Genomic DNA, 144,179 nt, shown 5'->3' with positions numbered 1-144,179 from the left:
CCATGACCTGTCTCTGGGTATTTGGGTGATTGCAGACTTGCTTGGCGGGCTCTTACACACTGGACAGCTATTAACGCGATTTCCGACCCTGTCTCTTTGGGAGAGTTAATTCAGTGAACGTTGCAGGGACACTTTTCTCTTTGCAGGTTGCGTGGATTTAGAGAAATCTTTGAGACATTAATCGTCATTGTTAGAGATACAGCGCGGCACACGTATTGTTTTACACCACCCGTGTGACACAGATTTACTTCAAGTCAAAAGTGGAAAAAATGCACACGCACACACGCATATATATATATATATATATATATATATATATATATATATATATATATATATATATATATATATATATATATATATAATGTTTGTGTAGACTATGTGAAATCAAATAACATGCACTGTAAAACAGATTTTCGAAGGTGTTAAATATTAGTCCTTTAAAAATTACAATTTTAATCAGGCAGCTTTTTTATGTAAACGTTACACTTATTTGACAGCGTTTAAATTAGTAATTAATTAGTAACGATAGTAGCAACTTTATTTTTGCTCTCATACAAGAATTTAACTGTAGATGTTGGTTCAGTCCACCATTAGCCATCTCGTTCACCATCCAGCAGATAACGATAAGGCTGACGTAATAATATGAGTAGAATATAATTTAACTGTCATCAGATTTGTGGCTAAGAAAGTTTCAAGAATTTGGGTTTATATTAATTTCTAGACATATTAGCAACAACGCTAATATCAAACTAGCTAGCATGCTGAGAATTTTATCATCTACACAGTCACTGCCAGTAAATGACACATATTGCCTGTTGCTGTCAGGGAAACGTTTTACATACCATCTTAAACAAAATTTAATTGATTTCTGCTTTTAGTTTAGCAACACTACCAACAGATGAACAAAAATGATCTTTCTATTTAGTTTGAATTAAGCTAGTTTTTTGTTTGTTATTATTTTTGAAAAAAGTTATTTGGAATTAACAAACTCTTTTCAATTTTTTGGTGTTAAACTTACAAAACGTGGTTCTATTTTTATAACCTACTTAAATAAAATGTTAAATTTTCACATTTTATTTGCACTTTTAAAACCTCAGATTCATTTTAAAGTGTAGATATTTAAATTCAACAGAATTTGTTTCCTTTCTGGTCTACAAGTGAGAGTCCATTAGATAAGACATTCACATTAGGTCAGCCTGTTTAAGGGCAGTTAGCTACTCTCCTACGATTTATAAACATGTCACAACAACAGGGCATCCATGGCATCTTAAATAGGCTCTCTGATGACATGTGACTCCTCTGGGGACCCACAAGACATTCGGGACAGTGGGGATGAAATGTGACAAACGCTGCCAATATTGCTTGGGAGAGGGACAGAGGTGAAGGTGGGGGGGGGGGGTTTATATCTTACAGTAAGATAAAAATATTTTCTTGAGAAAATTAATTTCATTAGCCATGTTATAATTATGAATGAATGTGATACAGAAAAAAAATCTTAGCAGCTGTGGGAAGGGGTGTATTGTTTATCACTGCCTTAATAAAAACTCTGATTTATCCTCATAATAACAAATACTAATTAAAAATATTTGCAATCCCAAAAAATCAACTGCATTTTTGGGATTACAACTGCAGTTTCCACTTTTCATTGAGAGCACCAACACATATTAATACACATGAAAATGAAATGATGTGTATTTATTGTGTGATGTCAAGCAGTATAACTGTATTGTTGAGGTAATGGATAAGTTTTATTTGTAGTGCAATATTTCTGTTGCAATACAGAAATACATCTGTAGTGTCTGTGAAAAAAGCAGGTGATAATTTGTTTTAAACGCATTTTATAGTTACTTTAATCATTGTCATAATAAATGCTGAAAAATATCACAATATATTCTAAAATTTTAAGTTCATCTGCCAAGGTTAGAGCTGGAATATATAAACATTTATGGATTGTGACAAAAGTTGGAACATGTGCGCTGGGCATTCAAGTCATTCAATAGGCATCTTAATGTGCTCCTTTGAACGTTTCTTAACAAACTGGATGATATAATTCTCTTAATACTGGATTGTCTCTATTTTTTTCCACAAAAGGTCCTTCAAAAGAAAAATAAAAACCTCACAATTAAAACAAAAGATCCACAAACCCCTGACACATAAATCTGAAAGTAAAACTAAATCTTGTAAAGAAACATTACAAACTATTAGAGAGGGACATCTTGCTGCCTGTTCTCACCTTTTGTCTCTTGCCGACTGAATTTTTCTTCAGACAAACACCCTGCACTACTGACAGTGCTCAGCCACTCTCACGACAGCCCAGTGTGGTGCAGGAGTGCAGACAGACTGTGTGATGTCTGTAAACATTTGTGTTTGCTCTCAGTGGGATAGAAAGGGAGTGATTTCATTAGCATGGCTAGAAGCTTTGAGGTATGTTTGTGCGCTTTTCTCCAACCCAACAGTATAGTACTAAAACCATATGCCCTAAAGTGTGTACCTCTGCCTAATGCATCTGACAGCGCTGTTTTCTCTAATTAAACTCTCTTCGTGTGCAGGCTCAATGTGTCTGAGCCACGTTGCGGCACTCTTAACTCGCGCACACACACGGACTTGTCTTACAACAGGGGCCTTGAAGGAAAAAGAACATACTTCAGCTCTTGCTATGCTTATAATAAAGAAGTGCAGGGTTTATTATGTAGGGCATCATAATTTCTTTACACATGGAGTTTCGAAGTTTTAGATTGGAAGCTGCATCAATATATAAATATATATATTTTTAATTTATGGGCAAGGAGGCAAATTTGTTGATCAGGTTTGGGTGAACAACAAACCTACACATGTGTACGTTGGAAGGAGATGGTGTGTAAACATGGATGAAAAAAGGGGGCATGCTAAAGAGAAAAGTGCCAGAGGTAGCACCACAAGAATGATCCCCCCCCCAAACCCCTCAGAAAACCATCCACTCCAACTTCTCGCGCTTCACTATGGCATCACACTTTGTCGTCCCTCGCAGCCCCGCCCTGTCGGAAGCGATGAGCGGTTGAGTCAGTTGGTTCTGAGGAGCCATGTGATTCGGGGTGACGTTGCTGCAAGTGCACTGGTATGGGCCAGGGCCTTTCATTTGTTAATCAGATGTCCAAAGGGGGGGTTGGAGAGGGGATGTCTGCCCGCATGTATCTGCGTGTTTCTCTACTTTCTGCATATCGGTCCCCGCAATTGGTGCTCACATGGTGGAAAAAGCCCACGAAACATTGCAGAGCTGCAAAGTATTTTGCGTGTTGCCACAAGGTGCCTGACCCCACTCATGGTGGACACCGGCAGTGTGACAGGGGCCAAATGAGGCCTAGTTGGAGAGAGTGAAGCATCAGATGACAGCAGTCTGAGCCACTATTGAATATTTGATCATATTCATCCCTGAATATATACTGTTTGGGTTTTCTTTACGGAGCAGCTAATCATAACTATTCGGTGCTTGATATCATTGCACTGCTTGTCAATTTTCTTCTCATCTCTGTGTTTTTCCTTTAATTCCTCCTGTATTCCCTCGCCCCTGAAACCACTGCATTCATGAAGCTCGCTCCTTCTCTTTTAACTAGTTTTATCTTGACAGAGGATAAGAGCTGACAAACGGAGGCAGCCGTTACAGTAGCACTGCCTAATCTCTGTAATGGCCCCACAGATACAGGACTGGTGGTGAGCAAACATTGAAAGACACATACCCAAACACACCTCAAGTAGCTGGACAAACGAACATGCCAAGCCCTGGGGTCAACAGTCGTCTTAATGGTGTAACCTCCTTTCCAATATACGCTACACTCGGTCTGTCCTTTTCTCTATAAATGCCACTTACACACAAACAGAGAGCTGTCTGATCCTCACTTTAGATGATCAGAATAAATAAAAAGAGATCTGACGTGGAGAGAGGATGTAATTTTCAGAAAAGCTACTTTGACCAAGAATTTCTAGAAGCCAAACAGCCCATGAAGTGCCATGCAGAAATATTCCTACTCCTAGAACTTTTCCACATTTTGACACATTGCAAACAGAAACACTGATGTATTTTATCGTGATACTATGTAAAATGTCATCACAAAAAAGTAGCACACAATTGTCAAGTTGAAGGAGAATGATACATGGTTTTAAAACTTTGTTACAAATAAAAGATCTTTAAAAGGTAATGTGCATTTGTAAACTTGCCCCTTTAATTAAAATCCAGGCCAACCAACTGTCTTCAAAGTCACCTAAATAGTAAATAAAGTTCACCTTTGTTTCAAATAATTTTGTATAAATATTGTTGTTTTTATGAAAACCTCAGAAGTTTATCAGACAGTTTTTACTGTCTAACAGTTGCTGCAGAAATCCGAAGCAAACTTATGCAGTAGAACAATGTAAACAATGTCTTAGTGACTGTTCAGTCCATCGTGTGAAAACACAAAAGGTTCTAAGACATGGCTCTCCACCCACTCTGGAGGAGTTGCACAATTCAACAGCTCAGGGGAGCTAATCAATCAGAATAAGACATTCGTTAGTCACGCTCATCACATTCCTGGTCTTTATGAAAAAGAGAAAACAACCACCCTAGGGTATAATGGAAACCATACAAAATGCCACAAGCCACATAGAGGACATATACACATCTGAATAAACAAGCTCTGGTCAGAATAAATAAAAATAATTGAAAACTAGCACTGCACCTCGAACACACCATACCCATAGTGAGACATGATGGTGACAGCGTCTCATTTTGAGAATGTTTTTTTCACAGGTAAAATGACACTGGTCAGAATTGATGAAAAGGTATATATATATATATATATATATATATATATATATATATATATATATATTATAAAACAAAATATGGGTCAATTCCTAAAGAAAACCTGTCAGGGACTGCTGAAAAACTGGATATCAAAAATGCATAATTCATGAATTCTGCTCGTGAATCCAAAATTGGTTTAATAATTTATGAAAAGTAAATTTAGAGTTTCAGACATCAGTACAGTTTTTGATATTTTATTGTTCACTTTAAATTTGTACAGTTTCCACAGAAAGCAAAGTTAAATATTTGCTGGGACAAATGTTGTTGAGCCAATGATTTCGTCATTGGCTCATCAATATGTCATTCTTTGGGAAAGTAGACATCAACACCTGCTAAATATAGTGTATCCATGTGCTATAATAGTCCGGTCAAAGTTCAGATCTAAATCCAATTCAAAAGCTGCAGCAGGACTTGGAAGATGATGATCACAGACACCCTCAGACTGAGACTGAGCTAGTTTGTAAAATAAAAAAGGGCAAACATTTCAGTCTTCATGTGAGCAAAGCTGCCAGAGACATACACTGTAATCAAGTTGCAGATGCATCTGTAACTCACATGGCTAGGAGCTAGGTTTTGTTGATCTATTACATAAATCTCCCCAAAATATGAGTTTGTGGTGAGAGCGAGAGACAAATCCTGTACACAATTAACCTTGATGTGCACCAATTTCTAAAACCAAAAGTTCAAAACCCAACATGCCCCAAAAAAGCCATTATGTCCCCACAAAACTAGTGATATAAACGCACACACACAAATGCAGAACCAAGCACCCCTTTCTCTGCTCAGTACCAGCTGAGGAGCACCGTGATTTTGTAGGGAGCAGGGGGAGCTCGTTATCCTCATTAATTAATGACAAAAGCGATGTAATTGGCCATCCATAATCCTCCATGTGGAGACAGTGTGACAGGCAGGGCTGGGACTCTTCTCAACAGCAAGAGCAACTCACAAACACAGGGAAAATGAAGACACATTTGTCCTGTTTTTGTGTGTGAGTATGTGTGCTCAGCTACTGACGCTCCCGAATTTTCAATATAATTTTTGATAGCAAAGAAATTGAATAAATGCAAATGCATTTTGGATCTTTTCAGTACGTCAGTTTGATTCCACACAAGCGAAGAACAAAGTAAATACACACGTACTCAACACGCAGAACAAGAGTGGCAGTCGGATTCCGAGTCCACAGCTTGTTGGACTGTTTGAGGCTCCGCTGGGCCCAGGCTGGGGCGCCAGGCTGCAACATGCTATATCCCCCACCACGTCTGGATGAAAAGACAAGATTAATGGCACTTCCTGTCGCAGACGATCTTGCACTAGCCTAATTAAAACCACTGGAACACGCGCGTGGCCAAGGATCAGTGGCTTTTAATGAGGAGCTTGTAGGCTGATTTGGGCCTCATTTTCTGCTTAATAAGGCCGGTTTAAAAAGTAATTTTGGAGGGATGTGACTCCTTTAAACCTGCTCATTATCAATGATAGCACTTCACTTAAGTACTTTCAGGAAACGCTGTGTTTAATTAATATTGTGTCGCGCGCAAGGATTAGCTGACAGCCCAGAATGTTGGAATGCAAGCAAGTGAGCAAGGGAGCTAGAATTGATGAAGAACTTTCAAGGGCACTGATTTCATTAAGCAGCTTCATTACAGCCCAAATAACTCTTCATGTCATTTCAATGCTCCAGTCCACACACACACACACACACACACACACACCCACACACACACACACACACACACACACACACACGCATGCACCCATACACGCACATGCACACGCATGCACACATCCTTCTTTATTGTAGAGGAAGGTAGATTTCCTTCAACTGATTCCGATGAAAAAACACATTTTTGTGTGTAATACTGCTACACTGAGTAAGCAAACTCCTGTTTTGTCGTTTCGAATATTGTTTTTAGTTGCTTTATTTATTTATTTATTTTTACAGCGTTTTCATTGGAAGCTCATCAAAACAAAGCTTTTAAGATCATGCAGTTTAAGAGCTTGAGAGGGCCGCCTAAACTTTCATTGTGCACCTCTAACCCGCCTAGAAAGCAGAGTCTACAAAAGCCCCTCCAGCCTTTTCATCTCATTGTGATAATCTTCTTAGCCCCCTGACTCCAATGCTAACATGTATACAGCAGGGAAGCATTGGGTCACAGTGACTTTCCTCTCTGGAGGACAAGTTGTAACATATAGGCAGCCTGAACAGCCATAACATCAGTTCTCAAATTTCACATTTAAAGATCAAATCAAAATTTTACATAAGGTTAAAAATTTTGTGCAACTTCTGCAGAGATAAATCCCCCTTTAAAAATTAAAAGTAATGCATAAAATAAACAGCATTTTAAGTCCCCACTTGTTTGTGACCCTAAGCAACTCTAATTTATGACAGAAAAGCATAATGGGAGTTCTAATTATGTAAGAAATTTGAATTTAAATTTGATCAACTTTATTACGCTTCATGCCTCACTGAATAAAGGGTCTTTCTTTATCTGCAAGGAAAAAAGAAAGATTTGAGACTGCAACAGAAAACTGTAGGGAAAAAAAAAAGAAAAATGTAAAATATGCACCTAAGCCCTTTGGCATTATTAAATTAACGATAAGGTTTTTTCATAATTAAATTGTCCTCATTTTACCTGTTTTCAGAATTAAATATTTTACAAAGTAACATTTTATTTAACCTGAAAAAAAAGTATCTAATTATGTAACAGTTTAAGAACAGGGAAGAGTGGAAGGCAGGACTAATGCACCTCACAAAATAAGGTGCACAGACTGAGAACTGGACGGACGGACGGACGGACGGACGGACGGACGGACGGACGGACGGACGGACGGACGGATGGATGGATGAACAAGGTAACCCAGAAATGTGGCAAAATTACATCAACTAGTTCAGGATGAATGGGCCAAAATTACAGCAAAATGTACCTAATGAATTGCCTCACTGAAGAATAGTAAAGGTTATTTCTACTTTATTCTTCTAGTCTATGTATGCCAACTTCTAAATTTGAGGAAAGTTAGCAAAATATCTCTGAAACAACTCTCTTTCATAGATGTTACAAATCCTGGCTGGCATTTTGTAAAAAGAAATACTTTTGATAATATTAACTGACCTACAACATGAAACGTTTTGTTTGATTTAATGTCAAAAGAGTGAGAATAGAAAGGTTACGTGTTCCTTTATTATATAAACGTCTGGCTTCAACTGTACACAGGATTTGGACACACTGGGTCATTTATTGGTCAGTTATGTGGCAGAAGTTTTGCTCTCATCATATAGTATTTGCAAAAGAGGTCTCTTTCTCTCTTTTATTAGTTTATTTTAAAACGTCTGTTTTAAGACTTGAATAAAAAAAAAATACTTATTTGTATTGTAAGGAGCTGTCAGTATTTGATAGCACAGTTGCCTTGTAACATGATGGTCTGACCTGACTTCTTTTTATTACATGTTTACATGGTTCTCTGCAGGGACTCCTTCTTTCTCCCAATCAACACAATGACATCTGGATTAACTGATCTCTTGAAATGACCCCGGTGGAGTGAGTGAGTGTGCACATGCATGGTTTATGGTGTTGTATTTCTATATGATGCCCTGAGATGGACAGGAGATCTGTCCAAGATGTATTGACTCAGTAACAACTAGAGATTAACAACAGTTCCCCCCATGACCGTACGAGGACAAGCTGACACAGGCGCAGATGGATGGACGTCTACGTGATAGCAATACTCTCACGATTACCCGTGAAATATTTTTTGCAATTGTCAAATAACTGCACAGACTGAGAACTTGGAGAACAATTCTTAAGAATATGCCGCAACATTGTGATATGACTTTCACAAAATGCGTAGTTTAGGGAACTTATGTTATTTTTTTATTTGATTTTTTTTTTTTTTTTTACAGATTGAGATTTTTCTTTTGTCTCGTGAACAGTAAGAAAAGCAACAACAAAAAAACAAACAAACGTGTTTTGCATATGACTCATTCTGGAATCTGAGGGAGCGGTGAAGACGGAGAAAACTAGGCGCTACATTTCAGTAAAGAGATCAACTGGAAGAGAGATGTGCTCACTCTAATCTCCACAATGGGGACCTGCTTACATGATTTTTTGGCTTGTCTCGCTGATAGCATTCGCACAGTACAACATCCTATCAGGTAATATCACAGTCTTTGAAGGATTAGAGGGAATAAGAGGGGTTTTATTCTGCTTTGCAGAGGGGATGATTCTGCTGAAATGTTCATACATTTTCATACTAATATGGAAATGGATTCTGGGAGGGAGTGGTTTGAATTAGGAAGTTTTTTTCAGGACGCCACAAGAGAGAAGAGAGTGATTTTGAGTGATTAAAAGAGAGAGAGAGAGAGAGAGAGAGAGAGAAAAGAAATAAAGAAAGAGAGAGACAGAGAGAGAAAATCAAACTGACTAAGATGTTGCAAGGAGGAAGGGAATCAGAAAAAAAAAAAAAAACGTTATGTAATCAAGGATCCCTGTAAGACAGAAGGATCCGGAAGCTTTTTGATTTTGATCACTCTTATTGTAGCGTCATGAGCAAGGTGAAGAGGATGCTGTGGACAAAGGCAGCTAATGTTAATCCTATAATGCAGGAGCCATGCATAAGCCATGGCTCCACCTTGTTATTCTCTGTTCATACACAACAAATAAGAGGATAATAATGGTGGCTGGGATCCCTGGAAAATTCCATTGTTCTCCATTTGTTTTTGGTTCCGAGTCAAAAACACCTCTTGTTTATCACTGTGGTCTCCCCTGCTGTCTTTGTTTTCCTAGGAGAAATACCTAGAAGAAGAGGAGAGCCTACGAGAGTCACACTAACTGTGCTGCTAACGTCACCTTGTTAAAAAACAATATTGTTCTCAACTAATGAATCAATTAACTTATTTAACTGCAAGGTTGCCGTATATAAATCATTCATTATCAATGCTCTGCTAACCTTCCGGAGTTATCTCGGTGGTCCAATTGTTGTCCCCCAGGTCTCCTGTCTCAAGGTTGATCTGCACGGAGGATGGACAAGAGACAGCTGCCCATCAGTCTCCTGCTGGAGCGGGCCATTAGAGAAGTGTTTGTGTCTATGTGTTTGTCATTTACAGGTTTAATTAGACAGGGCTGTTAATGGCCGAGATGACTTTGGGGGCTGAGGATGAATGACACCCGTTCATCTCCGGCTGCGGGGCCACAATATGTTTCGCTAAGAGCCGAGGAAGGGAGGGAAAGACGGAGACGTGCGATGAAAGAGTGGAGATAAAGCAGAGGAAAAGAGCGGAGGGTGAAGGGAGGGTCACACTGATATTATTTATGAACGGATGGCTCCGTATGTGCCAATATGTGCATGTATGTGTGTGGGTTTTGTTAATGGAGCCCCATAATGTAACTCTGCTGGTCCAGGTCACCTGCCGTTCCCTCTGTTGTGTTAAGGATTATCCCAGGAAGTGAAGTGGAGCAACAGTAATCTGAAGTGTGCCTCTTTCTGTAAGACTGGCAAAGGGGAACTGACACACACACATACACACACACACACACACACACACACACACACACGCACGCAGAAGCAAATAAATTAGCACTTGTAGTTAAGATGCGTACGAGTACCACTATTGAATTTCCCTCAGTAATCCGTTTAGAATGAATCAGACTTAAGATTTTATTTTAAAGTGGATCAAAGTTTTCAAACTATCAAAATTTTTCTATATAGTTATTTTTGATAAGCATAATATTTCTTAACATTGGACTTTTTTCACGACTGAATAAATGTAACTCATGTTGTCAGATTTAATTATATTTACCTTATGCCAATCTTTACCAGTTTTTCCAACAAGTTTGTGAGCATCTATAACTGTTGCCCTTTTTCACACACACACACACACGCACACACGCACACACACGCACACACACACACACACACACACACCCACACACACACACACACACACACACACACGCACACGCACACACACACACACATACAAAAGAAGTTCTTTATTCCTCTGTGTCCAGTTAAGGGGATAGAAATAAGTCTGTTGTGTGTTACACGTCATGTGTGTTTTGATATTCTGATTGTTAATTTAAGAGAAAAATGAGATGAAGAGCTTATTTCTGAATTAGAACAATAAAAACAACTTTTTATTTATATGAAGAACTCAAAATAAAATCAGTTTTGTTTTTTTATCTCTGCAATGTGAAAACAGATAAATTACGTTCTGCCTTTTTAGGTGACGGACTTGATCATAAAATTGCACCTGGCATCGCTCTGCGTTTTCTGGTTTAAACTGGAAAACAAGTAGATCAGTGATAAACTAAAATGCAGCAGGACATTTCATAATGAAGCTGTTGCTTTGCGAATATCCACACAGGTGCCTCTGTATTACAGCGGGTGCAACAAAAACATGTTTTCCTCCCAAAACACACTGCTCATAAGCAAATTGATTTATTATTGCTGAAGAATGAAAACACGGAATGTTGCTAATCCAATCCTGTGCTTCGTAATCTTTTTTTCTATTAATATTTCAAACAATAAAAATTGGGCTTTGCTGTCTAAGCCGGGGAATTAAACTGTACACACACGCACACAGACATCTTTGCATCACTTCGTAGGACATTACAGTATATTATTCCTAAGGACTTAACCCAAGCCTAAAACCAGGTCTTCATATGGCATCACTATGGCGACTCCAAAGGAAAGAAAAACCTCATAATCGGGTTTTGTAAACAGAATTATGTCGCTACGGCATGAGAAATACACACATTCACACACACACACACACACACGCCCACGCACACACACACCTACACATGCATACACACACATTCCTGATCTTCCTTATGAGGTGAACATGGGGATTTGTGATAATGTCCCAGCTCCCTTTTCATTTTAATCATGACAATGGGATCAGGCAGGCCGGTGGGGCGGTCCCGGCCGGGGTTGGTTGATTGTTCTGATTGAGTTTTCTTTGTTTGGTAGATATGTAATACAGTCTGTTTAAGAGGATTTGATGAGAGGAAGGAGGTTATTGTGTGATTTAATCATGTTCAGAGGTGAGCCTGCATTTATCCACCTCACAACAAGCAAAAAGTGGTTGCAATTTGTCAGCATGGGCAGGAGAAAGTTGCTGGCGTTACCACTGTCCTGATGCATTGCTGGAGACTGTGGAGACTATTGCAATGCACTCCTGTGATGGAATGGCTATGCTTCTATATTGTGTTTCAGTGGGCCGAAGAACTGAGGAAGCCATTTCTTTTTAGCATAAACATACTTTTTTTTTTTTACTTCAGATCCCTAAACAACACTAAACAGCACAAATATTTTTAATCAGTCTTCAAAGAGAACCATTAAGGAATTATTTTTATTTGACCAAATTTCCAAAAATCTAAAAAAAACAAAAAAAAAAACAAGAAATACTCTGACATTGCAGTAAACTGTAAAAAATGAACAATGTACAGTTCCATGCAAAAGTATAGATACCTATTAAACCTTTTCACTTTCTGTTAATTATAACAATGAACTTCAGTGTTTTATTAAGATTTTATGCAACCAATATAAAATGGAAGGAAATTTGAACAAATGTGAGGTTGCATGTTCTGTATTTATTCAGTGCTTTGCTGAAACACTTTTCGCTGATATTACAACTGAAAGTCTTTTGTGTCTCCACTAGCTTTGCACATCTAAAAAGTATTAAAGTATTTAGGCCAGAAAGTTGCATTTATTTTAATCTGACCAAATCACATTCTTCCAGTCGTTTGCCGTTTTCCCCACATGGCTTCTGGAAAACAAGACTTCTTATGATTTTTTTTTTTTTTTTTTTTTTTTTTAAAGGACTCTCTTGTAACTTTTTCCATAAAGACCAGATTTGTGCAGTCAGGTGCAACAATGGCCCCTTTCAACAAATTCTCCCACTTTATATGTGGATATCTGCAGCTCCTCCAGAACAACCATGAGCCATTTAGTTGATTTCATAATTAATGTTTACAATCTGCCAGCCTGCTGACATGGAGATGGTGTCATTATCATCTCCATGATGATGTTCATTGTTTAATTACTCTCCAACAAACAGACAAGATTAAGTTACACAAAGTAGGATTAGATTGCTCAGATTTCAATTTGTAAAATATTTTAAAATCCATTTTTCATTTTCCTTCCATTTCACAATGACCCATACCTTTGTGTTGTTTATTGAATAAAATCCTAATAAAACATACTGACATTTTTTTGTGACTAAGTAAATCTAAAATAGTTTATTTGTATTGTGTTGAAATAATCTGAAATTCTTTGAGTACTCACTCATGAATAGTACAGGTGTAGAAGCCTGAATTTTTGAGAATAACTTTAAAAATAGCATTGAAAGTAGGAAACTCCCTTTGTTTGTTCAGTAGATTCAACCATACTGAATTTGCTTGAAGGAGTTTTACTTTTGGTCTTTTCATCAAAGATGGTAATGTGATAGAAAAAGTGTATGAGCTGAAAAACAATTAATATCTTTGTAGCCAGGTTTTAGCGATTTAAAATGTTTAATCCTGGACAGGATGTTATAAAAGAAGGATTTGTTAGAGGAGCAATGAATATGAGAAAAAAATATGACCCGGTTGGAAAAAGCATAACATCAATAGAAATAATTATAATTATAAAATATCCTGTCATCTAACCTAAACTCCATTTCCTTTCTGAGAATAAATACATTTTTCAGTGTCATTATTTTTCACACCTTCTATGTTTATATAATCCATGTTTTAAGTGCCAGTGTGTCCCAACCGTCGTCCCAAATATCTTCATAAATGAGGCTCCCCTGATATCTAACTGGTCTCGCCGTCTGCCATCATGAGGATTAGAAAGGCTCAGGTGGGGGGTGGGAGATGATCCCTTTCTCCTCATGTTCACTCCCATTCTTAAATTTCGCCTCTCTGATCTTCTGCAGCATCAGTAAGATGAATTATCAAAGGATAATCACCACTTAAAGGTGAACTGACCTACAGGAGCAGCAGCACCACAGAGACATAAAGTCAATCAAACATGAAATAAAAAACAGTGTGTTGTAGCTTTTGTCCTGCGTGCGTGTGTGTGTGTGTGTGTGTGTGTGTGTGTGTGACACACAAACCCAGAGGCATGAGGGTGTTAAGCCTAGCATTAGCTTTGCTCAGTTTGTGGCTTTCCCTCCATCAGCAGCAGTATTATTTACATGAGTCCCAGCAGGGTGCTGCTCCTGGTCCAACACTCAGCTGCTTATTGTGCCATATTTTGACATGACAGTTTAATCAAGACCGAATGAGAGTTACACGCATGCAAATTCCTACTTCGACAAAGACTCTGTTTAGGAAACATTGAGAGGTTATTACTGAAATTCAACAAAAAAACATATGATTGTTAGATAGATTTTCCTGATTGGTTTAGCTTTCCTGGGTGTAATATCTGAGTATTAATATTCATTTTTTTAACAGTGTGCCCTTAATGACTTAATCCTCTTATGCCCTCCCAGTGCTCTTAAAAAAAAACAGGGTCACCCTGTGAATGTCTATGTGTGTCTGTGTATTTACAGTATGGGCTTACATGTGTTGATAAATATCATGTGAAATCGCTCACGCTCTTGACTCTAATGTGCCCTGATACAGCCGCTGTGCTCCACCCAAACGCACCGCAGCTCCGTGACCCCTGCAAACGAGTCAGCCCCCTCCCTGCACCTCCTCTCAGCCCTTTCACAAACATTCAAAACCACGTCGGATTTATGTCAAATCACACGCAAAGCATTTATTAATGCAGGGGATACCCAGGCGGGGTCTTTAAGATGTGCTTGACTAATTTTTGTTTGTGTGTTTAAAATAATTAGCTCAATGAGCTTCTGCTTTCGGTGTAGTTTGCGCATCCGCAAAACACTTTGCCTAAACCCACAGTTATAAATTTCAGTCTTCTTCCCGCGTCAGGCATTCTGCATCCTCCTGGCTGCGTTGAAGTTTTGCGGTGGCCTTGCTGGCTGGTTGAGAGTGACTGGTTGGCTTAGCGTCAGCTGCTAACCCAGCCAGGCTCAGCTCCGATTGCTCCAGATTAGGAGATGGGGCACTCTCAGAGCAACTATGATCCATATTAAAGCTGCATAAAATGAAAATTGCAAAGATTTAGTGGTGGATCATAGGCCAGAGAGAATTTAATCACCACCAGTCTGTGTGTGTGTGCACAACTGCGTGCAAAAGTGTATGAGTGTATACGCAGCCCTCCACATAATACATGAGCACTGGTGACATGAGGATTATTGATGTAGGCTGTATTTACTTATCAACACAGTGTTCAACAATGTTGCAGGACTGTTTTTTGTGTGCAGCAGTTTTTTCCTCTGCCTTCGCTCTCTAAAATCATTATGATGCAAACCAAAAAAAAGAAAAAAAAAAAAACTGCAGCAAATCAGTGTCTTACATTTTGGAGAAAAACGTGGGGTGTCTACAGTAAATAAAAAAAAAAGGAAAGTATTTGTTCTGTGTTGGTGTTTGAGTGGGCGAGAGAAAGAGAGAGAGAGAATGTGTGTTTGAGCACAGCCGGGGATGATGCTGTTCTGGTGTCCTCAACACTTGTAATCTCCCTAAAGCTTTAAATACTGTTACACAGTATTCAAACGGTACTCTAGTAACTGAGAACTGGAGAAAGGTCCAAAATTGAGTCGTTAGATTTCAACTTTGCAGAAAAAAGTAATAACCAGGCCCACAGGGGACGATCTATGCATTCAGACCTTCTGATCCTGTTGGCTCTGGGTCCACATCAAAGCATTATTCAATATTAGTTGATGATGAAATTAAGCTATTAGACCCAGTTCTTGGTATGATGTCTGTGGTTTCAACAGCTAAAGACCCAGGAATCTCAAGTTTGTGCAGGCAGTAAGAAAAACAAAAACAAAAAAAGTAGCATCCTTGAGAAGAGATGAAATGTTAACAATTTTTCGTCAATCTATAAATTCAGATTTTTTATTTTTGTTTTTTTGCTGTTACACATAGAATGCACACATTCTCACATCAATACACAAATTGGCAGGCAACTTGATATAAAGTGTGTTGCCCATCTGCACATCAGTATGTGGAACTGAACTTTTTCTGATAGCAAGACAATATTTTTCCCTCTGAGCCACATCATTTTTGATCCTGGTTCCTTGTTAACCTCACTGCCACAAATGGTTTTCAAGCATTTCACACATCAGTTGTTATTCTTGTTTTTTGATGACTGTTCCAATTACGGTAGAACTGAATCTGTGTCTGCATTTAGAGAAGCTTCACAGCAAGAAGCTCCTGTACGTTCAAATGTTTTGGGCCTTTATGAATCACAAAGCAAAATCCTGTGAACCAAATAAATGAAATGAAATGTTGTTTTCCCTTAATGAAAAAGTAAATAGAAACATTTCTAGTGCTGTCTGTACATAATAAAATCCACACAATATTTATCTAATTAAGTCTACAGTTCCTAATTAAACTATCACATCATGCTATATTATAATTTGGTAAGTGGTTGACTCATGAACCACTTACTGGAAAGATTGCGTAAATGATCACAATCTACCAGAAAACGTCTAATATATTGGCAATAACATTTCAAGACACTCACAGATAACGTGTCTGTTCTTTCAAAGGATTATTAAACTGATTTATCCTAATGAGGATTTTAGCTTATCAAGTAGAAGTTTCTCTTCTAACCACTGACGATTGCATAGTTTAATTAACTCTGCTCAGAGTATCAATATTTAAAGTCTTTATTTCTTTATAGTCATCTGCTAATGTGTGCTCACCTGTTTGCGCTGCTGCTACATCTGAACACACACAAGAACACGACTTAATTACAGATTTCTACTTTTTTTTTCTTCATTTTTGGTGCTTCTGATGCCGTTTCTCTTTCTTTCTTTTTTCATGTATTCTCTCTTTCTTTCATCCCATATTTCTAAATCTCTCTCCAAGAGAACATTGTGTGTACCCGCATGATTGTCATACACACAAATGTGTACCCTCCTTCACACACACACACTCGCGCACACACACACATGAACAGAACGCAGACTTAGATTGAGCAGATGGTCACCGTATTCATTTTTTTTTTACCAGACTAACATTAACCATTCATTATAGACAGCAGACTAAGCCAATCCCACATCCGCCCCCGTGCAACACGTACACACACACACATGCTCACACGCACAGCTAATGTCCAATAATTTTGCCATTAGCTCAGTAACGGTCCCAAAATCTTGCATGCCCCTCAGTCAGTGTTGATAGTCTCTCCTTCCAGACGGTCCCGGCTCTGCTCTGACTCAATCTGTTGACATTTCTGATTCCCCATGACTCAAATGCTTCTCCTTCATTTCAGCTCCCCACAACAGGAATGAGGAGCATCTGACGATTCCCTCTGCCTCTCATTCTATCCAATCCATGTTTTTTTTTTCTCTCTTCCCTTTGTTCTTTCCACTTTCACTGTCTGGCTTCTTCTGGCAACTTCCCCATCAGTAGGAGACACAATCACACAATCGCTTTGCCTTCTCTTCTTTGTTTCTCCGCTGGTCTAATTTAGACCATCTCTTCGCTTCCGTCGCTCTGCAATAAAACAGAACCAAACTAAAACCTATTAGGTGGTAAATCAGGTTTAATCTCTGGCTTGAAGAAAAGATGAACATTAATCCACATCTGTTCGTACAACTGTTTGCCACTCAATTTTCAGACCCCATCAGGCCCTGATGTTAAGCTGCATGCTCATGATTATGTGTGTGCATGGTGGGAGGACAAAAGACAAAAGAAGTGCAACGATGCCAAGGCGACTAATATGTGCAAGCAAATCACATTTTTTTATGTGACTTTGCTTTGTGCACGCTGTAAGACGATGCAATTAAATTTCCTGCATGCGTTTCTTTGGCCACCTCCTGTTTGTGTGGTCTGAAGAGAGCAGGGGCTCAGAACTCCAACACACTTAAGCTAATGAGAATTTTAGCTGCAGTATCAAAGTGTTGTGAATTAGTGTTTCTTAGTCATTCAATGGACATCAATTGCACACACAGGCCTACAAACTTGAAGGCCTTAATCAGCTCCCTTTATGAAACTCCACTAACCATGCACTCACACATTTAATATTATTATACTATATCTTTATTTGATTAACATTTTTTCTTTTAAATGTTTATTCATATACATATTTTGCTCTCTGGGCCTGGAATAAAGTGGAATAAAGTGGTATCACACACTCATTTATCTGGTTTCCCGTTTGTTAGATTATATTTTACTTTCATCCTTTACAGTGTTTGGTTAGGTCTGAGCACCAAAAGTGCTCTGTTAGGTTGAAGAAGACAGCAATGTCCAAACTTGAGCATGTTTTACTTGTGAGGGAGAGTTTCTAGCTTATGCTGATTTCATGCCACAAAATGAAATGAAAGCTACACCTCAAATCTTTACTACAAAAGTGCACCATTAACTAGGATCAGGGGTTAAGACTGAAATTGAGTGAAACATTTGAAGTCATTAATTATTGCAATTTTGATGATTGCGATAATAAAAATTCAAAATGCTGCTTTTCAAAAAATAGAAATAAGATCAAATAAAGATATTAATAAGATCAAATAAAAATGTATATTTTAAACAAAATGTCAGGCTTCTGAAAAGTTCATCTCTATGCATTCACTACCTGGTTGGGTCCCATTTTGCATGAATTACTGCACCAGTGCAGATCTACAGTTTTTCTGAGACGTAATGAAAGACCAAATTACTTTCAAGTCAAAGCATACTTCCCTCCCAGAATTCTAATTTTGCTTTGGTGTGTTCGTATACACTTCCTGCTTTTTTGCACAATAAAATAAAAAAAAAATCCCATTATGTGCCCATTTCAGGATTAGCCCTAACATTGGGCTGATGTTAGAGCTAATCCTTAAGATTAAACCCTGATTCCGGTTATCTTTGCACTTTCCAAGCAAAGGTTTGAAGAGCAATTATCCTTAGTGCCTGCAATTTTTTTTTTTCATTTGTAGATGGAAAGCAACCCCTTACGATTTGATAATGACTCCTAGGTAGTAATTTTTAAAACCTAATGTTAACCAGGTGACTGAAGAATTTAAAAATAGACATGACAAACAAACCAGGTCTTCCATATGAGATTTATTTCCATGGAGCCACTGCAATTCTAACCAGCCTCTTAAAGTGGAGGTTTCAGAGTCTGGCCTGTAGAAACAGATTATTTTTATCATGAATGCAAGAAAGACTGCATTCCCTGATTTATACATTTTAGATTTTATGTGCTAAAGAATTTGAATAGACTCCAGACTTCCCAAATTAATACTTTGATGCCTTGCAATATTGTTCTCATAACACTGAACACAAACTTTAATGTGTTGCATCAGGCCATCATGTGATAGACCAACACAAAATAGTGCACAGGTGTGAAGATGAAATAATTCATGGTTTTCAATTATTGAAAAATAAACACCTGAAAAGCGTAGTATGAATATCCAGTCAGCTCTCTTAAAATCCATTGAAATCAACTGTCTTCAGAAGTCACCTCTTTAGTAAGCTACGTCCAGTGTAATTTTCACATCAACCTGAATACAACATCCTCCCTGTGGAGCGGTGTTGGCAGCATCATTCTTTGGGGATGATTTTCGTCAGCAGGGTGCTGCGATATGAGAATAACTGGCAACATTTGAAAACCGTCTGAACTTGCACATAAAAAAAGTAGTTAATATGGTTCCATAGTACGTAAAATCACGTTAACATATTTTAAAGTTTGTGGTTTTACCAAACCCATGCAATGCACTGCACAATAATCAACCATTTAAAAGGTCCTCTGTCAGGTCACACATCGCCACCAGTGTTTTGCTGTAGGAAATCCTGTTGTTCTAGACAAGCAAAATCTTTATGCATTTGATTCAAAAGATACCAGGAACAGGAACAGGAGCTCAGTAATCTGAGCTCTGTTGTGTGTTTTGGCATGTTAATTGTCCATGTGCATGTTAGTGCATGCAAATCCATTTAGTATGGTCCAGATAGACAGGGCAAACTTCCAGAAATTCCTGTTCTTGTGCTGTCTCTGGCTTATACGATGCACATTAAAATTACATAGCAAAGCCCTGGACAAAACTTAATTATGTGGTAAAATTAAAAGAAATTTCAATTTTGTATTAAATCATCATTAAATAATGTCATAACTTGATCATTTTCAAGAAAATAAAGAACTTCATAAGAGATGGGGCTTCTACTACAAAAGAGTAATACAAAACAGTCATCTAAACCACTTTGGCTTTACTCCCTCCCACTCTAAATACTTGTACAACACTTCACCAAATACATCACCAGGCCAATCTCCATCTTCCTTTTGTCTCCTTTCCATCCAGCACCTCCTCTGTCAGACAGCCCGGTGTCCTAAAACTGTCCTTAATGACTTAATCTATTGGGCGACAGCACTCCAGAGAGGCTGGTGAGCGAGGATGGTCTCTCTGCGCGCTGTAAGGGGATTGCTGTAATTACTGGGATCTGTGCACCGTATTTATCTTTTCAAGGGATGGGTGATCCTGCCATAAAAAGCCCAACATTTGGCAGTTAACTAATGCACACCATTAGATTGATTGTGCTGGATTTGTGTTTGTGAGTGTATGTGTGTCCCATATTTTTCCTTTTGCTGCCACACGCTGAGATGTGTGTTAAATAATGCTTGGTTGTTCTCTGTAATCCTGATTAAATGGGGGTTAATGTGTGTCTGTTCAACTTTTTCACTGATTCTACAACCATGACCTTCCGTGGCTAAACAGTTTGCCGAGATGAACGGGCTTACGAGATACAATAAAGTACAGGGAGCCGTAGAAAGAGCAGGCAGAGTACTGAAGCTCAGATAACATCAGTGGCTTTGTTGTTTTCAGAGGTGTTCCCGGAGCCATTTTACTCCTGCACACGCCCCAGGGTATAATTGTCTGTACTGCAGTAACATTCCTGATCAAATTTTAACAAAACGTTGTGATTTCTAACAACAATTTGCCTAAAGATCCACCTTAAAAGATAATAAGGATGTCTGATTGCTCAGATGGAGGATATAAAAAAAAAAACCCTGAATGGCGCAGAGCACAACTGTAACATGTCATGAAGTAGAATTGTGAAGCATACAATTTAAGGAACATTGCACATATACATATTAGGAAGTCAGAGACGTGCAAAAAAAAAAAAAATTAGACTTTAAATGAAAATATGGTTTTAAAAATGTGTCATGTTACTGAAAAGAGACTTGAAAACTGTAATTATTCACAAAATTCTAAGGAAAAGCATGCACTATTTTCTTTGCAGAAATATTGTTCAGTAATCATGTAAATTCATTGACAGTAATGTTTTGTCTGGCCCAGCCAGAGCTCTGGCTCAGTCACTGGTGGGATGTGGATATTTTAATTCTAATACTCCAAATTGCACTAAACACACCACATCCATGATTAAACCCGGTGGTGAAAGTATCATGCTGTGGGAATGTTTTTCTCCACCAAGAGAGCATATATAATTATATCTTTCAATCAGGGCTTCAAATATAGTCAGATCTTGGCTTTCTATCTGACAACACCCATTATATGTTTTATTTTTTTGTATCTTTATTTTATTTTATTTTATTAATAACCTGGCATTTCATTGTTGGATCAAATTAAATCAATTACCCTGTGATCTTACATTTTAGCAAGTTTCAAAAACTGACATCAGGAGGAAAATAAAAGGGAGAAGATAATGATCAGAAAATGAAATTATCACTCTTCTTGGATGTGACAGAGAAACAAACAGATTGACCACGCTCTTCTTTCCAGAATCCTCCCCCATGCAAGCAACATGTTCCTCACGTCCATCTTGGCTGTTTTTTTTTTTTTTTTTCGTTTTTTTTTTCTTCAGATATTTGGTGTCAGTGTGTGTGTGCATGTGTGCGCGCGCGTGCGTGCGCGTGTGTGTAAGTGCGTGTACGTGCAACTGTTTGCGTGTGCTTCTTGTGAAGACGGAGGCTGCACCAGGCTGTCCAGCCTACACACAAACCATCCTGTCGTTAAATCACCTTACTGTTCCATCCACCATCCACTGCCCTGAGCATGTTTTTCATTTGATGTGTGTTTTCTCCGAAATGGGACTCGCACAGGGGAAGAGGAGACTGAAAACAAGAATGTAGGGTTACCAGGAAAAGGAAGCATCAACACTGAATCTCAGAGTAGCTTTAGACTCGGCTCTCTTTGCATTAATAAAACTAACTTTTGCCATCTTTGCTGCTTTAAACTTGCACACACACAGAGACACACACTTACTTTCATTTAATCTGTCTTCTCTGTCCTCTTCCTCCCACTTGTTCCTCATTAATTTTTATGTTTCTGACCTCGGAAACGGGCATGAGTACACAGATATATTACAGTAATTATCTTATTTTACAGTGCCATTAAATGTCACAGAAGTCCAGAGTTACAGCATTAATACAATAAAGAGGTTTTGGGCCAGGGGGATGATAACTCACTACAAGACGAGACTTCAGCAAATTGTCTGCTGTGGACTTTTGCCGGCTTTAATCAAGCAGCACCACCAGTCTTTTTTATAATTACCAATTAGCAATAAGCTGGTTACCAGAATAAAGGTACACCAAGGTTTTAAAAAGTTTCAAAACCACTAAAAGCTCCTCTCATACTGTTCCTACACTTTAAAGTCCTTTAAATGAGATTCATTAGAAAGTACAAAATGGCCAGGGCTTTTCAAGCTGTATAGGGCTTAGAATGAAACAGTGCTTGACCCTCCCCCACTTGTTACTGTGAACCTTGTGAAGGAAAGCTGCTACACTTTTTCCTGTTTACAACATAAAACAAATTAGAATGTTTGGAATAATGTGAAAAGCAAAGAGAGGTTGCTGAAACTAATTAGTTGTGACTGATAACCTTTATTAAGATAACGCTGTTTCTAATGTCCAGTGATCTACCTGAGCGGACGGCCCCACTAATTAACCAAGTCAAAGTTTATTTTTATAGGATATTTACAACTTCAGTTGATCAAAGTGCTTCACAACATCACAGGTAGACACATGATAAAACAAAAAAAATGAAATGAAGTTTAGTAAAAAATAATAAGACCATTCTAAATTTGGCAGAAAATACTAAAAATTAACAATAAAATTTTTCTACATTAAAAACATGTTTACATACAAACTGATGCTAAATTTAGGTGTTCTGTTTAAGTCTGTTTATTAGTATCAAACTAGTAATAACTAAATCATGTGCTTAAATGTCTTATAGCTGTAAACATTATTAAAAAGATACAAGCTACAAGCAGCATGCACATTAGTCAAGCTGGCTGCACAAGCAGAGAACCTGACGACTGATTAACACTTAAAATGAGGCCGTTTGACTTGCAAAACTTAAAAACAACTAAAAGGCAAAACTGCTACAATTTTCTTTCTTACTTCTATGTATCAAAATCAAAGTTGACATAATTCTATGGTTCTAAAATTATAGTCATTACTGTGCTGAAATATGGCTCACGTAGTAGGTAATGAGGCTACTTAATTATACTGATGTACTGACATTTCTTATCAGCCTATCAGTCAGCCTGAAATATTTCACTCATTTCATCAGTCTCAATCTGTCAATAATTAGGCAGCAAGTTTTTTTTTTTTTTTTTCTTGAACATGAAACTCTATTTACATACTTTAAAGATATGGAGAGGCAGAAGGTCAAATGAGATACAAGTGAACCAGCTTTATTCTCTCAGCTTGGCCACCAGGGAACCGCCACATTAAAACCGATAGAAAAGACTCCTTACTTTGGTTTGGAATCAAGCTGTGGTGTCAACCTCTCTCTGGGAACCAACCGAATGTGCACCCCAGTAAGTGCAGTTCACACATCCATCTGAGTAGCTGCCTGCGGGGAATATTTTGTGCATTGCTCAGACTGCCCAGCGGTCTCGCTCCTGAAACTTTCCTCTGAACGTCTTGATGGGTTTCACACTTGGAATCAGAGCTGATCTGCTAACGGAACAAAAAGTGATTTTTCTGAATGTTGCATTTCATTTCCTTTGCAGCTGCTGGAAGGGGAAATGGGGCGAAGCTTGCTAGAACTTTTAAGAAGATTAGCCAGAATCACTTTGTTAGATTTCCAACTGCAAAATGGCGATGGGAGTAGCTTCTCTGACAAATTGGCCCACTTATATCAGCTCTTTGGACTCCAAGTGTCAGACTATGTGGAGTAGAAAGGAAAAAAAAAAGATAAAGAGACTATCGTTACAGTGGACTGGATTCGAAGAATGTTCCACCATTCTCAAAATCAGAACAGATTTTATATATATATATATATATATATATATATATATATATATATATATATATATATATATATAAATATACCAAGAGGGATCATTAAAATTATTGCATTTCTGTATGAAATAGAAGTAGTGAGATAATATTGTTTATTTTAGCTCAGTTATTTAACAGTGTGTGAACCCCTTCTTTTCGTCAATTATTATACACTGAGAATCTCATACCAACCGATTCTTATTGTCAAAACAGCAAAAGTAAATGTATTAAAATGTTCACAGATTTATCTAATTTTTAACGCCATATTTAATCCAAATTATTGAAATTGTCATAGTTCTATGACCGCAAACAGTTCATTTAAATACAATTTATAAAAAAATAAAATAAAACATGCCTTTGATAGATGTTAGATTTACAAAGTATTATAATTAGATTTTCCCTGTTTCTGGCCAACAATAGTGTTATTTACCGTGGATCTGACTGAGGCACATTTGGGAGCAGTTCAAATTTAAAGCCGTGCCAATCTATTCCTTTTCCCCCCCCATCCCATCTCCACCACTCCACCAACCATCCACTTCCCTCACTCACTCTAGGCTCTTTTTTCCCCCTTTTTTTTTTTTTTTTTTTAGATTTGCTTATGTCCCAATAGATGGAGATGTGAAATATTTAAACACACTTTGTTGTTTGGGGACGATGCACTTCAGCAGATGGGCCGAAGCTGCACAGACCCCCAATGTATGCAAATCTCCATACAAAGCAGCCCAGGATGTTTTCAATATAACACAAGTGCCTCGGGCCTTGTTTTAATCCCTCTTTACCCGCAGCCAAAGCGCTGTTTCATCCAGTCAAACGCCTTAAGCGCTATGTCAACTTGGACATCTGGCCACATAACTGAACCAAAAAAAAAAAAAAGAAGGTGTGCATGTGCATTAGGAAAAAGAGCAAGAAACCAAGGGAAATGCAATAGGATGAACACTATCTAGCCACAATAACTAGAAATAAAGCTACCGCTTGTGTTTTTAGCAAGAGAGAGCATAGAAGGACTGGTCTACGGAGTGTCTTTGCTTTCCACACCAGGGGAAACAGGTGCCAGTGTTGCTTTCTTCATTGTCTCTTAACTTGTTTTGCTGTTTTCTCACTTGTTTTTCTCACCCCCACCCTCTAGGAATAGGTTACCGCAATCTCACGCAGAAGCAAACACATCCAAATATGTGTGTGTGTGCAGATGCACCAAAAGACACACACTCTCATACACACGCACACAAGCCCAATGGCCGTGCACACACATGTGACACGCTCACACGTAGATGCTGCCTGCAGACTTTCTGGTCAGACCACTGATTTCTGCTGTTGTGACATCTGAAGGGCGCTACAGCACAGCCAGACACCTGGATACACATGGCATCCTTCACTACTGTGTGTCAAGGTGTGTGTGTGTGTGGGGGGGTGTGTGTGTGTGTGTGTGTGTGTGTGTGTGTGTGTGAGAGAGAGAAAGAGAGAGAGAGAGAGAGAGAGAGAGAGAGAGAGAAAGAGGGATAGATGAGGGGGGAAGTTAATGTCGAACGCAGCACCTCCTGAGGCAAACTCATGAGATTTTCCTGGATGGAGCACAAGTTCAGGTGCTTATGGCTGTGCTATATGTCCTCATTGACCCACATGATGCCGAATGCACATAGACAGGTATGTGCTCCACACCAGAATGTGTGTTCTGCCAGATCCAGGGATTCACCCACGAAAATGAAGTCATCATGATATCCAATGGTGGAAATTCAGGTCAGTATTTATTTAGGTTCCACTTTCAATTAAAGTAAAACAAACCATCAGCAAAATCAGACAGACATGTAAATACAATGTGTAAAAGACAGTAGAGTTCATTCTTATGGAGCTAAAACACTTGGAGAAATAAAGTGGCTGAATATGATTTAAAGGTTCCTTGGTCAATAGAATATCTTAAAAATTAAAATGTAACTAAAATGTCAGCTTTTTTTTTTTTTTTACAAATCAAGCATACAATTTGTTAAAAACAATTTCTTAATAGAACAATTTCTGTCAGAATTGCAACTGCAAGTTTTTTAGTGCCTGTCTCTAGCTACGCACATTTAGCTTGCCACTGATTTTTTTTTTTTTTTAACAATATAGCACTCCCTCAGATTTTCAGTTAGTTTTATGCATGGACATTGAGAGAGCACATAAATATGATTTTATCTAAATTGTTCCATTGTAGCTCTGGCTTTATATTTTGTGTTGACCTGCTTAAATATGAACCTTTGCTCCCCGACCCCCTCCCTCCTCTTAATGCTGTTTCCAGCCTTTTATTCCAGTATTTCCCTATACTTAGCTCTACACATCTTCCAGCTTTTATTTTCCTTCTGAAGAAAATCACCCCTATCACATTTGCACCATATTTCACAATAAGGTTGCTCTGTTCAGGGTGTCAGCTTTCTAACAAACACTATTCATTGGATATAGGCCAAAAACCTTCATCTGGGTTCCATCTGACCAAAACGTTGGTTGTGTGCTCTGTGACTTGTAGGAATCTGCAGAAGAGGACCTCGGATGGCTTTCATTTAACATTGACTTATTCGCTCATAAAAGCCAGATTCATGGAGTGCAGCATTAATAGAGATTCTGTTTACAGATTTTCCCAACTGAGTTTTGGATATCTGCAGCTTCTCCATAGTTACATTGGGCCTTTTAGCCACTTCCATAGTAAAAGCTCTCTTGCATTTCTGCCATAATTCTTCTATTTTCAGATCAAAAAATAAATAATGAGTTGTTTAAAACTCAGTTTGTTTTATAACATAACTCTGCTTTAAGATTATTTTCAGATACAGAGTGTCTCTGTTCCTTTGTCTTCATGATTCTGTTTATTTATTTTTCCTACCAAACCTCTGAGAAGCAATAGCATCTGAATTTATACTAAAATTAGGAATACACAAAATTGACGATGACTACTAATCAGGTGGCTTCTAAAGAAGTTAATATTTGTTTGTTTTTTTAGTTAGGGTTACTAGAGAAAAAGGGGTTGAATTTAAATACACACTTTAAAAAACCATGAGATATCAAATAAAACCCTAATAAAAATATCTGAGGTATGTCAACGCAGAGAGAAAAACACAAAATATGACATTTTTTACAGGTCACTGTTCTCTTGAAGAAACAGGGCTGTGAGCGCTAATTTTAACCAGAGTTTATGAGACAGCTGCACAATATAACACAAACATTATCACTGTATTAGTGTTGGCAATAATAATATTGCAAAGGTCTGTTTGAAATGCAATATTAGTTTACTGCTGTGTAGAGACCAGTCAAAAAGTCAATAAGATATTCAGCATGTTGAATTGAGTTCCCCTGCAGTAAACGATTACACCAATTGTTCAGCTCAAGATGTTCTTTCACCACAGAGTTAAAAGCATCATAATGATAGATAAGAGACAGAGGGCTGAGAAAAATATTAAACTATTGCAACTATTATCATCACTGCAATATTTCAGCAATATTGTGTTTATTATTTGCATCAGATTTATTGGTAATTTAATTAATGAGATCTCATTTGCGTTTGGTCTTCTCATAGTGAAAAATCTTTTGATTCTTCAGTAAAATCTATTTAGCGATGCTGAATCTCTGAGCTTTCGTGTTAACAGCTTAATAAGTTCCACAGAGATAAACTATTGCGAGGTATGCCGCCTACATGATGAAAAACATTGAAGGAAGATATTATGTTTAAGAACCGTTTCGTGCTTGCTCATTTTGATCAAATTGCGAGGATGTGTTGAGTGAGCATAGCCACTATACAGCAGAACTCTGTGAGCGTATTCCTTTTGCAGTGTGTTTGTAGCTGGCATGAGAGAGGCTGCCTGCAGCTTGTGTGATTGTCTGTGGATATGTGTGGATGTGGGGGGCTGGGGGGAGGAGGATGAGTTGTGAGTGCATGTGTACTTAAACCTCAGGCCATAAAAGAGTGAGCGTTTTTTTTTTTGTGTTTGTGTATGTGCTTCATTATATGAACGTCAGTGTGTGTTTTTGTGTGTGTGTGTGTGAAAGCGAGGAAAGAGTGTAGTAGGTGAGTGCAGAAGACAAACCTGTCAGCTTCACAGCTGGTTTCTCTGGCTGCAGGGCTCAGGCCGGACCACGGTGACACTCAGCATCACAGCAGCGCAGCACAGGGCCCCGGGTAAACACACCATCAAATACTGTAGCCATACACACACACGCATGCACGCACACACCTTGGTTGGCTGTCCTCACCCATAAGACCAAGAGACCAGTGAAATACACCACCTGGGTAAGTCATCATATCTTGTCATAGATTTTTTTTTCTTCTTCTTCTTTTGGCTCAACAGAGGTGTGAACAACATCACAGACCAGATTGCCTGGCAATAGACTGACCATCATGTTGTAAGGAAGGGGCGGGGGAGGGTTGAGAAGAACACAGAGCGGAGGAGTGGGGGGGGGGAAGAATAAGCGAAAAGTATAATGGAAGATGAGAATACATGCCTTAGTGTTCTCTCTGAATGAAGTTGGGTTGTCATTCCTCATCATGTGCCGCAGTGGCTCGTTTGCAGCTATCACCAACACTTTTGACGCATTATTCATGATAAGGGTTGACACGGGCTAATAGCCGGTCCTACCCTGCATCAAGAAGAGATGGTGTTTCTATCCTTTGGTCTCATTTCAGAACTCGTTTCATGGCATGCTCCCGAGTGGAGTGGACTCTCTATGGGGGAGAAGAGCCTGAGGCAGTCCCCACACATCCAGGCACTGTCGCACATTTCTATCTAAGCACTGATGGAAGTGATGGCGATTTCTTCGGGGTATTGGGAGGATGCTGGCCCTCTTTTAGCGCTCCGTGCAAGTACAACTTACAAGCAAACGGTGCATTAAGGCAAGACGAAAAGACAACTTAAGGACTGATGTTAAGAGACCTATTTACCTCTATCGTGTTAAGGTGATAATTGTAATTCTACATGGAGCGCAGGTGAATTCGTGTTGCTCTGAATGCTGTTGACATTTTGGGATCGAAAGCCCCAAAGTGAGTCAATTATACAAATAAAGTAAACATGTTGACAGGAGGAATGAAACCATGTTATGACTTGTGCTGTCAGGGGAGGTTCCCACAATAAATGATTCCACCTCAGTAGTTCTGCTCTCAATACTTGTTCACAAAGTCTGCGTGTGTTTGCATGCATGCACTCAATGATCAACTTCAGCTAAATACTAATTACTGAATACTTAGTACGGATGCCCTTTCTATTGGGTCCCTTTGGTATAAACATTCATTATGGCTCTTTTTCCTCCTTTGTAGCTCGATCATCATTATTCCACCGCATCCCCCGAGGAGCGAGACAGAGCCGAGGCCGGGGCCAGGGCCGGACCGGGCTGATGGGGAGGGGGGAGAGAGTAAGCGCTGCAGAACCAGAGCACCAGGACCTGGGAATGCACACAAGTGATATTTGTGTGAGGAGATCAAAAAGCATTTACCTTTAGATGTTTCCCTGACATGAATATTCAACATCCTTATTGAAATCTAATTTGGGTCTCCTTCTCTCAGGGGTCTTTTCATCAGTGCCCGTTGCCTGAGGCCACTGCTGATTGACGGCCAAACTTTAGTAAAGAGCGAGTGAGGGGAAAAAAAGGGGGAAGATCTGGTGGTGTTGGAGATGTGAGCGGTGTGAGGCTGGGGAGAGCTGGAGCAGATGAATGGAGAGGTGCTGAGGCAGTGACACGGGTGGGGTATTTAACCTCCTCATGTGCATGCACAAACAGAATGCTGCAGATTGCTGGGACATGGCGGACACGATAAATAAAACTTTCTTGAGTTAACGCATTTTTAAAAAAATTCATTAACACCTTATTTTGTATTTTTGAAACGATTTTTAAAAAAAAGGACCTGTAGAGAGCCCACATGATCAGTGAATGAATTACTAAGGCTACAGACGAAAAAATATAAATATATTGTTAAGTTAATTTCATGCAAAGAAGAATCCATATTCTCCCGTAACTTTACATACTGTTAACTTTATAAATTCTACTTATAGTAAATGTGCTAAATTGAGCACCAGGAATCCAAAATCAACATTTATTTTAATGGGCAATTTAATTATTATTATCTGATCCTGAAGAGAAACTAAACAATGTAGGATGAGTATATATAGCACAATAAATACAATGCATTAATTGGCGAAAGATAAATTAGACTGGCTTTTGAGTCAATCCAAAGATCTTTTGTTTCTCATCATGCACTAAAATTGATATGCATTTCTTAATTCATATTTTGCATCTATCTGAAATTTACACTTGTAATTTAAGTCTATTGCAACCCATCAATAAACAAATCAGCCAGCACTATTTTCAATAGCCAATTGTAAATTTCTTCGCCAAACTGGCAGCTTCCTCAGAGTGCCGGCCTCTGCTTCGTGTGAAATTCCTGATAATTCTCATTTCATCTCTCTAAATCATCCATCTATGTGGTTGTCCACTCTGGGTCAGATTGAAAAAAAAAAAAAAAAAGCAAACTGGATTTTCTTATTAGAGCAAATGATTAATAAAACAATTAAAAGGAATTAGAAATCATTCCAGTTGCGGGCCTATTACAAATATTTAAGCCGGGTAAATTAAAAGAGAAAAGGAAGCAGTGTAAAATAAAAACTTAAAAATGTTTGCTGAATTTTCCAGTGATGTTTTCTATGCCTTCTCCTTGCGTTAAGCTTCTGCCATTCACTGCCAAGAGCTGATACACCATGTTGTTTTCTAAAACTATGTTTCTAAGCATTTGTTACTGCACCTGTAAGCCACACAACTCTTTTTATTTTGTTAATAAAAATGGGAAATATATAATGTCGGTGCTGCAGGGGAGAGTTTCAAATCGAACTTCTGCCTTTGTTTTTTTTGTTTTTTTCTGGCTTTGCAGATATAAAGCTGAGAACCTGCCTGAGCTGTCTGCCTCCTGTTGGGGCTGAGGAAACAGAAGAAAAAAAAAAAAGTTTCCAAATGGTTAGCGTAATATTAAAAAAAGCAGTTTTAGAGTTTGTTGTATGCAGTAAATACTTTAACTGAATTGGGATGCCCCCCTGCCCCCACCAACAACGTCCTCATCTGGCCAATGCAGTGCTCATGGTTTACTCTATTATTACACAGGTGTGGGTCTTGTCCCTTAGGGTTCCATTAAAATGATGCCCCTTTCAATGGTGGCCCCACTTGCTCTTTAGATTTAACACGGGCCATATGTCTGGCAAGAGGCAAACAGCTGAAGGGGCTTTAATTGACAAAAATCAACATATTTGCTTGTGAGTGTGTTTGTGGTGGCGAGTTAAAATAGTGAGTGTGCTCAGGCATCAGGAGATCGCTTTAGGGGTCAATTATCTATCAGAAGTTGGTTTACAGGAAGAGACGAAGACAAGAACAAAAGAGGAAAACAAAGAAAAGACGGTCAACAGAGGCAGAAAACACCTGAAAGCCATAGTGAAGAGTGGAAGCTTGAAACAGACATTGCTGAAAATTACCCTCCGAATAATATTCCAAACTGTTTTGTTCATGACAAAAACACTGCTGTGTGCTGAATATTAACTTCATGTTTTATTTTTCTTTGCAGCAATAATACTCATGACCACAGACAAATCATGCAATATTAGCCATGTCAGCATGCTGATTCCAGCTCAGGGGGTGGGAGGACCAGAAACAAAAGAACATTCCCATCTCTTGATTTCACCTCAGTCAGAATGTAAAAAAATGCTGAATTACATGAAGCAGAAAAACGCAAGAGCTTGCTGAAAGAAATGATGGTGTTGTGATAGGAACACCGACGTTGCAGTCCAATGTCCACACAAGAAAATGTAGACTAACTCTCCATCTGGAATTTTTGATCATACAGGAAAGACTTACATATTGATCAGCAACTGGCATCTTACAGAAATTCAAGCATTCTGCCTGTGTCCATTCTGCCTGTAATTCACCACAGGGAAAAATGATCACTTGACAAAAACTAATTTGACGCAATAAACCCTACATTATGACTGATAGCCACAGGCGTCAGCCCTGCCATTTCTCCAAACTGTGACAAAATACTTTAAATTAAGGAGCCATGCAGGAGCTCGTCATGTCTCACTTTTCTCCACATAATCAGTCTGTGGTTTACTTGCGAGGCTGTCTTTACACCAATTAAACTGTCAAAACGCTGTTCATGGGGCACCGTCTATTAAGTCACTTAAACATTATATTGATTTTTTTTTTTTTTGTCTGCAGCTAGTTTTTCAAAATATGTTGTTTGGTCCTTAAATGTCAGTTCAGTTTTAGCTAAAGATGCACATATTATGTGGACTTAATACAGAAACAAAACTGTGCTGCTATGGCTAATTTTAAAAAAGCATGTCTGTCCTCGTAAACAACACTTGTAGTTGCCTTGGTGGTCTGGCTATGAACTCTGTTGGATGCTCTTACCTCAGCTTTGGGGTGTTGCTTCTCGTAAATGCAAGATGTTTGGATGTATGATTGTTTTGTTTTTTTCTCAAGAACAAAAAGACTTTTCTGTCCGCGGTCATACAAAGTAACAGCTTCAAGATGGTGACATGATGGTGATGTTGCCTTCCGGTTTTAGTAGCTGTGTCTAAAAAATTTCTCTTCGTTTCATATACCTCCCTCAACCACCATCACCAAAGAAAAAAACTGCAATCCACTTAATAGGCCAATTGTGTTTTATTTCTGTTTTGTACACTTTCCACATTGTTTGAGTTTTTCCAACCCTAAAACAGATTATATGTGACGTCTAAAAAGGGGGTGAAATGTTTAAAGTGTTTCCAAGTCAGCTGGGGAAACTTTAGCTTGCTTGCATTCACCATGCAATTAACATGTAAAACCTTTATGTCAGACTTATAAAGCCAGCTTATCTATTACTACAAAGCGATTAATGCTGCTCACACAATGACCAGCCTCTATATTATAAGGTAGTCCTATACAGCAGTTTAGCTTTGCTCTAATTAGCTTTCCGATCAGGGACTGGAGAGACAGCCCCTCCACCTCAGAGGAAGGACATAGGATGAAATGGCAACACAGTGAAATGTCATTAACTTGATGTTAATTACTAATTAATGGGGCTATTTCATTTAAATGTATCTCTAGCTCTCTGACAGCCCAGCATTTACTAGGTTACTCTAACTAGCCAACAAGTTGGGGGAGGGTTTAATTGCCTCGGTCTTCTAGTCTCCCTCTTCGTGTTTAATTTCTGCTAATTAAATAGTGGGCCACTCATCATGATTATGTCTTATTTTACAACGCCATTTTCTGTCTGAGTGACTGACCATCCCCACCTTTTTTTTTTTTTTTACAAACTGTACATCAAACCCTAAATTTACTTCACCACCCCACTGACTTCTAAATGACTTGTTACTTTCATTCACTTGTGACCCCCTCCCCTCCCCCCACCAGCCCCCCCTCTCACCCTGCCATTCCCTTCTTCTTCTTTCCTTTTCATTGCCACGCGGCAGCCGCACAAGCCACCCGTCGCCATGGTTACCCAAGCCGTTGGGTCCCATGAGGAGGAGTAGGTTCGGTTGACTAGCGTCTGGCCATTCACACGTGGGTAGTGCCAGCTAGCCAACATGGCACACAGCATCCTGCCATATGGTGCCACCGCATACGTCCCGCTGGCCCGCACTCGGGATTTGGGCGTGTAGTGAGCTGCTAGTGTGAACATGACGGCCCGGCACCAGAACCTGTTCGGCAGCTGATCCGGATTCAATACAGGACTGAAGCAACTTTCAGGTGCTTAGCGCAATAAAATAGTACGGTTTTTTTGTTTGTTTGTTTTGTCACAGAAGTAGTTACAAGACATGTTCCTTGACGCAGGAGATATTTTTTAAAATAATTTCTGCACACTATAAGGTATTCCTAAAACTTATGATTCATCACTTAAGGGTTTCATTCTAGGAATTTGTTGACGGGTAACATGGACTTTGTCATTGCTTGTACTATGCTGCCTCTCTGTGGAGCTACACAGAAAATACACAGAGACAAAACACGAATGATATAACTAAGAATACTGGAAAATTCCATTTATGCCAACAAACTGCATTTTTATTCAAAACTAAAAACTTTTTTTAAACAGCATATTTTGTTTTAACATATTTCTTATCTTAAGTCTGACTTTTTTTAGGACAGCATGTGAATATGTCACTTAAAATATGCCAAAGTTAATTTCTTGAAAACTGTCAACATATTGACAAAAACATAAAAGATAAAGGTAGCTTTACATAATCCACATCTGAACAGGCAGGAGGAAATATTTGCTCCACCTGGCTAAAAGCTGGAAAACAAATCAAATTATTTGGTATGGTACAGTCATTTAAGTAAATTAACTTTTTAAATGGAAATCATGAGAGGAGGCATGGTTGAGCAGACATTGAGAGTAAGTATACTTTTTGCAATATGTATGTACATGTATCATCAATGTTTTTATGCCTCAGTGATTAGTAGACAAATATAGGACAGAAAAAGCAAGAGGGCCAATGATGAAATGGGATTTTTTTTTTTTTTTTTACTTAGAGAAAATATAAATCTTAAAGATTTTTGTGAGAATTGCTCACAAATCATGAGTCAAAAGAAAAGCTGCATGTGGCCTGACTTAAACAATGGATGAAAAGAATAATTTTCACAGCTTACAAATGGATTAGAGCCAAAAGGCTTAGAAAAATAAATACATCTCTTCAGAAAGCCTGAAGTTTAAGACTGCATTAAAATTACAATGGCTTTTGGCAAGCAATATATGACGCAATCTATGGAGAATCAACATTTTTATTTAGTGAAACTCTGAACTAAGCCGACACACAGAGAGGACAGTTTTAAACTTGTGGTTCATCAGTTTATGTCAATAGGAAACAAAGTTAATTCTGAAAATACACAGAAAAAAAAAGAAAACACTTTCTGCAATTGTGTATTTTTTTACCTAAATAGCAAAACATAATTTAATGAAATGCAGTGAACATTTCCAAAACTAAATTAGCGCTAGAAGATGCAAAAAAAGAAACAAAAAACATCTGCCATTGCTTTGTATTCACATAAACAACTCACTCAAAAACATAACAACAAAATTCCTACAACTTTATTAACAACCAGAACTCCAAATCCTTTGCTGCTTAAATGAGGCACAAAATAATAAATGCATAAAAAGTAAATGAGCATAATGCATTTCACATGAAAACTGTGTTCTGAAGGACACCGCTTTAACACTTAGACTTAGCTGGTATTTGTTGATATATCCGTAATTGCCTTTTTTTTTTTTTTTTTTTGTTAAATGTTAAATCTGTAGCCTTAATAAATCCCTTCAACCCTTTTATCTGCAGTAATTTTCATTATGTTAAGTGTAGAAAACAAACACTGGTCCAATGAGACAATGAAGAAATAATCCAGGTTCCCCACTCCCACTGTGATCATTTACAGTTTAAGATTTCAGTAACAAAGTGGGAAATTAAAATCTGGATATCTTTCTGATAAACATGTGTGCCAGACATAAAAACATTTATTTTTAGAGGAAGAACAAGTTAGGATTAGCACACAAACACACACACACACAATATCAGGTCTCATCTTTTCCATTTGTCCTTTCAGATCTTTTTCCCTCTTTCACATTAATTTCTCTTCAAAGAAAAAATATTTCAAAACCATATAAATATGAAATTGCTCAAAAATAATTTAATGAGATTTTATTAGACGCTGTAACATAGAAAAAAATAATAATTTACTATTAACCTTTGGTCTCACAAATTGCATTACTGTATTTAATACATCTATCAGAGAGAAAGCACTCAGCGAAAGCTAAGCCCTAAAGCTTTCTGACCCCCATTGAAAACTGATAGGACGAGCCTGTAACTGCAAACACAAGGTCCGCTGAAGGTAAATTGTACACAACATTAAGGGTGTCCGCCAGAGTCATTAGCGGGTGCTTAATGAGATGTCACTAGGATATTTATCTCAGTGATAAGTTTATGGGGCTTTCGAGTAAAATGCTCCAGGTATAGTTCGGACTCTCCTTGGGTCACCTACAAGGTAAGAAGAAGTCCAGTTTTGTCCGTCACAGCCAGACAGCACCTAAAGCTAACACCTCCACCACTGAGTTCCCTCTGCAGTACCCAGCACTTAGCAACAGCTTTCACAAAACAATCTCTGCAGCTTTTCCACTTCCGATGTGGGCTGTAATGCATTACAAATGTAAACAGTTTCCTCCCAAATGTTTAACCACTTCACCAGCTGTAACCTGGACGTAGTGCAAGTATACTCTCCTACATTTTTTTTCTGAACGGACAGGGCTCCCCTCCTTCTGAACCCCAACTAGAGTTTCTCAGTAACAATGCTCTGCTGTGTGCTTTTCAGTAGCCTTATAGACCTCTAGTAAACGCAGAGATAAACAACCATTTCTCCCGTCTCAACTGTGCAAGATGCCACTCATCATCTATTGGATAATAATCCAATGTGGATAATCTGCCTATAGATTAACCACAGTAACATTTTCATAGGGAATAACGCACTCGTTCCATCAACGACTTAGATGTGGATGCTATGGTGGCGGACCCTGCCGGAGTCGATGTCGACTCTGCGAGCCTCGGCAAATGCCAGGAAGGTGAAGAGGCCCATCAGGTTGACTGTGGTGATGAGGGCAAACACTGATGCCCACGAGCCTGTGGCCTCAATGAGATACCCCGAGAAGTACACCATCAGGACTCCTGCACAGAACGAGAACAGTTACCATTCTGTCAGCTAAAAAGTCTGGCTTGAATCCAAGTTCAAGTCAGACTTTTCATGTTACTATTTGTACATTTTGAAAACTACACCCATCTCTTTCTGCTTTACAATTATGCACTACTGTGTGTGCAAAATTGCAAAATCTCAACAGAATACACTGAATGAATGGTTGTAGCATGACAAAATATGGGCAAGTCCAGCAGATATACTTTTACTAGGCTCTGTACATGAAGAAAAATGTCACAGGACTACTTGTCTTTATAGACCCCAGGCTGTCATTCTCTGCTGACTGTTTTATTCACTGGCTTTAATATGCTCTCTTGATGAAATATGCATGGATCATGGGAGCCAGCAAACCTGACAGCCACACATCATCGCAAACTTTGAATTTAGTAAAAGGGAACCAGTTATCATTTATGGAGTTCCAGCTTCTACTGCTTAAATATTTATCATAAAGAGATTTCTTAACTAAAGAGAAACTCACCTGAGAATGCCCCGCATGTATTCATGATTCCTGTAGAGGTGGACACAACTATTAACATTTATACTATAAAAAAACAACACTAATATTTAGAGTTAAAGCTCTTTTCATTAAACCTCTGAATGTTTTACTCACCAAATAGAGCTCCGGCACAAGAAGGAGCGAGATCTTGAACATTTAAAGAAACCCCGCTGTAAGAGAAATGTTTTGTTTTTTAAAATCAGTGCAAGAAATGTAAAAAAAAAAAAGAAAAATGCTTTGATTTTGCCAATGAGAGGAGATAATTATATTATTATTCAATCTTCCAAGTACACAGTCAATAAGGGATGAGGCAGTAAAATGTTTGAGTATTATTAATGTATATTCAGAGAACTAATGTTAAATGACAACATTTTTCAATTTCAGGTAAACAGCTTTGAAACTTGCTATTCTATTTCCTTGCTTTCCTCTGAATCAGCAGTGAAATAATTTACTTCAGGAAAAACAGATTTTCTCATAAACAGGCTTTAGAGTTCAACAACGTACTAGGGCTGTTGTAAACGAATATTTTAGTAATCGAGTAATCTATCGATTATTCTTACGATTAATCGAGTAATCGGATAAAAAAAAATTATAAAATGAAATATTGGTAAATCTGGCATAATACCGGTGTTACTATCGGATATCAATATCAGTCCAATTTTTCATATTTGAGCATCCCTAACAGTTGCTTTTTTTGTAGTTTAGAAAACTAACCTGTAACAATAATAGCTCACTTTCTAAGTTAACCAGAAGAAAAGTTATAGAAAAATCTGAAATTATATTGAATTTAATAACAAAGAGGCAGGCTCACAAATATGCTTATAAAAAATGTCTACAATCCAGCTTTTAGTTTATGTATTCATCTTCAGTGAGTTTAATAGATTAATTAAACTCACCTTGCCACCTAACCTGTCACGCTTTGGGTTTGAAAATACAGGAAATGCCGCCTGGAGTGGGAGGAGAGGGCGAATGAACGAACGTAAGATGGGGTGGAGGGGAGGAAATAGACCAGCGGACTGACGAACCGTTAGACCGGGGGACGAACACGGGGGGAAGCAATACGGGATATTTACGACACCTTCACTGGTCACACTCAGAAACTCATCTATCAGCCATGTACGATGCGCTCCGCCACCCGTTTCTTCAGACCGGGATATAAAATTTATTGTGCGGTTCGTCGGTAAAGCTACATTTACACGGTAAGCATCAGCTACTCAGCCGCCCGCCCTGTTCAGGCTATCCGCTCACCTCAGCGCTCTTCCCGCCGTTCGCTTTCAACCAGCAGCCCCGGAGGAGAAATGCTGCCGTACTCCAGGCATTCCCCCAGTCATTTTAAGGATGCTTATTGGTTCCCCAAAAACGATAAAAAGTCGGGCATTATCATCAATCAATAAAATCCCCACGGGCCAATCTTGAAGATTGGACTTTATGCCGCTGAGACTTAGCTTTTGTCAACAACTCAGAGGCGGAAGTGAGAGCTCCGCGCAACGCAAATGAAGTCCCGGCCGGAACACGGTGCGCTAACTAATAAAACATAAATTAACGAAGCTTCGAGGCAGGTAAATTTTCCTCGAGGAATTTTAGTAATCGAGGTACTCGAATCATTCGAGGAATCGTTTCAGCCCTACAACGTACCCTGGTGCTCACAAATCGTGTCAGAGAACGGCGAACTCACACTAGTCACTCAAAGGTGTTTTAATCTGCAGCCTGATTACATAAGGTTAGAAATGCTCATTGCCTGTTTCAGCAGGTAGGTACATTTTGAACAGAAGAGCTTGAAATGAAATTTAAAAGTGCACGCCAAACAGGAGCTGAGAACTGCCGAAATTACCTCTGCTAAGCTGTGCACCAACCACGTCATTCTGTACTTTAAACTGAAAACATAAGTTTAAGAAAAAAAATTGCCATGAGAGACACGAGATATTGCATGTTTTGTGGTGGGATAAGAGGAAATAAGTAAAATATTCAAAGTACAAAAACACAGGACTGCAAGGCAGAATGACAGGCATTGTGGGATAACGTGTGAGCCAGTACCTGTGACTGAATGTAGTGAGACCCATGGTGGCCGACACAAAAGCTACAGCCCAGGAGAACGTGGTATTACCACACAGCAGGACCGTGAACACACTGGACACACCCATAGAGAAAAACTAACAAGAGGAGGAGACAAAAAAAAAAAACACACAAAGTTTGCTATATGCAAGAGAGACACTATTAAGAAGAAAAAGGAAATAGACTAATAAAATTCTTAACACAGAGGTAGACTAAGAGTCTGCAACCAATTTAATCTAAACAGCCAATTTGCTTCTAACCCATAGAAAATGTTCAGAGCTACTTTGGTATGTTAGTCTGACAAACATGTCTTACATATTTCCAAAAAGAGCAGAAAAAATAACTTCTATTAAAATCTCTACTAGATAGAAATTAAACAATAAACCACAAAGGCCTGTGTCTGTTTTTCCCACATTTGCTGATAACTACTAATATTAGTTTCATTCTGGCGCAGAAATTCAAGACACTTCAGCCAACGAGCAGAGAAGGAACCTGCTAAAACTACACGAGCCATGACTGACGTGCAACGCTGAGTTTCATCTCAACATTATAAATATAATCCAGCGATCCACTGCAGGAAGGATGGAGAGCCTTTGGCTGCAGAAGAAGATTAAGAAGGCAATTCCAAATATTGTACCTGCATTAACTTCCTTACTGAGGCGGTGTCGAAACCTGAAGAGATAAAGAGAGGAATAAGTACCTGCTTTTTCAAAAACAAATAATACCCTTATGATATGCATTCCTCAGGTTGCGTACCTTGACAAATAAGATGGTCAGACAGGCAGCCACTAAACAGAGACGACGGTATGGCTACCAACCAAGGAATGACATTGAACACCCAACCCTGTAGAGACATTACACATCCAAGCTTAGCAAGTGCTTGATAGTAATCCACCAGATTTTTGACTTCAAATATAGCTAAAAGAAAACAGCAATCTTTAGATTCAGCTGCTTGATATTTGCAGCTGTTGCATCTGCTTTACTCAAATTCATTTTGCACTGAAACAAAGGTCAGGGGTTGGACTGGAAGAAGAATGAGAGGATGATGCCGTTACCTTGGCATCAGGGAAGGTGTCCTTGAAGAAGGTTGGCAGCCAGGATAGAAGGGTGAAGAAAGTGCTTGCTGTGCAAAGGTGTGTTACTATCACAGCACTAATTAGGGGGAGAAAAAGACAGAAATATAGGAGCAATTTAGTTCTAGTTTTTTCAAATACTGTTTGGCAATCTTTGCAGAGACAATGTTGAACAAATTTAACGCAAGGTCTGACTAAACAGCGATCCACTGCGATCCTCGCTACACAACGTATCAACACAGAAAAGGAGGTTAAAGTCAACCGACAGTAAATCATTGTTTCAGGATCACACCCAGTGAATTCTCACAGGTTCCTCTTCAGATAATAGTGAGTGTATATGCAAATAAAACCAAACAACAGTTATAAGTCAGTAAAACAGGATATCAGTTGGATTAAATTATGCATTTCTGTGCTGACTGGCAGGACAGACTGTAAGAAATAAATTAATTTAATTTAAAAATAAAAACATCAACACTTAAAAAAACATCTTCATATTTTAAAATCCATGTCAAAAGGAACATGCAGTCCATCATCACCAACAATCTGAGACTTCAGTCTTTGATAGTTATTTTTATCCTCTTGGAAAATGTTAGATATTTCTCTAGTAGCTCAAAAGTGCCTGTGTGGTCTAGTGCCAAAATACATTTCTGACATGTTAGAACCATATGAAGCAGCTCAGACTCTGAGAACATCAGGTAATTGCCTCCCTCTGGTGCCCGGAGTCAGAACGATACACAGCAAGGCTGTGTTTCAGTGTTATGCCCTTAAAATCTGTAACGTGTCTTCCTGAAAATTAAGCACCAGATACTCCCCAGAAAACATTCTGCATTATGTGCTATTCTCAGTGTAGAAATGTCTGTGTGGAAAACTAGACAAACACAAACGGTTGAACACTTTAAAATGTGTCTCCAGGAAGCTATGAACCCTGTCTGACTTTCTCCAGCACCCGGCATCAGAGTCTCTTTGAAACAATGCTATTGCCTCCGAATTAGGCGCTCTGGGAAGAAGGACATTTCAAAGTTTTAATGTCTCAACTTTTTCTGTTGACATAGAAGCCTGAATAAGATTAACTTGATTTGACAAAATGTTACAACTTGGGTTTACATCCTTTGCAATTACGTAAAACTCAAACTAAATTGTGGTTTTAAGTTTTTGTGGTGTTGGAATTGAGGCTGGACTTTGATGCAAGCTTTGGAAGTTAGCGTAGCTGCAGAACACAGAACACAAATACATTTCTGTTCTTCGCAGACACACAGGCTGCACTGTTGTCTTACCAGACTGCAGGTTGCTTGAGGAGTCGTGCCCAATGCCTTTTATTAAGTTTCGACTGGGTCCCACCATTACCCAGGGACTCAAGTGTAATTATAGGGCCTGCACACACACACACACACACACACACACACACGAGCAGACAAAAATTCATACATTTCAATTACACATAAACAAAGGAACATGATAAAAGCATAAAACTACAGCAGTGGTGCTTCTGATGCAGCTAAAGCTTCTCTTACCTTCTCCTTTAAGCAGGTATTTCCACATGCAGTAAGCCCAGAGGACTGACAGGAGACCAGACACATAAAAAACGCTCTCCCAGCCATACAGATCCAGCATGAGAGAACCAACACCTCCAATCACAAGAGTGCTTCAAAAAAAGAGACAGAGAGGGGACCAAGTCAAAACAAAAACATCCTTGTAACTCGATGTCCATGCACAGCATGACCAGAGCTGACACAGTCGCAGGGTGTATACATCTGGTGGATGTGAATGGATCAGATGAGTTTGACAAATGGCTCTTGAAACATAACTTTTTGGTTCACACCAGTCTAATTTACTCTTTTCAGGAAGGTGTTTTTCCAAGGAAATACTGATGGTTTTCCAACAAATTTTCATTCCGTGCCAAACATTTGACTCACCCCAGGTAGGAGCCACTCCCCACGGTGCTCATGAGGAAGCCTCGCTCACTCTCAACCACCTTCTGTGAGCACAGGCTTGCCAGGGAAGGATAATGAACTCCTAAAGTCAATACACAGACAAAAAGAAACGGGAAGGAGGATTCACCTTTAGGAAAAACCACGAAAAACAACTTAGCTGAGACAAAAAGCTTGAGCTTAAAACTGCTTAAGGTGTCTATTACTACATTTGATTTCTATAACATTTTATAGCAATGCTGTGCTGTCAAATAACTCTAAATAAACTCTTAATGGTACGCTGGGCAGAGTAAACATGCTGCAATTTATTGCTTCCACAATCAAGTACGCTGCTGTATGATTACTCAATAAACATAACTCATAACTCACTTCCCTTTAGCTGAAATAAGATATTTGCATACACTACATAAAATAACACACCTATTTTTCTTCACTGTGTAATAATAAATTAAACTACATTTTTTTCTGTTTTAGGATATTTAGAATTACTGAAGTCTAGTAGTAATTCTAGTCAAGTACTAGACTAGACTAGAAAAAACTTGTGAAGACACTACTGATTCTGCTAAAAATCTAAAAAAGTTTTTTTTTCAGCAATAATAAGCAATACTAAGTACATAAAACAGTAAACGTTTATTCTGATTTAACGTCAGACAGCAAGAAAAAAGGTGATCTGCCTTCCTATACAGCATGGGAAAATATCTGGTTTAACTGTAGTAAAAAAAAATACAAATACAAAGGAATAGGACGTGGATGAAGCACTTCTCACAAAGATCTGTACTGTTCTGCTGTGATTGCAATTAAAATTGTCAAAGGGTTTCAAACTCATCAAGTCACATCTGTGTTATTGTGACAGAGATAAGTCCTCTCATGGTCTGGATCTTTAACCACGCTGACTAATTCTGGAGCGATGAGTCATCTCACGCTGCTTGCCAGTCTCACCTTGTAACAGGCCCATGAGGAAGCGGGCCAGCGTCATGGAGAAGATTGGCTGGGAGCAAAGGTGGGCGAGGATCGGAGTGAAAGCTGTCATGGACCCCCAGGCTGCTGCTGACAGCAGGAGGACCTTCTCACCTCCCACACTAGAGAGACACAGAGAGAAGGAGATAAAGACATGTATATTTAGAAACAGTTGTTTATTTGTGATTTCAAACACTTGTAACTGGCATAACCTGTAACACTACATTTTTTGTTAGTGAATGTCCCTGAGACGACGTGTTCTTTAGGGACTTGCCTTTAAAAATATCTGTGACTGACCCAGAATTTTACATGTCTCCCAACCTGGCTTGTTCTCTCTGGTAATACAAGTGTTATGTTTCAGCAAAAAGATAATATTAAAAAAATATTAGTTTGCTGATCTCTTAATACATTTTGGTAACAAGTAATTAGGACATGAGGTTTTTATGGTTCAACAGTAAGCAAAGATAATCCATCATGTTGACATACATTGCTAAACTAGTCTCTTAACAACATGTTATTTCAAATCAGTTCATGATGACAACACTCTTCAGTATGGATGCTGCTTTAAGTGTATACAATTGAAGTCAGAGGAAGAGGAACAGAAGTATATAAATGGCTATTTAGCAGATAAATGTTTTCTACCACAACTCGAGATATGTCTGTATTTCCTTCAAGCTGTGCCAGAGAAAGAGAGAGTAGAACCTAAAAACACCTAATGAGAAGTTGAACAGGAAATGTTGAAAGTGAAAATGTGGTCAGCCCTTTTGAAATCTTTAAATTAAGGTAAGTGTTCACATTCTCTGGCAAAGAAGCAAGCAAAAATGCATAGAAAAACAGAATTCTCCAATAGCCTTAAGAATAAAGATGGTACACAAAAAAAGGGATTGGACTTGGAAACAAAATATGAAGAAATGACATAATACAAGACTGTCGGCAACAGTGGATCTATCATTAATATGTACACTGTAATTTTTGAATTCTTGCACCTTACACATGCCATCTCTGGGTGCTCCTGTTTCGTAAAAACCCTGTTTGCAACTCCCTAACCTGATAATGTAGACAAAGAATCTAACTAATTCAGCGCATTATCTCCCAGGCTAAGTAAACACTGCTGCACTTGTTTGCATCACCTCTACAGAGTGGTTGACCACAGTCTGCAATGTTTCACAACACTCCAAAGACCAGCAGAAAGCTGAAAAGAGTCAAACGTTTTACCTCTAAAAATGTATATACAGAAGTAGAATAAGTGTCATTTCTAAAGAGGATTAGAAGTCGGCCCTCTAGTTTATAGTTTATCCTGAGCAATGACTAAGTTTATGCTGCCACAGGCTCGGTGGTTGCTGGAAAGGATATCCTAACCACTCTTCCTCGCCCTGCTATTTTCTCCTATGCCTGTTCATATTTGTCATTTTTCAATACTGTAAGGATACATATTGTTTTCTCTGCACAGAAAGGAAACCTGGCCCAATCCTTTATTGTTTAGCTGTGTATCCTTCCTAGACAGAGCCATTGCTGACAAAAAACCCCAGCTTTCTTTCAGAATGATTCCAACTGCCTCTGTCACTATGCTTCTGTGTTTAGTTTTATCTAATCTCTAGACAGCTATTTCTGACATTAACTATTTTTTCTGACTTTGATTTTCTTTGGAGTACTTCTTGCTTAATGATTCCTTAATTTACAATGGCTTTTCCCAGGAAGAAGACATGGAGCGCTTCCGTTAACTATGTACACTGTCTCTCGTTTACTGTCCTTCAGGAAGCAGTCCTTGCCCAGGGAGTCTGTGTCTTATTTGTTTCCTTCCTGTACTCTAAACTTGTTGCAAGTAACGGCAAATGTAGGCTCATACTTGCTCTACCGGAGGTTTCTTGATTTTAAAAGCGAAGTGGTACTTGCCCACTGTTGATTCAATTCAGTTCAGTTTATTTACTTCAGAACATGTGATCTCAAAGCACTTTTAAAAAAAAAGTAGAGTCCCATCCTATCATACATGCATTTCAACTGATACTACTTATTAAACAATGTAGTAAAGTCCTGTTTATTATTCAAATAGGTTAAAACTATTTTGTATGCAAGGAAAACCCAGCAGAAATCCGTGCTACATTAAATAAACCAAAATAAGTTGAAGGACATGCGCTTACCGGTCACTGACGTAACCGCCGAACACCTGGGTGAAGCAGTATCCCCAGAAGAAGCTGCCTAGCACCATGCCGGACTCTCTCTTGGTCCAGTTGAACTTCTCCGCCATGCTAACGGCACAGATGGGCATCGCCACACGGGCGCAGTAAAGGAGGCATGTTCCCAGTAGCAGCACCACTGTCCATATCCTCGCCACTGGCCTGTGAAAAATGGAGCACACAGACTAAATTGAATGGACTCTAAAAGACTCGCAGGGAAACACTGGACTTAAAAAGAATTAGGAGGAGATGTGTTATCAGAGACAGGAAGTTTGTGAAGGCCCCTCTAGAGAACCAAAGGGAGTTGAAGTGATTTAAAGAGAACTTGTTTACACATCCTAAAAGTAGAAAACCAAACAAACTTTCATCTCAGTAAATCGCTATATCACTGAGGTGTTAGCCAAGCACTGCTGGAAAATGAAACCAGCATTTCCATAAAGCTTGTCAGCAGAGGGAAGCACAAAGTGCTCTAAAATGTCTTTTCCAACAGCTTTGTTGACTTCTGTCCTGATAAAATACAGTTTACCAACACTAGCAGATGAAATGGCTCCCTAAATTATAGCTGACTGTGGAAACTTCACACTGGGTCCAAACAACTTTGATTTTATGTCTCTCGTTTCTTCCTCTGGGACTTTAGTTTCTAAGTGAGCTGCCAAATTTGCTTTCCTCTGAGAAGAGGATTGAGCAAAAGTTCAGTACTTTTTTTGCTCTCCTAATCACAGGTAGGATGCTTCTGATGTCGGCTCTGGTTGAGGAGTGGCCTGGCACGATGAATGCAATGGTTGCAACCCAAGTCCTGAACAAGTTTGTGTGTGATGCCTGTTGAACTACGGATTCCGGTTGCACTCCACCCCTTGTAAATCATCCAAAAAAATATTAAATCAGATCTGTTTCTTAATTCTGCCATTCCTGTCTTGGTGGCACCTTTTCCTAACATACTTTTTCCTTCCACTCAACTTTCTCATTATATGTCTAAATATAGCATTCTCTTATTCACCAATAACCTTTTTATGCTTTACCCTCATTTTGAAGGAACACATTGTCTGCTGAAAATAATCGAGAAATACACACTTAAAATAAAACTCTGTGAATAATGGATTTTTCAAAATATCTAAATTTCACTTAATGTGATTTGACAACTGAAAAAATAATTATTTTAATCTAAATATAAAAATACTAACAGATTACAAAGACGGGCAAAGAAAAAAAAAAGAATGGACTATGTTGTCTTTAAAGTATCGATGTTGACTGCTCCCTCATGGGAACCCCAGCACCCTGCTGAGTTGCTACGTGGTGACGTCAAGCCCTCTTCACAGTTGAATAAATGTCTCTGCAAGTGTTTGAAATGTTACCTCGGCCAGTTGGAGTGCGCTTCAGGCCGCTTCTTGTGACATCCAGGTGCTCCGATCTTGTCAGGCGGGACGTTCTCCTTGTGACAGACCAAATCTGGACTAGAGCTCTTGCCATGTTTTTGAATAACTGCCATTCAACGCGAGGTGACGGCAGACTCTTGTCAAAGGCTCCTGCTGTTCACTTTCCCCCTATTTTCGATCTGTCAGTGAGAAGAAAAAACAAAACAAAAAAACAACAACGTGTAGAGGTGGAAGGAGAGGGTGGTAGTATTGACGCGGTCACATTCACAAGGTTTCGATGTTTGAGTCTATTGCCAAGTCGCGGAACTAAAGCTAGAGGAGGGAGTGTGTTGCTCCTGATGCCCTGGGAAGAATAATCCACGTGTCACTTTTTCTCTTCAGCCTCCTCCTCCTGCTGCTTCAGCCTGTGAGGCTCGCAGTTCTCCGCGCGGTCGATAGGGTTAATCAGGAAGTGATTCAGATGTTAGGCTTTTTTTCCTGCTCAGCCAGTCCTTTCTTCTTCCGCTACAGTTTCATGTGATACCGTGAATAAGTGCTTCAGCCTTCTGTGGCCTCTCTAAACGTGACGTTGCAGTAAAACAAAAACACTCCCCTCCCCGCGCTGTGCTGTCCCGTCCACATCGCAGCGACGGGGCAGCTGATGAGGCGTTTTCGGGCTGTAGGGCTCAAAGATGCGCAGCGTAATGCGTTTGTTTTTTTACCCGTCTCTGAAATACATGGAGATTGTTTAGAAAATCCTTTTTTTTTTTTTGTTTAGTTCAACTAAAAAATAGTATTGTAAGTCTCAATACGAATATATAGTTAGTTTAATTACAAAATTCGATGTCTTTTGAGGATTTCATGTAATAGACCAACACTACGAACATAATTGTGAAATCGGAGGAAAATATTAAAACAGCTTCCAGTCTTTTCTCAAATATTTTTCTTTCCCCTGCACCGTTTTGTTTCGTATTGTCGCGTAAGAAAATTCAACAAAGATTGCTGTGGAAACGTCACAAAAGTCACGAGTCACCTAACACTTAATTATTTACAATACGATATTAAGTATAACTGAACTTCTGGCATGTAAGGCAAGGACAATGAGTAAAACATACTTCCTACCTCATAAAAATAATTAAGATGCGGCGTAAACACTCCATTCTGTTATCTTTAAAATAGATCAGAGACTTTCACAGCTCAGTTTGGCTTGTCTCGTTCAGGATCTTATGGACAAATTACAACTAATGAGAGGTACTTGCTCTACTTAATAACTAGGAATTAAAAGCTGGAAAAAAAAAAAACCTGTCAGTTTTACAGCTGTACAAAACATGAATACCAAACTACTTCATGTGAAACTGATCATATTCAGATTAAATTATTTGCCTGCAATATTTTTCTTTTCTAAAGTGATCTATAAAAAATAACATATGAAATTTCCATGAACAGAAGCACAAGTTTCATGTGACTTGTCGTGTAGGATAAATCAACTTTTATTGCAAAATAATATACCAGGGAAAAAAAGCACATCAGAATTTAGCCAAGTCGCTACAAATGTAAATCACTCATACGTAATAGTCTAATAGTGTCTCCATGTTTGCAAGTGTATTTACCCATTCACATCTTTGAACATCATGTTACTCAAGCTTATAGTCACAGTATGCTGTAGATTGTTTAATACTCCAGTAATCTTATCAAATTATTACCATAACTTAAACCTTGAGGGTTTTATTTACGATTGTGTATCTATCACAACCTTTACAGAGTGTGTAAATAAAACATTATGATTCTTAAATTAAATTTAACTTTCAGCCACAGTAACCTTAAACACCCCAAGTAATGCATATTGACTCTTTTCACCACATGTAAGTACCAGATGGAAGTCCACCGGTTGAAATGTGTTTCCTGAAAGAAGGTTTTTATTTTAAGAATTGCACATTGAGCCAGCAGTTTTTCCTGATGAAACCCTGCATCCTTGAAGTGGGCACACACACACACACACACACACAGACCATCAGCCTAATTTAGGCTTTATTTACAACCTCCCCTGCCAACAACATTCCCTGCCAACAGACAGAAAAACTAGAGTAAATAAAACATTTTAGCTTTACATAGACAAATATGTAAATTATAATACCAAATAAAGTAAATGGTTTGGTTGTTATAGAGTAAGAAGTAACCTTAAATTACAATCAGTCCAGTTCAGAATTAACAAAGTATCAAAAGGCAACCCTTACAAAAAAAAGAAAAGGTTGTACTCTAACTGATTCAGCTTCCTGGGTTATAAATAGATAAGGAAATGTGTCCGTTCTGTAACAACATGTTATTTATTTAATCTGAGTCTTTATTTGGGGTCTTCGATCGTTCCCTTGCTCAGGTCGGTCATTTTGGGATACTTAATTTTCTTTTGGTCGAGTTCGTTCTGAGCCCAGAGCAGTAGCTTCAGTAGCTTGGCCAGCTTTGGAGTAGATTCTCTGTTTTCGTAGTCTAGTACACACTGATTAACCTCACTCCAGACCTGGGAGAGAAAGTAAGACATATATTAATGCTTTTATACAAATAGTCTTAAACTGGTGAAGGCTAAACAAACTCAAAATAAAAACTTCACTAAACAGTGAATATTATTCTCATATAAAGAAAACATGAGGACAAAAATAATTTCTAATATTAAACATATAGAAACATTACATAAACTGTTCTGATTGGAGATTTTGTTAATACTTGGACAAACCACGAATTATCTGACTATAGTTTTAATTGTTATACTGCAAATAATCTTTAATGTTTTATAATGTGCATTCCTATACAATAATTTTGCACATTTGTTTTGAGCAGCTGCTGTCTTGGCCTTAATATAACATAACCTGATAATAAAAAAATAATTATTATTTATACAAGAATACAAAAGGGACTTTTAGAGATCTTTCTTTTTTGTTATTTTCATGCCATGTTATCATAACTTTTATGTATTTAACTCTACTGAATTGTTGTCCAATTTTATTTTTTTTACTGATTCCAGCAGGAAAATTACAGGGTAAATGAGACCCAAAACACAGAATAAACCAACTTACTGAACTAAAGATGCCAATTTAATCACAGAAAATGTTATTCTAAATGTGTGTTGACTCTACCTTTTGCCGCTGCATTATATTGAGCAGATCTCCAAAGGGAGACTCTTCAGGGTTGTCAAACGCCAACAGAGCCAGTGTCCTCTCCATTTCAGTCAGACACTCTCGGCTCTCCTCTCCTTGCTCTGCTAACTGCGACTGGGCAAATTCAAGGGCAGCCTCTGTCTCCCTCAGACGAATCAGCTCAATAAGATGCTGCTGCTGCATATTGCAAAACAGACAGGTGCAAATTATTGAATAAAAAATACAACAGAGAAATAAAAGAAAATAAAGTTAAGCTGACCACTTTGTGTTTTACAGTACCTGTAAGTGAAAGTACAGGTAACGGTTTGTATCCAGCAGTTCTGGGTGCAGACTATTGATAAGCGCAATGGCATCCTGAATCTGTCCTTTTAATATCAACTCCCTGATCTTAATCCGTTCATCTAAGGAGTCCAGGTCCACACTGGGCTCTATTCCAGACTCCATCCTGAACTTTTCTGCTGCCTCTTTGAATCCCTCTGTAAAACATAAAATTAGGTTATTTTTATTCTAAAGCAAACAGCTGTTTACGTGAACCTGACGATGTCGGTACGTTACCTGTAACCAAGTAGTTCATTATCAGCCTATTCATATCAGCTCTCTGAATGTGGACATTGTTAAGTTTATCCATCCACTCTTCCTTTGTTATGTCCTCCGGCTTCTCTGCATAACTCATTATGATGATAAGATCCTACAAGAGGATACGGAGGCCGTGTTAACAGCAAACAAGATGATTTCATATATTAAACACTTAGGATAATGCACAGCTAGCTATCTATTCTAGCAGAAATATGAAACCGGAAACTGAAAATAACAACTGTTACGGCCTTCGGTGAAAAACACAACACTGAAGCCTGGCTTCCATCAACACGGATCAAAACACAGAACATGTCGGTCTCCAGATGAAGATATTTTTCTCTACGTAAGACCTAAACAAGTCGTATGGTGCTTAATTTGATCTGTTTTCCTTATCTTACCACATACTTCCAATATAACGTATAAGTTATTCTTCACAATACCTGAAATTTTGTTGCTACTTCCCAACAGTAGCTAGCTAGCTAACGAAGGATGAGCCGCTTCTTCTTCTTCGCTTAGGGTTTTTTTTTTTTTTTTTTTTTTTGGCGGTTGGCAAAAACATTAGGTGTGCATTACCGCCACCAACTGGTAAAGAGTGTGAACTGAAACGACGCTAAGACACTTTAAAACTGTTGGGCCAATCTGTGATAACTTCTCTTTAGTGCTTCAATAAAATGTAATTCTATTTTCATTTTAGAAGAAATATAGCTAATCAGCTGTACTCTTTCATTTCTACATTTCTGATATTCGGAATATGTTGATCATCTACTCCACAGTACTCATTTAACTGTATTAATTCAGGTAAATTAAATAAAATACAGGCAAACCTTGGATATATAGGTTTCTTCCAATATGTCAAAAATAAATAAATAAATAAATAAATAAATAAATAAATAAATAAATAAATAAATAAACAAGACATGACAATGGTGCAACAAAAAATGTTGTGTTTTAAGCACTCCAGTTATGATCACTGCCTGATACTGAATATTATGAATATTATATTAATACTCTTAACTTTTCTAAGCGGGTGAATTAAATACCAAACTCGTATTTATTGACGTACCCTACAATAACAGCAGGAACATGTTATGTAACCTCTACCATAATTTCGAGTTGAAAAAAAATATAGATTTACAATGGAAGTGTTAGTTACATATTTAAATTAATTAAGTCTGTTTGCCAATGCTGGAGATGTCTTTATAACTTTTCTTGGGCATTTTGTTCTACAGTTGCCGAGTGCAGACCCCGCCCGCTACACCCCTCTCGTTTACTGTTGCCCTGGTAACGGCACAACCAACTTTTGGATTCCGACATTCATGTAGAGCCAACATTTGAAGACGGCGATATTAAACTACAAATAAAGATCCTTAAACGTATTGATACTTCATCATAATCCCAAAGGTAAACGTATTTGATACATTTTGTTATTCTGTGCAGATGTTTTTTTTTTGTTTTTATAATTACTGTTTGAGTATTCAGCGTCTCTTAATGTTGTAAGACGGAGCCAGCTTAAACAAAAAAAATAAGGGTTAGCAAACCAGCAGCAAACTTAAAACGACCGTCAAACTATATTTCCCCCCAGGTGGCTATTGTCAGAAATGGCTACCTCTTCGGGGATTTCTAAAGCCAACGTGGAGGGCCTGCCAAAGCTACCAGTTCTGCCCCCAATAGAAAAACTGAGGGGAGCTTTGGAGAGCTCCATTATTGCACAAAATGAGATGGCGGAAGAAATAAAGAAGAGAGAAGAGGCTCACAAGAAGCTAAAGAGACAAAGGAGAACAATGCAAGAAAAACATTTCCAAATGACATTGTAGGTGTTTTTTTTAAATTTATAAATCATTTATTGTGATTGTGGCAATTGCGGCAAATATTGCTATTGAAATTGATAATCAGTTTTGACTGTTTGTTGTACAATATGATTTATTGCAGGATCTCCAGAGCAGTGGAGGCTCGCGAAAAGACCAAGGAGAGGGAAGCTAGGCATGATCCTCCCTCTCCAGAACCAGAGATTCCACGCCGAGTATGCATATTTGTATTTACTGTTGGGGTGGAATGTCTCCTGTTGATTTTCAAAGTGTGCTCACTTACATATAAAAGGAAAGTCTCTACAGTTGATGAAATTTTTCTGATGTGTGGAGACTGAATACCTACACAAAAATACATTACGTAAATGATATAATCTGGTTTGCATGTCATCATGCAAAATTAGTATTTTATTCCCAATAGTGCAACCAAAATCCTGGCTCTCACAGATTTGTTGTGACCATGCTGTGATCAATCAACAGAATCGTTTTCTTCACTTCCACCCTGAACCCTCTCCACCTCTACAAACAGACCAATTAACTATCAAATAACAATAATAATGTCAGGGACGATATTGTTGATCTGGACAAGGAATGAACATTAAGAACATAATCTGGAAGCTTCGTGAAAAGGTCACAGGTGTTTGGGCATTTATTGAGAAATGGAAGAAATATCAATCACTTGATTTAACAAACTTCATCATTAATTTACACAGACATTCACTTACAATTATTACTCTACACAAGTGAAAAGGGAGCAGGAAGAACAAAATATTGTATAAAGCAACAAACCAAACCATTTTTTAAAAACTTTTCTGTAATGTATTTTTTTTTATTAGTTAATACGCTTTCTCTCAATTAGAGAAGCTGCATTTGTGAGAAAAAATGAAAATCAGCAGGGGATCGAATTTTGTTTTCCCAACTGTATGTGGACATATGGCTTTGTACAAACCATAGTACAAAGAAGAAGAAATATTGCAAAACTAACTTCAAACTGTTTTTACAGATTCTGTGTAATGAATGTAAAAAAAATGATGCATTTTCCAGAAAAAAAAAAATAATTTCAAGATTTCTTTAAAACACATATTGCTTTTATTTTGTTCTGCATTGTTTGAAGATGAAATACAGATTCATGAAGCATTGTGTAGAGAGTCGACCATTCGCTCCAATTCAGAAAGAGTGGCTAGACTCAATGGTTGCCCGAGTCTCACCTGAACTGAGAGGGCGCCCAAAGTCAGATACACTTCTGCAAGAGCTTTGCACGGAGGTCACCGAGGAGTTCCACAACGTGATTGTCCAGCACACAGGTACTACTAGTTACAGGGGTGTGCAAAAGTATTCGCACCCCTTAAACTCAACACAAAGTAGTTCAGAATTGTACAGAGGATTTTATTTAGAGGTTATAAGAGTAAAGAGAATGAATACACACAGATACATTTTATAAAAAAAATATTTTGAAACCATTCAGATTATTCATCAAAATACGATGAAGTTTGTTGATTGAAACATGACACAATGTGAATGAGTTTAAGGAGTCTGAGTATCTTTACAGAGAAATATATTTGGTTTGTGCAAATGGAGTTTAAGTAAATCATGTCTTCTTATAGCTTTTTTGTCTTCTTTCAGTGGACTCAGTACTAAAGGATCCCGACAGAGTAGAAGAAGATTCAGAAGTACAGAGATCTGGCCAACCAACGTGAGTTCTAGAATAGGCTTCATAATTATACAATAATTAATTTGTTTTGTTTGACTATATTTTAAAGATTGTCTTTTTTTTTATTTCTCTCAAGGACTGAAAGCTTTTGCCATTGCACCTTTACAAAAAGAGTGAAACTTATAAGACGAAAACTCCATATTCTGCACCCAGTGATGCAAACTATATTGGATATTGGCTACACGTCTTTTACCGGTTTGATCTTACTTGAGTCATGTAGATGCAGGTAGGACTACATTATCAAGGTCAATAACCACCTCTAAGTTGTAAGTCTTAAGTCTCCTGTAAGGATTTTTTTTTTCCTCACAGAGGCTTCGAACCTGTGGATTGTAAAAGCGTACAGAGAAGTGCAACTGTAGAGTGCGAGAAGAAAGAATCTGAAATTATGAATACCTGGTTTCCTCAAATTATTCAATTATTAACAAATGAGGAAATCTTAGGTCAACTGAAAGAGGAGCAGCAGGATGCTTTTTACAACTGTGCATCTACCCTCATGTCCAATCAGGTATTTCAGTTTTTTTATTTTTATTTATTGCCTTTACTTTTAAGACTATGTTTGTATGATGTAATTATTAAAAAAAAATATAGTGCAGGACACAGCTACAACCTTCAACTGACTAATGTTTTAAGATTCCTACACTTGAAATTGTTTCATTGAAAAATGTGGCAGACAGATAATCTATGAGGTTTCTTTCATATTACAAACAGCTTCTCAGGCATATTATGACTTAAAGTGATATTTTTTCCCCCCATATTTATAGTTGAAGTTCCTGCTTCAGCAAAGTGTAAAAAAGTTTGTCAGCTTTTTCGACCCAAGCAATCAACACTGCTTGCCCGTGTTCCTCATGACTTTGACATTTGATGATGGAAAAATGGGCACTTACCCAACTCTCAAAGATTTAGAATATTCTGTTTTGGAGATACTCAATTCCATAGCAAGCTCACTGCAGGTAAGATTTCTCATTTTAAGCTTAATTAGTGTTTGTGTTTGTGTATGTGTGTGTGTGTTGAGAAGGAATTGGCTTCTTGTTATTTACTTATAGAGAGTACAGACTGTGCAGTCTTGGTTGGCCCAAACCTCGTCTCCATGTGTGGATGCCAGCGTTCCCGATGAGATCCTTACTTGGGCTCGGGTCACTGTGACAAATGCTGTGCGCAAACATTTGGAGGAACCTGACAAACATTTGAAGACCTACGGTGATATAGCACTCATTCGCTTCCCATCGACATAAACATTATTTTGATTTTGGTCCGCAAAAAAATTAAAATAACCATTAAATCAGTGGTCGTACTCACTGAGCCATTAATTGAATGGAGTTCATCCATTCTTTTCTTGTGGTAAAATGTTTTTATTAAAAAAAAAAAAAAAAAAAAAAAAAAAAAACAAAGTTAAGGATTTTTGGAGGCATGTTTTTGGTAAACATGTTTGAATTTTGTGTTTATATTATTTAATATTAATCTGGTCCATGTGATACATACAGGCTCATATATATGCATCCACACCCACTAATTTTTGAATGAATGCAACGTGGTACATTGCAGAGAGACTAAACACATTTTCTCGCCATCAGCATGACTCCGCCATGACTGTGGCTGGATGTCTGACCACTCTTCTTAGGATTCTTAGCAGTCTTCTGGAATGGACCTGCCAGTGTCAGTGTCACCTCACCGTGGACACTGACACTGGTATTCCAGCAATGTCTGACTTAACCTTCACAATCACATGTTCAAGATCCTGATCTTAAGCAAATTTTAAAACTGGTTTTCGAAATGGTTAGTTTGCTTTATTCAGTAGTTAACATTTACCTTCTGGAGTGGTGCTGATAAATGACGTTTACTTATATATTAATTTGTGTTTTCATAGAAACCCATATGAATATTTTTTCAGCCTGTGGTAGAGAAAATCCACAATAAATTCAAATTTGTCAACAAGAATCTTGTTTTTGAAACTTAAGAACGTCCTGTTTTGTAAGCTCATTCCACGCTGGGAAAAGAACAGCAAAAATGCATCATTAAAAACTGAAAACTATTGCGATTATATTTAAACTTCACATTAGAAACTGTATCAATTCATAACTTGCTTTTGTGGTTTATTTTGAAGTTGAAAGCTATGACTGGCTTGTGAATGGAACTGCACAGACACAAGTGGACACTTTTCTGGAAGAGGAGCACACTTTTGAAGAGTTTACTGAAGTAAAGAATCTTAAAGCTGAACTTAATTCATTTTATGACACATTACGACTTCGCCATGTCTTAGTTTATGTCTGAATGTATTTAACCTTGTCTGGTAAAGCAAGTGGAGGAGTTTCATGCGCTCGCAAGGGAGATTTCCAACCTTCCATCAAAAGTCTACTTTCCAATGATTCATCTGGGATGTGAGGAGCTCAAACAAAGCTTACGTGATAAAGCCAAAATGTTTGCTGACATTCTTCTGAAAACACTGGTCGCCAAACATCGGGAGCAAAATCTAGAGTAGGTTCCCCTCCTGTGGCATTTTCAGTCAAGCCTATCTCTCATTTCTAGACATCCTAATGGTCTCATTATGCATGACTTTTTTTTTTTGTGCGTGGAAAGGATCTGCTCTGAATTTGAAATCATCAAAGAGAAATGTCAGGAAGTTCCAGAAAACATAGATGCTATGGCTGAGATGGTCGACTACATGGATTTGACCAAGACAAAGGGTCTTGCAGACCTAAATGAAAAACTACAGGTGACTAATTGGACATTTGGTCTTAAGCTGTTGTGTCTTGCAGAAAAACAACATTTCTTACATCTCATATACATCCCAACATGCACTTACAGGAAGCAAGCACCAGACTTATGTATCTCTTGGATGTCCACACAATTGAACCAGAGGATTTGGAACTTAACTCGACTGTTTTTCTTTGGCCCAAAAATATACTTGATGCTTTTGAGGTCCACGATAAGGTGCGTCTTCTAAACTATATCATTCTTTAAATTTCTAATGTATTTATTTTTTAGATTTGATTCTGCACACGGTTGTTATTTTCCAGGTGTTGCAGAAGGCCAAGCAGAAAGGAGAGAAAGAGCTGGTAGAGAAAAGGGAAAAACTAATGATTGACCTTGAAAGATTGGGAAACTTGTCAGAGCAGATAGTGGAATGCTCTCGCCTGGATATGTTGCAACAGGTACAGTGTCATTTCGGCTGTTACATAAACCTACGCTAGTGTTTTTTGTATGTTTTTTTTTTTTTATGAGATTATTGACCAGTTTTGAATTCACCTGTCAAGCATGGGGTGTTTTAGCAAAATGTATTGTTGCTAAAACAACAACACATATATAATGCATTTCAAAAGTATTTATACCCACTGAACGTTTTCCACATTTTTTCACGTTATAACCACAAATGTCATTGTATTTTAAGTCAAGTTTATTTGTATAGCACATTTCAGCAATAAGGCAGTTCAAAGTGCTTTTCATGATAACAAGATAATACAGTTACCAATTATGAAACAAGCAATAAACATTACATTTTGTCAGATGCCAATATCAAAATTATCAAGAATATTCATTATGAAGTATACATGAAATAAACTAATCAATACTGTAGTTGTTATTAGTCAAAGACAACAATAATCATGTGGGATGTTAGACTTGATTTAAAGAAACAATGTTTTGGCAGTTTTGCTGTTTCTGGAAGCTTGTTGTAGATTTTACGATTTTATAGAGAAGAAGACAAATAATGCATGGTTTTACAAAATTAAATAAAAGTAAAAATTTGAAAAGTGTTGCATATATATATGTATTACGGTGTTGTTTTGGGTCAACCCTACAGCAAAGTAGTCTTTCCACAAATTTATAATTTGACAACTTGACTTTAACTGGTCCATCCCAACATATGCTTTGACATAAATAATCTCATTGTTTCTCTCACTATATGTTTAGGGTCAATGTTCTGGCGAAACTCCAATTTCTGCCCGAATCTTCAGTATTTTTTGCAGCCTCTAACTGGGTTTTTCCTGCAGTGCAACTTTAAAGTTCCCAACAGGTCAATGTGCTGTATAGGTTTTCCATCCTACAAAGCTTGTTGCATGTATAATGCTTAAGTTTGGTTTCATCTAAATGGAGCACCTTCTTCAACATCTTTGCTGTGTTCCCGGCATGGCTTGTGACACACTTTTAATTTGAAATTCTCATGGCACCAATACTTTTCTTCTTACTGCTCTTCAATGAAGACAGGACTTGCCTAATTTAGATATTATTAAAAAACATAAATTTGCTAAAAACTTAGCTATGACTTCATCCCCAACTTGTCTGGTTCTCAGCTTGATCTCCGTTATTCTGTTTGTTACCAGCAATGTTCTATAACCTCCGCAGAACAGCTGGTTGTATAATACAATTTAATTATTCACAGGGGGAACTTCTAACTTCTGAAGGCCAGTAGTTGTACTGAATCTTGGATTTTCATTTTAAAATAGAAATCCACATAACTTTGTTTCACTTTGTGCTAGTCTATCTCATAAAATCATTGACGCTTGTGGTTCTAATAAGAAAAAAATAAAATACAAAAGGGACACAAATACTTTTACAAGATATCTATATAAAATGGAGGGTGACATACTTTGTCAGCTGTTTCTGCAACTTTCATTATCTATGGTTGCCCCAAAGCCATAATCTCATTAAACATACCTTTTGAACAGTATATTTCAAAGGTAAGAATGATACAGAAACTTCTCCGGGATGCTGAGGAGGCAGTAGTCATTGTTAATAAGGAAGAAGTCTTCTACCAATGGGACTTGACATCTTACCCTGAAGTTGAAAGCATCAAGGAACACATTGAACCATACCATAAGCTGTTTGCATTCGTCCTTAAATGGCAGAACACAGAAAGCAGGTCTGAAACCAGTCCCTAAAGTGCAACGTTTCGATTTTAATAACACCCTGTGATAAACGTGTTCTCTATTTGTGAGCAGATGGATGGACGGCTCTTTCTTGGAACTAAATGGGGAGACTATGGAAAGTCAAGTGGATGAGTTTTATAGGGAGATTTTTAAATTACTGAAGTTTTTCCAGCAGAAGCAGATTAAGGCTGCACAAGAGAAGGAAAAGATTTCTGGAATAAAAAAGCACAAGGTACCTGAGGAAGAGGTCAAAAGGCAGGATGACCCAGCTGTAATTCTGTGTTCTGCTGCTATGGCACAGATCAAAACATTTAAGGTATTTAAAATCTACTGATGATTGAATTAACATAACATAGCATAACTTTTTTATTTATTTTTTTTGCTGGTGTGTAGCTTTTAATTTATGTATCTTTGCATCAACAGGAATATGTTCCCGTCGTGTCTGTCTTGTGTAACCCAGGTATCAGGCAACGTCACTGGGACAGCATGTCTAAAATAGCCGATCATGACCTAACCCCTAACTCTGGAACAACATTACGCAAAGTTTTAAAGCAAAACTTAGGACCTTATCTGACTGAGTTCGAGTCTATCAGTGCAGCTGCTAGTAAGGTGAAACTCCCTTGGGCTTTACAGGTTGTCACAAAAGGTCTATGATCTGAATGTAGGCCTTGTAAACCGTCTTTCATTGTAGGAGTTTTCCCTGGAGAAAGCCATGCAAACCATGTTGCAAACTTGGGACGCTGTTGCCTTCAGCCATCAACCTTACAGGGAGACCGGTGTTTCCATTTTGACTGCTTTGGATGATATTCAGACAATGTTAGATGATCAAATTGTAAAGACTCAGACAATGAGGGGCTCACCTTTCATCAAACCATTTGAGAAAGAAATTAAGGTAGACTTTTCTGGAGACAATTTCCGTTATTAATGAGTACAGCAATTTTCTGAAGTTTTCATTGTAAATAAAAAATATATATATATATTATTCATAGTTCTGTACTATGAAAACATAAAAGAGTTTTGTTTCTGTTTTTAGCAATGGGAGGAGCGCCTGGTTAACATTCAGACAATCATAGATGAGTGGCTGAAGGTGCAGGCCCAGTGGCTTTACCTGGAGCCCATCTTTTCATCTCAGGACATCATGCAGCAGATACCAGAAGAAGGAAGGCTTTTTCAAGCTGTAGACAGAAACTGGAAAGAGATCATGAGGCATTGTGTCAAAGACCCCAAGGTAAAAAATAAAATAAAGCAAAACTGTGTTCATTTTTGAAAACAGATCTTTTAGCGACACCACATTGCTTCATCTTAGATTCTGCCAGCAACCGCGCTTCCGGGTTTGTTAGAGAAGCTGCTAAATTCTAACGACCTCCTCGATAACATTATGAGAGGCTTGAATGCTTATTTGGAGAAGAAACGGCTCTTTTTTCCACGGTAAACAAACAAAAAACTTTCTGCAATTTTCGACCAATTGGTTTTATTATATGTGGCAATATTCTAATTTTTTTCTGGTGATCTATTTTGCAGGTTCTTCTTTCTGTCAAATGATGAGATGCTTGAGATTCTCTCTGAAACCAAAGATCCACTCCTAGTTCAGCCTCATCTGAAAAAGTGTTTTGAGGGTATTTCCAAACTGGACTTCTTACCCAATCTGGATATTCAGGCAAGACACTCACATACATAATTCAAAATGTGTTATGTATACATTGTGAACGATTAGGTTTTAATCGGCTTTGTACTGTTTTTGCTCAGGCCATGTTCAGCAGCGAAGGCGAACGTGTTGATCTAATCCAGCGTATCTCTACATCCGAAGCCAAAGGAGCTGTAGAGAAGTGGCTGATTCAGGTGGAGGATGTGATGCTTCGCAGTGTCAGAGATGTGATAGCCCGCTCAAGATTGGTAAGATCACTCTTATACATAATGTTTGTGTCAGAAGTTTACCTACACTCATAATTACCACGAGAGTTTTACATTAATGTATGAATTTTGGGCTTGGAATTTTGCATTTGAAGTGTTTGGTAACTACTTTGAATTGAATGCAGATCTTTTCTGGTTCATAGAGTAAAAAATATTCTCATAGTTCTCGATAGAAAACTACTATAACCCAGGTTCAACATTATAGAAGAGGAACACTGAATGCAAAACTATACTTGGTCAAATATGTATGGCGTCACTGACATTTAAAGAAATGTCCATTAGATGTAGAGAATTTTATCTAGGGCACCGATAAATGCCTAAAATGTAAATGACATTAATGTTGATGATGAGTGTGGGTAAATATCTGTTTACATATCACACATTTTCTGGTCCATAAAATGTTTTCATGTTTTTAAATGGGCAGGCCTATCCTGAGACTCCACGGGACCAGTGGGTCACAGAGTGGCCTGGACAGGTGGTCATTTGCACCTCTCAGATTTTTTGGACTTTGGAGGTTCATGAGGCCATCAGAAAAGGGGAGAAAGTGAGTCTTTCTGTGTTTTATTCTGCTTGATTTGAGACCTTTTCATACTTTTTTTGGAGATTTTCTAAATTGGACTAAGAAGATTAATTATGTGGCTGTGTAAACGGTAATGTTATTAACTCTATGGTGAACACAGTATTTCTTCAAATAATCATAACAGTATGCCGTTATCTCTGTAGGGCATAAAAGCCTATTATGAAAAACTGAAGGATCAGCTGAATGACATCATAAAGCTGGTGAGAGGAAAACTTTCCAAGCAAACCCGGATTACTTTGGGAGCGCTCGTCACAATTGACGTCCATGCCCGGGACGTTGTCGTGGACCTTATAGAGAAAGGTAACACCATCCCTAAAACCGTTTAAATATTTAAGGAGCTCTCTTGAGCAGATCCAAGAACTTCAGTGTTGTTGTTTTTAGGTGTGTCACACGAAACTGACTTTCAGTGGCTAGCTCAGCTTCGTTACTACTGGACCAATGAAAACGTTCGCGTTCACATTATCAACTGTGATGTTTGCTATGCCTATGAGTACCTGGGGAACTCACCACGTCTGGTCATCACTCCTCTGACTGACAGATGCTACAGAACTCTGGTAGTTAAAAAAACAACATTGGTTTAAGTTATCTTAATTATGAATAATGCATCTTGTCTTGCTGATAAATGCTGAAATCTGATTCCATCCCCTTCTGTTATAGATTGGAGCTTTCTATCTTAATTTGGGTGGGGCACCTGAGGGTCCAGCCGGGACAGGAAAAACTGAAACCACCAAGGATTTAGCCAAAGCTCTTGCTGTGCAGTGTGTGGTGTTTAACTGTTCAGATGGACTGGATTATATCGCAATGGGAAAAGTACTATTCTCTTGAAATTCAATGTGAATTATCGTGCGTGCTAACAATGTTATTTTAATATATATTTTAATCCATTGCATAGTTTTTTAAAGGTCTAGCCTCGTCTGGAGCTTGGGCGTGCTTTGATGAATTCAACCGTATTGAGCTGGAGGTGCTGTCTGTAGTGGCTCAGCAGGTTCTGTGCATCCAGAGGGCCATAGAAATGAAGCTGGAGTACTTTGATTTTGAAGGAACTACGCTCAAGCTCAATCCCAACTGCTTTGTTTCCATAACAATGAACCCCGGTTACGCGGGACGCTCAGAGCTTCCGGACAACCTCAAGGTGTTTTGTCAGAAATAATGCGCGATATGTTTTATTTTTATTATTTAACGTACCTAATTAATGTAATTTTACGTAAGAATGTTTCAGTGTTTCTGTACATTTTGCTTTTCTGTAGGTGTTGTTTCGAACTGTGGCCATGATGGTCCCAAACTACGCTCTGATCGCAGAGATCTCTCTGTATTCATACGGCTTCCTCAATGCCAAACCACTGTCAGTAAAGATTGTAATGACCTACAGGCTTTGTTCAGAGCAGCTCTCCTCCCAGTTTCACTACGATTACGGCATGAGGGCCGTCAAAGCAGTGCTAGTGGCTGCAGGAAACCTCAAGCTTAAGTATCCCAATGAGAACGAAGACATTCTGGTAATTGTGCAGAAGTTACGTAATTTGTTTGATAGACTTCAGTTTATGTCTTTAATTGCAGCTTCAGTCATCAGATCATCTTAAGTTATTCATGAATTTCTTATGTTGTAACATTCAGCTCCTGAGATCCATAAAAGATGTTAATGAACCCAAGTTTCTGTCCCATGATATTCCTTTGTTCAACGGGATCACCAGCGATCTTTTCCCGGGCATCACTCTTCCTGAGGCCGACTATAAGGTCTGATGTTTTAACACTATTACTCAAACTACTGTCTTGCGATTCTAAATGTTATCTTTGTTTTTATCTGTTTTCCTTTATTTTTTGCCAGCTGTTCTTAGAGTCTGCTACAGAGTGCTGTGAAAAGCATAATGTGCAGCCAACTGAAGTCTTCTTGCAAAAGATTATACAGACATATGAGATGATGATAGTTAGACATGGGTAGGTCATGCTTAGGTTTTCATATGGCTGTATTTACCATAAAAGACAATTATACACAAAAAAGTCATTTTGCAGGTTTATGCTGGTGGGAGAGCCCTTTGCTGGGAAAACAAAGGTGTTGCATGTTTTAGCTGACACTCTGACTATGATGAATGAGAAAGGACACGAAGGAGAAGAGAAGGTCATCTTCAGGACATTAAATCCAAAGTCCATTACTATGGGACAGCTCTTTGGACAGTTTGACCTGGTTTCCCATGAGGTAAATATGTTCCTTTTTTAATCTGCATGACATTATGAAAGGATTATGTGTTCATTTGTATACAATGCTTTGCAAATGCAATCATACAGCTTGATCTTTTTCACATTTTGTCACATTATAACCACAAAGGAAGGAGGTGCACTAGTCAGATGAGACCAGGGTTTAAACATTTCAACCTATTTTAAAGACTATATGTGTGAAGGAACATACCATTGCTGTTCCTCAGCACGGACATGGATACTTTGAAGATGGATGACCCTACATACGGGGTCAACATGGAAATGATAAACTGTTTGCACAGTGATAAAAAAGGCTTCAGCCTGGGCCACAGGTTCACCATAAAGCTGGGGAACCACCCACAACATGTATCAAACTGACATTTATCTAATTGATATCTAATTACAAGCTATTGATGTAAGACTGCTAAATGCAAAATGCCATGCCACACCTCATCACATAAGACAAAAAAACCCCCCACATATAAATACTTTTATTAGTCACTACACCTAGAATAATGTGTTGCCCATTCTTTGATGTTTCTTTTCACTTACTGGGTTTCTCTTTCTATCAGTGGACAGATGGTATTGTGGCCAACACTTTTCGTGACTTTGCCTTGGGAGACACACCAGAGCGCAAGTGGGTGGTGTTTGACGGTCCCATAGACACGCTGTGGATTGAAAGTATGAACACTGTGCTGGATGACAACAAAAAGGTGCATAGTTAAAGTAAAACCGATATGCATGCTTATGTTTTCAATATATCAACGTGATTTTTTTTCTATAATTCTCATCTGCAGTTGTGCTTGATGAGTGGTGAGATAATTCAGATGTCCAATCAGATGAGTCTTATTTTTGAAGCGATGGATCTGTCACAAGCTTCAGTAAGTTAAAAGTGTGCAATTTATATAGTGGCATGCAGCTTCTGGTGCAGTCAATATGCATTTTCACACATTTAAAGTTGTCTAATTAAGTATTTTTTAGCATATTTTTAAATAAATTATGTTGCAACTGCAGCCTGCCACAGTCAGCCGATGTGGTATGGTCTACATGGAACCCTCTCAGCTAGGCTGGAAGCCTTTGGTGATCTCCTGGATGAACACTCTTCCTGATCCTCTGAAGTCTAAGGACCATCATGCATTGCTGATGGCTCTCTTCCTCTGGCTCTTTCCACCTTCCATCGTTAAGTTACGCAAGCAGTGCAAGGTAAACTGGGCCCTGTGCCACAAATTCATAGATGCAAAAGCTTCTCTTACAGCAAAATGTTTCTCTTGATTGTGTAAAAAAATGTCATGTGGGTCTGTTCGCAGGAGGTTGTTTCCACTAGCAACAGTAACACTGCGGTGGCCCTGTGTCGACTGTTTGAGATGTTGCTTGTTGAACCAGTGACGGCACATCCAGAGGACAGGAGCATTCGCATCTGGATCATGGTACTATCACTCTATTATGTCGATTTTTTTTTTTTCAACTTACAACTTTACAAAAACAAGGCACCTCAGTTAAGTGAAAGTTTTGCTGTTCCCTTCCTCTGTTTCTTTTATTTTTTGCTTTCAGGCAGCTTTTGCATTCTCCCTGGTGTGGTCTGTGGGGGGTGCTTGTGATGCAGACAGCAGAGAAAAGTTCAGTCATTTCTTAAGGGCCACACTTTCTGGAGAAACACAGGAATGTCCAATCCCCGAAACAGTTGGGAAATGGGAGTGTCACATGGAGGAAAAAGGCCTGGTGTATGACTACTTTTATGAGGTAATCTGCTCTTATAGTCTGAAGGTTTTTTATTAGTGTTGAATTAATGAATAGTATTGTAAACTTCTTCTCAGTTTAAAGGAAGAGGAAAATGGTTTCACTGGAACGAAACAATTAAGAGCATCAACCTGGGAGATAAAAACACAAAGGTGCAGGACATCATTGTTCCCACCATAGACACCATTCGCTACACTTATCTAATGGACCTCTGCATCAACCATGGAGTGTCAGTATTCTTAGATATTACAGTCAACTCAGATTTCAAAACTGCATGTATGCCACTGATATGAAGTTCATCCACAGTACCTGTCAGAAGCTTACGTAAACCCGTCATGGCCACGGATGTCTAATGATGATTAAATGAACACCTTTAACGAAGCTTAAAAAGCAAGACTTAGGTGGACTAGTTTGAATTTACTATTAATTTCTCGAATCCATACAATGTCTCAATGTTACTTAAAACTTCACTAATATTGTACAATGTTGGACCATGGTTTAATGAGAGACAGATCAAATTATATTTTTACTTTTGCTCCCAATTCTTGTCTTAGTTACTCGATGCAGTTGTATTTCTTAATGTTAATATGGGTCAAATGCATCGTTAATGTTGAACATTTATATGCAATTCTTGTGAATGATGAGTTTAGGCAAACTGCTGACTGGCACTGTGTGTTGTTTTAAGTTGCGGTATGCTCATTTTTCATGGTGTGCTTTTATCATTTAACAAATAATCTCACCAGTCCTCCCCTGTTTGTTGGGCCTACTGGCACTGGGAAGTCTGTTTATGTGAAGGAGAAACTGATGAACAATCTAGACAAAGACAGTTTTCTGCCCTTTTTCATCAACTTTTCAGCCCGGACAAGTGCCAATCAAACCCAGGTTAGTTCTGGCAATGTGAGAGTTGTTGATACCCATTGTTTAATTAGTTGTTAAAAGAGTTGATTGATTAATTGGATACAATGGTATTCTTACAGTAGCATCTAGCTGTTCTCAGCATTCTAAATTTTATTGTGTATTTGTTGTATCTCTTAGAATATAATCATGTCCAGGTTGGATAAGAGAAGGAAAGGAGTGTTTGGCCCTCCACTGGGAAAAAAGTGTGTCATCTTTGTAGATGACATGAACATGCCTGCCCTGGAGCAGTTTGGTGCTCAACCTCCTGTGGAGCTTCTACGACAGTACATGGACCATAGAAACTGGTATCAGCCTACTCTTAGAAGCCACTGTAAACAGTCAACAAACAAAAATGCACAAAATAATTGTTTTCAAAACTTTAGATGTCACTTTTTATGCTCTGGCAGGTACGACTTAAAGGATACAACAAAGATCACCTTAATTGACATCCAGTTTCTGTGTGCAATGGGTCCCCCTGGTGGTGGAAGAAATGCAGTAACGCCTCGCTTTCTTCGGCATTTCAACATCATGAGCATTAATCCCTTCAGTGACGACACCATGGTTCGCATTTTCTCCAACATTGTGGCTTTCTACCTCAAAAACAATGGATTCGCCCCTGAATGTTTTACCACTGGCAACCAAATAGTGGCAGCAACAATGGAAGTGAGTTATCTTTAACACATATAACTTTCACTTAAGACTAGTGCCTTGTAAAAACACTCTTAAACCTTTTTTTTTTTAGGTTTGGTTTCATTACAACACTAACTTCAGCGTATTTTTTGAGGTTTTATATGACAAACACAAAGTAGCACATGGATGTAAGGCAAAAAGATAATGATGCAAACAGTTTTTCAATTTACCCCACAAATTTTCAACATTGAGAAAAAGAGGCGATACAAAGGATAAACTCATTTGGGCTGAAAACAAATGCTGTTGCACTATTATATGCCACGTTCTTTTGATCTATCACAGCTCAATGAAATAAACCAAAGTTTGTAATTGTTACTTTACAAATGGTGGTAATGTTTAGGGGGATTAAATTTTATGTTTATATTTGCCTCTGATTTTTTTCTTGGTATTTTTTATGCTCTTCTCTTTTACATTTTAAAGGTGTATAAACAAGCCATGGAAAACCTTCTTCCGACACCAGCCAAGTCTCACTACACTTTCAACCTACGAGATTTCTCCCGGGTCATTCAAGGCTGCCTGTTGCTGAAGAAGGAGTCTCTGGAAAGCAGACATACCATGATACGCCTGTTCGTCCATGAAGTCTTTCGTGTCTATTACGATCGTCTAGTGGATGACAAAGACAGAGCATGGCTCTACCAACTGATGAACAGAATCGTCAAAGATCACTTCAAAGAGTCCTTTGAACAGGTCTTTGATCACCTGAAACAAGGCAGCAAAGTAAGCCAAACTTCAGTTTTCTTTTGTCTGTTTTATAGATTTCAGTTTGTTAGACATTCAGCGTATGAAACAGAAGAGGTGTTCCGGCTTTTTTCTTACAATTTAAAATGTGAAAGCATAGTAATCAGTGACAGATTACACTGTATTTAGAAAACTCTAAATTTGTGTTGTTTGTCTTCACAGCTGGTAGAGGAAGACATGAGGAATCTTCTTTTTGGCGATTACATGTACCCTGAGCTGGAGGATGACGAGCGCTTATATGCTGAGGTGCCATCAACAGAAGAGTTTGCTGTGGTGGCGGAAGCGTGTCTCGAAGAATACAACCAGATGCACAAGAATCGGATGAACCTCGTCATCTTCCGGTACATCGCTTTTTTTCCTCCCAGCGTTTTAAAATGTGATGTAGTTTTATATGAATAGTTTATTTTGGATGAGAATACATCCAACACCAGCAGACTGTACCTCTATGCTGTAAATTCAGAAATTAAGCTTTTTTTATGTTAGTAAAGTAACATGATTGATTACCTGATAAAAGACTTCACCTTATGTAGCTATGTACTGGAGCACTTGTCCCGCGTAAGCCGCGTGCTAAAGCAGCCTGGAGGCAATGCTCTGCTTGCTGGAGTCGGAGGCAGCGGCCGCCAGTCCATTACCCGCTTGGCCACATCAATGGCACACATGACCTTGTTCCAGCCTGAGATCTCTAAGAGTTACGGCATGACAGAGTGGAGAGACGACCTCAAGGTTTGACTATTAGTTTTGAAGACACTTCCACCTCACACTATATATTCTGTGCCTTGTTAAACCATATATTATACTTGGATACCTTTTTCATTTTGACATTGTACAGCTACAAGTTTCAATGTACCGGGATCTTATGTGACATATAACTAAAATATGAATAATCCAAAAGACAAATACAAGGAGCTGTATGTGTCACTTAGACAGTTGTTTTAACATTTGCTTTTTTTTTGTATGACATATTTAAACATACTATGCCGAAAATTGTAGATGCTGCTGAAAAATGCTGGAGTTAAAGGACAGAAGACGGTGTTCTTGTTGACTGATGCCCAGATCAAGGATGAGGGTTTTCTGGAAGATGTGGACAGTGTCCTGAACACAGGAGAAGTTCCCAATCTGTTTGCTGTAGATGAGAAACAAGAAATCATGGAGGTAAAAAAAGGTATTGATGCTAAAATAATGGAGTTTTTTAGGGTATGTTTAAAATGCTTTTCTCCTGATCTTGCAGGCGATACGTCCGGTTGCCCAGGCTGGCAACAAAAATCTGGAGCTGAGCCCCTTGACTCTATTTGCCTTTTTCATTTCATGCTGCAGAGAGAACCTGCATGTGGTTGTTGCCTTTAGTCCTATTGGAATCGCCTTTCGAAATCGTCTGCGGCAATTTCCATCTCTAATAAACTGCTGCACCATTGACTGGTATCAGGTATTGTGGAATTATCATGAGGCAGTTTTTTTATATTATACATACAATATGTTGAATCTCACTTTGCTGTAAAAATAAATATGTGTATGACATGAAAAAAGGCAAGTGAAAATTGGATAAGAGATTAACAAAAAGGGACAGAAGAACTTTATCTTTACAATTTGTTCATGTCTGTTCATGTCCGGGATCTTGTATGTCATATAAGATCCCGGTACATGTTTCATGTTCTTTGTTGCACCCTTACAGCCATGGCCAGAAGAAGCTCTTGAGCGAGTAGCCAATTGCTTCCTGGGTTCTCTGGAGATGACGGACAATGAGAGGATTGAGGTCGTCCCCATCTGCAAAACCTTTCACACCACTGCCAAACAACTCTCACAGCAGTAATGCGCAGTTAAATGAAACATAGTATTTATCAGTGAACTCAATTAAGATGTAAAATGTAGTCACGCTTTTTTTTTTTTCATTTTAGATTCCTAGTTGAATTAGGGCGCACTAATTATGTGACTCCCACGTCCTACCTGGAGCTGATCGCAACTTTCTATCAGCTCCTGACTCAGCGGAAAGACACTGTCATGAAGGCAAAACAGAGGTACACAAATGGCCTGGATAAACTGGCCTTTGCTGAATCTCAGGTATGTGCAGAAATACCTTTCATCAGGTTTGTATTGCTCTCTCATTTCTGACATTTTTTGAAATGTCTACCATGTCTGAAGGTGACAGGTTAGCTTTCTTTGTGCAGGTTGCTGAAATGAAAAAGGAGTTGGTGGAGCTACAACCCAAGCTTGAAGTTGCAAAGATAGAGAACAACAAAATGATGAAGGTAACCACCAGCCATACCTTTATTACATCTCAGCATCAACATTGTCGTTTAGAGTATTATGCATTCATGAGAAAAACAATGACAACCTATTAAATATTCAGGTCTTTGAAGAAGAATTTGTTGTCAATTTTAAGTGATTTAATTACCAATAAACACCAAAGAATTAACCTTGTTTTACTAATCAAAGAAAACCTAAAAAAAATTGCAGGTGTGAGGGAGAGAGGAGGCACACTAGGGAGCAGGAAATAAATCTAACACTAAAGAATAACGTAGACTGAAGAAATGCAATTAAAATAAAGTGACAAGAATAAGTAGAAATAAGAAAACTAAAGGAAAACGGGAACAAGACAGATCCAACCAAAATAAGAACCCAAAATAATTAAACTAGAATCAAATCAAACTACAAAACAACTTAACAACACAAGATCCTGACACTTGCCTTGAAATGTGGTTTGAAAACTTGGAAAGATTCTGTGTGTGAATGTAAATATGAACCTTACATGGGATTTAACAGGTGATAGAAGAAGAATCGGTTGAAGTAGAAGCCATAAGTAAAGTTGTGCGAGTTGATGAAGAGGCAGCAACTATAAAAGCTAACGAGGCTCAGGCTCTTAAAAATGAGTGTGAAAGTGAACTGGCTGAAGCCGTCCCTGCTCTGGAAGCTGCTGTCGCTGCCCTGGACACATTAAAGGTCGGTGCTCTTCACTTGCATTTATTTTGAAACTAACTTTCACATTTAAATCTTTGCGATTCAGAGAGCAGAATACTTGAAGCTGTCTGTCTTACTCCAGCCCGCTGATGTCACTATTGTGAAGTCAATGAAAAATCCCCCATCGGGAGTGAAGCTGGTGATGTCAGCTGTATGCGTGATGAAGGACATAAAACCAGATAGGATAGCTGATCCAGCTGGGACTGGAAAAAAGGTGACACAAAGTACTAAGAAGGACTTTCAAACTGTCCTGATTATCAATTACGTATTGTACAATCTTATGGTTTTTGTGACCTAGGTTCTTGATTTCTGGGGTCCAAGCAAGAAACTACTTGGTGACATGAACTTTTTACGAGATCTCAAAGAGTATGATAAGGATAACATTCCAGTAAGTGTCATAAAATTACAGCAATTATTTACAAAAATAATGTCTCAAAAATGAATGTTCTCTTTAACTAACCTACTGACTGCTGGATTACAGGTTGCTGTGATGCAAAAAATTCGAAGCGAGTACATGACGAATCCTGACTTTGACCCCAGCAAAGTGGCTAAAGCCTCGTCTGCTGCAGAAGGCCTCTGCAAGTGGATCAAAGCAATAGAGGTTTATGACAGAGTGGCAAAGGTGCAGAGATTTTGGTCCTTCATTACATTTTCTAAATGCTTGCATGCGAGTTTCTATCTTTTATATAAGTCTTAACAATTCTTTCTTTGATTTTAGGTTGTTGCTCCAAAGAAGCAGAGTCTTGCAGAGGCTCAGGAGTCCCTGGCTGTCACCGTCGCTCTTCTAGACCAGAAGAGATCTGAGTTGAAGGAGGTCGAGGACCGCCTGGCATCACTTCAAAAGACCTTCGAAGAAAAAACAGAGGAGAAAGCTCAGCTCGAATACCAGGTGGATTTGTGTGCCAAGAAGCTGGAACGGGCTGAAAAACTCATTGGAGGTCTTGGTGGAGAGAAGACCAGGTCACTGTGATGTTGCACGTTTGCTCCAGTTGTCATGAATGCACTCAGTTGATTTATTTTGTGATGTGTTGATCCCTTAGATGGTCAAAAGCTGCAGATGACCTGCAGAACACGTATGACAACCTCACTGGAGATGTTCTTATTTCCGCTGGTGTCATTGCCTACTTGGGGGCTTTTACTTCTGGATTTAGACAGAACTGCACCAAGACATGGACCTCTCTTTGTCAAGTAATTGCCCCTTGTTCCTTTATTATTGCACTTTTATAACTCATATATTTTAGTTGCTTATTATTTCTTGTTTTTCTTTTTTTTCCTAATTACATGTGTCCAGTCTAAGAATATTCCATCATCAGATGACTTTTCTCTCAGTAAAACTCTGGGAGATCCCATAAAAATCAGAGCTTGGAACATTGCGGGCCTTCCCAGTGACTCTTTCTCTATTGATAATGGTGTCATTGTCAGTAATTCACGCAGATGGTATGTCTTTGTTTCTCTGATCTACTGCTGAAAGATTTTTTTTTTTTCATTTTTACTTAAAAGTAGTTGTAAAGAAATATTGCTTCTGATTAAATGTAAACATAGTGTTCATCTGATTTTCTTGTAGGCCTTTAATGATTGACCCGCAGGGTCAAGCCAACAGGTGGGTGAAGAATTCAGAGAAGGACAATAACTTGAGTGTAATCAAGTTAACAGATGCGGACTACATAAGAACCTTAGAAAACTGCATCCAGTTTGGGACGCCCTTACTGCTGGAAAATGTAGGAGAAGAGCTAGACCCTTCTCTGGAACCACTGCTGCTCAAACAAATCTTCAAACAAGGTGGCGTGAGTCATATGTGATTTAAAATTACAAAATACATTTCTCAGTTTACAAACGTCTTGATTTTACATAGGTGGCGTAAATTGCATCAGGCTTGGTGAGACTGTGATCGAGTATTCAGAGGATTTCCGTTTCTACATCACCACAAAGCTGAGGAACCCACACTACCTGCCTGAACTGTCTACCAAAGTGTCTCTACTCAACTTCATGATCACACCAGAGGGACTGGAGGACCAGTTGCTGGGGATTGTAGTTGCTAAGGAGAGGTAGGGTTAAATGCTTACTATTTTTACACCACTAGACTATGTCAAAAGGAAAATGCAGGATGTTTGAGGTTTTCTAAATCGTACTCTAAATCCAGATAAGTTGGTACCAGAAGCTGGAGCTAACAGCTAATCCAAGAGAACCAGAGACCAAAGCAGACTGTTATCATCTTAAAATTGTCTAATTGGTTTATGAAAACACCCTTTTATGACTCTTTAACCCATCATTATGTTTACATTGTGTGATTCTTCACACAGAAGGTGATTCTTATTATTTTCTCAGAAAATTGAGGAAGTAGTCTGGTTGCCACCAGTGATATTCTGTGTGAAACACATACAGAGAACAAAAAATGTGATGTATTTATTTTTAGTCAAAGTAACTACCTAATAAAAAGAGAAAGGCAGTGAAAATATCAATAAAATATCCACGTCTTAAACTGCTAGTATAGTTTGGATTTTGACTTCGCTTTGCTTCTATTAGCAGTCATTATCTCACCAGATTTATCATTTGTGAAGTTCCGCCTCCAACCTAAATAATAATTAGCTTCTGTGTAATAGTTACGACAATGATTTGAAGAGTTACAAAATACTGTTTGTTGATTTGATCATGCTTTTGGAGCTGCAGTCATTTAAGATGGTAAAAGTCGGCTTTTGGTCTTGGTCCACCTTCCTAATTATTATGCTAAATGAAGTCTAGCTACATGCTTTGGGTAAGATATTACTTCCTTACACCTTATTAACAAAACCTTATTTGAAAAATCTTGAGCTATGTCTGTGCAAACAGCCATTTAGCTTGTAGCAACACAAATCTTTCTTGTGTGCTACAGGCCAGAGCTGGAAGAGGAGAGAAACGCACTGATTCTGCAGTCAGCTGACAATAAGAGACACTTAAAGGAAATTGAAGACAAAATCCTGGAAACGCTACAGTCTTCAGAGGGGAATATCTTGGAGGATGAGAGTGCTATTCAGATTCTCGACTCTGCAAAGATCATGTCCAATGAGATTACAAAGAAACAACTGGTATAAAATATACAAAACAAATCAAATTAGGAAGGATGATTTAATGAGTCTGTAAAGTCCCTAATGTCCCCTTCGTTGTATTCATTTCCAAGATTGCAGAGAAAACTGAAATCAAGATCGCAGAGTCTAGAGAAGGTTACAGACCTATTGCCAAGCACTCATCTATCCTGTTCTTCAGTATCGCTGATTTGACCAACATAGACCCTATGTATCAATATTCTCTAAACTGGTTTGTGAACCTCTACATCAACTCCATACAAGACAGGTGAGTTATATATGTTACATATTAACTGTTGCTCATTGCACATGACATAATCTGAGAATACTCATTTGACAAAGAAAATAAATACACAAGCTTGGTTAACTAGAATAAGATTGTGAACTATTTTTGTTCTTCATCCAGAGTGCTTTTATTTTGTCATTATTTTAAATATTTTTAACAGTTTAACTGAAATACCACACACATTGTGCCTAATCAGTTAAGCACACATAAATTACATACATAAATAATCGATTTTGTACCATTTTAACACCTACAGAAACAAATAAATGTCTTTCATTAAAACTAAAGCTAGTTACTGGAATTTTAAAGACTTGGTTTCTACATTTAGAAAAAAAAATGCTGTGGTTAAATATTCTTTGAGAAATACGAGGACTGTTCTCCATCTGAACTTAGCTATATTTTGTTTTTACCGAGTAGCAACAAGTCCAAGATTCTGGATAGAAGACTTCATTATTTAATTGATCACTTCACCTTCAACCTGTACTGCAACATCTGCCGATCTCTCTTTGAGAAGGACAAACTCCTCTTCTCCTTTCTCCTCTGCTGCAATTTACTCCTGTAAGTAAAAAAAAACAATGTTTTATTCACTTTTTGTTTTGTTTTTATAAGAGACAATGAAGAAAGATCAAAATTATGTATTGTATATTTGTGTCACCTTTACTCCTATTATAAATACTTTCTCAGAGCAAAGGGGGAACTTGAACATTCAGAATTCATGTTCTTGTTGACCGGAGGAGTAGGTCTGCAGAACACTGTTCCTAACCCAGATCCCAGCTGGCTGCAGGAAAAAAACTGGGATGAAATCTGCAGAGCTAACGAACTGCATGGGTTACAAGGCATAAAGTAAAAAGTAGTAATCATTCAACCAAATACATTTGTGGCTGTTGTTTCTATATATACCTATTTTTTATGGTCTTTCTTGCAAATAATGAATTTGTTTGTTGTTAATTGCACAGAGAGGCTTTCATCAACAATCCAGGTGACTTTAAGCCTATTCATGAGAGCAAGGAGCCCTTCAGTGTTCCTCTGCCTGCACCTTGGTGTGACCAACTCAGTACCCTGCAGAAAATGATTGTTATTCGATGTCTCAGACCTGACAAGATGGAGCCAGGTATGGTCAAATATGTATCTTCCAATCTGGGAAAGAAGTTTGTCCAGCCTCCTCCCTTTGACTTGGGTAAGAGCTATCTGGACTCCAACGCCACCATCCCACTTGTGTTTGTGCTTTCTCCAGGAGCTGACCCAATGGCTAGTGAGTTTGTCAGTACAAAAGATAGATTTTCAAAAAGCTTTTAAGCACATCTCATTAAAAGTAACAATGTCCTCCTGTAGGCTTGTTAAAGTTTGCCAATGACAAGAAAATGAGCGGCAACAAGTTCCAGTCTATCTCTCTGGGTCAAGGCCAGGGTCCTATTGCTTCTAAAATGATATCAGCAGCCATGGAGGAGGGATCATGGGTGTGTTTGCAGAACTGCCACTTGGCCGTTTCTTGGATGACAAGCTTAGAAAAAATCTGCGAGAACTTCAGCCCTGCGACATGCCACCAAGACTTCCGCCTCTGGCTCACAAGCTACCCATCACCTAAGGTACAGGTTCACTCAATACATGCACAACGTCTTGTGAACCCTCGAAGTTCTGCACACTTCAATGCGTTTTTGAGGATTTAGAAAGTGGTGGATTGATGTGAAGTAGAACTGAAAAGGACGCATGGTTTTCAGTGTGGTGTTTATTCAGCCCATTTACTCTAAAATGACATAATAAACTCCATTGTATTTGAAGTCACCTAGTTACTACAAAAAGTCCACCTGTGTGTAATTTAATCTCATTATAAACAAATGTTTTTCTATGAAGGCCTCAGAGGTTGGTTCTAAACTTGGTTGTTGAACATTTTAATAAAATGTTGGTTTATTAAAATGTTCGATAAACCAACATGTTCAATAAACATACATTTTATATTGTATTGATGTATGTATAATCCATATATCAATATTGTTGTATGGATTAAATCGTTTTTAATCCATTGTCTAAAAACAGAGAGTATGGAACAACCGCAAACTAACCAAGACATGGCTATAGACATAGCTGACAGGCTGGGCAATGAGAGAAAAAATCAGTAAAGCAACTGAGAGCTATATGGCAAATCTGGAGGACCTGTGGCAATGGTGGGAAAATCTGCTTACTCGACTGCAGTCATTATTAGTCATTATTTAAAGAAAGACACATATTACTTTGTTAACAGTTTGCCACAGACCATTAAGGGTCTGTAAAAATGTGGAAGATGGGCTCAAATACTAAGGAGCTGAATAAAGGCAGGTCCTCTTTGAAAACCTGAAAGACCCTTCTAAAGACTTGACACTGAGTCAGAGGTTCACCAGCAAGACCGAAATCCTAAACATACAGCTAGAGCTGCAATAGAAAGGTTTACATCAAAGGATGTCAATGTGTTACAATGGCCCAGTCAAAGTCCAGGCCAAATCAGACAAACTCCTCCATTTCACAGTTATGCACTTGTTTGTGTTGACTTGCCACAAAAACATTTAATAAAGCACAATAAAGTTTGTGGTTGGTATAACTTGGCAAAATCTGAAAGCAATTGGGGGGTGTGAATACTCTTGCAAGGCTTGATACATAAGTAAGTAATTTCAAACAGTTACGGCAAACTGTTATATCTGATTACATCTTCTAGTGGAAAAAGATCAAGCCATAATTACCAAGTGTGTATATTTGAAATCAGTTTCCAGTGACTATCCTTCAGAATGGGGTGAAAATGACCAATGAGCCCCCTACTGGACTCCGTCTCAACCTCCTGCAGTCTTACTTGTCTGACCCTATTTCTGACCCAAACTTCTTCAATAACTGCCCTGACAAGGAGTTGGTGAGTTAGTCTGGGATCTATTAATTAAAATTCATCTGTTGCACGGAGGGCCTCTTATAACTTGTGGATTCCTTCACTAGATTTGGGAAAAGCTTCTGTTTGGATTGTGCTTCTTCCATGCACTTGTTCAGGAGAGGAAAAAGTTTGGCCCACTGGGTTGGAATATTCCCTATGGCTTCAATGAGTCTGACCTCCGGATAAGCATCAGACAACTCCAGGTATTTTTACTCAGGAATGGCTGTGGAGATTTTATCATCACAAATTCAAAACATCTTTCACTTTCACTTCCTACCTCTGCAGCTATTTATAAATGAGTATGAGGAGGTGCCCTTGGAGGCCATAACATATCTGACCGGAGAGTGTAACTACGGTGGCCGTGTGACAGATGACTGGGACCGGCGGCTCTTGCTGACAATCTTGGCTGATTTCTACAACAAAGACATTATTGAGACTTTTCGCTACTCTTTCTCACCCAGTGGTGAATACTTTGCTCCACCCAAATCAAGCTATGATGATTATGTTCTCTTTATCAAGGTAGACATATTCTTCATGTGGGTAAATGTTTTTTTTCCCCCTGTTTCCCCTAAACTGTATGAGTAACATTAACTTTGTGTTTCAGAATCTTCCATTCAGTCAAAATCCAGAGGTGTTTGGGATGCATGAAAACGTAGACATTTCCAAAGATTTGCAGCAGACAAAGCTGTTGTTTGATTCACTGCTACTCACTCAGGGTGGAGGGGAGAAGGGAGGGAGCAGCTCTGGGGGGGATAACACCCTGTTTGATATAGCCAATGACATCCTCACCCAGGTATGAACCAATTCAAACTCATCTTTCATTCATCAGTGTGTTATTAACATGTGTTATTTATTCCTTCCAACTTCTGCACATAAACATGTCAACAACTGCAAAAATAAATGAAACCAATTAATTTATTCTTCAATGTAATTATGTATTATTAATGTAATTTAGTGGAAGGAAGGCCCCAGACTGACCTTGATGCCAATGCCATAACTTGGCGTTGGCCATTTCAAAGTTAAAAGGATCAGTTATGAAGTGTTTTGTTAGTTGTTACTAAATGAACTATTTAGTTTCTCCTAACAACATTTATTGCATATCTCAAAACCATGATTAGATGAGATTTTATTGTTGATAATAGCAACCATCCACAGTTATAACATTTTCTTTTTTCATTTCTGCATCTGAATTATGGAAACACATATTGACTATTAGTGGACATGGTTATATATGTTTGCTCTTAAAAAATAAGTCTAATCAAATGTAGTAGAAGACAATATTTTTAGCAAATACATAAGATGTTTTTTTTTTTTATTGAATGCAGTTGTGATTTAAAATCATTGCACAAAGTGCTGGCATTTATCTCTGCCTCGTAGATTTTTCTAGTTTTGGTTTATTTTTCTGCTAACCAGTGACTTTTGTAAATAAGAGATGAAAATTTATTTCACCGAACTGAAACATATGAGGACATTCTTGTTTAGCTTAGTACAGACTTAAGTCACTTTTTAAAAATAGCTGGCAGCTTATTAAAAGTATATTCAGTTTTTTTTAATTAGGGAGACAATCTCTAATTCAGTCCATACATTTGCTCTTTTTTCCAGCTTCCGAATAATTTTGACACAGAAGCAGCTCTCCTGAAGTTCCCTGTCCGCTATGAAGAGAGTATGAACACAGTCCTTGTCCAAGAGATGGAGCGCTATAACACGTACGAACAATGAACGATGGTTATTGCTCAGCTAAAATCTCCAATTAGTCTATGTAATTTAAAACTCCTGATTCGCTTTCTTAGGTTGTGCAGTACCATCCGTGTGAGTCTACAGAACCTGTTGAAAGCTATTAAGGGCTTAGTGGTGATGGATGCAGACCTGGAGGCTATTGCAGGCAGTTTGATTGTTGGCAAGGTCCCAGAGAAATGGGCAAACCGTTCTTACCCAAGCCTGAAGCCCCTAGGCAGTTACATCAATGACTTTCTTTCTAGGCTTAAGTTTTTACAGGTGAAAAATCCTACAAGAATTTTATTCATGCAAAAAGTGAACTATGAGGTTTTTTACATTTTTATTCTATTTTCACTTTTACTTTGTCTGCCTGTAGACTTGGTATGAAACCCAAAAGCCCAGTGTGTTCTGGATATCTGGCTTCTTCTTTACCCAGGCCTTCCTAACTGGGGCAATGCAAAACTACGCCAGGAAATACCACATCCCCATTGATCTTTTAGGGTTTGATTTTGAGGTATAAAACACCCCCCCTGTGACTTCACATGTCAAATATTCAGTCTGTTTGCTCTAAAACAGGGACTTCTTTGGTTTTCATACTCCAGGTTCTCTCGTTCGATACTTCAGAGACGGCACCCGCCGATGGTGTCTACGTTCATGGATTGTTTGTCGATGGAGCTCGATGGGACAGAGACAGGTAGATGCAATTAGCTGGTTTCAAAGTAGGACAAGTTGTGTACCAAAAAATGTCAAAACAAATATACAGTACAAATATATATGGAATGAATTTAAAACAATGTCAGTTTTGTCACTTGTGGCGTTTTTTGTAGTTTTTGCCAAGACGTTGATCACAAGCACAATGTCTTCAACAACATAATTCTGACAAATGGCCCTGCTCTTCTCTGAACTCAAACTCTTCAGAAAATATCGACAGGATGTAAGGATTGGCTGCACGGAATATTTATGCATGCAGAGTGAACATAAAAGTTGACAGAGAGAAAGCTATTTCAAGTCTTGTGTTAAAACCACCACATTATAATGGCAGCTTTCCAAAATTAGAATAGGATCTATTTTTCAGATTATTAATGATCCAGTGAGCAGGAGACACGCATCATGCTTTTTCTCTCAGTATAAAGTAGCTTAGCAGTTTCTGAAAGTCACAGAGCCACCACGACCACTTAAACGAGCGCAAGTAGATGACCTCATTATCCATCTCAGCATGAGGCTGATGAGCAGACTGAAGGGAACCTTCTACATCTTTTCCTGTGGAGTCTCAAGTACACCTGGGGTCTTTGTATAACATGATTTGCAAACCACATCACAATGAGTAGCTTAAAACCAAGGCCTTGCTTGGACTACAGAGTGACATTTTTCACTGCATCAAACTTATAAATGTATTTTCTGGGAACTTGGAGTATTGTGGCGTGTTTAGTTTATACAGGAAAACATCTTTCCATCATACTTTTGTTCATCTTTCTGTCATCAGTGGAGTCCTGGCTGAGCAGTACCCCAAAATACTGTTTGACTCTATGCCCATCATTTGGATACAGCCCAGTAAGTCTGGCCTTGCTGTACCCATCACAAGTCCCAGCATTCTAAGCTTGTGTTAAATGTAATTTATGTTTTAAATTATGTCTTTGCAAAGGTATTTATAGCCCTTGATCTTCCTCAGATTTTGTAATGTTGAAACCCAAAATTTGACTGTATTTTATTGAGATTTTATGTGATAGACCAATATCAAGTAATGTGTTATGGTCATGTGGAAGGTAAATGACACTTGAATTTTAAATTAAAAGATTTAATTTTCTTTACACTTCATAGATGTGATGACACCCCACTGAGTTAAGGCTTTGTTATTAAACTTTTCTTTGTAACTTAATCTCCAATTTTTTTGGAATCTATAATTTTTGGAACAAGCTTCATACAAGCTTCATACATCTATAGAGTGGTATTTTTGACCATTATTTGCAAAACACTCACATTTAAAAAAAAAACCTTTAAACACAAATTTTCAGTTGTAAAATAACTTTTCAAAACCACGTATGAGCTTTTGTTTGTCTATTACATAAAATGAACGACGGTTGTAACAAGTTAAAACATGAAAATATTCAAGGGGTATGGATACCTTGTTAAGTTATTTTTACAATTCCAATTTTGTTTTGTCATTCTATTTTTTATTTGAATTGTTTCCTTATCTTTGTCCTTGCCTTTTTTATTTGCTTGTTCATTACTTTGTGTACTTCTCTCTCTGACACAGCTGAAAAGGGCAGCACCACTGTACCTGACCTACTGTATGTTTGCCCTCTTTATAAGACCAGTGAGAGGAAGGGGACTCTCTCTACCACTGGACACTCCACCAATTTTGTCATTTCAATGATGTTGCCCACAAACAAGCGCCCGCAGCACTGGATTAAACGTGGTGTGGCCATGCTTTGCCAGCTTGACGACTGAGGGCAGATTACATTTTGCTGGAGATTTAACTACTGCATAATAGTTTTTGGTGTATGAAAATAAATATAATTCCTGCATTTGACAAATTGCCAAGTATGTCTGTTATGGAGCACGAGATACTGTTTGGTAGGACTTTTTTTTCTGAGTAGTTACTATAATACAAAAAAACAGAAAGTTGGAATTGATGTTAACTCCCCCCCCCCACCACCACCCAAAAAAAATAGTCTACAATATTATTTTTCAATTAATGTAAACATCATGAATGCTTCAATTTGATCTTTGCATGGGCTGTATTTTTTCACCAAAGTTCTTTTTAATTTTAGGAATTAGGTCATAAGTACTCACATGATGTGACACTCAAAAGTGGCAAAATATTTCAATATTTCCACTGAGTTTTGCAATGGAAAGCTTTTAATTGCTTTGTGTAGTTAAAGACATGTACTGAATGAAAATCACAGTCATGGAGTTTTAATGTTGCGAAACAAGTTTTGCTAGAAACACAAGGTTGTAAAACCTGCGCTCTTCCAGAAAAAAATAAATAATTACTTATTGTCTGATGATTAGGTCTGTTAAGTTACACACACCATAGGTATGTAAGCTCAAATGTCGGTAATGCACACACCCTTAAAAACTATGGTTTCAAATCAATCTATGTGGCGTTTGAAAGGTCAATATCTTATTGTTTTTGTTATCAAGGACTTCATTTTTGTTACTGACGAAGACATAAGGTAAGCAACATTTGAAGATATCTTTAAACTGGTCAGCTGTTTACAGTGTTAAGTGGGTCAGAGTGGGGTGCTGTTTGTAAAAACCCTGTGATCTGATATTTATGGTGGGAGGGAACTATAAATAGCTGCAGTATATGTGTGCACTCAGGACCCCACTGGCTACTAGTGTGAAAACTACCAGGGGAGAACAACCGTTTTGCTTGAGGTAAACACTGAACACTGAACAGGAACATTTTACCTGGTTAAATTAATTTGTCAATGCTATGGGTCTCTAACCTTGTGAGAAGTATTTTTGTCATTTTACATTTCTGTGCTCTGATGTAGGAATTTGATTTCACTTTTGGTGTCTTTCCCGACACTTCTTCTGTTACGTTGAGATTACCGTGTAACAAATGCTATCTCAAGTCAAATATGTGTTGTAAATCGTCATGCTTTTGCTTTGAGCTTTATGAAACATAGATACTGTTTATTATCTGGACATCTGCTTGAACAGTTATTGGGTTTGGTACAACAACTTCCAAAGGAATATTTATTATAAATATCCTGAAGGTACTTGGTGCAGCCAAAAGTATGCCTACTTCTATTTCTATCTTGACTAGAATGTATTGTTTCCTCCGGACTGCAAATGTTAATGTCACATGTATACACAAGTTATTGTTTGCTTTTTGGATGTTTCCTTCAGAGCACCTTTATCTACACTGTTTTTCCCTGACAATCAGATGAGCTCTGAAACAGGAGATGACTTTTATCAGTCAGAGGATGACCTGGACGAGGATGAGGCGACGCAATACATAATTGAACAGAGTCTGAGTCAGTATAGAAAACTCAAAGGGTTGAATCCGAGGTTAGAATCTCATAAGTTTTGATTAAGCTACATTGAGAAAAATAAATACCGTACATGCCAACTTTCTTCTCAGTAAATAGATATTTTTAATATATAGTGAGATGAAATTCACCCCCAGATAGCTGAATTATTCCCTCTGTGAGCCTTTAAACATGAGCGGGTATAGACAATAGGCTTTATTCCTAATCAATGGCCTTCAAATAGGTTTCTAATTAACACTGGAAATGTGTGATGGATTGAATAGCTCTCTCAACACCCTCTTGACCTTGTTAAGGTAAGCCCTGATGTGGGATCTGGAAGAGAGAAGGAAAAAAAAATCACCTTAGCTCAACAACCACATGGGACTCCTTAAAAGATTTCTCACGAGTGAGACAAAAAGAATCAGAAGAACTGTTCAACAGCAAATGATTACTCAGTGCTTCAGAAAGACAAAGAATTGGGAGGGACTATTTTTAATACAGATGGCCTAAATAAATAACACACAAATACATGAGACAATGATCCAAAATACAGCTGAGGAAATTGTTGGCTGTTTTTAGAGAAAGAGAGCAAATGGCAGAACGGTTCATTCAGTCATACAACATAAATCCAATTGAAAACTTAGGAAAGGTAGGGAAGAGGCCCCCTGGGACTTTAAAGGTTTGAGGGCAGCTTGTGTTCATGGATCAAAATTACACCAAAATAAAATATGCTACAGGAAACACCTTTTACTTACTATTGATTGCATTTTCCCTTTTTAACACAAATTTTGGGGGGATTTTATTTGAAACATTTACTGAGAAAATGTTGACATGTACAATAATTATTGTACCAGCTGAATCTAAATTTAAATGCTCATTTGTATGTTTGCAATTACTTATTCACCAGTGATCTGAAGCCCAGCACAGACCCTGATGAAATTTTCAAAGCTATCAAGGAGGGTAAGCTTATCTATTTTTTTTTTTTTTTTTTTACTTTTTAAGATCTTATTCAGAGAAACGTGAAACACCAGAAGTTCTGAATTTTCATATTTAGGGGATGAGATTGCACTGGATAGACTAGCAGAGCAACCTGAGACTCTGTCTAGAGTTGATGAGAGGGGATGGATCCCACTGCATGAGGCTGCAGTGCAGGATAACAAAAGAATACTAGAGATTGTATTTTCAGGTGAGAACACAGCTAAAACATTTGACTGTAGAAACCCATATTTTCCAGTGTGTCTTCCTTGTTGATTCACTTCTGGGTATTTTCTTCCAGCATCACCCCCGGGAGCAGCTCAGTGTCGCACTCTGAAGGGTGAGACACCGCTGTTTCTTGCTGTGGTTCATGGGCTGAGACAGAACGCCACATTCCTGTTACAGAATGGCTGCAGTCCAGATGTTCAAAATGATGAGCAGGACTCTCCATTGGTGGCAGGTATCAAACATCAGCTCATTTTGCCATGCTTAGCGTTGGCCTAATATTCTGACTGTTGTTTTTCCTCCCCTTCTCTTTGACTCAAAGCTATTCTAAATGACCAGTATGACTTAGCCACCCTTTTGCTTCGGTACAATGCCAATGTAGACCAAACAGGACCACTAAACAGGACCGCTCTACATGAGTCTGCATTTTTGGGTTTGGAGAACTTTGTGTACTTGCTGTTGGAGTCGGGTGCCAATCCGAATGCACTTGATGTTAAAACGAAAACTCCACTTGCGTTGGCTGCACAGAACGGACATCTGAATGTGGTGGAGACCCTGTTGGAAAAAGGTAAATAAGACGATGTATATTCCTTTTTGGCTTCCTGCAAAGCTTGTGAAGGGTAATGGTTGGATAATGTAAAAGAAACAAATGCATAAGTCAGATTACATATCAATCAATTGTACAGACAAGATGTGTGAGAAATGCTTATGTTACATTTATCCTGCAAACACCAAGAAATCTCATTCTGCCTCTCTTGACTGCAGATAATAAGAGCCCTAAAACCACAAATTACCTTTTCAATGTGTGTCTTTATGGCACCTATATTATATTTCAGGAGCCCGTGTGAGGTCAGAGTCGGAGTCTGGTACTGTGTTATTTGATGCAGCAGCTTCAGGAAACCCCGATATCATCTCCTTGCTCCTGGACCATGGGGCAGATCCCAACCTTCCCCTTTACAGTGGGCACCTGCCAATTCATCGTGTGGCATACCATGGACACAGACTGTAAGGAATATCAAAAATTCACTTTCTCATTTTCCAGACAAGTTTCCAGCTAATATTCAATATTAACACTAGATATTGACTCTAACAGGGCACTGGAAATCCTCATCCCAGTCACCAACCTACAGGCTATCAAAGAAAGTGGAATGAGTCCACTTCATTTTGCTGCTGCTGGAGGACATGTCCAGTGTTTAGAAATTCTGCTCAAATCTGGCTTCGACCCAAACTTTATGTTGCACCCAAGGGTGCGCCGCAGTTACGACGATGAGCGCAGGTCTGCCCTCTTTTTTGCGGTGTCCAACAACGACCTTCATTGTGCCCGGTTACTGCTTGAGGCCGGAGCAATGGTGAACCAGGATCCTGTCAAGTGCCTGCAGGTGGCCCTCAGACAGGGCAACTATGAACTTATCAACACCTTGCTAAAATACGGAGCAAATGTCAACTACTACTCCCGGGTCAACACCACTCACTTCCCCTCAGCACTGCAATATGCCTTGAAGGATGAAGTCATGCTGAGGATGATTCTGAACCACGGTTATGATGTTATGCGCTGCTTTGACTGTCCATATGGGGACAGTTCTCATGACTATGCTCCTTGGACAACCTCAGTCATCAAAGACATGGTGGTGAGACACTTGCATGAAAGTAAGATTGGTAAAAGGAGACAGCTTTTTCAGATTGACATTTAAGTATCCAATGCCTTTTTGACCCTTCACAGTTCTGTGAGGTTATAACAGTGTCATGGTTGAAGCCCTTGTCTGGTCAGGTTGTGCGCATCATGCTGGACTACACTGACCATGTCTCATTCTGCCCTAAACTGAAAGAGACATTGCAGCAACAGAAGCAGTGGCCAGAAATATGTCATATTCAAAGTGAGAACTTTTCTATCTATGATGGATGGGTTACCTTTCTTTTTTTCTTTAACTTGTCAGAAATGATGTACCCTAAAGTGCACTCACTGCTTTTGTTTATTTTCTTTTTGACTGACAGGAAACACACGGAGCCTGAAGCACCTGTGTCGTTTGAGGATAAGGGAGCACCTCAGCCGTCTGCGCTTGAGAGCCCCAGTTTTTGTCAACTTCCTTCCTCTTCCTCCCAGACTGAAAGACTATCTACGTTTTAAGGAGTTTGATGTTTACAGTAGGGGGAGCATGGTTAACCTCTGAAGAAGACAAAGTCTAAGATGTTACTGATATCAGCATGTCTGATAAGTTCCTGTTAACATTTCTGCTACTTTACCATAATTAGATCTTATGACTAATATCTTGTAGAGTGATTCATTCCTTTTCATCAACGTTGTTTTTGCTGAGGTTTCCTAAGGACAAAAAAAGATCAATGCAGGCACAATACTATGTGCCTACATTGCATACATCTGCTTTTATAGCACTACTCTGTGGTGGAAGGAAGAACTACATTTGTGGAATAAATTTAAAGGTTTTGTGCACTTCCTAAGTTGGTATTTACAGGTAGGCTTTAAGGGTAATTCACATTTCCCATATTTCCTCTGTTTTTTATGCGAAAAAATACTTGTCTGTGTCATAAGATACCTCTGTTGTTTTATTTATTTATTTATTTAAATTTTAGTATGCAGAGGTCTAATAAGAACTGCCCTGAAAAAAAGGGGAGGAGCTGTTTTTACACATTTTAAACAGGCGTATTTTTAATGGCACAATAAACCAAGCGATCACTAGCTTGATGTACTCCCTGTTCATGTTATTGTTTTTTTTCTCTTTCATTTAAGTTAACACAAATAACGTATTTTTTAATTACATTTCAAGAACACCCGTTGGAATGTGCAGTTTGATGCATGCAAGTGTATTTTGTTTTGTATTGTTTTAGTTCTTATTAAGGTTGGAAAATTAAAGTACATGTAAAAACCAGCATATCATTTTTTTGTTCTTCAACAATCATTTAAAAATGACAACTTGCAGGGAACGTATAATGAGAAGTGTTGATGCCCATTTTAATCGTTGACTGAATTAAAGGCCGACGGAAAGGACATGGGACTCATCATAAGTGTTTAAAAACAAGAGAAAGATTGACCCAGAGAACTGGAAAACATTATTACAATGGATAATAATTGCTTGGAAACAGGAATTTATAAATATATTGACTGTGGAGCATTTTGTGGCATCCAATGTTAGAAATGAGTTTTGTAAATCGTGAAAACTATTTTCACTTTCACATCCGTTCACTCATGCTTCTCAAAACATCCCTTCTTGTACTACTCCCTCTGGCCGTTAGGGGGTGTGGATTTTCTGGCATGTAAACAGTGACGGCAACGTTTTGCAGTGGTGGAGAAGAACGTGAACGTCATTTTTACAATGGCGGAGGCAGGGTGAAGAGGCGAGTGTGTGGAAAGCGGCGTCGTAATCGTCAGAGTTACAAAGCCTTTACCGAGCGCACGCTGCCCCAAAATGGCCCTGAACCCTAAGGCTGCGGGAAAGGCGGACTCAGAATGCGCGGAGACAGGCGAGCCGCTCCCGGAGGGTGGCGAAGCCGACAAGAATTCAGCCGCCACTTCGGCCACAGCCAACCAAAATGGCGATCAGCCTGGATGCAGAGACGCTGTAATGCCCGTACAAGAAGCCCCAGAACGGCGGAGGAGCGTGCTGGCGGACGCCCGGAGCTCCAGCAGGTCTCCCTTGCCGGCCCAGAGATCGAGCGAAGAGCTGCCACGGAAAAATTTCCAGATTCCGAGGAAGACGAGAGAACGGAAAGGTGTTGCCATGTCGCTGCTATTTTGAACGGAGCCTGTCCTGCTTTCATAATTCTAACTCCTGCATGCTGTTAGCCTGCTAGCTAGCTGCTGGGTTCCGCAGGTTTATTGAATTCTGCTGAAAAGATTCGTCCTATTTACTCAGCTCACATTAGATTACACACGGGTAGTAGCACTGATTGGTGTAGCACTGTTTGCAGACTTAACGCTAGCATTGGTGGGTAAGGCTCAGATTACCAGCGGGCAGCAGTGTTGAGCCTGGAAGCTGAGCATCTGAGGAGTGACCATCTGAAAGCAAACGTTGTTTGGGTTCTGCAGCTTTTCCGGGCACCGTGGTCCGCCTGAATGTGTGCTTCAGCGCGAATGTGTTGCAGCCATCACCTGACGACATGTGGGTGTCTCTTTGACCTCACTGAAGGGCATGGCTTAATCCACCCCATGAATCAACCCAAACCCATTTCTAAGCCGGACTCCCCTTAACTCACCCGAACCCTGGTAACAGAGCGTCCCTCTTTCTAAGCACTTCATCACAGCATCCCTCTGTGCATTAGCCTGTACATGCAGCTTCCAGTGATGGCCCTCATCCTTTTGAAATGTGCAAGTCCACATAGCAAAGTGTGAACTTTCTTTAAACACCAACAAATGTTTATAAATGCAGAAGTTTAGAAGAAGTCTTTAGCGTTAAGTCACTTTAGATTCTGCTCTTGTAATATCTCCCCATTTAAAATGAAACCATGTACATCCTTGAGCTTAAATGCAAAGCTGGTGTCTTCATCTGTTTTTTTTTTTTCATGTAATGAGAGTTTTGTATGATCTGTTACCCCACATATAGAGGCATTGGGGTTGCAAGTGTTTGCTTGCACTTGAATTGATCTAGTATATCAAGGCTGGTGGTGTAAGGTTATACATACAGTTGATTCATAGTAACTGTTGCATGTTACTATGCAACAGTTGGAGGGTGAGTTGGAGATTTTCTGAACTAACTTCTTTTGATGAGATTAGTTTGAACACTCAAATGAATATTTGACTTGAGGTATAAACCAGGCAGAATCATAGATTTTACAATTTACCACAAGGAACAGGTTTATACTCTTCGCTTTGCTGTGCGGTTCATCGCACAATATTTTGAATTAAAATCATCCAGGAGTCCTTGGATTTAATAGTTGATGTGATTTTATGTTAAAAATGTAACACAGTCACACTGCAAAAACACATTTGGCCAGTCGAATAGAATTTCTGCTACTTTAAGTGTCCACGGTTTGTATCGATTTTCAGCTCATGTTCTGTTTGTTCTGTGTATTGTAACACGCCGTCCGGCACAGCTTACTATTGCACTGATTCACTTGTGAACGTCTGTGTGCAGGTCTGTACCAGTTTTTGCCGCCCGACAGTCGGGAGTTCGAGGACCTTGTGAAGATCATCTCCTCCTTTTACTTGGACGCATCGTCGCGCGGGAGCTTCTCCTACTGTAAGGCCAGGCTGATTCACAACGAGCTGCTGGAGAAGGAGGTTGGTCCGAGTCCTCATTCGCATAAAAAAAAACTGGAAATTGCTGCTAGCGTGTGCGTCCTCTTTTAGAGGTTCGGTTTGCCGCGTGTTGTTGAACTTTTCGCCTCATTTTTGTTGCCAGTTCATTGAGAAGCGGCGAGAAATGAAGCAGGAGGGGCGAACCGATCAAGAGCTTGCCGAGTCGTACTGCTTCCTTTTTCCAGACAAATCCAAGGTTAGTTTGCTTCGAAAGCTACAATCCAGGGGTTTGAAAAGTTACTAGAGGTGTTTGATTTCTTCCAGGGGGAATCTGCTTACTTGTCTTAAAAAAACGTCATGCAAAGCCTTACATGTTATTACCTCAGTTTTGGGCCTTAAAAATCATCCCATATGTCCAGATTTCTCATCTTAAATCTTAATTTTCATTTATTTACATATTAAATTTGTGCTTCCTTTGCTTCTTCAATTGACTAATTTGTTGTGAATTGGCACTTCAGATAAACTGAGGTATGCAGACAGGAATCATTCATTCTCTGTGCTGTACTTCTGACCAAGATATTATGCCACAGTTCTGCTGTGATTAAAAACTATAAGACTCATGATGTCATTCACCAAACACCTCTGTCCCACACACCTGCAAACAATCTGCATATAAAACTGGCTTGTTGTTGTTGTTTTTTGTTTTAGGAAATTAAAAATGGAAAACAATCATAACATTCTTGTTACCTTATCCACTGCCATCTTCCTCTGAACACTTTGTATTTTACAAATATCAGTGTTGGCAAAAATGTGTTGATAACCATTATGATGGTTACAGTATAGTTGCATACCAGAGCCAAAAACGATGAGCTCGAGCCAGTGTAAGTTATTGTTAAGACATTATTAAGTTAACCTATTCAGGGTTTTTTAAAGCATAATTTATAAAGGTCTTAAATTTAAATCGGAATGGTCCCGAAAAATTACGTGAATTTGTCGTGGCATTTAAAAATAAATGTCCACTTAAGGCACCTTACCATACGAACGGATCCTTTTCATCTGGAAGTATAAAATAAAATCTGTCCAATTAAACAGATATTGGTCAGTTAGATAAAAAAAAACTTTCTAAGTGTGGTTTTGTTTTTCCATCCAGCTCCAGTGGATCTGTGAGAAGGGATTGTCAGTAGGACACTGCAGGATTACAACATTAGGAAATCCATCAGTGGGTGAGCTCTTCTCTTTTATTTTATCGTTTGAGATGACATGTGCTTGAACACTTGTAATGTCTCCAGTAGCTGTTTTCGAAATGCAACATCACAGATCTGCGTCAGTAGAAACAGAAAGGAATGCATGACGTCTGTTATTTTCCCAATGTTTTGTGGTAATGTTTTTTTTTTTTTTTTTTTTTTTTTTTTTTGTTTACTTTCAATGCAGGTGTTTATCTCTCTAAATACTCTGACTTATTACAAATAAATCCTTTGGAAGTGGGTTCGTTTGGAGATATGATCATCTTTAAAGTCATGAGGGTAAGCCCGGCGTCGTTTTGTGTCGTTTTCCTCGCTCTTCATTAAACACGTGAAGCTTCTAGCCCGTCGTTCTGTTTTACTTCTCAGGGACGAATAAAGCACATCCACGAGAACATGCCTAAGAACGCCATCGAACTTTCACCCAAGTTCGACTGTCACTTGTCCAAAAGTGCCAACAGGGTCACGTCTTTGCTGTCGTATAGAGCTTTTGAGCTCACGCAGGTGAATGCCGGCTCATATGTTTTTATGCGCTTCTATTTTCTGTAATCGTTTTAGCTTCTCTAAAACTGCGTGTGTTTTTGCAGCAATATTTTTTCGAGTTTGCGTTCGATGAGATCAAACCGCGGCCCAGGCACGTGTGCCCCTACGCCGTGGTTTCCTTTCAGTACAAAGGCAAGGAGGTTGCAGCGTCTCCTATGGCTACGCACAGGTACGTTATCCTGCAGGAAATGGTGACGCCCCGCAAGCATCTCTAGGAAGCTTGCTTGGCTTGTTTAATATCTGTTTGCATATATAAACATCCAGATTCTCTTTTGAACAGGTTCAACACTATCTCTCCTGAAGGAAGTAGAGGTAATTTTTATTTTATTTTATTTTTTAGTTACTCCTTATATCCCGTTTTTCCTGCTCAGCTGTACAACAGTTTTACATCTAAATCTAACCCATGAATCTTAAAAGAAAAGCATGTTTGATGATTGTGAAGTTGAGTTCAGTATTTAGTGCAACAAAAAAAAAAAAAAAAAAAAAAGCAGTTAGTCCGGTTTTTAGCGGCATATTTACCCACAGCTTTACTGTCATGTGGTTTTTGTTTCATTTCTGACTGTTTGACCTGTGACGCTGATGGTGTTGCAGGGAAGAGCTGCTACACTGTGTGGAGTGGCCCGCTGGTCAACAAGGGCCAGGAGTTATTCCCAGTCTGCTTACGGTCCTTTTCACGTCCCTACCTTCCTTTCAAATTGCAAGTATTCCTTTTCTCTGTTAATCATTAAAGCCTCTTTCAGCTGAACTTTAACGCTGCACATATTCTTACATGTGAGAAGAAAAGAAATGTTAAAAAAAATAAAAATAAAAAATTTGCCTGCGCAACATGAGGAATCAGTTATGGCATCGCTGAGCGGTTACTGTTCTCTGCAGGCGTGAGAAGTTAGAGATGAATCAAGGCATGCAGCTGGATCAGGTGAAGAGGAAGATCCCTCCTTTTTTGTTTTCCTGGGACACCTACAGTATATCACGGGAAGGTCAGCAGCGCACATGCGTTTACATCCGTTGTCAAACTAGATTAGCTTTAGCTTAAATGCAGTGTCTGCTTTCTTTAATTGAAAATAACTATAGATGAGCTGTGTGTCGTTTTGTCTGCAGTGATGAAGTGTGGGATGTCCTGCAGCCTGTTTGAGGTGACAGAAGGAAAAGGTAAAGCAACCAGCGGCAGTCTGGCAGCACTGATCAACAAACTGGAGAGAGACCGAATGGTGAGATGTTTATCCGTTACCCAGGCTTTTTATTCGAGACATAATCAACAGAATAAATAAAACGACTATTGATGCACCAAGTAATCTGCCAGCGATATAGACAGATTGGCTCAAATATTCATAAAAAAAAAATGGATGAAAACTGACAATGCACCTTTCCCAGTCTGTCGATGCGTAAAGAAACATGTTCTCATTCATTTAAAAACAGACCGATCACTGGGGATACACTGAGAATTTGGGTTGTGATCAAAACAGAGCATTTGTAATGCCAGTCTGAAACACTAAAGTCCAACCATTTAATTTGTTTAGAGACTTGCTAAAAACATGATTTAGGTGCTTGTTTTCTGTCACATAAAAATGCATTGTAATTCTTTTCAATACCTACAAATATCTCTGTAAATTTTCACTGACCAGAGACGACTGGTTTTCTGTTGAGAAAATTAAGACTTTATTTTACAAAGGTGTTTTTTTTTTCCTGAAGATTAATGGTGAAAACATATTTTGATATAAGATATTTCTGCTTTCATGCATGAATAGGGAGAATCTTTTTATTTTTTGTCGCTTCATATAAAAGTAGCACATCTATACGGGACCTGGGAGTGTTATTTTTCTTCATGCTGAATGTTAGTTCTATACATTTGTTGAGAACAGAGCGGGCTTCTGGGTAGTCCTTTGAAAGAACATTTCAAGTCAGCCAAACCGGATTGTTTGGTCGGACTTCCAAGAAAAGTCAAAATCAGAGCTAGCTTCTCAAAATCTGATTGGTGCGTCTTTAAAAATGACCTTATTATAACCAATGTTCAGACAGAGAAATGCATTTGCTCCTCCTGGGTTTAAATTAATTAAATAAATGTTGGCATTACTGTGTGTGTTATTTTATGAGAAAACAGGCGTTGTGTAACAAAATGATCTGCTCGTTGTGTCCAGGTGCTGGTGAAGTCCTTGTTTGACAGGGGCTTCCTCTTCCTGTTGTCCTCAGCTCAGATGGTTGAGTCAAAAGGTACCGGAATGGTTTTCTGTACTTTCCTCCTGTTCTCTAATAAATCTCTGTCAGCCGAACCACCTACTTGTTGCCTTCGGTGAGGGATCAGCTTTTAAAAAAGCTGCTGTTTGTTTCCCAGAGCGACGGGGGCGGATGGAGAAGAAGCTGCAAGCGTTATTCATCTTTCAGGAGTCCAGGACGGTTGTGAAGTATTGTAAGTCAGATTCTCTGTGAACGTGGCCTCGGAACAACCCGGGTGTTTTGCGATGAGCTTTTATGTTGCTCATAGCGTAACATCTCCGTAGTAACGTTCTTTAATGTAATTGTGACTTTTTTCTGTTAAACCTTTCCTTCTGTTTATGAAGAAGATGTAGAGACTTTTAATTGTTTTAACCTTTCCAGCTGTGCTAAGGTGCAGCTGGTAGAGCCGAGTCGGCTGCTGACCCTGACATCCGCTCCTCTGTTGCAGCTTCAAGGCTGTCGGAGCCAGAGCCGCTGACGGTGGAGCCCCAGCCGGCCTTCCTGTCCACTATGGAGCCTTTTATTCCTGCACTACATTATGCCTTGTTTAAGCTGCGTCCGAACCCGGGCAAGGAGCTGAGTCTCGGGGTGGAACGGCAAGCCACAGATTACCTGACGCGCATCGAGTCGGGAACGGTGCGGCCTTTCATTCTGCCCGACTACAAAAACAGTTTTGACGACAGGGCGAGCCCTCTCTCGGTGCCTAGACCCAAATTCAACATGGACGCCGTGCTACGGTCGTACGTCCACAACTCGGCTAACTACTTTTTACCTCTGGGCAAGGCACGGGACACGATTGAACGAATAAAGAACCCTGCCCCCGTTCCTCTGCCTGTACCCCCACCTGCACCGGTTCCTGTTCCGGTTCCAGTTCCGGCTCCTGTTTGTGCTCCTCTCCCAGTCCCAGTGGAGTACAGCCCCGTTTCGGACTGGGGAGGCTCGGACCGAGGCTCGGACCGGGCAGAGAGGGTCTCCCTCGAGAGGCTCCCCCAGGAGAAAGTCCCTCCCGAAAGCGCCAAACGAAGGCAAGACGTGACGCATTCAAATGGCGCCCAGCTGCAGCCCAAGCCCCACACGGAGCCTCAGAAGGGGCGGCTGTCCCAGAGCGAGTACGATCACGACAAGATGAAACAGCTGCTGAAGCTGATCCAGCTACACAAGAAGAACCTGGTGCAGGAACCCGGCAAGGATCATGAAAAGGACGGGAGCTGGGACGCCAACAACCTGAAAAGGAAGTTCGAAGGCGACGCTGGCGGCGGGATGAACAAACACCAACGTACAGATCACCTTAGCAACGGCGAACCCAGCAGAGGTGAGACTAGAGGCAGTCAAGTGTTTAGTTTCAATTTAATGGGTTAGTAGAGTTTGTTTGACATGTTATTATGCATACTGCTTTCAAAGTCAGCTCTTCTGAAGGTCTGAAGATTTTATTTGCATGTTTGCACAGCTTGATTTAGTTCTGAGTGATTTGAAAGCTCGATGTGCGTTTTTAGCAAATTCTTTTGAAAAATTCATGATTTCTAGAGATGCAGAACTCCCTAGATGGGTTTCTGGGCTGAGACCGATTTGGGTTCATTTAGTTTATTTATTTATTTTAATTCAAAGGCCTGAATTACATAAGAGGAAACAAAATGTTCCACAGCTTTCCCAGCAGAGGTAGCTCCAAGTCAATTACACATCTGTGAAAGAAAGCAACTTGTCCAGTTAGGAAGTGACACTCGGAGTGAATTAATTTCACCTGCTGTTGTGCTAATGGAAGAGGCCGCAGGTGGAAACAAGAGCCAATTAGCAAGGAGCGTTTGTCAGATGGTGACCACAGACCTTTTCTCTTCCTTTCCAGCTGCCATCTTGCTCATGTTTGTGCGTTGTCGGCGCGTTTACAGCTAGAGGCAGCATGAGACGGAGTCGCTCAGGTAGCTCAGCTCATCTTAGGTGGCACATCTCCAGCCTCTCAGTCTGGAGACGGCGTGGAGAACGCTTTGCTGCCCGCAACATCCGCCAGCTTCACCAGTGGCGTTGTGAGGAGGGCCATTTCTTTGGAGGGACGCACCGTCCCCACTGTGTGCTAGCTAGAAGTAGCCGGACTGCCCGCGCGCTGGTGCAGTGGGCCCTGGGTTCCCAGGCCTCATGCGGCAGCAGTTCCTGCATGATGAAGGCACTGCTTATCCGTTCCCCACACCTGATCCCAACAGAGTAGGAGTGCCAAACTCATTTTCATTTCAGGAGGACACGTCGAAATCACCAATGTCCTCAAAGGGCCGGTTGTGGCGGCACGTATTGATAAAACCACCCTTTAGCAAACTGCTAAAATATTTATAAATAGCTATCTAGATATACTGAATATCTTTTCATATTCATGTAATTTGGCAGCATTCAGATAAAACGGCTTTGATATGATCAAGTGTTTAAGCACATTATCTTGAAAGTTGTATTTATGTCGTCGTCTTAAGGGACTGATGAATACTTACAGCGGGCCAGACTTGGTCCCGGGGCCGTGAGTTTTACACATGGGCAATAGAACACGTGTGGTTCATCGCGTCTCGTTCCGATGCTCTACTCCAGGTCTGGGAGGAGATCCCTCAGGAGAACATTGGCCGCCGCATCAGGAGCTCATCCAGGTGTTTTAGTGAGGTCCTTCAGGCACATGGAAGCCACACACACACACACACAACTGAGCCTCGTTTTCACTGGGCTTAATGAATTTCTGCTGAAGCTGGTTCAGCCTCCGACCTCATTTCCCACTGTTATTTTGAGTCCAGTTCTAAATCCAGACCTCCGTGGGATACATTGATCATTTTTGCTATTTCGTTCTTAATGCACTCCACTTTGTTACGTATGCAGATTTCCCTCTGAATTATTTATTGCTGGGTTTGGATGTTGTTTTAGTGTGTTGTTTAGTGTTTTTTTTTTTTTTTTTCAAGCAGTGTAGTTTAGATTCCCAACAGAATCAAATAATTACACATCTGTCCTTCATGTTTGCAATGAGGGATATAATTACTGAGCTCACAATATCAGAACCAGATTCAGTCTGATTTGTTTTTTCGTTTAGCTGGCCAGATGGACGACGTCGGAGACGAGGCCAGACAGAGAGACAACCTGACGGCGGTGATGGAAAGCATGGGCATCTACGACACGGACCTGAGGAACCGCAGCAGCACGGACGCCGCGTCAGCCAATGAGACGCAGCGCCTCCTCAAAATCCTCCTGGCAACCCTCAACAAAGCCATGGCTCAGAGCTCCATGACCGTCCTGGCGAACCACGGCGAATCGTCCAGCAGTTCAGGAACGGTGGAGTCCATTTTGTCCGACTCGGCCGCTGCGGTGCAAATAGACGCGGTTCCACAGACAAACTACACCGAGGTGAGCTCCAGTCAGCCGATTGAAGTGGCGTTTCAGCGTTGAAAGGTTTTTGTTGTGGATCTGGACCATGTTGTGTTTTCTGTTCAGGAGGACATGGACTGTAGTCCTGGGACTCCATTCAGCTCAGACTCGCCGATACAATCAGCTCCGCCCACAGACATCATATCTGGTGATGCTCCTGTCAGCGAAGGTAACTGAAAGAAGGTCCTAAAAGGTCTCACGTTTAATCTTCTCAGCCCATAGAAGTCGTAAAGATGTTCAGGTTTCCCATCGTAGCTCTTCAGTTTTATTTAGGAGGCAGTGATTCATATTTGAATGCTGTTGAGTTGTTTTTTTTTCCAGGTCACTTAGAATATTTATTTTGTAATAGTGAAACCCCACGGACAGCAGCTTCAGTGTTTTCTCAAATATTGATCCTGGACCGTTTGTTGTCTAACTGGGTGGGTACCAAACAAAGCATTGATTTGACTGATGTTCTTAGTTTTATATTGGCAATGTAAGTGTATCACGCATCATAAAATTGCACCCTGGATTTGACACAAACCAGTTGTTGAGCCCTTGTAAGAAAATCTTTGAATCAGAAGGTTCATAATGCATTATGGCAAGTAAAGCATACGGGACAATGTACTTATGTTGAACCTTTCAGGACATGGATCGTAAAGCGTTCAAAAGAGAAACTAAAAACATGAAACATCAGTAAATGCAGAAACTTCAGCCAAATAAATTTATAAACGTATAACATTTTTTGTTGCTTTTTGAAAAACTCTGCTGTGGGGGACCATTTATTTACAAACTCTTTTACAACAAAAGGCAACCAGAATCAATGCTGAAGCCAATTGTAGGCCAAATATACCCATTTCCTATTATAAGGATAACAAGCCTTAATGGTGCTAAATTTCAGAAAAAATAATTATATATAACTCAAGTTAGAAAAATGTAACCAATTAAAACTTTAGGAAGCTGTCAAAGTAAACTGGCGCCACCGTGACGAGTTCCATCTCTGCTCTCCTGCAGACAAACCTACGCCTCTCGCCGAGTCCAAGCCGGAGCCCGAGGCCGCGCCGCCGGCAGAAACCAGCCAGGAGCCCAAGACGCCTGCTGGCCTGGAAGTGAAAAGTTCTGCAGCTGCGTTGGTTGGAGATGAAGTCCCCTTCCTTCCCTCCATCAGCCTGGACACCATACTGAACCAGGAGATCCACAGCCTGGCCTCCGACATCAGAGACCTCATGCAGACTCGGCGCATCAACTATGCCTCGCAGCTTCCCTCGCGCCTGTCCCTGCGCCACTGCTGGCAGCCCAGCAGCTGCTTCTCAGACTATGTTGTCCCCCACGTCCTCCCCGTGTCTGTCGAGGCACACGTGGAAGCGCTCTGCGAAAAGATGGACAAGTTGATCCCCGCTCCACCTGCTTCCCCCAAGGTCACCGCTCCACCCCCTCCTGTGACGACTTCTAGTCTTACAACCCCGGCCCCCACGGCTGTCCAGGCTTCCAAAGCGAAAGCGGAGCTCCCCGCTTCAAAGGCCGCCGGCGGTAAGACGAGCTGCGTCAGCAACGAGACGACGTCCGTCAAGGCCAAAACGGAGGCGTCCTCTCCGGACCTGGGCGGAGGGCTTTACTCCCCCTCTCATGCCACAGCAGACTCTCCTGAATCAAATGCCCAGTCGGCCGGCGCTGCTCCGGACGGCGGGTCAACTCTGCTCAGCGGGAGCCTCATCGGGCAGCTGAAACCCGAGGTTTTCACCAGCCTGGTGGAGATCTTCAAGGACGTGACGAAGAACACGGTTAAATTTTACATCTACTCTGGGGAAGAAGGCGAGGACGGCACCATCTGCAAGGAGATTAAGGTACAAGCTGGAGGGACTTTTCACTGATGGGGCGATTCTGCATTTTCCATTATTATTACAGTTGGAGACGCACCAATCAGGCTGTCTTTGCCTGATGCATATTTTCTGTTAGTGCTGAGCTGCTGATTGTTATCATTTATATTTTCCCTGTAGGGGTAAAACATAAATATAGAAGTGATTTAATTAGGGCTGCAACTAATGATTATTTTATCAATTATTCTATTCTGATTATAATCAGATAGAAAAAAAATCAGACCAGATTTTTCATTTAGCCACATATGCCTTTTTAGCAAAGTATTCATTTGCAGCTAAAAATATATATTTATAATATCAACATGAATAAAGCACAGCCCTCCCTGACTGACTTATCAACCAGATGATGTTAAAACTACAACGTGTGGAGTTCTGGGTAGACCTTATTTATAGAAACGTTTTTTTTATCTTAAATGCAAAATGTTTTTACATACTTTTTTTTTTTTTTTTTTACATTTTTGGTGTTCTTTCAGTAAATTGGTTTTATTGAGTCTGTACACGCCAGTTGACAATCAATTACTATATTAGATTATTTTAATAATCGATACATTCTATATATCTGGTTAATCATTTCAGCCCTGTATTTATTTTATTTTATGAAGATTATCACCATTTATGCAGCACAATATATGTCCTTAACTTTAATCAGATTTGTACATACCATTGATTGGTGTGTTTGTAGACTGAAATAGTGGGACATCTTCAGATTGCTCCTGTCAAAATGCATCTACTCTGGATCAATCAGCTTTGTGCTTTCCTTAGGAGTTTTTTCCAGATAGATGTAACTTTTATTGTTCTAATTATACTCAGATTTGCTGCATTTCACTGGTTAAACTTAAGAAGAAAAAAAAAAGCTGCTCTTGAGAGTTTTTAAATTACAATGTCTAACTATACACCTGTTTTGTTTCCTAAGAAAAAAAATATCCAGATGATTTTAGTTGCATTCCTAATATAATTGTTGCAATGTTTGCATATTTCTACATATTTTAATTAAATCCCGAGCCTCTGCTGCAGTCTGCACACGCGGATGTTTACAAATGAAGTGCAGATGTCTGAAGCACAGGCAGGATTCTCCCCGTTTTCCTGTCTCAGTGATGTACTTTGTGCATCTGTCTTTCTGCCTCTAACAAGACGTCTCTCCTGTCTGTCACAAAGGAGTACTTGAAAAGTCTCGGCAACAGCGAGTGCAGCCCGCAGACGTTTCTAGAAAACAGTGGAAGTTTGGACAAGCTCCTCATCATCATCAGGAACGAGGACATCGCTGCACACGTGCACAAGGTTCAGTAGTTTTCCCCTCATGCTGCCTGTCTTCCACTGCCAGTCTTTGTCTCTGTGTTCGCTGCAATACTTGCGCCTAAACGTAAACGCGCAGTTAAAAAGCGATGCTGTCCAAGCTCCTGGAGCAAACATCCATGACGATCACATTACAGCCTAAAGTGATGAAAGCTGCGTGATATTTATTTTTGGATTATTCTGAAAATGAACATGACTCGTCTCGCTGCAGATTCCAGCTCTGGTGTCGCTGAAGAAGCTGCCCTCAGTGAGCTTTGCCGGAGTGGACTCTCTGGACGACGTGAAGAACCACACGTACAACGAACTGTTTGTGTCGGGGGGCTTCATGGTGTCTGACGAGTTCGTCCTAAACCCTGATCTCATCACGCAGGGTGGGTCTGGCTCTTTATCGCAGGAACAAAGAAGCAGAATCAGAACGTTGAGGCTGGATTTTTTTTTTTTATTTTTATTTTTTTTATGTTTGCACTCAGTTATCTACTTGACCAGGTTTACTGCTTTCATTTGTCCATGTTTGTATGAAAGGCTGTAGCGAAATAAAACCGTGTGTAATTACTACATCAGAGCCTCAGCTGCAGCCAGCCTGGGCTTTTTGAAATCAATTTAGAAGAAATGAAGGCTGCTGGTTTTGGGCGCCACAAATGTTTGTAACAAAGCTTTACATGCCGAGACTCCTTAGATGTTGTTTATTGGCACCCATTTTGTAAATGAGTAGAGTAATTGCTTTTTATCAGGTTGGGAATGTAAGATTTTATGTGTAGATATTTTCTGTGAGACAAACCTCTTATTAGGCTGGAAGTGATCAGCCTAATAAGAGTTTGGGCTGAGAATTTTTAGTCAATTCAAAATTCGATTGCAACTTCCACGACCGCAGTGGAAATATAGATCGATTTTCACGACACTCACACACACAAATGATACACTCACAATAAATATTTTGGACATAATTAAAATTTCATGTCCTTTGCCCATCATTAACGAAATACTGCTGACATTATTCACCTCATTTGTGGCTAAAACTAAATTATTCTTAGCAATCTGTCTGCTGCCTCTCATTTATGTCTAGACAAGTGTCAATATCATTCTTTTTCATGATTCAGAACAAACATGCAGGACGCCATGCATCAGAAAATGCGCCGTTACTGCTTTGTAAGTTTCCAAGGCAATGGTTGCCATGCCTCGCTTTAGATCTTTACTACCTGCTGGGTTTGTTGTGTTTTAGTCTGCAGGGATTGTCTGTTGAGTGAAAAGCCTTTCAGATGGGGGAAATTAAAGCTAAAGAAAAGTTCACAGCAATGACGCTAATGAATGCGGATGTCTTTGCTTGCTCTGCGTAGATCGTTTGCAGGGGCTGCTCAAGTTCTTGGAGGAACAGAGCACTCCTGAACATCCCTGGCAGTGGAAGGTTCACTGCAAGTCCCAGAAGAAGCTTAAAGAGCTGGGCAGGTCAGTATGGAGCATATGAACCACAGCAGTGGCACACATCTCTGCCTTTTTTTATATATTTATTTTTTCTCTTTTTAGTCTGTCACCGAAGGGAAGCAACTTAATCATCAAATACTAACCCAGAGTGAGAGAACAAAGATAATTATCCTAACCCTTGTTTGCATTTTCTCCATTTAACAAAGAAATTCTCTCACAACAAAACATTGTCCTCTATAATTTACACCCACCTGTTTCAGGGACTAAGATTTTTCTTCAGTGGCAAATTTGGATCTTTGCAGAGACACAAAGAAACACTTTTCCTCCAGTTCATACTTATGTTGTCTCATTCATAACTTTTAGACATCTTTTGGAACCATAATGTTTTCAACCTTGAACATTGATTGAGCTTCATGAAAATGTTCCAATTCTTCGGTTTCAGTGCAATGTCTCGATAAACGAGTTGATGGAAGAACAGGGTATTCTGCTTTGGTGCCGACTCTCGTTAACCATTGATCTTTGAAAGGATTGTCCATCCCTGTGGTTTCTCATATACTGCTCTGTCTCTTTAAGGCTAAACGCCAACGCCATGGGTCTCTTGAACCTTTTAACGACTTACCAGAAGAAGCACCTGGTGGAGTTCCTCCCGTATCATGAGTGTGACACTCAGTCCCGCCAGGCTCCGGATCTGGAATGCCTCATCAAGCTCCAAGCTCAGCACACACAACAACGGCACCTGATCTTCCTCACAGGTATCACAACCTTTTTCTGCTCTCGTCATTTTGTCGTCTTCTCCCCAGCCAGAGTTTGGAAATCAACCAACCGATTGATGGTCAAAAATCAAATAAAGAATTTTTAAAGTTTCTCCCTTTATTCCTTAAATTCATCAAAGCTAAGACTGAATTTAAGCTAAGACATTTCCTGTGATTTTTACAAGTTCCTTCCCGCCATTTATCCATCGGCATTTAATAAATAAGTTAGTTTAAATGGTTAAATATTTTCATACCCAAAAGTCAGTCCTCCAAACAGCATAAAGTGGTCATTGGTTTAGGTAGTTTTCAGTCCTGCAGCACAATGTGCTGCTCAGTGTACCCGTCTGACAAATGTTTTATCGAGTTCATAAAATATTAGGTTAAGTATGCTAATCTTCAAAAATATTTGAAGTATAATGACAAGATTCCTGCTTTAGTTCAGTACGTCCAAACATTACATTCTTTGTACGACAAAATTAGTCATACTTCGTCAGGTTTAATGTAAACTTTTACAATCACCAACATGTTTCTTCTCATTTAAAGTAATGCTTACATTTTTGGAGTGATCCAACAAGAGTCCCAGTAGAGGGAGCTAGAGATTAGCACGTGTCAGACTCACCAAGGTCTCATGAATAAAGATGAACGTCAAAATACCAGAGCAAACACGCAAAAAACTGTTTGGTAGTTGCTAGGTTAAATTGTAAGGCATGAACCGACTTGTATGCAATTTTGTGCTTTTTATTTTTAGTTTATTTAAATTCAGATTATCTTTGCGACATAAATGTAGATATTATATTTCTCTATTTCTGTGGTATGTAATGTTTGTACCTCTACCCTAGAACCTGCAGTGAATTTTCGTTTGTGTGTTTTAGTTCTTAGAAAAGTAATTGGAGTCAGAAGGTCAGACCTTCATGAAAACAGGACAGAAAGGGCCTGTTTGGTACATCTCTAATTTTGATCTTTTTTCTAGTGTTAGAAGATTCACTCAAAGCAAATGTGGATTTTTTTGTTGTTGTTTGAACAGAAAGGCCATTCGAAATGTTCCTGCAGTACTCTAGAAACGGAATAGTGATCGCGAGCATCGACGATGTTATGAGCGGTTTCCACAGTCTGATTGGATCCATTAATCAGAGTGAGCTTCCTACACCACCTTCCACTGGTGAGTATCATCAACAGGAACATTAAGCACAAAAAAAAAAAAAAAAAAACAGATTCCAGTTTTCCTCATTTGTTTTCATTCCTTCACGGCTTTATGTTTCTCCCTCTCTCTCTCTGCCCTGCCCTGTTCTCCCAGTAGTGAATGATGAGTGTGTGGAGGCGGAGGACATGTCATTAGACTCCGATGATGGCGAGCCACCAACCATGTCTGATCCCCTAGAACAGGTTGAGGCTAAGAATAAGCCTGAGCTGCTGCCTCAGTTGGAGAAGGAAGACTTTCGCCCTCCACTCCCAGACCTGCCGACAACCCCTGACAGAACGTCGGCACTCGAATCCAGCTCTCTCAAAACGGCCATCTCCCAGTTCAAAGCTACCAACCAGATCGGCTTGGCCTGCTCAGACATCGGCAGCTTGTCGCCAGGAGGTTTTCCTGTCAACACCCACCAGAGTTTCCTGTGCCCCTCTGCTTCCTGGTCATCCTACAGCGGTTCCTCCAGCTATGTGGCGTCTCCAGCTTATCCCGCCTCGCCCTGTAGCAGCACCCAGGAGCAAGAGTACCGCCCCCCAACCACTACCGCTCCCGCGCTTCCGACTCCGCCCGTCATGGCCATGGTGGGACCTCTCGCAAACCTGGCTTCCCTGCCCTTGGAAGTCAAACCTCCGCCTCCTCCTCCCTTCATGATGCAGGGGCAGCCGTACGGGTCAGATGCCGGCGGAGCGGTCTCGGCCGGCGCCTCCCCGCTCGTCAGTGCCCTGCCTTACAAAGACCACAGTGACACGGCCCAGCCCGGGTACATGGGGGCCATTCCTAAAAATGCTGGTGGGACCCCCACGCAGCATGACAGGATACTCTGTGGATCTGGGGAAAGCATTTGGGGTTCGACGGGGACGAGCACCTGTGAGACTGCTTGCGGCCAGGGTGCTGTAACGTCCAGGTCAGCGGACCCCAGCGCCGTCCCAAAAACAGGTGAGATCCCTGTGGGAAGCACACCTGGCGCCCAGGGGTGTAGGACTCATGGGAATGGCGCTGAAAGCCTTGGAACTCCAGTGGGCATTCTCCCAGTGGCCACCAGAGGGGGCTCTGTTCCCAGACCTAAGCTTCCTCCACATCCAGTGGGGGGTTTGGGTTATGGTAGTATAGGTGGCATTCCTGGACATATGGACCACAGACCTATGCGGGGGGCCTTGGTTCCTGGTCATTTAGGGGGCTTCAGAGGCAGAGGGGTCCCTCCGGTAGGAATCTGGCCTCGGGCAGGACGAGGACAGGAACTAGGGGACGGGAGTGGAACTGGGCCCTGCCCTTGGGTTTACCCATCAGGTAGGGGTGGGCCACAGAATTACTACACAGACTACACATACACTCACAACTACACCCCTGAATAGACAATCATCTGGATGAAAGGGGCAATGCAAACAGCATAAACCAGAGACAGAACTGGCTGAATGTAAATATTTCCTTGTCATAAAAGCATTGATTTAAATCGATAAATATTAATTCTGGTTTTCTACATTAATAAAAGTTGATACAGGCAGTGCCAGGTGTCCTACTGTTGTGAAAACTGTCTGTACACTCTTTCCGTGTGATCTATTTGAGACCCCGTTCAAACCACTATATTTATATTTGCCAACAAATGTTTATGGCCTTCCAGCTTCTCAGAATTGACCACACTATTTCTGTTCATTCTGGTTTTTGAAATGGTTTCTGAACAAAGGGGGAAACGGCTGGTATTTTTTTAAAGAAAAACAAAATGAAGTGAATAAAATATCACTTTTGCTGGTTTTGTTTTGTTTTTTTATTTGACATTTGTTTGTCCAAAATTCTATTAAAAATAAAACATTTCAAATCCTGTTTTGTGTGATGGGTTTGACGGTGTCAATCAAACCATTAAAAAAAGAAAAATACCTCCTGTCTCGTCATTTCACTCAAAAATATGGATTTGATTTAGAAATTAACAACTTAACATTGAAATATTGAAGTAAAACTAAAAACTAGGCTTAAATGGGATTTAGACAATTATTTTTCCAGATGAAAACCTTTGAATGCTGAGGGGAAACATTTCTTAACATATTGCCAGATCCATATTCTCCTGCAGTGTGAGCTGTGTGTTGAGCAGTTTGTTAGAAGTGCAGCACTTAAACGCTTTGAGACTCCATGCTGAGTGCTCCTGGCTCAGCCTTATCACCACTGAAAGAGTAATTACGATGGTTGACGTTTGTCCAGTAACAACGGGAGGAGTGGGGGAGGGTCTTTGATCACCTCACACGATCTCGTGTTTTATAGAAATAAACACCAGAGGGCGCCATTTCCCCTTAAATGTAAGAAACCTCCTCCCATTTCTGGCAGTGTGTTGTCAATACCAGAATAACTATAACCAGGGAAATTCTATTAAACCATTAAGGCAGCTGCTGGTAAATCCTCCCATCACACAAACACACAAATATCCATGTTTGCTGCATCCCACTCTACACTTTGGAAATGCTTTGTTTGCTCTGGAAAATCCACAAGTTAATGCAATTTAGGTGACTATGCCATGCATTAGTCACCTAAAAGAACCCACCACAGATTGTTGTTGGAGAAAAGTATGTAGCACAAACTAAATTAACCACACGCTCTATATTTTCAAGGAAAAATAATTTCAGTTGAACCTAATAATAAAAAACGTGTATATGTTTTTTGCATTGGCCACAATTTTTTTTTAAATGACAGTATTATGTAAAGTCAACTTTTTTGAGCTTTACATCATATTATGTTATTTCCTCATTACACATACCAGAAGTGTTGGTTTGATTCTTTCAAACCAACACTTGGCAGTCATTCTGTTTGCAGAATGGCTTGATCTCACTAGTTGCTGCCTTTTCCACCAAAGGCCTCCTCACACCTGCAGTTTCCAAGCTGAGCTTCCGCCTCACAGAGCACGCTTCCCGCTCTACTCCCCCCACTCCTGAAGACAAGCGACAGCATAAATTAGCAAACACGTGGTGTTCACACTCCGTCCGGTAGGTGGCGGTAAATGAACCTTAAGTTGGGTTGCAGTCCGCCAACAAAATAGAAAAGAGGGAGAAGACGCAAACACCTGGTGAATGTGCTGAGCTCATCATACCAGCTACTTCTTGGTGAAATTACAGTACAAATGTTAAACAGAGAAATGTGATGACGTTTTGAAGGCAGAGAGTCGGAAAGAGCAGGAACTTCTTAAGAGTCAGATGATCAATTTCAAAGCGGTAAATTGCGAATTCAATTTTTTTTAAGTCATGTTCGATATGCAGTATTTTTACAACTGAAGGTAACACAAAGTTGATTGTGCTTTACAATCAACTTGTGCTATACAATAATCCTTCCCCTTTAATACTTATTATTTGAACTCAAGTTTGATAAATCATTTAACTGTTAGGATATATTAATTCTGTTAGTTTGTTGTTTTCCGAGGTGCTATACGGTAGACAAAAATCTACGTGAAATAGAAAGAGTCGCACTACTTCAAAAATAATTTTCGTTAAAGTAAAAATAAAAAGTATCCATCAAAGAAGTTACTCGAGTAAAAATGTATTTGGTAAGCCTACACATTTGACAGTTAAAATATAAAGTTAATGTGAAAATTCTGTTTTTTAAAGACTAAAACAATAAAAAAAATTACAAACAACATGATTACAAAACAACAATTTAAGAATATATTGTTAAAATTCAGATAACAGCACAGATTTGTGTTTTCATGCTGATTTGGTTTGTGACTTGCATATTTAAGTCTAATATTATTTTACTCTTGTTCAGTTCCTTTGATTTCCTGGAGAAAGCATCAAATTTGAAAGAGTTTTGTTGAAATGTCAAGCTAACGATCTAATCAAGGTAGATATTTTAGTTTCAGAGAAGCTTGTGTATTTTTTTATAGATAGAAATGAGTCAGTGGGAGTGAAAAAGCAGAAACTCAGATGCTAATTTACTATGTAGAGCTAACACTTCATTATAATTCATCATTAACAGAAATACTGAAAAGTTTTGACGTACATTTTGTCTGGTATGTATAAATCTAAAGTGCTTTAATGGAACTCCTTTATTCTTTTACATAAGATATGTTGGAGTTGCATTTGAATAGCTCCTGCTTTATTTGTGATAAACACAAAGACTGAATCTCATTTTCTGGGAGAACCATACCTCTCCCATTACCCCATTGTATGCATGTAGCTTTAGATTTATTTAAAATGCAATGGACACAGAGACGGAACATAAAGGAAGAGGGGTGTTATTAAGAGTTAAAAAAGAACCAGGGAAATAAGAATAGAGGAGAGGAAGAAAGACAGAGAGAATACAAGAAAACATAATTGGAATCTGCTTTTACAACTGGAGAAAGAGAGGAAAAAGTGAACAGAAAAATCACAGTGACAAAGAGCATATATAACTACAACAACGTCGCTAAAAAGCATCCAATATGATTAATACACTGATTAAAATATTCTACAGATAAATGTGACAATCCTATGTGAAGCTAATCCATCATTAGCCGTCATTGACTCTCTATGCAAACATAAAGTGCTGTATAAAGTATTTACCTCCATTCTGATGTCTTTTATTTTTGTGTTATGTTTCAAGTCATCAAGCTAATAGAGAAGATAAGATGACTAAATACAAAAAGCTGCAATGAGCTCATGATTTATTTAGAAAACTGACATGATGAGAAAATGTAATTGTCTGAAACCAAATCCAGTGTTTTACGTCGATGGCCCAGCGCCATATTTGTCGGATTCCCCTTAAATCAACGACATGAGATGGTTTCTAGCATGAACAGTCTGCTTTAGGTCTACAGCACCCAGCTAAATTTTAGTGCTCACTCTGAATAGGCCAGTCCAAAAACTTTGGAATTGCTATGATTTTTATTTTTATTTTGGAGCTGTTCAGAGGTGGGCGCGCTGGTGTAGGACGGATCATTGTCCTGTTTTATCAGGCTTCTGGAGTTTAAGATCCCAAACCGATGATGGGGCAACATACTGCGGTAGAAAACAATTGCAAAAACAACAATGCAGCCCCTGACCCATTACACTACCGCCACCATGAAGTTAACATTTGTTTGACAGTCTGAAACAATTACAAACACAAAAAAGCAGCAAGAGAAGAAATCTGCAAAGGATCAAAACTTTTTCACTCCACCGTATCTATCGGGTATGGTTAAAGGTGAGAGGCTCTGGCCCCTGTTGGCAGCATCCTGGGGGCTCAATAACAGCCTTTACCTTCATCCCGGCCCGCTCGTTCCCTCACCACCGCCTGCGTGACTGTCCGTTCTCCCTGGCTGTGTTGTAAGGTCAGATGGAAGGTCGTCCACATGAGTCATCACTTGAGTCCGTGAGGTAAGAACAGACCGTGACAACACTGGTATGTATTTTTTTTATTCTTCCATCAACCTATGAAAGGACCTTGTTATTCATCTTGGTGAAGGGTAAGTATTTCAGAAGTCTCACGAGGTTTAGTTGCTTTTTAAAATGCACACTATGGATTTTCTGCATCTTTCTGCTGTCTGTGTTAGAGAATTAGGAGGCATCAGTGAAACAATAAATCTGCTGTTGATTCGTTTATGTGATAATATATTTGTAATTACTCTTAGGTTTTCTGTTATTCAAAACCTGCTTCACACTACTCCCCTCACTTAGAGAGACAAAAGAAATATATCTACTGTCCCATATCTATACTTTCATGTAGCTATCCATCTAACCAGATGCATCAGTACAGATTTATGTCAGGAACTGCACGGTGGAAGAATAAAAGACGAAAAGATGCTGTAAAAAATGTCACTAGAGCCAGTATATAAAATTTAAAATACTCAAAGCCATTGTGCTTGTCAAATCCTATAATGCCTAACTAAATTCCACTTACCGCAGCACTGTAAAAATATAACAGCCCCAGAAGACGGCGCCTAACGTGCTGACAGCCTTAGATCTGTGCGTGTGTAACTCATTTGTTTGTCTGAAGTGGAAATACGATTTACCTATCGGCCCGTGGCGTTGACGCGTGGTTTGTTCCCCACAGCGCGCCGAGACCAGATTCCTGTTTGGCTTGTGTGACGTCTCGCAGCTTTAATGCCACTGTGTAAACACGGAACATGGCCTGCGGATTCAGAGGTATGATAAACAGCCTCTTGTCTGCTATGACAGTGTGCATTTGTTTTGATCTTTTTTTGGAAGCAACTGACCTAGCTCTCAAAAAAGATCCAGGGAGCAGAGTACCCAGGCTCGTGGCTGCTCTCAAGCGAACGCCTGCCGCATTTCTCAGGCTTAGATGCGCCGTTCTGGGTTTCCAGTTAGAACAGAATAAGGGCTTTTTGTGACACCAGGCCTCCCATTGGCTTGTGTATGAGGATGTCACTTAGTCTGAGAGATGCGTATGTATCTGACACAGCCGGGTGCCTCCACTCTTGCCTGATGACTGTTTTGACAGCTCAGTAATAGCCTACGCTGACAGTCAAAGCATCCCTCCACAAGTGAAGGCTATTCAACTTGTGCTATTCAGGATAAAACTCCCCTTTCACAGTAATTAGATTCTTGACTAAGATGATTTTGAATCCCTGGGAACCCAGCCGAACTAGGAAAAAACAATTAATCTGGGAAGGGAAGTGTATGCCTTAATTGAAGCCTGATGGAGTGTTTTGCTTAGGAGAAGGGCATCTTTTCAAACATCAAGGGCTGCTTCATTTACATCTGGGTAATTTGTTAGAGTGACTCTGGATAATTTGCAGGAGGCAGGCAGACTGAGCCATGTAGGCTTTGTGTGTAGGCTGGAAATTGGTTCTCAGTTTTATGGTGTGATTATTGGGAAGGTATGCTGTGCAGTTGTTAGCATGAAACAGGACTTAAGGGGACGGTCTTAATTATAACCAACTAAATATGTCCATCTTCCTCTGAACTAAATTTGAACATGCGCAGCTCCTAAATAATGAAGACATTATGTTTTATCATACAATGGAAATAAATACAATTTGTCTTAACATGCATGGTGTGTGAAGGGTTTTCATACCCTTTGACCTTTTTTCACATTTTGTCATGTTAAATGTTATTGAAACAGGATATAATTATGGAGTAGGACTGAAGTGATAAATGACTTGCAAAAAATATCTAAAAGTGTGGCATGCATTTGCACCCCAAAGAGTCCATCCATCTTCTTTACACCCTGGTGCCTATCTCCAGCTAACGTTCCGGGCGAGAGGCGGGGTACACCCTGGACAGGTCGCCAGTCTGTTGCAGGGCAACACAGAGACACACAACCATGCAGACACACATTCACACCGAGGGGCAATTTAGAGAAACCAATTAACCTGACAGTCATGTTTTTGGACTGTGGGAGGAAACCGGAGTACCCAGAGAAAACCCACACATGCACAGGGAGAACATGCAAACTCCATGCAGAAAGACCAGGGCTGGGAATTGAACCCAGAACCTTCTTGCTGCAAGGCAGCAGCTCTACCAACTGCGTCACTGTGCAGCTCTAAATAGAGTCAATCTATGACAATTTATAGTACAGCTGTTCTGAAAAGGTCTCATAGGTTTGCTAGAGAACGTTAGTGAACAAGGAGCCTAAGGAAGGTTTAAAATAGAAACATAATTGACCCATAATTTAAAAAAAAAGAACAACCACAACCTCACCAAAACTGACAAAGTGTAGATCTCAAGTCACTCCGAACCAGTGGAACATTTGAAAGTGAATTTAAAGCAATGCTTTCTGTGATTGACACTGATATTTTTTGCAAAGAAAAATAGACAGATTGATATTCCAGATAGGTTACATATGCAAATGACCAGAAGCTGGAATTGCGATAAAGGTTGGCTCTCTAAAGTATCGCTACGGGGAGGCAGAAAACCAAAGCACGCATTTCCTTTAAACTTTTTTATTTTTAATTTAGCAAAACACGTATCGTTAGAGTTTTCATTTTATCATTCAATTATGCAACATTTTATGTATGCCTATCACATGAAATACAAATAAAGTACATTAAAGTCTGTGGTTACAACGCGATCACATGTAATAACAGTTCAAGCACAAACACACTTGCATGACATTCTTTTCTGTATTTGCTTCCTGGAATCTTATATTCCCGTTGTCTTACATAAACACGGTCCCCTGATAATCCTTTGACCTTTGAAATGTTCACATCGAGTCATCTGTGTTTTTGCTTTTTATCAAATCACATCAGAGACCATAAATCCAACCTCCAGCTGTGTGCATGTCAGAGAACAGAACCAGATTAGAAGGATTTAAAAAAAAAATACAGGAATTAACAAAGCACCTGATTGTGTGTCCTCATGTTATTCTGCTAAATCCAAACCCAGAGTCATCACATCAGTTTGTGTCTCTATTGCGCTGGCTATGAAAACCAAAAAAAAAAAAAAAGGCGGTCATGACGTTACATCATGCTAGCACAAAGCAGTATTGTTGTGTAATCGTTATTGAGGGATTTAAATGCTGCTTCCCAACCTGGAAAAAAAAAAAAAAAGTGGGAACAAGAAATACAATGCAGCGCTCTCCTCATCTGACAGATTTTTGACTTAATCCCAAAGAGTTTCTGAGACTCGGTGAGAGTCACTCTGTTCCAGTTTCATGCACTGTTTCATTATAGATTACCATTCTTGTGCTTGGGTTTCTGCTCATGGTGCCCACTCTAAGAGCATGTTTTTCTTTGTGAGATGCACAGATACAGACAGCACCTCTTAGACTTTACATGAAGGATTACATCTAATTCCCTTCAATCTTCTGCAGCCCACTCGGTGTTTGCATCAAGATTAAAATACAAACTCAATGAAATATGGCAGCATGGGTGTGGACAAACTGATTACTTTTATTTAAGGGATGTTGTTTTCTTCACTCTTTCATGCTCAATCAGCCTTACTCTCTCTTCAGTCTTTTACAAGAATAACATAATATTTTTTCCTTATCCCACATGCTCGTGCGCCTTCATGAAAGTATATAAAAGTCCATCCTCTGCTGCTTTAATCTCTGTCGTTGTAGTGCGTAATTTTGTCATTTCAAGCATGTTGAGATCAATTACAGACAAAAAGCCCCCCCATACATACAAATAACAAAAAAAGTCATACAAAGTAATGCCCCCCGCTGGCTATGCGTCAGAGCTGCTTGAAGAATTTGTCACTTCAGTTCAAATTTAGTGCTCGTGTTTGTTCCTCTGCGCTCAAAGTGCTCGGCTGTGCATGATCAAAGAGTTGCCGTCTTTGAAGAGCAGCCCAGTCGCTGCTTGGTTTTTGTTTGTCGAGACTCCTTATTTCTCTGTTTCACCATTTGTCAGATAAGCAGAGTGCAGATGGAGATTTTTAGGGTTGTTTTCTGGCAGATTAATGCAACAGGTTTGAATGTGACATGTATATGCATGATGGATTAGTCCGGGGGGAACCTCTGTTTTCTAACAGATAAGCCATGGAAGTGAAGATGATAGTTAGATCTTAATTAGGTGCTAAATCCTTTATTAGGGAAATGGGAACGTTTTCAGGGCTAACTGATCTATAGACCTACATGCAGCTATTTACATCTCTCAAACTTTTATAAGATTTTTTCTTTTTGGCAGTGCAACCATGAAGTCTGTTCTTGTTTTTAAATTTTATGTGGTAGACCAACACTAAGTAGTCCGCAGATGTCAAGTTGAAGGCAATCTATAAAATGTGTTGTCAGATAAGCCCCCCTTTACTCTCAGACTCCTAAATACAATTCATTGCAAGCAGCTATCTTTGAAATTCCCCAATTAGAAAATAAAACTAAAAATAAAAGTTACATTAAAAAAGGAGTGATTGCAGTGGCTCTTTGAAGGCATTAAACATTTATTAGAGAACGCTAGTGTATTTGGCTCTCAAGACTCAGCTATCTGTAAGTTACTTCTGCAAGTTTCTCTTATCAGCTTGGCATAGTTTAAGAATGTCATTTTTGCAAACTCTTTGCAAAGTAGCTCAAGCATCAGCTTTAATGGTGAGCATTTGTGAATATCAATCCTCAAGTTTTTCCACAGATTATTTGTTAGCTATGTGTCAACTTTGTATAGGCCATTGCAATACAGAAATTTGCTTTCATTTAAACTAGTCAATTGTAACCCTAAGTTAAGGGTTGTTTTCCTGCTGGAAGGTGAACCTCCACCTCAGTCTGATCCATCTTCCCATTAACTCCGATATATGGAATCACTTTTGAAAGTAAGACATTATTTTTTAAGGTGCTTCAGAGTAAAATGGGCTAAATACAAAAAGAAGCCACACTTTTCAGCTTTTAATTTGTAAAAAAATAAAATAAAAAAAAATAAATAATAATAATAATAAATTCTGTATCATTGTGATACTGCTCAAGAAAAGCAAATTTGAAAACCAGGCACCTTTTTCCTTCCACTTCACCTCACCTCTTTGTGTTGGTCTAGCATGTAAAATTCCAGCAAAATGCATTGAAGTTTGTGGCTGTAATGTGACACAATGTGAACAAAAATCAGGAGCGCAAATACTTTCCCCAGGCATTGTACAATAATCAATCAGAGCTGCAGCTGATCAACAAGTCAACATTTTGTTTTTCTTACCCAAACCTACACTCATGCCGTTCACACAATCACTCAGCTAGAACATATTGAGGGAGTTTTAATTCACACTAAATACTTTGGGAGAAGTGAGTCAGATTTGGTCTGGTCCTACAAGAAATACTTCTCATACATCTGTGGCTGGGTGCAAAAAGTAAGTTATTAGCAGAATTGTAGGACTTATAAAAGCTCTACAGTGACGGTAATAAACCATTGCTGAAACTTTTATGTCGACTACCTGGTCATGAGACAAAAAGAATTGGAACAGAAAATTGATTTTTTTTGTCCTCCTCTCTTGAAGATGAAAAAGAGACATGAGAGCTTGCTTTTCCTTACTGCATTTACACTCAAATGACAACTCTTCCAAACAATAAGATCAACCAAATCTCTGTTTCTACTGACAAACTAACCAAAGAACATGGCCTATCCTCAGCTTTGAGGTATCCATTCTATCCTTTCTTCACCCATTGGATGCTCCCTGAAGGCCACATGCTTCAAGGTGTCAATGTTGGGTTCTCTTGTAAAAGATGACAAAATGCATGACAAGGTGCCTTGGTTGGAGTGCGCCGGAGGCTGTTTGCAGAAGCTGCAGCGACATGGAGTCAGGAAGAGGTACGCGAGGATGAGGACCAAAGTCACCATGCAGCCTATCAGCGTTGTGTAACCAGTGTTGAACGGCTCTGCTGCCGGCAACAGCACGGTCACATTCACCTCACGTGTTCCATTCAGTGCCTGTTTGATGTCCACAGCGGTGCAAAGATACATACCTGAGTCGCTGATCGTGGTTGCGTGTATCTCCAAGGTGCCATCGGGAAACATGCTAATAAGTGTGTCATTCATGCTGCTTTGGGTGATGAAGCCCCTACTTGGGGAAAGCCATGTAAATGAGAGGTTTGTGCTGCTAAGGGATGTTTGACAGTCCAGACGCACCCTGTCGCCCACAAAGACCACCACGTCGGAGAGGAGAACAGTCTCAGGATCCGTGACGGATTTTTCCACAGTGCAGTTCCGGAAGAACCGCTTGTCACGAAAGAACCGGATGGGTCTATGAGGATCCCCTTCAACGTTGCACGTGTGCTCATCCGTAAAGTCTTTGATCGAGTTGTATTCTCTCAGACTCCAGTGCCAAAACATGGCGTACATGGAGCAGTTGCAGATGAGCGAGTTGTTGTGAGTGTACAGCCCCTGCTGCACCAACTGTGGCAAAGCTTTCACGTCCTCCCACGGCAGACTCGGCATCCTGTTGGACGACAGGTCCAGCATAGCCAGAAAAGGGTGAGTGTGATCCTGGATGGAGAAAAATGGGAAGTATGTGATCTGGTTGAAGCTGAAGTAAACCTTTTTCAAGCTGCTCAGACCGCTCAGCGAGCTGCCCTCCACTTGTGTGATCCTGTTGTTGAAGAGACGGAGCTCCTCCAGCCTCCACAGCCCGTGGAAGTAGTGTTGCTCCACTATCTGAAGCCTGTTGGAGGACAGGTCCAGCAGTCTGAGGCCAGACACATTACGAAACAAGTTACGACTCAATGTATGAATTTCATTGTGGGCCATCCAGAGCTTTTCCAGTCTGGGCATCATGGTTAAGGTGTTCGGTTCCAGCCAGGTGATGTGGTTGTGGCTGAGGTCAAGGTTGGCGGGAAAGGAGGGCAGGGATTGAGGGGGTTTGTGCAGACCAACAGAGCTACATCTCACTGTGTCAGACATGCAGAGGCATTTAGAAGGGCAGGTCTGCTCAGAGCTGTGGAGGACGCAGAACAGCAGGAGGAAAAGGACTTGAAAATGTTCAGAGGTCATGATTCAGGGAGTCAGATCCTTTAAATTCTTGAATCCCCTCTGGCTCCGTCTGGCTAGATGATAATCAAGTGGAAAAAAAGGCAAGAATATTAGACAGGGGCTATTTTATTTCCAAGATATGACATCTTCGCAGATATATGGGAAAACTACCTCACAAGGTCTACTAACTCAAATGACAGGTGAGGAAAAGAGACAGTTTCTGCCTAAAAAAAAATCACTTTGCATGAAAGAAGGCTCGCCTTAGGCTTTTTTTTTTTTTTTTTTATGAAGGCATTTTTTAAGCAATCACAGACTCCGAGTATATATAAATTGGTCTGTTAATGGGTACTTTATTTAGGTTTTCCATTACTTGGTCATAAAAATGAAGCTCACATTTTATCCAGAGCTTTAGGGAATTTCAGTAGGATTATTTTCTTTGAAGTTAAAAATACACCTGGCTAGCTTTGATGAGAAATTTCCCCTTTTTTGTCTTTGATAAGTGACTCAAACGATTAATCATCAAAACACCCTTTTATTCATTACCTTTCACTGAATAAATTCCTATATGATTTTTTTTATCAATAAAATTATACTACAGAAATAAATATCTTTGTGGAACTCCTTAATTTTGTAAAAAAAAAAACATTACAAAAAACCTATATGATATTGCAGTAGCATAATTCTCACCCTGAATACTTTTGGAAAACCCAGCCTTGTTTAGCTCTTGTTTAGACTTTATTTAGCCTTCCAGTAAGTCATGACTCTTTTCTGTCCATTGATATTAATTTCTGCAGCCACTGGTTGCCGTGTTGGACAAGGAGCCATTTAGGTCGCATCCCCACCTCTTCCTGGTTCAGTGTTCGCCGATTTAATTAGTCGCAGATTTACCTGTGGAATGTGACTCCAAATAATTTACGGAAAACTCGCCTATTCACAGGTGTCTTAGTAGAGCATATCCAAAATATTTGGGGGGAAATCAACTTGACAAGCTGAAATACCAAGGTGCAATTCTACTTGACATGTTACTGGCTGTTTGCAAACCAGGTAATCTATGTGCTCTATATATTTTCCTTGAGTCTGATTGCCTCTATTCCCTATGGCAGAAATAAGGAAGACTGTACATATTAGCTTCTTTGGTAGTGCAAAGACGTTATCCACTTTGACTATCAATGCATACTAAGTAAAGGATTTATGTTGCCACTTTGAATGGAAAGGGAGGTTAAAAAAAACAAGTTTGCTTTTTGAGAACTGAACCAACAAATGCCATCTTATGTTCAACAAGTCTCAAACATCCTTCAGACATAATTAACATGTTGGCCATTTGTTCGGGCAGCATCCCAAGAAAAAAAAAACTACTTTGCGTTTAGCTGAAAGTAAGTGTTTATTGTTCAGATGAGGCTAAGATTAGACTTTTCTGCCACAAACACACATAATTGGTCTTGTGTGAAACAAAGGATGAATATGTTTCAAAGGATCTTATGCATTAAGTAAGTTGGAGGATCTCTGATTTGCAGTTGTGTCCTGCAGCTTTTAGATGTCTCTCTGCCTTAGCACATATGATGCAAACAATTAGGTTATTATAAGTACAACTTGAGGAGTTAATTCAACCATTTTATTTGCGTTTGCTAGAGCTCTGAAACATGTAAACATGTTGCAGGACATTAGCCATCGCAGAGTGAAATTTAACACCCGTAATTGAAGACGGATGGTAAATAATTCCTGTCTCTGTATTCTGAAACCTTGTGGAATGTTATAGGAGAACACTTAGTGATTTTCTATTAGCAATGGGTTTTTGTGGGATTTTTTTTTCCCACTGACCAAATGTACTCAAATTACAAGTTGGGTTGGTCCAATAGTGTAAGAGTAAGAGCTATGAAAGGAGTTTACTAGGGTGGCAAATACATTTGTCTGTAACTATAAAGGAAGGTTTGGCGTTAACATATGTAAAAGAACATTGACAGGTGTTACCTTCTGCAGTCCTTTCTTCTCAGTTGCACAAATGAATAAATTGAAGCTCAGACAACTTTCCCCTACGCAATCGGTATGTTTGGATGCAGAGGTCAAAGGGTAAAAAGTTCCAAATGAGTGAGTATTTTGACTTACTTCTTTGATTCAATTCTTTTCTCCAAAACATGAAAGAAGGAAACCGGAATCCCAAATCCCAAAATAAACCGCCTAACAGCACTAACCTCCAACTTTCAAGTTTTTTTTTCTTCTTCTTCTTCTTCACAGTCTCCTTTTTCAAACTTGTATCCCATTAATGAAGACGCACAACACTGCAGCTTAATCCTTATCTCCTTCTTGGATCCTCTGCTCAGACTCCGCGCCGCTCAGGGGATAATGTTCTTCCCTCTCGCTTTCTCTGCAGCCAAGTTTAGGGTCTCCCTGCCGACTTTTTCTTCATCCTGAATAGGAGTGCGACAAACATCCTGTGGTGCTTTGCAGTGTTTTACAAACAGCACCAAGCTCACTTAATCTCCCACAATCCCTCCTCTTTTCCTCTCTGTCATTTAGAGTCTTCCCCTCTCATCATTAAGTAATGATGCCAGTGGCTGCCCTTCTCTGAGGCTCTCTCTCTCTCTATTTTTTTTTCCTTTCTATTATATTATTTTCCATTAAATTTTTCAGTGTTTTGCTTAGAGTAGCTTAGTAGAGCCCAGGAGTTTTTCTCATGAATTTTAGATGAGTTATCCTGGTAACCTTTCACCACTGCTCTCTAGGGGGCAGAAATTTCCTAAATGTCTGAGTTACGGGAAAGCTCTATGACTGCAGAGTAAACTCTAGTGCATTCCCTCCTCCCCTCTGTTTTTGTCGTCCTAAATGGGTAAATCCTTCCTTCCCTCTTTCCATGCACACTCGGACATGCTCCCCAGTATCTTCTGCGCCACATCCCTGTTTCTTCCCCGCCCCCTTTCTGGGTCACCAACATTCCTCTTTTTCCATAGCTGTGGATTTTCATTGGATCTATGCTGTCCATGCTGCTTGGTCATGGTGGTCCTGACAGCTCTGATTTCTGTCACAGCAAATTAGCTTTGCCTCCCAGTATCCACCTCCTCACCGCCAGCGCTAGCCCTCCACCTCCCTTCTTCATGAGCGCCCGCGGCTCCAACTGACTCCCACTCACTCGTTCACAAGGAGAATTGGGATCTCCTGGATGGGGGTTCACTTCTCTGGAGTTGGGCCCGGGTTATGGAGGCAAATGCAAGGGGCCACGGGAATGCTAAATTTAAGCCTCCAGTCAGATTTCTGTTTGGACAGAGAAAAAAAAAATAAAGTCCCTGTTCAGTGTTGGAGAAAGGATTAGCGGTTTAAAAAAAAAAGCAACATTTGGATGCATTTGTGTTTAAAGCAATGCACATGTTTTGGCATTGTGGCACTACACACAATCTTGTCCCCAGGCTAGTCATCAGCTTTGCAACAACATGGAAGATATTCACCCACACAAGTGCATTCGAGACATGTTAAAAAGGCTTTTTTCTTTTCTTTTCTTTTTTTTTTTTAACAGGCATTGCTGGTAGCTGTTGTGGTTACATGGGAGTATAACGTGTTTTTTTTTTTTTTATTAGTTTCTGTTTCCTTTTACCACACCTTTTTCTGGACATCTTTTAAAATATTTATGTATCATTTATTGTTTGCAAGCGTTACGTAACAGTGGTGTTTGTTGAATAGCTTGCTCCAGTACGCTGCGAGTGTGTTTCTCTGTATGCAACTGGGTCACATAAACCCTTTAAAGCAGAATGTTTATCTGCAGAAGCTCGTAATGATTCATGCTTCTGCATACGATGCTTTTAGAACGGGTCTATAATCATGCCAGAGAAACGTCAATAATTGTATTTGTTTGCAGCTTTCAAAAGGGTAACATCTTCTGTTCTCGCACAGCTTGGAGTGCTAATGTTGACACAATGTTTCTCCACCTTATTGTTTTCGGTATTGGCTGAAAGGATGTTCTTTTTGCATTTAATTGCGTCTCATTGTCTTCAAAGATCAATCTAATCGCAAGTTTATGAAGAAGTATTTACGTTTTTGTGTTCTTTAGTCAGTTGTAGCTCTTGTTTTTTTTTTTTGTTGTTGTTGTTGGTCGCCTGTAGCAATCTTGCAAAGTGTGTTTGACTGGAATTTTACGTCATAGTCCTACAAAAAAGTTGGGTAACACTTTATTTGAAGGGGGGTGAATAAGACTGACATGAGACTGTCATAAACACATGTCATGAACATGAATAAGCCTTCATGAATATTTATGACTGTTGTCATAAAGCGTCATTCGGTAAATTATGACACTTTAAAAATAATTACTGATATAAATTTGTTCTAAAAGTATTACTGATTGCACTTTAAAAATTAGGTAACTTTATGTTATTAAAGGTAAAGTTTAAACAGTAATGATTTCTTGGTTAATGTCAAGTTGTCATAACAAAGACATTTTGAATAATGTCAACTTTGTATTAAAAGTGTCATAATTTAACGAATGACACTTTATGACAACAGTCATAAATATTCATGAAGGCTTATTCATGTTCATGACAGATGTTATGTCATGTTTATGAAAGTGTCATGACAGTCTTATTCACCCCCCTTCAAATAAAGTGTTACCAAAAGTCGACATAATTGTGAGGTGGAAAGATAATGATTTGTGATTTTCAACTTTGTAGCCTATAACAAAGGCAAAACGTGTGCAGTGTGTTCATATTAAGCCCCTTTAAGTAAAAATCAGATGGATAATCTCTTGATGAGGTAACCGCTGACATATTAAGATTCTAGCTGAAATAAAGCACCATGATAAATATGCATACATACAGACATAGTATGTATTGTATATAAATACAAATGTACAAATACATTAAAACAAATAGACAAACAGCAACAGTTTATTGCACAGTAATCTGCTGTGGCACAGATATGTTCTGGTTTTAATAGACTAAGTGCCTATTGCTCTAATGCTCTCTGCCATATCCTCTATCCCTCTAATGCGTCCATTGCCCCTCCTCTTGTTTATGAGGAGTTGAAACGTTTGATAGCATGGGGGACAAATGAGTTTTTTACTCTGTTAGTCCTGATGTGGGGAAAAACAACTTGTTGCTGAACCGGCTTTTGTGGTTGCTGATAACATCATATGGAGGAGGTGCAGATATCTGCAGCTCTATTTACAGACAAAAATCCCCCCAAATAAATTCAAAGTTTGCATCAAACCATGCAGGGATCACGGTAAACACATGGCTGAAGCTGCCAGCTCCAAGGAGACTAAACTTGAGCATTTTGTCTAAATGCAATGTGTCAAAGGAATGTAACACTGCATGTTTAACACACCATCCCCAATGTGAATGAAGCTGGCGGCATCTTCATGGAGTGGAGATGCTCCTTTTAGGGACAGGGCACGACATGAAACCTGAGATGTAGCAAGATTTATATAAGATTTATATAAAATAGAACAGAAAACAAGAAAATATTAATACTAAAATCTGGCAATAGTTCATTCTGACCATTTTTGAATGTAAAAAAGCCTATAGAATAAACAAATTGGACATTTTGTCAAGGATGTTATTGAAATATTACATTATTTGCTGGTTGATGTTGAGCATAGGCATGTAGGTCACATACCCACTTTTGTGATCAAACTACCAAATGCACTTTGGAGTAATTAATCAAATATTTTGCTGTACATGAGATTTATAAGCCACTAATAATCTTCTTGCATTTGTAAAACAAATAATCCTTTAACTCGTTCCTAAAACTACAATAAGGGAGGTGCCTGAACATGACAAATATGTGATCTACTAAATCTACTTCTGATAATAAGTTTTCACTAAAACTTAAAAAAAAAAAAGCTTTCCACCAAATACAAGCCTATTTATGTAAGATTACATTATTTTATACATTTGTTACATCACTCATTTTGTAATTGGTTACTGGCTCAAAAACTTTGCTATGCTATTGGCAAGTTATTATATTATTGGCTTTATTACGCTTAAAATGGCCAATATTATTTCCTCATTGGCTGTTATTTTATACACATATATATATATATATATATATATATATATATATATATATATATAAATGTTAAATTTTGCCTCATTTCCCTCCCTCCTCACAATTATCCACTACTTTGTTTTGGTTTATCACAACAAATCCTAATAAAATGTGCATTGAGGGCTGTGGTTGCAGAGGGACACAATATGGAATAGTTCATTGAGCTTAAAGGATTTTGCAAGACATTGTGTATTCTGTCTGAATAAGGTTTGCTTGGATTTTTAGCATCAACAGATCCTTCCTCCTCTTTCATTCGTGGATTGCACTGCAGATCTTTTGCAAGGCCCTGTTTGCTTCTGCGTCTTCCTGTCTATGTGTGTGTTGATGGGCTCTATGGTGTAACTCCACCCTGCTGTTCTGAAAAATCCCTAATCTAATCAGTATCTTTGCAACAAGCAGCTTCGCAAATCCGGCCTTCCTCCTCCTCATATATTTGATTAGACTCAGTGTATGCAGAACAGTCCCAGTCAGTCAGGTTCAGAGTGGACTTCCAAGCTTAAATCCTGACCTCGCTGCATCCCGCCTCCAGCAGAAAGCGATTTTCTTTTAACCATCTGCTGCAGAAGAGGGAAAGAGGCTGGGGAAAAAAATATATAGTTTGTAGCACAGGGAAATGCTTGCTCTTATCTTGCCCTTGAGAAACGGCAAAGCACACAGTCGATTCTATAAACTTTTACACTCTTAGACGCACAAAGAGTTCTTTTTGTAGAATGAAATCACGTGGAGAGACTTGCTGTGTTATTATGGTTTTTATTTGTTTGAAAATAATGTTTACAATTTAGAAAACAAGCTTTTCCTTTCAGCTTTTTCCTATCTTTACTGGCAAATTACATGACAGGGAGGTGTCAGAAGAAAAAAAAAGGCAAACACCATGAGAAACAACACAAAATACTGAGAAAACATATTTTTAGGAGGAAACAAAAGGTGTTAAATCTATCGAAGCATATTATTTTATGAACTAGCTTCAGAAAGGTTAGCTGAGAAATATGTAGATAAACATCTTTGGTCATTTCTGATACAATTTTTGTAACTCCGCAGCAGCTTTGCAGCCCCTGGAGGTGTGACATCACCACAACCGCTCTCTGCCCATTGTGAACCTTTGAACCTGATCATGTGCACATTTGTTAAGCTCTTATTCTTTTTTTTTTCTTTCTACAGTGTTTTGTCAGCAGGGCTTGCAGCCAGAGTTTAAAATATGAATGAGTCAGTGTCTGGATAAAGATTCACTCGGCTTAGTTGTTTTTCTCTTCCTTCCCTCAGTCAATTTTCAGTCTGGATGAGCTTTTGTTCTTCTTCTAAAAAAAAAAGGGAGTTTCAAGCAGAATGTGATTGTTTGCTTGTCACAAATCACTGCTCAGTAGCACCACATGCTCTGCATTCATGTTGATTGCATTGCATTATCTGAGAAAATCCAACCCTCAAACCCCCAAATCCTGGATGGATTTTGGTCTGTATATGTTGCATAATATTTGTGGCACACATTGCACTCTAGACTGAAACACAATATGATTCCATCTCCAGTTTCTCCGCTCAAGCCCAGCTCATGAATGTGCTGCTTAGTACAGTAAATGAGAAGAGACAACCACACCATCTAGTGGTTTAAGGCTCAATTTGAATCATAATGATTTAGTGAGCTGTTTTATTCCAAATATTGAGACAATGAAACACTAGGAGTAAAGAGCAGAGCTAACAAACACAATAGATTAATACAGAGCAGCAAGATTTAATAACTGAAAGAGCTTGCAAAACAATATCAAACACATGGCAGTATGAATATGAAATAGCCCTGCAAACTGGTGGAGTCTTTTTTTTTCCTCTGCAATAGCTACAATACTTTGTAAAAGTCTTGCATGATCATCTTCTTACATTTTACATCATGTCTTAATTCTTTGTACTTGGTTTCCAAAGGAGTCAAGTTTTCTTCCCTCCATCCATTTCCCATACTTGGTTAATCTTAGTTAGGTTCCAGAATGAATAGCGACATCTGCAGCCATTAATGACTGAGAGGATGGGTACATCCTGAATTAAAGTGACACACACAACAAAAAAAGCAAAAACAAAACCACCCAAGCACTTATTCACACATAAGGTTAGTATTGCAGAGGCTAGTAAACTTCACATGAATCTATGGGTTTGAATGGTGGACGTAATAATTACCTCACAGTAAAGGTTTGTAACAGCTTAGTAACAACTGAGTAATAACTTGGTAATAGATAACAATGTACTAATATTTTCTAAGTAATACAATACTTGGGATGCAATGAACTGGCAGAAACAGGTTGTAATCTTATGTTAGCTACTGAGTAACAGGTTTTAAAAATATGGTAGTACTATGAAGTTATAGCTTGTTGGCAGAAATTCTGAGAATCTTGTAATATCTCAATACCAAAATAGCAACTGGTATTAACAGAAATAATAAAGTAAAAAAAAAAAAACACACATACTGATTTGATTTATAAAACTAAATCAAATACCATCAGATAACTTAAAAATACCAATTACTCCAGAACTGGTGCTTTTTAAGGACCTGCTTCACTTTAAATGTGACTTGAGGTCAATCAGACATCAGTTTTAGTTCAACATGTGACCCCTCGTACAGAGAGAGCTTTTTGTCACTGGGAGATTTAATTCAAAGCCATCTTGCAATTCTCCCTAGATACATCACAAGTCACTGATTCTGTAGGTTCAAGAGGAGCCACGAGATGAATGAGCACCCCAGCCATAAATAACTTTTCCATGTTAGTATTAAAATCAGTCTGAGATGTAAAACCTGATTAAATTTTCAAATAGAAATATATTTTGAATCCTAAGAATGACAACAGTGTGATGATATCATCAGCTGTTATAGGTAGTTGTAGGTACTTTTTTAGATAATTTCTTGATATTATGTAAATGACACAAATTATTTTTGTGCAATCGACACTTTTGGACATCAGAGTTCCAAAAGTAAAATTTGGATAATGGGGGACTAAGCTTACTGATATTACAGCAACTATACAGTTGCTAATATTTTTTTATAATAAACATTAAAATGTGCACTTTAGAAAAATTGAGCATGAAAGTAGCAAGAACCAAATGATAAAGATAAAGATAAAGATTTTTTTTTCTTTAAATTTGAAGCCAACATTCTTCTTCTTTGTGACTCAGTCCTGCAACGTGATGACTCAACTGTTTCTGTTTCAGTATGTGGTGATATTGCAATTCATAGACATTAGATGACATTGAAATTACAAAGACATATCTATAGCAATTTATATGCAATGGCCATAATAACCCTATATAGACACAATTGGGAAATGCATTGATGTGTCATGCAACAATTCTCTGTCAGGTAAATGTTAGTTTCAGATTTTACCATCAAACTACTTCAGCCCTCAAACTACTAATCAATTAGCTATCTCTGTAGTTCTGTGTTATTGCCAAAGTATTGACTATTATTAAGTTGTTGATGGAAGCAAGTACACCATTGTGACAATGTTATTACAAGCTGTTACTATCAGGTATTTAAATAATAATCTTAGTTCTACGATCTTAGCATTTTTTTTTTTATTGGAAGTATCACAGTATACAATATGTACAATCTACATATTGCCTGCAGAGCCGAGTTATCTGCCTCTGCTCTCCAGCCAGAAATAATAAAATAATGATTGAAATCTCAGACAAGGAGTAAAATCTGACGTAGATGTTCAAATGTTTGTTTTTCTGGCTTTTACATGACCCACGAGCCACGAGCGTAACTCTTGATTAGAATCCGAGCTCATGTTTTCACATTTATCAGCTCATCTATAGCGGCATGCAGAGCTGAGGGCTCGGGGTACGGACTGCCGCACATCTCTTTAGCCTCTATTATCTCTGTTGATTGTTAACGGATTTCAATTAGGATTCACAGGAGTTAATATGATTGCTTGCTGTTTATCCTTTCTTGCTTCCTTCCATGGAAGCCAATTATGCATTAGCGGCAGTAGATGAGCGCTGGACGCTGCTAATGGCCCTGCCTCTCCCTTTGTGTTCACATTACTGAAGGATATGGCTTGTGAAATGAGATCGCTACTGACTACTGTGCTATCAGTGCTCGTGCCATAAAACATTATGGACCAGAACATAGTAAATTGCGTGACGTGACTGTGGGGTGGAAGACTGTCAACTCTTTCCCTGCTCTTTTATCTGTTATCCTCTCATCTCCTTCATTCTTGCATTCCTCTTATTTTTATCTCCTGCTCTTCTGTCCGTTCACATGGGTAGTCTAGTCTCCTTTCCCTCCTCCCGGCTCATCTAGGAAATCTTCTCTGTTTTCATCTTTGTTGCCTGTCTTCTTCTCTTCTAATCATTTTCGCTTCCCTTTTTACATTTATCCTGTGGATTCTTTATCTCCTCATGTTGGTTGTTTACACCTCTCTACCCTGCTTATAACTTCTGCCTTGTGATCACAGTCAAAACAACCACGTTTCTGTTTCCTTTTCATAAAACTTAAAGTGTATTCACATATTTTAGAAAACGTGTGGTTCTAGTCTAAAGTTTACATACTTCGTCTATGAATGACATATTAATTTGGGGTGTTTAATGAGGTATTCGAATTATTCTATTTTCACGTTGAAATGGTTATAAAACAATCCATTTTTACAACTGAAAAAAACCAATGGGGTGCACACGTTAGATTAGAGTTTTCTCTAATTTACATAGAACAACAACGACATGGGGGTCAAATATATACATACAATCCCAACTATTTTTTGGAATGTTACCTCTTAGTAAATTGCAGAGAAACTACACACTTTTTATAGCCATCAATGCACATCTGGCATAACTCCAACCGGGTACTTGACAGAAAATGGTAGAGCTTGTTTAAACTGCCTGGCTTCTTGCCTTGTGCCCAATTTTTAAGCATTGCTCATAACATTTTTATAGATCGGGGGAGCCTATAGAACCCTATTCGACTTTATCCATTCCAAAGCCAGATTTACTGTTTTATTTGAGACCTTTGTCCCGCTGAAGCACTCAGCCGTATCAAATGTTCAGTTTTTCTGGGCAAACCGTCACCTGCAGACCAAGAAAGACGCATCTGTTCCAAAAGCAACACCTTCAAGCTCGACTGAAATTTGCTGCTGCCAAACATGGACCTGCCAAGTATCTTCTTTTATGATCAGACAAGACGTAGAATGAGCTCCTTAGGTCACGATGACATGAAGCATGTTGGGAGGAGGGAAAAAGAGGCTATAAGACCTAACAACATGTTATCAACAGTTAAGCATTGCGGTATCAACAGCTAGATGGTTAGAACTTTGTTACAAAAATACAATGATCTCTAATACACATCAATAATTTGTTTTGTAATGTAAAATGTGTGCTAATAATGAGCTTCTTAAACAAGTTGCACCTGAAACCTGCTGTAAATATATGGCTGTGCTTAAAAAAACAAAACACAAACAACAAAAAACTGCCAGCTAATTATGTACTCAGAGTCCAGTTAGACCAAATACAAATATATGAATTAACAATAAACTGTATATATCAAGTTTATGTCAGGATTGATGTGGTTGTTGTGGTGAGGAGAGGACCCTGAGACCCAGGTAGTGATTAAGATGATGAAGGATTTAATGGTGAAGAAGCTCAAACAGTCCAAAAACAGGCGGCACGGCACACAAGTTAGCACGCAGCTAAATACCGGTAGCACTGACAACAAATGAGCTAATGCCAGCACAGGACTTCACAGTTCAACTGTGCGGGCAGACTAACAAAGACGACGTGGACGTACGTAACACAAACTTAGACAAGGACCCGACGAAGAACACAGACAACAGGTGAGACTAAATACACACGGGGTAATCAAGGGAATAAGACACACCTGGGAGACAATCAACGGGGAGGACAGGACAAAGACTCACAGGGAAACAGAATCACACAGAAAAACTCAAAACTAAACACAGAAACACGGATCATGACAGTTTAGTGGCATTGAAGATAAGTGCACTTAGCTTTGTGACCGGTGCTGTCAATAAAAATCACACACATAAAATGGGTGTCATATGTAAATTAAAGGTATAAAATTATTCATTATTTTTGGAATTTTTTAAATTGGACTCATCCAACATGCGATTGAAAATGTTTAATTTTAATTCCAATTAAAGCTGAAAAAAAAAAGCCTTGAATGAAAGTTTGTAAGAAGAAAAAATAAACAAAACATAGCATGAAAGAGGGGGTGGGGAAGCGGTTGTTTCACACAGATGACTGATGGGAATATCAATGTGTTTCTTATATGTCTGCCCTCCAACTTTGGGAAACTGTGATGGATCCGTCAGCGAACCTTTCTGCGCCACCTGAGCCACGCCGCCGCTGCCACTATGTCACTGCTCTCTGCTCAGACAGACACTCGGGGACATGTTGGGTGATGAGCAGTTTGTGGTTCCATCAAGGATCTCCGGGGCCATCCGTGGAAAATGAAACCATCTCCGAGCAGGTAACTCAATTTAACTCGTGGCCACTTTCTCAGGAGCTACAAGCACAAATACTTTCGCAGCTGATGAGATGAGGTAACAGAGCATGGCCAGAGTCACTGAGTGCAACAGGACAGGCCCACTTCACCCAAATTGCCTGGACATGGTCAGGGTTTTCCGCCACTTTCATAGACGGAGGAGCGGAGACTGGGGAGGAGAGAGGTTCAGGACGTTTTCTCCTTCCTTTTCAATCAATGGACTCGACTGGCTTTAATCATGGAGCTATTGAGTGCTGGAGCTTGTAAAGGAGATAGTTGGTCATCTGGAACTATTCCCAACTTTGCGCTATACTTCAAAGAACCGCTCATGTGGGCTCAAATGTCTTTGAACTTTCATCATGTTTCTGTTTCTCTTTGTGTCCCACTTTTAGAAACCGTGTATTTTATACTATGAGAGGTTCTCGAGGAAAGGAAAAAAAAAAGTGTGTATATATATATGTATATATATATATATATATATATATATATATATATATATATATATATATATATACACATACACACCCCTGGATCTGTATGCCTTGTCCCTAGTTGTAGTCCCAGTTTTTTTGTGTGCAATACTGAATGATACTTTAGGTAGATTATAGTTTAAAAGCTGACCTATTTTAACCACAGTCGCCATTACCAGGAACCACTAAAATATCTGCAATCAGCATGATCCATTCCTATGAGACACATGTTTGATTGAATAAAATTGTCACATTTTATTGGTCTCAAACAACATTACTCAAGTTGTTTTTGAAGAAGAAGACTGAAGGAAGATGAGCTGACAACAATTTGCCGGTGAGTGTATAAAGCCAGAGCGTAGAATTGCAAGCAGCTTTTTTTTAAAACCCGTAATTCAGGTTTGTGCTTTTCTAAACTGTACCCATTACATTTGCAAAGAGCAGTTTGACTGCAAAGGCTGCTGCCGATGTAAGATGAAATTTTGTATCAGCTTTTCATTTATTTTCAGAAAAGGACTGTCCAATGATTCCCAACAGAGACTCGCTGTGCAAAGACAATTTTATTTGCTAATGCTCACCCCACTCTCGGTCTGAAATCGTCTCTGGAAAATTTACTTCTGCATAATTCCCCTGAAATAAACAAGGATGTCCACTGAATGTTCCATCAGACGGTGGGGGGAATCAACTTTATATTCAGCCTGGCATTTCAAAAATAAATCAGCACAAGTTTTCTTTTAGGTTTCTGATGTTGTCTGAGACCAAAATGTATCCAATCAATCAGCCAGTGCAGCATTAGGCTGCCTTCAGGTGTGAAGCTTTCGATTCCTCCTTTAGGTTAATCACACTGTTCTTTTTAATTGCATCTTGCAGGGAGTTTATTGTTTTCATTGGGAGATGTACAGCTGAGGCCTGGAGATTGATTGTGGCCTGCAGTATTTCACAAAGAGTGCATGTGCAAACAGAGAAAGCTGAGCATTTTATGTTAGCGCTATTGCTGTAGCATTGATTACTTTGTTGTGCAGTTGAACAAAGACACTGTCCTTCAATGACTATGAAATGAATGCGTAAAGTAATTGTAACAATGATTGCGTTACAATGGTAATCATCATTTGTAAGGTATTATAAAGTGAGTTTGGTGAGCTTAGATTATAATTTAGGATTTTGTGTGTAAATCTCCAAACTTTATGAAAATTAGTTAAAGATTATGATTCAAATGTTTGACATCTGCATCAACATACTGTGCAAATTGCAATGGGAATATGTTTGTCATTGTGTGCTCATGTCTTATTTTCTTTAGGGCAACAACCCAAGACCTGGCAGACAATTCGAGGAGACAGAAGTCAAAAAAGAAACCCACCAAACCCCCAAAGTCCTATAAGAGGAACAAGAACCATAAGAACAGGTGAGATATGTGAAATTCTGCTTTCATCAAGATAGGCTGCTCCACACTGCAGTCTAATTCGATTTCTTGTTAATATCACCTACCAACACTGTTCCTAAAGCCTGTTCCTTGATTTACTTCTTACACCGTTTTATCTGCAAGTTTTCCTGAGAAAGACAAGATTTTTCATTACAAAAAGACAATTTTCTTATGTTCTACTTATTAATGTCCCATGACTCAACTCAACCTTTTAATATATCAGCTATTATATTGCGATGTGATCCCGGCTGAGATTCCAAAGAATTGTTTCATCCGAGTCAGCTAGAGAGAAACCCCTGTTGCCTTCTTTAATTTCTTAGAGCTACTGAGACAGTTTGTCAAGGAAAAAGGCTGAGACTCCTTCGTGGGAGAATAAGAGACGGGGACAGAACTGGACTACAGTTCTGGTATCTGGGTGAGAGCCTAAGGTTTCAAAGCAAGTAGGTCTGTGAATTTGTGTAATGTTCTTATTACGTTCTGGATCCAAAACAGAAACCACGAAAAGGTGAAACACTCTTTATGATGATGATAACGAATCATCATTGGGGGTAACGTCTGGTCAACCTTTGCACATGAGACAGGATGATGAGTGGTAGATAAGACAACCATCTTTCTTCATGTTTTCTTCAGACGTAAAGAAAATGTTTACCTGAGAGGTTGTTTCCTGGATTTTCCTCTTAGGAGACTCTGTCCTTGCTCGGATTGGAGACTTTTGGCTTTGACAAAGAGGGAGAAGGAGAAAAAGTTTTAGTTTACTGGGGATGTTTTTTCACCCACAGGAAATGGAAACGGGCAGCAGTGAAACCTTGGAGTAGAAGCTCTCCTAGCCAGGTATGGCTTTTTACAGTCACTGCTGCAATGATGTGATTTCACCATGGATCGTCATTTATTGATTGATTGATTGATTGATTTATGTGTGGATATATGAAAAAGTCTAGTAAAAAAGCAAGATTGATGAAACAAAAATTGAAGAAACAAGATAAAACCAGAATTGCCACCGCGTGCCCGGATAAAAGCAGTCTTGAGTTTTGAAACGTTCAGCTTTAGATCAAAAATCTTGTGGAAGCTAATTCTAGAATCAAGCTGCTGCCACAGAACTATATCCTAACATATGTACTTTGCCTGTATAACTAAAAGTAAATGTTGACTGTCTGACTTTGAGGACCTAATGCAAATAAAGAGGATCAGTAGCTGCTGTTAAGAGGTTTTAAAGCAAATATTAATAGTTTGAAATGTACTCCTCCCCTGTGGGAGTTTGAGTTAAAAGGTGAGCTGCTGCATTCTTAACGAGTCGGAGGGGACTCAGAAATGACTGGGGGGGTGGAGGCACCGACGTAAGAAGCATTACAATAGTTGGTTGCGAAACTGCTAAAAACTTTCTTTAGATCCCAACAGTTAAAAAAAAGGTTTCACTTTAGTTAGTAGGCTTAGATGATGAAACCAGACTGAGCTACGGAGGTGATTTGTTTTTCAAATGAAGGGTTCAGACAACAGCTGTTTACTGAAGCACACTTAGAGAGAGTATATGTATGTATGTATGTATGTATATATTCCTGCCCGATTGGTAAGTAAACTCTTTGAATGATATATCAGAATACACAAGACAAATTAATTGAATAATTATTCACAAGTAGAGTATAACTCAGTATGCACTAATGCACGCTACAACAGTTTGCAGCACTCGCATATCTCTATTATTTTATATAGTATTTAGCTTCATTAGTAGTTTTTACTTCTTTGTCTAGTATGTTGGCAACTGAAATAATAATTAATTTAGGAAATATTTCACACTCAATTTCAAAAGCAACATACCCACCCTGTGTACCATTATTATTTAAGAAAACTTAAATGTAAATATTACCCTTTATATTTCTAAAATGCAAAAGACGCAGCTGAGTGTGTAGCTGAATTATGCATGCGTGGTTTACATAAGTTTGCTTAGAATTCTGCGGCATATTCACAAAGCGATGCAAATTACTCCGGTGTTTTTGCACATTTTACATTTATTATTTATTTATGCTTTATTTCTGTGCCTGACTCACAAATTCATCAGGTCCAGCAGATGCAAGCAGTTTGCACCTGCTTATGCATCACAACACAGTTTTTCTCCCTTCAGTCACAAACACAGCAGGTGTACAAGTGATCAAAGAGATAGAGAAACATATTCCCCACATAGAGCTCCAGGTGCTGACAAGATCAAGTCACTCCTTAAAATTTTAAGCACAACCTCTTACTGCAGCAGGAAGAACTAACATTCAGAATTGCGGTTCAAAATCAATGTGTGATGGAGATGTTTTTATTGTAGAGCTTTTGATTGTAGCGGGTGCTTGAATGATTCAGTCATTCGATTCATTCCTAGATTTAACAAAAGTACAAGATATACTTCTAGTGTCTTGTCACAATAAAAATGAAAAAAAAAATTGATTACATTAAAATATGCTAGTAAATTATATTTGCATTGCACCTTTACATTCAGTTCACTCCGTCTGTGACGCTTTAAAGACGTAATACATTAGAATTTCTTTTTCTCTAGAAAAAGAGAAAAGAAAATAGTTTCTTCATGTTAACTGCTTGAATCAAAAAGCTCTGGTCTATGAGAGTGCAGCACTGTTTATTGTGGCTGCATATTGCATAAATGGGCAGTTGCTTCTAATGCATGCATAATTTCTCCTTTAAATATTGCCAGATTTTTACCAGCTCAGACAGATACTGTTTGCTCGGTGTTGGTATTTTAGAATCAGATCTTCATTTGTATGTTCAGGAGGTGAGGGGAAGCGCACAGTCTGGTTTGAACAGATTTAGTTTCTGCAAACCAACTTTTGAATTTAATCTGATTTGTATAAAGTTTGTGATGCATATCAAGTTTGGGTTGCTTGAAAAGTAGGGTGTGCGTGTAGGTTTGCTTTGACTATTTGTTAGATTATTGTCACTTTCAGAAAAAAAAAAAATCTAACAGGACCAACCAGCTTCTTAAATTGCCATTTTTATATTGATGCACCTTAATTGGCGCCCTTTAAGAGTGTAAGTTTGACAGGTATGCTAGTCTACAACAGCATGAAAAAGACAAATACAAGAAAAGTGCATTACTGTGTAGCTGCAGTAATTTTGAGAAGTGGGTTAAGTTACATATCTGGGCTGAGCTAAATCTCTGAAGAGGATCTTCATCTTTTAACAATTAGATAGATTAGCTCCACAGAGAGGGAGATGTCACTCTCATGTCGCTCATTAGAAAACACTCCTATTACACCATTTCATAATTGTTCTTCAGCTAAATTATATAACGATCACACTGACCTTTCAGCAGGCCTGCTTTATAGAACTCCAAGTTGGTGCGTTGAGAAAAGTCAATTTAATGAGTGCAATTTAATGTGAGGCTCAATAATGCTATCGCCTACTCCATTATTAATCGCAATAAAAAACTTAGCTCTGTTAATTATTGTGAATGTGTTACAATGAAAACGCCAGTGCGAGTCGAAAGCCTCGAGCTCATTCGATGAGGTGATGTGTTTGTGTCTGCTGTTGAAACAGCTTATAGACAAGGCTTTGTATGTGGATTCCCATTTCTCAGATAAAGTCTATATGGCATGATCAGAGCTCATTAGAGGAAAATCTTATGTTTTCCATGGGAAAAATGGGTCATCACACCTTTGTTTTCAACAGAGGCTCTGAACATATAACTTGTATTGAAATTTACTGCAACCTAGAAAGGAGTTTAATAAGGTGAAATAGTTTCCAAAATAATAAATCCACATTTCAAACATGACAAAGAATCTATATTTTATCCCTCATCAAATGTTTTCCATTTGATGAATTTTAACGTAATGGAGTAAACATAGCAAGCCAGCAAACTTGTGTTGATCACCTGCAGTGACACTCATTGGTTATTCAAGAACGCCGAGACTAATTCTGCTTGAAAACAAAATGCAAAGGCAACGCGACATGGGGCCGCTGGTTCTAAAACTGTGCCATGCATCTGTACATCATACATTTCTGTCGGCCGCATGCTGTGAAGGGAGAGGCGGAAGATGAAAAAGAGAACAGGAGATGGGGGGGACAGTGGGATGAAAATGGAATTGAGTGAGACCGATTGTCGCCTGCAGAGGAAAACCATTAGGTTCCCCAAATATCATTATCAGATTTTCAATAAGGTTTCAGCCATCAGGTAGTGTGTACAGACAGTGTTGCTGCCTCCTGCTTCCCATTCTTTGCTACACCAGGTGCAGCGTGTTTTTTTTGCAATTCAATCTGGCTACAAGGCCATGAGGAAGCCTTTACTTATTGCTTGGATCCCAGAACAAATCATAAGCCCAGCAAATATTGGGGGCTGGGCTGCCTTGGGGCGGTGGGGCTGCTGGAGGCTCAGGGACTTGTATGTGTGCTGTTGTCTGAATGATTACACAATGATTGCGACCCACTGCTCTCTGTTGTTCTGTGTGTACGCTCTGGTATAAATGCATTTGGGGGGGTGTACAGTGTTCTTCATTATCAAAATTTAAATAGCTTTGCTGATAAAGTCTTTCCAAAATGAAGCCATATTTCAATAGATAATCCCCCCTTGCAAGGCCCTGGCTCTCATCACAGACCATGGCTAATGAGAGATAAGAAACTGCAGATAAAAAGAGTTTGGGCTTTTATGCTCTTCCTTTACTTTATTGCATGTTTAGCACTGCAGCAGCAGAAAGGTTATAAAGGATTAAAAGGTCTCCAAGAAGCAAAACACACCAACAGGCAGAGTGTTGGCTGGTTTAGATAAAGTATGGGAGCATAGGTACCAAAAGAATTAAATTGGATACTCATCTGCCAGTGCAGTGTAGCTGAAGTTACCCTCTGCCTATTCCTTTTGATTATTTTCTTATCTCTGTGTTCCTGGCTGATGGTAACAGTGACCTGCTGGATTGCTTCTTAGCCCACATTTCCTGTGTGAGTAAAATTCTGCAATTCTTTCTTAATTGAAAGATTTATTCTGAGGCTTAAAGTCTTACGAAAATCAGAAAAAGACCGGCTTCTCCTACATTTTGTCGTGTACTGTATCAACTGTATCAATACAAAATAGATAAGTGAAAACAGATTTGTGTCGGAAGATTTTATTCTGTAAGTTCCTAAATTCCACAGCGTAATTTAAAAAGTGCTGCAGTGCTAGTTGGGCATTTGGCCCAAACACCTTCATGTTCATTCTGCATTTTTTTAAAACACAATCATGGATGACTTTGGAAGGAAGGGATCTGTTGCAGTGTAATATCATAAGTCCATGGTCTGCCCTTGTTTTCCCTCTGGTTCTCAAAATGACACTATTGCTGCATAAATGTGCAGCCTTAAAATTTTGAAAAATATGAGAAAGTGAAGGTAAACAAATTGTTGCACATGTGGATACAAACTTAAGGTTACACACACTTCATATGTAAGTGAGGTAGATTCTTAATAAGGGGCTTCTACCACAATATCATTGTAAGTAGGAAAACCCTTATAACCAAGTCGAGCCACACTAAGTAGGTATTACCGGAAAAGGGTAATAAGACACATTTTTATATGCACCGACATTCATGACAAGATAAGTAACAGTGTGGTTGAGGCTTAGAGAGCAAAATCAAAATTCTGCTGGCAATAAGTTATTTGGCACAGACATACATAATTCATAAAATCTGTGACTCGCAAAAATAAAGCCATATCAATGAATGTGCTTTAAAAAGCACTTTTTTCATTGTCCATCAAACACAGTGTCACAGACTGTGTTTGATGAAAGAAAAACATGGATATTTTAACTCCCAAGTCTTAAATGCAGCACAAGTTGCATTTAAGACTTGCGTTGCCTCCCGTAACCACTCGCTGTCTAGAAGATAATGTCAGCCATTTGCAGTCATAAGAATAGCGTGATTTGTCTGTTTTACTTGTCACTCGTTTGAATGATCAGCACTGTAGCTTAGGTTCTGCGTGTTACTGTCGGGAAGCCAAAATATTTGCATGAATATTGACAGACAAATGTCTGCTTTGAGAAAATGGTGAACTAAAGTGCAGCTTCTTTTAACCTAAAAAAAAAAAGCCTTAAAAGAAAAAGGCTTCTGAACTTTAAATGACATCGTAAAAATAAGGAAAACAGCTGACAGTGTTTTCTCTACCTGTAATCTATAACAGGGATTTTCAACTCCAGGCCTCTGAGGCTGGTGTCCTGCAACTTTTAGATGTGTCTCTGCTTCAACACACCTGAATCAATTATTTAGGTCATTAGCAGGACTCTGGAGAACTTGGCTGCATACTGCGGAGGTAATGCAGCCATTTGATTCAGGTGTGTTGGACCAGGGACACATCTAAATGTTCCAGAACACTAACCCTGGAGGTCTGGAGTTGAAGGTCCCTGGTTTATAGAGTGTTACAGACTCTAATTTGTGTATTACATCATTAAATAGGAGGTGTTTGTGAGGTGTGCTAACTGTGTTGATTTAGCACGTGTTGTGTGCACCATGAATGATGCTTGCCAAACAGAAATTATGCAGTTTTGTTCATTAGCAACAGCAGTTATTCTAGTCCTTCTTAAGTATTTACAATAGTTAAACTTTCGTATTTCTCTTGCCTTGAAGTTAATTTCAAAGGAGTTACAGTCTTAAAGAATATAATATCATTTGCATACCAAGTTATGGCATTGTCTTTAAATATGCAGGTAATCTCACTGAGAGTCTCCATCTGAAGACAAAATCTTATTGTATGTTGTACACTTGAAAGCAGATATTTACAAGCGCTACATTTTAAGACAAAAACTTAACCTGTTCGTCTCAGGTTGTCATTCACAATGACAGGGGTGTCAAACTCCAGTCCTCAAGGGCCGCTGTCCTGCAGTGTTTAGATGTGCCACAGGTAAAAAACAGTGGAATGAAATGGCTTAATTACCTCCTCCCTGTGTAGATCGGTTCTCCTGAGCCTTGCTAATGACCTAATTATTCTTTTCAGGTGTGGTGCAGCAGAGGCACATCTAAAAGTTGCAGGACAGCGGCCCTTGAGGACTGGAGTTTGACACCCCTGTCACTAGAGGACCCAAATTTGGGTCCTCTAGTGACAGACAGGTTAAACACACTCACAGAGAGAAGTATTAGGTGGTGCTACACCTGCCTTTTCTTTTTTTCTCTTGACAAAAACTCACGCATACACAGTGAGAACATGCAAACTCTATGCAGAATGACCCCTGGTCTCAAACCCAGGCCCTTCTTGCTGCAGGACAACAGAGCTACCAATTGTGTCACTGTGCTGCCTTGATTTTATACACTGTATGTAAGTATCTGGTCTCTTCTAGTTCCAACTACATATTTACAGTGTATGAACAACCCAAACTTTTTAATCACAACAAATAGAGGCAGCTGAAATTAGGATTCAAATTAGGTCTGCATATTTTTTTTTCCCAAAAAGTGAATCATTTCTAAGTTTCTTCTTCTTGAATAAAACGTCTTTTGCTCCAGTAACTTAAAAATAAATTCATATTTTGTATATAAAAAAATATGTAAGTCTAAAACAAAAGTTTCACACTTTGAAATCTTTGTTAAATCATATTAACTTTGCAAAACTTTTTGGCATTTGGACATGGTGCCAGTCTAAACTGTACCGCAAGGAAGCCGTCTGATCTGACCCAAATTCACTCAGCTCTGACTCTGAACCATCTGCAGCTGAGAAGAAGGTGTCTCGAGTGACAAGAAGAGCAAGACTTTCTGCAACAGATTGTGTACCCGCCAACAAAACACAGAAAAGACAGAAGGAACTGTGAGATTAAACCCACAGAGGAACTGAAGTCTCACAAGATCCTCATCAACCTGTCTCTCTAGCATCGGCACAAACAGAAATAAAGGAAGAAGTAAAGTTGGAGCACAGCCTTAAGTTGTTTTAAAGACAAGAGATGAGCTAATTATCGTTGTTTTGTTCCTTTTAAATTATTATTACCCTACGATATTCCCTAGTTGGTGTTTTTACCATCTATTTGAGTGAATCATGTTGCTAGCACTACCATCAAAACTTGCGTTTTTGTTGTTCAGCCAAGTGTTACACTGTGAATAAACATCCCAACATCCCAAGGCCGGGTTACGAACACACAGATTGCCCTCGCTGCATGTGCATTGAAATGTATCCTTTCCAAATGAATCTCCGAAACATATTAAGCGCTCACGCGACACTGGCCATTTGGATAGCACTTCTGTTTGTTGCCCAGCTGCTGAGGTTTTTCTTCACCCCACTTGTGTTTTGTCCAAGTAAACAGTATCTTTGAAGTATTCTCCCAATGTTAATAGTCGTGGCACCTTTAATGACGAAGCAACAGACAAGGCCTGGGAGAAATATTAGCTCAGCAAGGTCACGGCAGACAAGGTCCCATCTGTCTCTTTGCAGCCTCGGTGGATCCCGGGCCCTTACATTACTCCAGCCCCGGGGCAGGGAAAATGGATCATCAATCTGATTTAGAGAGACTTTGGCCAATGCTGTCATTTCTAAGCTGAACTACACAGGTTTCTTCTACCTATTGCAGGTAAATTCATGATGGCTGGTGATGTTAAAGCATCTCACGTATGGCGTTGCTGAGCCCTGGAGAACTTCACGTTGCATTACATCACACCAGCATGCCTCACAGCAGCACGCAGCAGGAGACAGAGCTCTAGGTTTTTGTGCAACTCCACAGGCAGAGCAGTGAAGAGAAAAATAAGAGAAAATAAAAAACACACTTTCCTTTTAATCTACCAGGGAACAGATCATGGCAATAAAATAGGAGATGATTTCTTGCTGCGATAATCAACTTTTAGGTTCGGCAAAAACAAAACAAAACAAAAAAACTTATTTCAGTGTCTTGTATAAATGTATAAATGTCCACACCCCTTGATTTTTTTTTTTTTTTAGAAATTGTGGTAACACTTTATTTGAAGGGGGTTGAATAAGACTGTCATGACACTGTCATAAACATGACGTAACACCTGTCATGAACATGAATAAACCTTCATGAATATTTATGACTGTTGTCATAAAGCGTCATTCGGTAAATTATGACACTTTTAATACAAAGTTGACATTATTCAAAATGTCTTTGTTATGACAACTTGACATTAACCAATAAATCATTACTGATATAAATTTGTTCTAAAAGTATTACTGATTGCACTTTAAAAATGAGGTAACTTTATGTTATTAAAGGTAAAGTTTAAACAGTAATGATTTCCTGGTTAATGTCAAGTTGTCATAACAAAGACATTTTGAATAATGTCAACTTCGTATTAAAAGTGTCATAATTTACCGAATGACGCTTTATGACAACAGTCATAAATATTCATGAAGGTTTATTCATGTTCATGACAGATGTTATGTCATGTTTATGACTGTCATGTCAGTCTTATTCAACCCCCTTCAAATAAAGTGTTACCAAAATTGTTTATATTGTTGTTGCAACCTACAGCTTAAATGCAAAACAACCTGTTGTCATACTATTTTCTGTTATATATTAGGCAGTGGCATATTGAAAAATGTGTGTGATGCAGGAAATGACGTGAAATAACATCTGGTTATATTGCATAAATAACCAGATGTGTTGAGTACATGGGTCATAGTTGACCTGAATACAAATGACATATCTGAGGGTCTTTCCTGCTCCTCTAGAAGGACTATGTGCCTGCCAACTGATTCACTTTTAATTTATTTAAGGGTCACAGATTAAACTGGGGTGAATACAAATAGATGGCCCCATTTTTATATTTTTAATTAAACCTTGGGTAATAAAAAAAAAATAGAATTGATGCTGGTCTATGACATAAAATACAGATTTAAAATTCAGTTGTTGTGGTAGTAATGTAATAAAAAGTGAAGTATCTGAGCATTATTAATATTTTTGTCAGGGATTGTATATATTTGTCATAGAACTCGGTGCTCTAGCCTCACACAAGTGATGAGCAATGTAAGTTTGCTGAGAACTACATGAGCCTCGGTGATAAAAGCCGACCAAAGGCAACCCTTAGGTAGGCATTACCATAAAGAGGCAGGCATAAAGAGGAACACCTGGGTAGTGAAGGCAGGTCACTTCTGCTCTCACCTCACCCTTTACAAAATAGATGTCTGGAAATGAAAAGGCAGGAAAAAAAATCCCTCTCCTACTGATTTCTGTCATCTTCTTTTTACGGTGCTGTTCCACTCTCTTCAGTCCCCAGCTGTCGTCTTATCAACCTTGCCCACCTATGAAGCTGGCTGTTAAGCTTTTCCTGCTCAAGGAAAATGTCACGTTTGTCTGCCAGGGTAAATTTGCTTATCGTATAAAGAATGAAGTGCTCAAGATGGAAAGGGTGGCCTCCACAATGCAGGGCCTTAAGGGATGTTTAGAAACCCAGTCTTTTTCTGCTCAGCATTCCTTTAATGTGACACAAATCCCCCTGACCGAGGAATACCGCCTCCTTTCTCAGGTTGCCTTCAGTCATGGTACCTGCATTTTTTGACCCTTTAAAATATGTGTAGCACTGTAGCACAACCAAGAATCGGCAGGAGAGCTGTTACCCCCGGCTAAGTTTTCGACAACCTTGGTCCTGTCCCAGTCAGCAAGCTGGTGGCCAAGCTCACTGTGGTCCCTTTCACTTTGAATCTGATTCCTGCAGATCCACGTTTTGTTATTCACCTGGAGCTTGCTGTTGGGTTGACTTCCAGACAGAACAGCATTATCCTCCGGTCTTCTCATCGCCCCCCAAAACACTCAGCCAGGCCTGGCAGAAGTCTTTCTTCTCTGCATCACGTCACACTTTCATTCATAGTCCAAACATCCCTGTAGTGTCCCCCCTCCCTCTGCACACAGTGTGTTCTGTTCTCTTCCTGGCAAGGTGAATGGTGCCAAGAGATCGTTTATTAGGACTGGGATGGTTTGGGAAGGACAAGAAATGGCCTCAGGTGTGAAACCTTCCCCTTGACGAGGATTAGTTTTATCCTGCATATGCAAATGGCATTGATTAAGCCACAGATAGCACATCCCCTGCTTTAGTGTAGCATTCCTGCAGGTAATGTTCTCTTAAAGTACCGCAATGAAGCCTTGGGAGACAATGCTAATAGCCCAAAGATGAACTGTCGTTGTCATCATCGTCATTTGTAGCTCTTAGACAGAGGGCGCGGTGGCAAATTACAAAGACGTGTCATTGCACAACTGCTGTTTGTTTTTCCTGATCTGCATACTGATTAGCCTGATATTAAACATACTTCTCTGTTCCCCACAATGCACTGGAGGCCTCTTGTTGTCCACAACTATACAGCGTTATCGTCTTCCCGTGCCGGTGCTTTTTAACGTCCTAATCCCTCAGCATATTGCAGGAGATTATCTTTCTAAATTTAACTAGCCCCCTGAGACTGCTGAGATAGCAGCTGCTTTTTTTTGCCACTTGGAAGGTTTTCAACAAACAAACTAGCTCATTGCACATGGGAGAGCATGCACACATGAGCTTTTTAAGACCTGTACCACCTCAGTAATGGCTTTTCCTCTGTTGCTCAATGCATTCAAACAGCCGAAATGTTTCAATCCAGGTTAGAAGTGTCTTTGGAGTGTTGTTGTTGCAAAGGCTGTTTTGTAGCATATGTGCCCTGCATGTTGTCGGTGTTCTGCGAAGCGAAACTGGAGGAGTTGTAAAGGGCTGCCAATCCTGCTTCAATCCCACTGTGTCTGGCATTTAGTGGGGAGGTAGTCAATCTAAATTACTCAGAGGTAAACTTTAACTGGAACAAAAAAACCGCCTCCTTTCCTCTGGAAGAAAATATAGATTAATTATGTTTATGCTTTAAGGAAACAAGATTTAATTAAGTCACATCGATTATATTTCTATAACCTAATTTGGCTAATTCTCTACATGGGCGATATTCCAAGAAGGAGACACACATGACTGCACTCCCAGCAGCTGTGTGTAAATCTCCACATGTATTTTCATCAAACAGAAGACCAGCAGGATAACTTTGATGGCTTTTGGGGGGAAAAAAAATATTATTACCAGTTCATATTATCATGAGTTTCACTTCATAATTCATCATGTGGCAGGCAGGGCATAAATGTTAATACATTTTGGATGATTTCTTTCTGGGAGGCAAGTGGTCAGCAACCTTAATTGAGACTAATTTACTGATTATACAGTTACGTTTAACCTTCAATTATCTGCTTCTGTCATTCCTCCTAGCTTAATATGGTATATTGCCATCCAGAGTCCAGTAAAAGTATTCATACTCCATAGACCACTTCATCTTTTCAACATTACAGCCACAAACTTGCTGGGATTTCATGTGATGGGCTAACATAAAGTAGTGTGTAATTGCAAATGGAGCCAGAATGATACATATTGCAAATAAAACTCCAAAAGGTTTTGGTGTGCATTTGTAATTTGCTCCATTTAGTCAGATATCCCAAAATAAGCCAAAAATGAAATTGGACAACAACATACCACAGACTCATACCAAATTGAGTTGGTGTAAATATTTTTGCCAGGCATTGTACTTTAAAACCACATAAAGAACACATAGTGGTTATTTATTTATTATTATGCAATATTATAAATGGCATATATACATATATCTACCCAAATAATGCATTCTGCAAATTGTCACTACTCTGTTTAGACTCATTTTAACTTGGAAGCAGCACAGGTTGATTCCAGTTTGGAGTCTGCTCTGCTGCATCAGAGTGAAAATGAGTGCATAAAATTCATTCATTTTCTCTAATTTCCCAGTATTATTCTGAACCCTGAGGAAAATTTCTCAGCATCTCAGACAAAAAAAAACAAAAAACAAACAACCTGGACAGATTTGCCACCGTGCCTTCTACCGTGTGTCAATAATTCAGGTAATAAGTCGCTGTAACACCTGAGCTGGAGTCATTAAATCACCTGATTTGCATGTGTTTAGACTCTAGGAGGACAATTTAATAAAACATGCTCAGGACTGACGTGTAAGTAAGCCCAGTAAGTTCTTCTTGCATGTCAGACTGGGTCATTAGGTATTTGTGAAAACACTTTGACAGTGTTTTACTCAAAGTTTACCGGGAGAAGAACTCGCTGTTTTGTTTTTTTTTTAATGGAGCTACCAGTTATCATGCAAATTGAAGAATTTATTTTTGCAGTTTAACAGTTTTTGTGCAACTTTAATTATTTTACAAAGTGAACTGTCATTAATCGAAATTATATTAAAACAAAGGCACATAACGTTACTTGCTTAGTATGTTGTAAACTGATTCAACAAACCAATGTAGATAATCTATGTAACAGATTTGTTGTCTAAATGATCAGCCTGTGGAGTTTGAATACTGGTGATGTATTGAATGCCTACAAGCTCTTTGAAATGTTCTTCCAAAGTATTTTCTGGTTTTCTTTTTGATTGTGGACTCCTGTTGTTGAGTATTCATTGAAATGAACAGACCAAAGTTTCACAGAAGAGCATCGCATCATAACTACATGAGAAATGTTTCAAAAGTTGACCACATATTGTAGATCAACGCTTTCAGGGAATATTTCTCTGCATTAACACAAGCTTCACTTTAGCCAAACCTCTGAACCTTTTATCTTTCTATATTTCCATTAGCAGTGCAGTCATTGAATCGCTTCCTTTAAGCTGAATGGCATGTTGTCACACTCAATATCATTTTCCAGAGACTTTTGTATTCAAGCCCATTCGCTTGCTGAAGCTAACCACCTAAAAAGCAGGGTACAACAAAACGTGGTGAATAGTTGTTTTCCTCTCTGCAGTCTGGTCCAACAGGAATGGAAGTGAACTTCTCACAAAAGTCCATGAATGGGCCCTCCTTTGTGAGATTAATGAGGACTTGTATTCCTCTTTACCTGGATCAGTGTTGGTTTGTGCCTTTCTAAAACTGCTATCATTATTCTCTATTTGGAGCTGAGCTATGTTCCACTTCAATGCACTCTCTGGTAATATAAGCTTTTTCATGGAGTGCATCTATTATGTGCTATCTGATAAAGATTTTACAGCGGCATATAGGGCTGCTCTGGCCCAGCCTCCTTTGTGTGCAGTAAAGCTAAAACTCAGACAAGTGAGTCATGTTGGAAGTGACAGCAGATATTTATCACTGCCACTGTTTATGGCACAGCCTGCGTGAGCACTTTTTCTTACTTTTTCTGTCAATCCGGAAGCCTAAGTGGGAGAGTTAAGCACTAATAAGACAGCCTTGACGTTTGCCTCGCACTCTCCGAGCTCCTCCTCTGTCAGATGAAGGCAGAGATGTGAGGTTGTCCTGAAGAGCCTCCGCAGTGATCGCTGGGTGAAAATTAAAGCCAATCGCCTAAATAAGTAAAAACAGCCTCCACCCGCCGACTGGTTGGATGGGCAGCAGTGTTGTAGTGTGCCCCCGAGCAATATTTTAATGCAGGAGAATCAAAAACATTTACAGGTTTTGCATCATGTATGCCCAGCAGAGGGAATTGGGTTGCTGCTTTATACTGGCAAACACTCATTTTCAAAATTGGGGCTTGCTCCCATATCAGGATGCTTCCCCCCGCCCCCCTTCCAGAAACATGGTGAATTATTAAATATTAAACAGTCGAAGGAGAGAAAATGTCATTTGTGTCTTGACTCAATTCGAACAAATTTTCAGATGTGAGAAAAGAGAAATGTCTCCTGCAGTGTTTTGTTGTTTGTTTTTAAAGCTTGATTTTCATTCTCTTCATTTTATTTATTTATTCTCCAAGCAACAACATGTACAAAATTTGACACAACCTCCTGAAGGATG

The 144,179-nt window shown here is 39.2% G+C and overlaps 6 protein-coding genes across 9 annotated transcripts; 3 read left to right on the top strand and 3 right to left on the bottom strand.

The window, feature by feature from the left end:
- Positions 1-34,822: 34,822 nt before the first annotated feature.
- On the bottom strand, positions 34,823-47,444 carry slc17a9b (solute carrier family 17 member 9b). 2 transcript variants are annotated; one of them, XM_088007287.1, is made up of 14 exons: positions 46,823-47,444; positions 45,435-45,632; positions 43,279-43,418; positions 42,325-42,424; positions 41,923-42,053; positions 41,686-41,782; positions 40,394-40,490; positions 40,095-40,182; positions 39,976-40,010; positions 39,321-39,436; positions 39,118-39,160; positions 37,401-37,456; positions 37,269-37,298; positions 36,594-36,765 (listed from the first exon to the last, which is right to left on the bottom strand). In XM_088007287.1, exons 1-14 carry the CDS (start codon positions 46,954-46,956, stop codon positions 36,729-36,731), a joined length of 1,302 nt encoding a protein of 433 aa, XP_087863413.1. In that variant the 5' UTR covers positions 46,957-47,444; the 3' UTR covers positions 36,594-36,728. The 2 variants fall into 2 exon arrangements, with proteins under 2 accessions (XP_014853961.1, XP_087863413.1); XM_014998475.2 differs by lacking the exon at positions 39,118-39,160 and having other exon boundaries at positions 34,823-36,765; positions 46,823-47,441.
- Positions 47,445-48,288: 844 nt separating this feature from the next.
- On the bottom strand, positions 48,289-51,088 carry LOC106924658 (glucose-induced degradation protein 8-A homolog). Its single transcript, XM_014998474.2, has 5 exons — positions 50,988-51,088; positions 50,527-50,659; positions 50,251-50,447; positions 49,951-50,148; positions 48,289-49,337 (listed from the first exon to the last, which is right to left on the bottom strand). Exons 2-5 carry the CDS (start codon positions 50,642-50,644, stop codon positions 49,164-49,166), a joined length of 687 nt encoding a protein of 228 aa, XP_014853960.1. The 5' UTR covers positions 50,645-50,659; positions 50,988-51,088; the 3' UTR covers positions 48,289-49,163.
- Positions 51,089-52,141: 1,053 nt separating this feature from the next.
- Positions 52,142-81,105, top strand: dnah12 (dynein, axonemal, heavy chain 12). Its single transcript, XM_014998471.2, has 72 exons — positions 52,142-52,357; positions 52,477-52,567; positions 53,467-53,656; positions 53,976-54,045; positions 54,140-54,289; positions 54,373-54,568; positions 54,825-55,013; positions 55,107-55,260; positions 56,165-56,256; positions 56,357-56,535; positions 56,638-56,773; positions 56,866-56,991; positions 57,078-57,212; positions 58,725-58,918; positions 58,998-59,241; positions 59,349-59,534; positions 59,617-59,817; positions 59,959-60,153; positions 60,232-60,353; positions 60,447-60,582; positions 60,672-60,818; positions 61,261-61,380; positions 61,560-61,716; positions 61,798-61,970; positions 62,074-62,226; positions 62,309-62,548; positions 62,664-62,909; positions 63,028-63,147; positions 63,239-63,348; positions 63,424-63,607; positions 64,179-64,319; positions 64,404-64,487; positions 64,621-64,809; positions 64,914-65,033; positions 65,158-65,346; positions 65,421-65,572; positions 66,087-66,225; positions 66,379-66,545; positions 66,648-66,903; positions 67,351-67,647; positions 67,831-68,009; positions 68,199-68,391; positions 68,659-68,820; positions 68,897-69,091; positions 69,338-69,471; positions 69,561-69,723; positions 69,831-69,911; positions 70,426-70,602; positions 70,703-70,834; positions 70,919-71,008; positions 71,102-71,242; positions 71,339-71,580; positions 71,661-71,808; positions 71,912-72,057; positions 72,185-72,399; positions 72,473-72,665; positions 73,490-73,682; positions 73,775-73,947; positions 74,383-74,523; positions 74,650-74,808; positions 74,922-75,217; positions 75,298-75,551; positions 76,700-76,840; positions 76,921-77,058; positions 77,141-77,374; positions 77,460-77,648; positions 78,458-78,561; positions 78,646-78,850; positions 78,948-79,085; positions 79,174-79,265; positions 80,055-80,122; positions 80,826-81,105. The coding sequence occupies exons 1-72, from the start codon at positions 52,146-52,148 to the stop codon at positions 81,017-81,019; spliced, it is 11,892 nt and encodes a 3,963-aa protein (XP_014853957.2). The 5' UTR covers positions 52,142-52,145; the 3' UTR covers positions 81,020-81,105.
- Positions 81,106-81,855: 750 nt separating this feature from the next.
- On the top strand, positions 81,856-86,633 carry asb14b (ankyrin repeat and SOCS box containing 14b). The gene is made up of 10 exons (XM_014998472.2): positions 81,856-81,952; positions 82,430-82,591; positions 83,459-83,511; positions 83,606-83,737; positions 83,828-83,986; positions 84,074-84,319; positions 84,588-84,756; positions 84,845-85,379; positions 85,472-85,625; positions 85,744-86,633. Exons 1-10 carry the CDS (start codon positions 81,882-81,884, stop codon positions 85,917-85,919), a joined length of 1,857 nt encoding a protein of 618 aa, XP_014853958.2. The 5' UTR covers positions 81,856-81,881; the 3' UTR covers positions 85,920-86,633.
- Positions 86,634-87,027: 394 nt separating this feature from the next.
- On the top strand, positions 87,028-104,695 carry tasorb (transcription activation suppressor b). Of its 3 annotated transcripts, none has more exons than XM_014998469.2 (23): positions 87,028-87,474; positions 88,836-88,981; positions 89,103-89,195; positions 90,090-90,162; positions 90,371-90,462; positions 90,550-90,684; positions 90,768-90,892; positions 91,004-91,035; positions 91,315-91,420; positions 91,597-91,700; positions 91,822-91,931; positions 92,859-92,931; positions 93,053-93,127; positions 93,383-94,246; positions 95,984-96,294; positions 96,382-96,484; positions 97,309-98,138; positions 99,327-99,449; positions 99,676-99,835; positions 100,799-100,907; positions 101,457-101,635; positions 102,660-102,794; positions 102,933-104,695. In XM_014998469.2, exons 1-23 carry the CDS (start codon positions 87,171-87,173, stop codon positions 104,174-104,176), a joined length of 5,526 nt encoding a protein of 1,841 aa, XP_014853955.2. In that variant the 5' UTR covers positions 87,028-87,170; the 3' UTR covers positions 104,177-104,695. The 3 variants fall into 3 exon arrangements, with proteins under 3 accessions (XP_014853955.2, XP_014853954.2, XP_087863412.1); XM_014998468.2 differs by having other exon boundaries at positions 87,032-87,474; positions 102,930-104,695; XM_088007286.1 differs by lacking the exons at positions 87,028-87,474; positions 88,836-88,981; positions 89,103-89,195 and having other exon boundaries at positions 90,132-90,158; positions 102,930-104,695.
- A 5,924-nt stretch (positions 104,696-110,619) lies between these two features.
- LOC106924652 (amphoterin-induced protein 3) lies at positions 110,620-115,981 on the bottom strand. The gene has a single exon (XM_014998466.2). It carries the CDS (start codon positions 115,114-115,116, stop codon positions 113,755-113,757), a length of 1,362 nt encoding a protein of 453 aa, XP_014853952.2. The 5' UTR covers positions 115,117-115,981; the 3' UTR covers positions 110,620-113,754.
- Positions 115,982-144,179: the final 28,198 nt, after the last annotated feature.

This window comes from Poecilia mexicana, unplaced genomic scaffold, assembly GCF_051168715.1.
Source record: "Poecilia mexicana isolate PSO_F unplaced genomic scaffold, ASM5116871v1 scaffold_7, whole genome shotgun sequence".
Classification (NCBI taxonomy): Eukaryota; Metazoa; Chordata; class Actinopteri; order Cyprinodontiformes; family Poeciliidae; genus Poecilia; species Poecilia mexicana.
This window is presented reverse-complemented; position numbering and strand designations above follow the sequence as displayed.

Bases quoted from the DNA above. Each gene is read 5' to 3' on its own strand.
- slc17a9b (XM_014998475.2), bottom strand. From the start codon at position 46,956: ATGGCAGTTATTCAAAAACATGGCAAGAGCTCTAGTCCAGATTTGGTC. The intron at 43,419-45,434 runs GTAAGCGCATGT...GTGTCTCTCTAG, and splicing joins GGCGGTTACGTCAGTGACCG to TGTGGGAGGTGAGAAGGTCC. The intron at 37,457-39,320 runs GTACTGGCTCAC...TTTCTCTTACAG, and splicing joins CTCACTACATTCAGTCACAG to CGGGGTTTCTTTAAATGTTC.
- LOC106924658 (XM_014998474.2), bottom strand. From the start codon at position 50,644: ATGAGTTATGCAGAGAAGCCGGAGGACATAACAAAGGAAGAGTGGATG. The intron at 50,149-50,250 runs GTACTGTAAAAC...TGCAATATGCAG, and splicing joins ACCTGTACTTTCACTTACAG to CAGCAGCATCTTATTGAGCT. The intron at 49,338-49,950 runs GTAGAGTCAACA...TTTCTCTCCCAG, and splicing joins ATATAATGCAGCGGCAAAAG to GTCTGGAGTGAGGTTAATCA.
- dnah12 (XM_014998471.2), top strand. From the start codon at position 52,146: ATGGCTACCTCTTCGGGGATTTCTAAAGCCAACGTGGAGGGCCTGCCA. The intron at 56,774-56,865 runs GTGACTAATTGG...ATGCACTTACAG, and splicing joins ACCTAAATGAAAAACTACAG to GAAGCAAGCACCAGACTTAT. The intron at 66,904-67,350 runs GTGAGTTATCTT...TACATTTTAAAG, and splicing joins TAGTGGCAGCAACAATGGAA to GTGTATAAACAAGCCATGGA.
- asb14b (XM_014998472.2), top strand. From the start codon at position 81,882: ATGTGTGCACTCAGGACCCCACTGGCTACTAGTGTGAAAACTACCAGG. The intron at 82,592-83,458 runs GTTAGAATCTCA...CTTATTCACCAG, and splicing joins CTCAAAGGGTTGAATCCGAG to TGATCTGAAGCCCAGCACAG. The intron at 83,512-83,605 runs GTAAGCTTATCT...TTTCATATTTAG, and splicing joins TTTCAAAGCTATCAAGGAGG to GGGATGAGATTGCACTGGAT.
- tasorb (XM_014998468.2), top strand. From the start codon at position 87,171: ATGGCCCTGAACCCTAAGGCTGCGGGAAAGGCGGACTCAGAATGCGCG. The intron at 91,701-91,821 runs GTCAGCAGCGCA...TTTTGTCTGCAG, and splicing joins CTACAGTATATCACGGGAAG to TGATGAAGTGTGGGATGTCC. The intron at 100,908-101,456 runs GTCAGTATGGAG...TGTCTCTTTAAG, and splicing joins AAGCTTAAAGAGCTGGGCAG to GCTAAACGCCAACGCCATGG.
- LOC106924652 (XM_014998466.2), bottom strand. From the start codon at position 115,116: ATGACCTCTGAACATTTTCAAGTCCTTTTCCTCCTGCTGTTCTGCGTC.